Raw genomic sequence first — 103,830 nt, forward strand, 5'->3', positions numbered from 1 at the left:
AATGATTTCAGTGAGGGGACTCAAAGATCTCCAAGGACTATATGTCAAGTCAAGCAGAAAAAAAAAGCAATATGCAATTTAGGAAAGGCATAGCCAACTTGACTAGGAAAATTACTTCTGTCAGCTCTGCCCAGTATGAATGAGGGACCCAAATGGTAAAGAAGCCATCCTCAGTGTAACTCGGTCCTCGCAGAAAGATGTCGAAAGAATGCCACTTAAAATTTATACCATATAGTAAAATGATAAATCGAGAGCAAGGCAATGGAGCTCACATGGAGGATTCAATCTTGACCGTAATATGGAACTTCTGTAAAAAATAAAGGAGACGATAATAAATGTGAAATAGAAAGAACTAATTTTTTGGTTCAGAAGTTTTACTTGGGAACAAAACGCAGATGCCCAGCCTGTCTCAAAAGAAACTTCTCTTAATCCCACTCTGGAGTCAGCCTACTCCACTGCGTGGCTGTATGGGCACATCCATGGCTCTGCGTTGTGTTGCACGTAGGGGAAGGAGATCCTGCAAGCGCAGGCAAGTGATGGGCATGTCCCATTCATTTTCCCTATAACTGCACAACCTGGATGTGAGACAGGACTGAAATCCTGCAACGGCTTCAGCAGATGTTGAGGCAGCAGCACAGGCACAACTATGGAGGTGATCTCAATGCCCTAAGGGGCTGGTGAGCTTCTGGGAGATAAGTCTGTGCACAAGCTTTTGGGCTGCTGCAGGCACACCCATTGCCCGTAACCAACCCAGCAGAGATGTCTGGCTGACCACTGGGCTCAGAAAGAGAAGCAACAGGCAGGGGGTAAATAAAGGGCAGTGAGGAAAGGTTACAGGAGGAAAGACCAGTGTTCAGGAGAGTCTTGCTCTTCCCATGCTACTTGGAAGGGTCTTTCCGCTCCACCTTCCTCTCCTGGGTTCAGGGACAGCTGAGATCTGGCTACACACCCACAGAGAGAAAAGGGAAGAATATTTCTACCAACCTGGGACCAAAGGGACTTGGGACCTACTGCACATCCAAGTCCTTTGAAGAAGCCACCGGTACTGCAAAGAGATGCTTGGAGGTTTGCAAAGCATAAACGTATGTGTTTTCATAAAGGTCAAGGACATAAATTGTCTGAAGGTTAAAAATACACATCAACATTTTTAAGAAGAACTAGAATTTTTGAAATCATAGAATCCTGGAATGGTTTGGGCTGGAAGAGACCTTAAAACCCATCCAGTTCCAACTCCTTGCCTGAAAGAGGGGAGATTGAGATGAGATCTTAGGCAGAAATGTTTTGCTGTGCGGGTGGGGAGGCCCTGGCCCAGGTTGCCCAGAGCAGTGGTGGCTGCCCCATCCCTGGAGGGGTTCCAGGCCAGGTTGGATGGGGCTTGGAGCCCCTGATCCAGTGGGAGGTGTCCCTGCCCAGGTTAGCAGGTTGGAAGTGGATGGGCTTTAAGGTCCCATCCAGCCTATACCACTCTCTGGTGCATTCTACGATGCATCAGCGCAGCCCTGAGAGATGGAGCTTGAGGGGCCGTGGGACCACACAGGGCGTATAAAACTCAACCACCCTTTTTATTTCCTCAATGTGGAGAAGATGCTTCTGTGTTCTTGATTCTTGTGCGCATCTCCAGGGAATTCTCCCGGAAAAAAAATAAAAATGAGGATTCATTTAGAGAAGAAAACACCGAGTAAAAACAAACATGCAGTGCTTCGATTCGACTTGAAAGTGATCCCGCAGGGTGGATGGGTTGATGCTCTTGTAAAGTGAGAGTGGAGTTTGACATCTGCTTGACTAATGTTAGCGCTGGGCAACTGCTGCGCCTTAGCGGGGGTGTCACAGCTCACATGCTTCACCCATCCCAGCAGCCAGGTTTAACGAAGATATTTTTGGTAACGCAGATGCAGATTCCATCTCTTAAATCTTTAAGGCTTATCAAAGGGAGTTTTTTTTCCATTTTCAGCCCCATATACTCTAAAGCACCGAGATCGTCTTATGTATAATAAACACAAAAATGCTTCTCTTTCCAGCTTTGCTGCTAAAGCCAAGATGATTATAAAGCTAAATCCTCGGCATATGGCATGGGAACTGTTCTTGCAAACTTCTCACTGTGTTCTTGCACTGAAGGGTGAGTTAACCCTTGGTAGGCAGACAGTGATGTCCCCTTACAGCATCCTGTGCTGGATCAGGGACTGCAGGGATAGGACGAGGGGGAACAGTTTTCAGCTTAAGAGAGGAGGCTGAGATGAGATCTTACAAAGAAATGTTTTGCTGTGGGGGTAGGGAGGCCCTGGCCCAGGTTGCCCAGAGCAGTGGTGGCTGCCCCATCCCTGGAGGGGTTCCAGGCCAGGTTGGATGGGGCTTGGAGCCCCTGACCCAGTGGGAGGTGTTTCTGCCCATGGCAGAGGGTGGAACTGGATGGGTTCTAAGGTCCCTTTCAGCCCAAACCATTTTATGAGTCTATGATAATCCCAGCACCTGCATTACCCCAAATTTTTGCTCCTGCCTCTCTGAAATCTGGTGCACAAACACTGCCTACCAGGCTGCTGGGCTGATAGTCAGCTCAGGATACTGCTGGTATTTTACAAATCCCAGGAAGATACGAGTAAAGCAGGGCTGTCTAAAGAGAAGATGAGTCCAGAGAAAGCCAGAGGCACCATCCCGTAGAACAGCATGCAACTACAGGGAGATAAAGTCATCCAAGATCAAGTCAGGTGTGCCAGTCGCTATCCCAAAACACTTTGCAAATGGTCCTTACTGAGGCCACATTCCAAAATCAGAGCTTCCCAAAGAAAGTGTGGCTCAGTTGCTTCCTTCACAGACAGGAATGTACACCAGGAGAAACTCAACCACCACAAACAGGGAGCAGAGACGCAATCAGCCGGTGTCCGGATGGGTCACCAGCTCTGCAGGTAGGAAAACCCTGGGATGCTACGGTGCTGAAAACACCTGGAAGGGGTCAAAAAGAGCTGCAAATTAAGGATGTGCTTACCATGAAGTGCAGCTGCAGGAAGGACCCAGCCAGGCTCAGCTTTGGTTCACTGAGGCGTCTTTCCATCAGGTGGGATAACAGCCCCACTGTGTGGCTCCGGCGAGATCGAGTGCATCTCACGCAGCACAGGAGCGCTGGCAGGAGGCTGAGCTTCAGCAGAGAGCAAAGGACAAATCCAAAGCATTGTTCAGGGCAAAGCCCAAAACATCGAAAAGGCAAGGCAGATAGAGCATAAACCCTGAGCAGTTTGCGGTTTTCTTTTGGTTGTGTTCAAATACACATTTTTTTTCTCTACCATTTACCATTTTCTGCAAAGTTTTTGCATTTCTCAAAAATATTGTTTTCCAATTAAGGGGAAAATTCCTATTTTTTTTTTTTTAACATCATCTCTCACCCACCATTTGGATGTGAGATGCCAGTGCAAGTATTTATATTGTCAGGAAGAGACAGAGCTCCACAGAGCCTTCAAAAATAGTTAATGTGCCTTCCCACTTCAACTTGCAAAGACAGGAGAAGTGATGCTGATCTCTAAAGTAAGCTTTGATGGCACCGCGCTCTGCAGAGGGACAGCTCTAACAGCCAAGGAAGGATGTTGAGACACCGTAGGGCAACCATTCACAGCTTGAACATGCAGTTCCCTGAGGTCTTCTGGTTCACAGGCTACTCTCACACACAAGGAAAGAGCAGGAGGATAAGGCTGCACTTCAACAAAAGGACGCAAAGCTGGTGAAGAAGCTGGAGAACAAGACTTATGAGGAGCATCTGAGGGGACAGGGGCTGCTTAGCCTGGAGAAAAGGAAGTTTAGTGGAGAACTTACTGTCTACAAATACCTGAAAGGAGGTTTTAGTGAGGTGGGAGCTGATCTCTCCTCCCAAGGACAAGAGGAAATGGCCTCCAGCTGCACCAGGGGAGGTTTAGACTGGATATTAGGAAAAATGTCTTCACCAAAAGGGTTCTCACGCACTTGCAGAGGCTGCACAGGGCGGTGGTAGAGTCTCCATCCTTGGAGGTGTTTAAAAGATGGGCAGACGACGTGCTCAGGGGTCTGGTTTGGTAGTGGACAGGTGCAGCTGGATTCAGTGATCTCAAAGGAGTTTCAGAAGCAGGAGGCTGCTTGGATATTAAAAAAAAAAAAGAAAGCTTTTGCCTTCATTCTTTTGGGATCCTTTAGCGCTCTGTCCACTGTGCAATCTCATCACTGTTTAAATCCGTGGTTCGGCCATGGCTTCTGTACATAGTTTTGGTTGACTTCTCTCAGACATATAGAGGAGGACAAGAGGATGATCAAAGCTCTGGAATGGCTTTTACATGAGGAAAGCTCTTCAGCTGAGAAAAAAAGAGTGCATAACGGAAAGAAGTCAACAAAACTATAAGAGCCTTGAGAGGATGCGTACAGCTTGGCTTTTCATTTCTCTTCCTACAGAAGGACAAGGTGCATCTAATTAAACTAGAGGGAATCAAGCTCAAAGCAAACGAAAAAGCCTTATTGTTCATGCAACAAGTAACAGATTCCGTGACCTCCTGGCCAAGGAAAATTGCAAGTTCTAAAACCTTGCACAAGCTCAAGGGAAAAGTGGAATATGAATTAGGGGAGAGATTCACCAGGAGATACTAAATACCCTAAAAGCGTGTGGCCATGGCACTTGGGGACATGGTTTAGCAGACACAGTGGGGTTGGGCTGACTGTTGGACTGGATGAGCTCAGAGATCTTTTCCAACAACAATTGGATGATTTTTTTGATTCTATGATCTGTACTTAAGGCAGGATAGTTATGCATGATCTGCAACGGAAAAGAATGGAAAAAACAACACAATTTGCTGCACTGAGTTACAGAAGATATAAAGCAAGAGCTGACTGCAGAAGACTTCAGGAGGAGCTCGTAATACTGAGAGTAGATGACAAAATGGCAGATGAAATTCAATATAGATAAATGTAAAGTGATGCACATGGGAAAAACAAATCCTAACTTCAGATACACCATAATGGGCTCTGAAGAATTACCAGTCGGGGTTGAGAGCTGGAGTTGTAATGTAGAGTTCTGGGAACATGTCAGTGCAGCAGCCTGCAGCGGTCAAAAAAGTCACAAAATTGGATATTTGGAACAGAGAACAAAACAGAAACCATCCCCGTAACACCCAAAGGTTCACCAGCAAGGAGAAAATTGCAGCCTTCACTGTCTCCATCCCAAATCTTCCCCCTTCCAATTTAAAGCCATTACCCCATGTCCGATCACTCCATGCTCTTGTAAAAAGCCCCTCCCCAGCTTTCCTGGAGCCCCTTTGAGTACTGGAAGCTGCTCTAAGGTCTCCCCTAAGCCTTCTCCAGGCTGAACAACCCCAACTGTCTCAGCCTGTCCTCAGAGCAGAGGTGCGTCAGCCCTCTGATCATCTTGATGGGCTGCTCTGGTGCCATTCTAACAGTTTCATATCCTTCTTATATTCAGGATTCCAGAACTGCACACAGGACTCCAGGTGGGGTCTCAGGAGAGTGAAGTGGGGGGCAGAATCCCCTCCCTTGCCCTGCTGGCCATACTTCCTTTGATGCATCCCAGGATACAGTTGGCCTTCTATGATTTCCTAGTCTTTAACATGATGCACCTCTAGAAGGACTTTCTTTCTTGTTTCATGGTGACTTTGGGATCCTTTAAGCTTTCTTATAGCTCCTTTGATTAGAGAATTTTTCAGGAATCTTCAGGAAATCCAAGCATAAGCTGTCAACCAGATCTCAGGGCCACTTGATCCCCTGCCCTTGCTGACTCCTTCAGAACCTCCCAGGGGTTCCCAGGGTTTCCATTCATGCAAGCCTGGCTGAATTTTCCCATAAATCACATCTCACTTGTACGCTCCCTAATTCCCCTTCATACTACAGTTTTGCCTCACCTGGACATCAGTTCTAATAACCTGCTCTTCCTGGCTCTGCTCAGAAGCATTTTTTAAAACCAAGGTCTCTCTGCTTTCTTTCCCTCTTACAGTGAGAAAAAAATTAAGTGAGAGGTTTCACAGTAGACTTAATACAGTTAAGGGTTTAGCTATTTCATCCTTGAATTCCTTTAGAGCTCCTGACTGAATACATCCGGTCCTACCCAACTGTTACCATTTATTTTGTCGAGTTGTTTTATGACTTCATTTACTGACAAATCACTTTGAGGCACATTTTCTGACTTATCCCCCATAAAAAAAGGGTTCCAGGATGGGGACTCCTTAAGATGCTCTGTATGGACAGAAAACATTTGCTGGACTGTTCTGCCACGGGATTATGAACCTTCTAAGGGAAAGAAAGACTGGTTCGTGGCTTCATGGCTTCGTGGCTTCGTGGCCGTGGCTTCATGTTGAACACTACAGCGTGTTGTCCCAGAAGGAAGAGGAGCATCTTCCTTGCTAACCTGCAGCCCGATGCGGTCGTTTGAAGCAAAGCTCACCTGCACTTAAATTTGCCACCTTGGCTGATAGGTTGGATGCTGCTCTATACCCCGTCACTGTCGCGGCAGTGGGATCCTCTGAGTAAATAGGACCTGCTGCCTTTTTTTAAAGCATTTGTTGTTTTCTGAGCACTCTTAGAGACCAACAGTGCTGAGCGTGGGCTTTAGCGTTGTGCAGAGCAAATTTGCCATCTAGTGGGTGTGAGCATCCCTGCAGAGGCAGCTCGGGTTTATGTGCTAATGTGGGATTTATCTCTAATGGGTATCATCTACAAGGGAGAGCTTCCACTTAACTCAGCCTTTGGGGTGAGAAGAGAACCTTCCCACAATGACTGATGCAACTGCTCTCCATCTGCTAATTGCAAAGATGCCCAGTTTTAACTCCAAGCTTGCTTTTAGCCCACTAATATCATAGCCCACTGCTCTTGATCGGAGATCGGAGGGATAGGATGAGAGAAATAGTTTTGAGCTGAAAGAGGGAAGACTGAGATGAGATCTTGAGGAGAAATGTTTTGCTGTGAGGGTGGGGAGGCCCTGGCCCAGGTTGCCCAGAGCAGTGGTGGCTGCCCCATCCCTGGAGGGGTTCCAGGCCAGGTTGGATGGGGCTTGGAGCCCCTGATCCAGTGGGAGATGTCCCTGCCACAGAATCACTGAGATTGTTAAAGGCCTCTAAACTCATCCAGTTTAGCCTCTGCCAGGGCTTCACCACTCTATCAGTGAAGGAGTTTTTCCCAGTATCCAATCTGAACCTCCCCTGGTGCAACTTGAGGCTATTTCCTCCCATCCCATCACCTGTTCCTTGGGAGAAGAGCCCAGCACCCACCTCACCACAACCTCCTTTCCAGGAGCTGCAGAGAGCGATGAGGTCTCCCCTCAGCCTCCTCTTCTCCAGACTAAACAGCCCCGGGTCCCTCAGTCACTCCTCATCAGACTTGTGCTCCAGAGCCTTCCCAGCCTCAATGCCCTCCTTTGGATTTACAATTTCATGTAATTGTTTTCACAACAGATCAGCTTCCATGTATGTATTTTTTCCCCTCCTTTCCACAGTTTTTCTACTTACTCTCTATTTCTTTTCTTCTCTTCCTTCTTACTTTCTCATGAAACATGGTGGATTTTTTTCCCCCAGATTTTCACCTTTTCTTTCTTCACTTTTCCTTTGCGGCAAATCAAAGTGACTTTTTTTCCCCTATTTCTTCCCACTGGGGTCCTTCCCCTGCCCTGCTGCTCCCTGCACATCAAATTCCTCAAGCACAGCAGGACAGTAACCGCCTTTATCTCATTTCTTATCATTTTTCCCTGATGGGCAAAATGGTGGAAAACCCTGTTTCTCAGTTTTCTCATTTCTTTCCCATCATTTCTCATCTCTTTTTTTCATGTGAACGCTCTGATGGAACAACACGGCAGTGGCTTCCTCTCATTTTTCTTCTCTTTTTCTCTTTAATTTTCTGTCCGGTTTCTCACATCACCCCAGAGGTGATGGGTTTTCTTCGCTCCCCCTTGGGTGGGTGGTTTTTCTTTTCTTTTTTTTCCCCTCCTATTCTCTTTTCGCAAGAGATGAAACTGCAGCGTTCCCGATGGGGAAAAGCCATAAACAGCCTCACACCCTTCACGCAAGTCTGCAGGCAGGAGAAAACGTGTCCAGCATGGAGTGTCCTCTTGTCCAGAAGCTTGTTTTCAAACCCCTGTGAGCTAAAAGCCATCAGAGGCACAAGAGAAGGCAAAATGTGCTCTAGGCTGGCATGGAGATCTTCTTCAAGCATTCTAGAGAGTTTCTTGGTGGGACACCTGTCATAGAATCATAGAATCATAGAGGTTGGAAAAGCCTTCTAAGCCCATCCAGTCCAACCATCAGCCCAACCCCACCGTGCCGACTCAACCGTGTCCCCAACTGCCACATCCGCACGATTTTTGAAGCCCTCCAGGAATGGAGACTCCACCACCGCCCTGGGCAAACGAGATGTCTACGGGGTTGCGAACAGACTAGGAAAGGGCAGGGCTTGGAAATTAATATATATATATAAAAGAACATTCACTGCTGTATGGCCACGGTTCTGCAAGAACTCGGGTACGTAAGCAACATGAGCCGAAAAGCTCTTGTTGGTTGGTGTTCTCCAACCCCAGCAGGATTTAATTGCCATAAATCAAACGCGTTCAGTTAATTACCGTCATTTCCTCAGGGATGGTGGAAGTTATTAGGAAAACACCGTTGATTAATCCCCGTTACCTGGAAATGACAGGAAATCTCTGTTAAAACCCACCGATGCCTCTGCTCAGCCCCTGGTACCCACTACGCACTAGGATGAGGGAGTATGACCCTAAGAAAAAAATATCTTCACCGAAACTCGTTAGAAAGCTGAGAAATTGCCTCTACAATGTAAGCATGGCTCATCATCGCTCTCATTGCTCAAAATTGCCAGGAATAAGGAGAGTGCCTTATCCAGGGTAAAAGCAGATATCTTGGATCCCTATAGAGATGATGGCATTTATCACCATAAATTATATGTATTTCCACCGCATGCAGCTGTCTCGGAGTAATTGGCCCTTCTCGCTGGTCCCTCCAGCACATCCCGCCTTCGTGGCAGCCAACCAGCAAAGAATGAAACTGGTTTCCAGTTACAACGTCCTGTCTTCACGACATCTAACCAGCATACAACAAAACTGGTTCCCAGTCACCGCCGTGTCCTTACAAACGCCGGGAAGCGGATGTATGAAGTTGGCTGGAATTCCTAGGGATGCTGGGAATTAATTAGCTGATGACAAATCTGCTCCTGATCAACCATCATGAGCTCCCATTTCCCTGGGAAAGGGAGGAATTACTCACCGCAGGCACAAACCACCTCCAATTAGCTGATGTCATCCACAGAGAATGGGAACGAAGCAGCTTGAGATAAAAAAGCTGCGATTGACTGCCGGTGCCTCAGCCAGAAATAATAACGGGAGGTGTTTGGTACCAGTACAAAATGCATCTAATAGGTCTAATTACCTACAAATTAAGAGAGCTCATCAGCATAAGACAAGCTTAGCCCCACTCAACAATACCAACCATTCCATGCAAACAATCAAATCGTGCTTTATCAACAAAATATGTACCTGATGAAGCAGTGCTCTTCAGGAGTGGTGGGAACTGAAGATGGCAGCCAGAGGGATGTACGGACACTCGGGGAAGAGTGGCTGGAAAGCTGCCTGGCAGAAAAAGACCTGGGGGTGCTGATCGACTGCGGCTGAACGTGAGCCAGCAGTCTTGTCTTTTCTTACAGGAACGATATTGAGCTGCTAGAGCGTGTCTGGAGAAGGGGAGTGGAGAACAAGTCGTATGAGGAGCGGCGGAGGGCCATGGGGCAGTATATCTTGGAGAACAGGAGACTGAGGGGAGACCTCATGGCTCTCTGCAGCTCCCGGAAAGGAGGTTGTGGTGAGGTGAGTGCTGGGCTCTTCTCCCGAGGAACAAGGGATGGGATGAGAGGAAATGGCCTCAAGTTGCCCGACAATGTTGCAGAAGCGTTTGGGCAATGCCTTCAACCCCACGGTGTGAACGTTGGGGTTGTCCTGTGCAGGGACAGGAGCTGCACTCGATCCTTGTGGGTCCCTTCCAACTCAGGACACTCTATGACAACAAGTGAAGAGTTATAGCTCATCGTGACCACCCCGAACGCCCCAGATACAGCGAGACATAGCAAAAAAAAATGCTGCTGATTAATTAGCATCCTACAGAAATTATTGGAATTAGACGGCAAACACTCCCTTAGTTCAGCACTACCGCACACTGTGGTACTGTATGACCCTAATAACTAACCAGGAGGAAAAAAAAAAAAGTCTTTTACGGGCTGACAGTGTCTCAGAATAGTAGGAATTAATCAGCAGATGGTGAATGTGCTTCCACAAAATCACCATGCTCCACACTCCCTATTGATTGCCTGGAGCTGGTCAGGATAATGAAAGGGATAGAGCTGATTAACTGGTATTGCCCAGGAAGAGTGGGAATTAGTTAATTAACATAAGATAGGTAGGGTTTTGTTTAGTCAATGCTGACGGGGAGCTGTGGGTATTTCTCATCATAAGCAGAAATTGTCTGCTTACCTGGCACTTCCCGGGAAAGTGCTACAATCAAATGTGACTAAAATTAACCGCCACCCCTGAAAACAGCACGAGCACTGGACCGTATCAGCATAAAGTAAATATATCTTCAATTAGCAACTACCTGTAATTCATATAAATTATAGGAGTCCTTACCACAGCCCCAAATGGCTCTGATTAACCAGCACGGCTTAAGAATCAGGATAATTAATGAGCAGGAGGCAAATATATGCAATATACACAATTAAGTACCCTTATCCTCCATTCCGAGGGACGGCTGGTGATCCTGCTGAGCCCTTTATCTCAGTCCAGGTGCTCAGGAGGTGACTGCAGACCAGCCAATCCCCTTCCTTCCAGCCTCCTGGATGCTCTGCATGGATGCTCTGCTCCTTTGAGACTAAAGCTTCTGCTGAAGGATGCTGGAGGAGACCGAGCTGCACTAATGTCTGTGACAGCAGCTTTGTGAGCCCCCATCTTTGGGCAGGTCAGCCTCTCCCATTGCCGGCTCTCCAGCCTTCAAAGTTCAGCCTTGCAAATGGTTCTGCCCACCCTCCTCAGTGCCTCGTACCCCTTCTCTCATCTCAGCCCAGTTCTGACCCAGGTCCACCACCTCCAGTGGTGCTGGTCCAGCCCTGGGCTCAGCTGAGGAGGACTTCAGCCCTTTTGCTGCCTCAGTTAAGCCATTCATACCAGCATTCCGTTCCTATTCCTACCTCTGGCTTTACAATCTATGTTTCTAGCTTGCAGTAAATCCTTTTCGTATCCCCCTGGGCTCTCCGTGCTGTTCGTAGCACACGCTTTGCCCTGTAACCTTAACATATCCACTCAGCCATGGTACTGTTTCTGGTTTTCAGGCATCCTTTGCGCGGCACAAGCGCCTCCCAACCCACCCCATCACCCTATATTCCTACCAGGAGTACTTAAACGTCTTTGGCTGCTATTTTTGTATCTCTTTTGAACATCGTGTTCAGGTATAAATCAGCGTTTCTTTCCAAATCGCATATCAGACATCACCGTTTCCAAGAGCTTCGGCACTTTCTAGGATGCTGTGGCTCACTCCCAGTCCCGAAAAGACTTTGGAATGGGGATGGAGGGCATATTTTCAGCATATTTCATCATCATCCAAGAGCTTCGGCACTTTCTAGGATGCTGTGGCTCACTCCCAGTCCCGAAAAGACTTTGGAATGGGGATGGAGGGCATATTTTCAGCGGCGGCACCAATGCAGACAGGCAGAAGGATCCCACATTGTCCTTCTTTCTTCTGTTCCTTTGTTTTCTCCCTTTGGATGGCAGCAAAGGTGCAGTTTCCAGGTGACAATAACCAAAGTTCCACAGGCAACTGCTGATTTAGAGACCGGAATTTATGGGGTAACGCCTTTAGCAGCATAACCTTGGCTGCCAAGGGAAACAGAGTCCAGCACAGTCTCGCAGAAAAAACACTCTAAAACCATAAAAAAATACCCCAAGAATGAAAATCTTTCATGTAATCCCTCCCTTACATGCACAGCCACCCACCTGCCGGCTCCCACACACCAGCGGCACAGCAAGCACTTGCAAAGTAATGATAACATTGAAAGATACTTAATGGGTTTTGTCTGTAGAAACAGAGGATTTTCTCTTTGCTGCTGCCTCTGTTTATTAAAGGGGAAAAGGCTGCGAGACAGAGCTTCGATTTACAGCCCTTGCAAAGGCCACTTTATTATAGATTTTAAAATCGCCGGGCAAATTATAAACATACATGGGCTATATTAGAGGAACATTTTATACCCCTGTAAGGCACTTCCCAGGCAATCTAAATGACAGGGAATGGGAAAGAAGACAAACAGAACTACCAGAAGTATGTGCATCCTTGCGGAGCAGGAGCTCTGCAGCAAGCATCCCTGCATCCCTGCGATGTGTGCCCCGGGGGGATTAACGGGGGAGCCCAGAGCATCCTTGGACCACTGGAAAGGTGAAAGAAGAGCCGGAGCCCGGTTAATAGAAGCAATGTAGTCGAGCAGAAAGTTCATACATGTAAATACAGCTCTAGGATTGCTGCTGCCTGCTCAGGATCCGTAGCAGTAAGCTCAAAAGACGGAGTGTGCTGCCACAAGCTGGTTAACCTGAGCTGAACCAGTCCTGAAGCAGCAGGGCTTATGGTTTCTAACGGCACCGGTTGAAATGCCATGCCCTGTCCCTCCTGAGATCCCCCATAGAAGACCACACAGGCTTTTCTGCACAGATCTCTCTCTCTGTTCCCCCACGTCTGTGTCTTCAGAATTTTTCCTTCTCATGATCTTGTGCTTTTCACACCCAAATCCATTCACTACATCTCGCTGTAATGTTTCACTCTACATTTCAACCAAGATCTTGGTTTCTGCAACGCGTGCCACATCTCTACGTTAACAACCCATCACACGCTCCCCTTTTTGCCTTTAATTACAAAACAGCCTCATTACATCACGCTACGCCCAATCTCACTAAGTTTCCATTTTCAGTCTCATTACATCTGCATTACACATATGTCAATTTACATCTCAGCCGCAACACTCACACAGTGAAGGAGACGAGCACAGCCTTTTCTTGCTCTACCCTCCTAGAATGAGCACATCTCATCCCCATTAGTGTATTTAGACCCAAAAGCCAAGGAAAGGAGCCTCAGGGTTACTGTCAAGGTGGAGACCAGGCTGGAGCACATCATCTCTGCTCTTAGCAGTTCCTCCCAGCTCAGGATTTGCTCCTTGAAATCATAGAATCCTAGAACAGTTTGGGTTGGAAGGGACCTCAAAGATAATCCAGTTCCATGCCCTGCCATGGGCATGGACACTTCCCACTGGATCAGGGGCTCCAAGCCCCATCCAACCTGGCCTGGAACCCCTCCAGGGATGGGGCAGCCACCACTGCTCTGGGCAACCTGGGCCAGGATCTCCCCATCCTCAAATGATTCCACGATCGGTCCACGGGACAACCCTCAGCACACCTATATCTATAGTGATAAGTTACTCTCCTGCAGACTGAACAGCTCTGGTAACAAACGAGGGGGCTTTGACCTGCGATGTAGGAATAAAGGGAATTACTGAGCGTTTTAAAGGGATTCATCATTTCCCTGTGCATCGGTAGGTGTCAGCTCTGACATATGTTATTTTCTTCCTTTGGTAAATGATCTCTTTCCTGCAAGTAAACTCCACATTGCTGGAGAGCAACACTGTTATTTCCTGGTGATGCTGGAGACAAACACAGACCAAAGCCGCGTCCCCGGCAGGAGCGCCGTGACTTTTACCTGTAGAGTAAGATGTCCACTCTGACTTGAGCCGCAGCACCTACAGCTCATTCTGTCCACACAGCTGCAGTCTGGGGGGCAGGAACACTCCAGCCTGCTTGTCATTAGCAAAATCTTAATCAACAGCAAAGCTGGCAGCAGCCTGCAGGGCTTGGCCGAGGCTCAGCACCTTTTAGATGAGTCAGGAAAGCACTAATGCACAGCGCTATTCCCTAAAATTTTGGACACTCCCTCTTTACCGTTTAGTTTTAAAGCCCTTTTTTTTGCAATTCAGCCGGAGAGCAATCGAATCCATCGCACAGGAGCTGAACGCAGCACTGGGACACCTGTCACCCCCTGGATCCACGAGGAACGCACATCTGGGCTTCACGATGAGGGTGGGGAGGCTCTGGCCCAGGTTGCCCAGGGAAGCTGTGACTGTTCCATCCCTGGAGGGGTTCCAGGCCAGGTTGGATGGGGTTTGGAGCCCATGATCCAGTGGGAGGTGTCCCTTCCCACAGCAGGGTTGGAACTGGATGACCTTTAAGGTCCCTTCCAACCCAACTATTCTATGATTCTTTCGACATGCACACTTGAAAGAAGGCGGCTCTGGCAAAAATCACAAGAAAAATTTATTCTGGCTTCGACTAAAATAAACAGACCAAAATACTCAGGTGCTCAGCCGAGATACAGCGTGCAACTTCCCAAAGTTGCAGAAAAACAGCTTTCAATCCGTTCAGATCCCAATTCGATCCCTAAACACAGCCAAGGTCGCTCGGATTCGATCTGACACACCCCAATACCCATCAAAACCAGTAAGGTAAAAGATATAGAGATATTGAGAGAAAGGGAGAAAGGGGAAAGGAAGAGTCACCGCATCCTTGGGCAGCAGCAGCTCCTCGGGAATCGCGGTCGCTGTTTCTTCTAGGCTGCGCCGTCCAGGCTGGTCCCATTGAAGCAATCACACCCGCTGCTGCTCCCCCTCCGCTATTCATTGCCGGAGAACAAGGGGCAGTGACAACGGCCAGGACAGACGGACAGCAGGACAGCCGGCAGGACAGGCGGTGCTGTGTGCGTCCATCGCCTGGAACCGCACAGCGGGCAGCCAGACTCAGCCTGCCTGGGGCTTCCCTGTGGCCTCTACAGCCACAGACTGGAGCCTCCTCCACCTCCCCTGGGCCATTGCCTCTTGGCCCTCTCCTTCCCACCATCCCCAGAGAAATGCCGTCCCTGAGCACTTTCTGGTGGGTCACCTCTCCTGTTCCATCTTCCCTTGGCAAGCACCTTCTACCTTAGACAACATCCACCGGGACATCTCCTCCCTGGCCTATATTCCCTGGGCAACCCCACGTCCTGGTCCTCCTCCTACTTTGAGCTATCTCCCCCGCAGAACCTCCTTACCTGAGCACCAACCTCTGGCCACCCCTCATGTCTCTTCTCTCCTGGACTCTCTCCCCTGTGCAACCTTCCCTTGGACATCTACATTCGACAACCCCTGCTGGGCTATCCCTTTCCCCCCTCCCCCGGGCCTCCTCTCCATGACCCACCTTCCCTGGACCACCTCCTCCCCTGGGTAGCCCCCTCTCCATGTCCCTCCTTCCCTGAACAACCTCTTCCCTGGATCTCCTTGTCCTCTAGGACACCTCATACTGTCCTCCTCCTTTGGGCAACCACCTCCCTCTCTGGGCAACCTCCTCCTTGGGCAACCTTCCCTGAGCCAACCCCTCCTCCTCTGGGCAACCTCTTCCTTCTCTGGACAACCTCCTCCTTGGACAACCTCCTCCTTGGACAACCTCCTCCTTGGACAACCCCTCCACCTCTGGGCAACTTCCTCCCTTGGACAACCTTCCCTAGGCCACCTCCTCCTCCTCCGGGCCACCTCATGCCCCCAGACCCCAGTGCTCACCCACCTCAGGATTCCTCCGAGACCCCCATCTGCAGCCTCGAGGATCGAGCAACAACGTCCGCACTGTGGTTTGTAAAACTCCCGAATCCAAGTTTTATTACGGTGTAGGAGAGGGATCACTCACAATAAACTGTTCAAAAAGAAATACATTCGACAGCATTTACAGTGGAATGACATTAAAATCCTGGGTGGGGGGACAGAAAGACCAGGAGATGGTGCTCAGGTGAAGAGCTAGGTGACCTCTGGAAGATACAGGAGTTGTTAAAATCAGCCTAAAACCCGGTGGAACCCTGGGTCGGGGGATGCTCCTCACGTTCCTGCCAGCTCTGCTGAGCTGTGCGGGGTCCGCGATGGCCATTTCCAGACGGATGCAGTGATGTGGGGGACTTCCCGGGGTGCCAGAGCCCAGCAGGACACTCGGTGCCACCATCACTGAGCAACACCTCGCTCCACACTCTCCAGCACCACAGGAATACTTGGATCATGATTTGTGCAGGGGTTTCCCACCTCTCCAACACTTGCATTGACAAAGGAAAATAAGGCATTTGGAAGGGCTCAGTCCATCCGACCACACCAACTCCAGCTGTGAGTGGGACAAAACCCCTGCGAAACTCTGGTGGGCACTACAAACCAAGCGAGCGCCAGGAAGTTTGTAGTGCAGATCATCCTCTGCTCTGCCACTGAGGTGAAAGCCCATCTCCAAACCATCATGTCCTACATCCCACAGCTCATGCAGACATTCGGAGCACTCAAGAGCTCCACCAGCTTTATGGAGCCACGGGAGGGTCTGGAAGAAGCAACCACACCAGCCTGGCTGCTTTAACACCTGGAAAGCAGCTTGGAGCATCCTGCTCCCAAATACTGAGCACCACTTCGACCTCCAAATCATCATTTTGAGAACGGAACACGTTTTTAACACCTTTTGAACGTGGTTGCACCCAGCTTTGGAGCAAAACACTGCTGCTCTCCTTTGGGAACAACTCTGTTCCCACCACTTCTGCCTTTGGGACAAGCCTAGGGAAGTCGTACTCGTGCTACAAAAACTCAGACAGATGCTTCTGTCTTCATCATTTTTCCTCTATTCTGTACCATAGAAATTTAAGCAAAATAATTTTATATATATTTTTATATAGATATAAATTAGAAGCAAATAAATAAGATTAAAGGGTGCATCGAAATGGGCAGCGGTGCCGCTCCGATAGCTGCTCACTACGTTACGCCGCACAAGGTCCATGGATATGTACAGGTGGGTTTGCTGGGGACAACGGGCACGGAGGTGCTGGAAGAGAAGCCGACTGGTGGCTGAGGAACCTGACTGCATAAGTGTCCCATGTGCAACCTGGGGTTTCCAGTTACCATTGCCTCAAAGTTCATTATTGCTAATTATCTTCCAAGGCGGAGGTGACAGTCTGGCCAGAGGAGCCGAGAACGATTACGTTCCTTACGATATGATGAAGATCTAGAGAAGAAGACATCAAAAATGAGATCCGAGGGAGCAAAGGCGGGTGTCCAGGTCTCCCCGATAGTTCTGTGGCTCAGCAGATTCCATCTTCGGGGTCCTGCCACCCCCGTCCTCTGGTGCTGGGGACCGGAGGGACCTGTGGCACCGTTTGCTCCTGGTCCATGCCAATCATCGGCAGGGCTCGCTCCACTTCTCCTGGCGCACCCAGGGCTGCAGCGAAGCGATGGCGTGCAGGAGGGGTGAGGAGGGGTCCCCCCGGCTCTGTGCTCAGGCTGCTTTAGCGACCTGAAACTGCTCCTGGGAGAGACCACGAGGAGAAGGAATGGAGCCGCACACCACGTGCCCTCCAGGCTCAGCTGGAGACTGCGGACCAGACCCATGGGGACGACACAGGGATGGGAGACCCAGCACTGAGGCTCCGTCCCAGCAGCACCACAGCATCTCTTCCCATCTCTTCCCTCCTCTCCACCAGGAGCAGGCAGAGCTCAGCAGGAGACACTGCCCGCAGACCCAGCGCTGAGGTCCAGGCTCCACCAGCCCCTGGGCTGCAGCGAGACGGAGCAGGAGGGAGTCGGCACGTGGACCTCGGTGCATCGCTGGTCTACAAACCTCTTCACTGTGTCTACCAGGTGTTCCTGACCTCGGTGAGGCCGTTTCCCCTTTGGGATGCAGAAAAACCAACCCAAACCTCACTCAAATCACTCTCCCAAAGCACCATGTTAAGGACAGCCCCAAGCCTTGGCTGAACACGGCAACCACGTGGAGTCTGCTCAAATGTTGCTTCGAAAGCCAAAAACAAGGTCAAAAAAGAAAAACTCGCCAGTTGGAAGATCCTAATTGGTGTTACTGGGATGACTGGGCACGGTGGGAACTGCCAAGAGCCTCTGGGATCGAGCGCCACGGTCCCTAGAGGGAGCTTTCCGAGCGGGATGCCAAGCGGGTCAGCTTTGTCTTTGGAGGAACCTGATCTTTTCTTAAAAAAATAACTCCGTCAAGTCCACACGCAAATGGGGGAGGGAAAAAAATGACGTCAAAGGGAAGAGCTCACACAAGTGCACGGCATCCCCACAACACGAGCATCTTTGGAAGTTGACGTCTCAGCCGATCGAGCCGAGGCGTTGAAAGATAAGAGGCAGCAACTCCTGACAGCAATAAATACGCTGGGCTACAAACGAACCGATCCACGCGTCCTCGTTCCTAATCGGTCGCTGAAAAAGCTGTTGTTAAAAAAAAAAAAAAAAAAAGATGCTATTTAGTAGTGCGTAAAAAAATAGGTTTGGAGTCCCTGTTTAGATTTGTGTTTCAAATTTCGGCATGTATCGACTCTGGATTCGCACGGTCACTGCTGGCGGGGCACTGCCCGCCTGTCCTCACTGTCCGTCTGTCCATCTGGGAAGCCAAGGTGTGGCCACCCAGCGCCAGCAGAGCGGCTCAGAAGATGTCAGGGCACAAACTCCAGTCCTGCTTCTCCTTAGCTTCCCAGTAGCCACCCTTGTAGACGCAGATGAGCTCCCCCGTCACAGCATCCACCTTGCGCTCGAACCACAGCGGGATGTAGCCCTCGTAGTCCTTGCCTGGCCAGGAGAAACACAGAGTTAGCAATGCCCTTCCCACCAAAAGCTGGTGAGCCCACCTGCCCAGCCACCCGAGTAGCCACAGGGTCATGGAATCACAGAATCCTTAAGCTTGGACAAGACCTCCAAGCTCATCCAGTCCAACCGTCAGCTCAACTACGCCGCGCCTGCCAAACCACATTCCCAAGTGCCACGGCCACATGTGTTTTGAACCCCTCCAGGGAAGGAGACTCCACCGCTGCCCTGAGGACACCACTTGCGACTGGCTACCAGATGGATTTAGCTCCATTCACCACAACTCGCTGGGCTTGGCCATCCAGCCAGATTTTTCCCCAGCAAATTGCTCACATTTGAGCTACGGGCCACCAGCTTCTCTAGGGGAATGCTGTGGGAAATGGTGTCAAAGCCTTTACTGAAATCAAGGTTGATAACATCCACAGCCTTTCCCTCGCCCTTCCCTCAGCCCACATACCCACCAGGGCTTCTTCATCACATCCAGCAAGGCGTGGCCGGTCCCTACCCACCAGCACCCCAAAGCATCTCACCTTCCTCCAGGGCTTCCACGGCCTCAGCCTCCCGCCTGCGGCGCACGGCTCGCTGCTTCTCCTCCAGCCGCTGCTTCTCCACGTTGGCCTCATCCCAGAGGCCGTTCTCCATGAGGCGCTGGTCGGGTCTCAGCCGGCTGTCGGTGGGTGCCACTCGCTCCTCAGGCTCATTCAGGGTGAGGGCCAGGTCAGAGAAGAAATACATGTTCTCAGCATTCACCCTGTGGATGGAGAGCCCTGATCAGGATGGCGGAGTTGGTGTCCACCTTGAAGAGAGCTCCCCATCCCTTCACAGCTTCGCATCTCGCCCCAGCCCTGCCCTGATGCTGCTCCTGCTGCCCCAAACCAGAGGAGCAGAGGTCTTTGCGGGAAGCCCTGCCTCCCACCTCTATGTGGAGATGACACCTCAATGGGTCTCAGAGGGGAACAGAGACCCCTCCTCAGCTGCGGAGCTAAAAGCCAAACCTACGAACTCTGAGCAGTGCATTGCACAGCCAAGACATGGAACAGCTTCATTCAATAGCTGTGGAACTGGTGGCATCAGGCAAGAGGAGACTTTCCACAAGAGACCACTCCAACAGAGTGTCTCCAAAGCAGGGATCAGCCATGGATGCTTCCAAAGGCTGGAGATTGGGAGAGCAGCCTTGCTGTGGCCAGTGCTGAGAGGAGACCGATCTCCAGAGGGCTTTAGCAACCAGTGGCATGGGCTGGCCAGGACTCATCAGCAAGGCCAAGCAGCCAACATCTCCCTGCCATGGCCATTAGCCCCAAAAACCTAACCAGGACCTCTGGCTGTCCATGACCTACCTGCAAGGGTCCCCCAAAGCCACCCACCCAGCAGGGACCTGCTCTCCCCACCCACTGGGTGCTCACACCCTGGCAAAATCCACACAGCCACCCAAGTTCTGGTCCCCATGTCATGTTCACGGGTTCATATGAGCCCGCTCCATCCCGTGGGATTCAGGGTGACACCACAGACCCCCAATTCAGCTGCTGCACCCCAGGCACAGCACCCCACGCCCAGAGGGGACTCACGGGAGGGGGTACTTCTTCCACAGGACCTTTGGGGACAGCGTCTGGTAGACGGTTTTCTGCTTGCCCTCCGTGCTGGTGCTGCCGTGGCTGCTATGCACTATCTTGGAGCACTCCATCTTCTCATCCCACGTGCCGGACATGACGTAGTGGGCTTTACCATCAGCATCGCTCACCACCCCTGTCACCTGGCAGAAGGAGATGGATCTGCTGGAGTTTGGGAAGTGCCCAGAGGAGAGGGAGAGGCAGAGTGGGGCAGGACACCCTCCAGGTACCCCAGCAGGCGCTAGACATGGTGCTGCGTGTCCTCAGACATCAGCTGCGCCAAACACAGCGGGAGCGTGGACTCATCCTGACCACACAGGTGGGTTTCCAGCCCATCAAACCCTTCCCGGATCCCCGTGGCCAGCTCTGGCACACAGAGAGGTGAAACACGGGCTCTGTTTGGACACAGCTGGTCCCCCTCAGCCCTCCCTGGTGACCAGTACAGCTGTTTGGCCCCATGCGGGGGCTCATTCCAGCCCAGCTCAGAGGGAAGAGCCAGGTCCAATCCCATACAAGAAGGAGGAGAGCCAGAAGGAGCCAGGAGCCATCCAGACACGTACCTTTCGGGGGACATCTCTGGAGAAGTAGCTGTAGGGGGTAAATTTCAGCTGGCATTTATCTTTTGACTTATGGTTTACAATCTCTATTTCACCAGACTGGATGAAAGACAGAACCACAGCGAGTGAGAGACTTTGCAAGGAGACAAATCAGGCGTTAGTGCAGGTATAAAACCACCACCCGCGGCAGCATCGCTCCTCGCTGCAGCCACCGTATCCAACACCACTTCCAGTCATGGGGAAAATCCATCCCACCCTATCCCATAGGCTTGCTGGTCTTGGGAAGAGCCATGAGAAGCTCCAAGAAGCTTCTCCCCATCCCTGCCTGGGAAGCACATGTTCCTGTCCCCAGAGGGGACAACAGGCAGACATTCCCCAGGAAGGCAATGCCCTTCCAGAGCCAGGTAGGACCCATCACCTCAGACCCGCAGCCACCGACCTGGTCGATCCAGAGCTTGCCCACAATGATGTTGTGAACGGTGGAGGTGACTTTCCTCCAAACATAGTGGTTCCCACTGGAGTGGAACTCGAGGTGGATGGCGCCTGTGGAGAGAGAAGCAGCTTCAAGCTCGGCCAGGGCAGGCAGCCGGGAAGGGCTGCAGGCACAGCAACACAACAGCACCACGCTTGGCCCCTCTTCCTTCACCTCCCATCCTCAGCCCTCAGCCAGGGCCGGCTCTGGAGTCATCCCTGCCCTTGCTGCATACCTTGTGCTGTGCTGCAGGATGGGGCTGTGATAGCTGCAAGCCCCTCTGCCCTCCCCACAAGCACTCATTCCAAAAGCAGGTTGGAAACGTGCTGCCTGGTGGAATTCCAGCATCAGGAGAGCAGCCAGGTGCCAGCACAGCGCTGGGAACAGCCCTGAGCACGCTGCCCAGCCCAGGGACAGCCAGAAGGCAAAGAAATCGGTGGGAAGATGCAGCATTACTGCACCTGGCTGCCACGGACAGGGCTAGAACAAGCAGCAGCTTAACCTTTAAATGTCATTTAAGGAGAAACCACTTCATGGACAAGCAGGGTACGTCCAAAGCACATCCGCTGTGGCGCTAGCAGCGAGCAAAGCAGTGTTCCTTTGGAGTTGGGATAACTTCCATCGAGTTAGAGTTACAGAATGTCCTGAGTTAGAAATGACCCACAAGGCTCATTGAGTCCAACTCCTGTCCCTGCACAGGACAACCCCAACATTCACCCCGTGGGGCTGAGGGCATTGGCCAAAGGTTGCTTTAATTATAGGATTGTCTGCAATCAGGGGCACAAATCTGTGCTCCTGCAACCCTCAGGGTGGAATTCACACGAGCCTGTGACCTGTATGTTACTTGAATCTCAGGGGTAATGCACGAGCACCGCAGGGAAGAAAGCATGTCCCGATCCTCTCGGTGTAAGTCACCTACCCAGCGGCATGATGGAGAGGTATTTGCCCCTGAACTTGCTGGCGATGGTGATTTCCTGCCACAACGTCCACCCTCGCTTGGAGTAGACGTGATGGGCAGCTGCCGGGGGGTGGTGGCTCACCTGGGGAGAGGAGAAACAGCCCATAAGAGAGAGAGAGCCCTGGTGAGTACCTGGTCATCACAGCATGACTCCTAGAAGAGATGATGGATAGATAGCTCCACACCACCTTTGGCCGTGAGAATGCTCCACCACGCTGATATAAAACACCCAACCTTCTCCTGGGCACTGTGGTGACCTCCCATGAGGTGCCCAGCAGCACATGGAGGCATGCTGAGCTCCTGACAGGATTTTCTAAGGCTCCTTAGCAAAGCATCAGCTGTAAAAACCTTAACTGGCAGGCTGAGAGAGCTGGGGTCGTTCAGCCTGGAGAAGGAAAGGCTGCGGGGAGACCTTAAAGCAGCTTCCAGTGCTGAAAGGGGCTCCAGGAAAGCTGGGGAGGGGCTCTGGATCAGGGAGTGCAAGGACAGGACCAGGGGAACGGTTTTTAGCTGAAAGAGGGGAGATTGAGATGAGATCTTAGGGAGAAGAGTTTTGCTGTGAGGGTGGGGAGGCTCTGGCCCAGGTTGCCCAGAGCAGTGGTGGCTGCCCCATCCCTGGAGGGGTTCAAGGCCAGGTTGGATGGGGCTTGGAGTCCCTGATCCAGTGGGAGGTGTCCCTGACCATGGCAGGGGGATGGAACTGGATAGGCTTGAGGTCCCTTTCAACCCAAACCATTCCATGAACCTGAGCAGCTGTCACTGTGATATGGTGATATTCTGTGACCCAAAATCCAGCCAGATCCCCAGTAAACCCAGTAAAAGCACCTCTCCCACCAGCAGAGGCTCCCACTGCCCTGCCTGGGAGCGCCCTAGGCACACAGGTCCCCAGGTGTCCGAGAGGCACGTATCTGCCCAGCTAAGCCTGTGGCTTTGCCCTGACAGTCTGGGCTGGAAAAGCAGATATGACATCCTCCGTCCTGGGGATGACTTTTACAGGATGGTGCCTACTGGGACAAACTGCCCAAAACCAAGGTGGGAGCAGGATCCCCCAAGCAGAGGGCTCTGCCTTCACATGGGGCTCTGAGCCGTGGTGCTCTGGCATGGCACACGCCAGGAGCAGCCAACCACCACCCTGATGGCCACGGCACCAAGCTCAGGGATTATTGGCACCGCTGTAATTACAGGCTGAGCACCCCGAGCTGCTGGATTACAAACGTGAGCAGAGCAAAAAGCTCTCTGTTAAATCCCACTCTCACCGGCAGGAGAAAATCCTATTTGGATAACTGGATTTCAGACAGGAGATTATTGATGCTTTGTGCAGCGTGTGGGTGGGCTGAGCGGCACACGCAGCATCCTAGAAGTTCAGAGCAGTGGGAACAACGTCTGTCTGTCCATCCCACACTGGAAAGGCACGCTGCCAAGGCTGCACTAGTACAAAGTGGTGCTGTCACCAAAATGTGCCCTTTGAGGTGGCTCCAAGAGGGAATTTAGAGGCCTCACTCATGGACCAAAGGCTCCAGAGTGCTGCAACAGAACAGGTTTGCTCCAAGTTATGGCAAACCTTGTTTTGGATGAAGCACATGCAGGAAGGGGAGGAACATTCACAGCCTGGCACACAGACCCATGGGCATGACTGGGGACAAACAAAGCTAGCTGTCATCAGGCACGCAGCTTTGGATGGAGCAAAGGGACAGCTGAGACACAAATCTTGGAGATTATCTACTGAAGGACCTCTCTGTGTCATAGAATCATGGAATGACCTTGATCAAAAGCCCCTCCCCAGCTTTCCTGGAGCCTTTTTCAGTACTGGAAGCTGCTCAAAGGTCTCCCCACAGCCTTCTCTTCTCCAGGCTGAACAACCCCAACACTCCCAGCCTGTCCTCACACAGGAGGTGCATCAGCTCTTGGATCATCTCCGTGGCCTCCTCTGGACTCCCTTCAACAGCTCCATGTCCTTCCTGTGCTGAGGACTCCAGAACTGCATGCAGGGCTCCAGGGTAGGGTCTCATGAGAACAGAGCAGAGGGGAAGCGAGGGGTCACATTTCCAGGAGACCCTACATTTCCCATTCACCATCACTGCCTGGAGCAGCAAATCCCAGATGGGATGTGACACAATTTGCCATCCTGCTTGAGGCCAGAGCTTTGCAGCAGTCTGCCATGCCTGGGCTTCCATTGCCAGGGGTTTTGCCTGCACCTACATGTTCTACGAGGAGCTGGCACCTGACAGAACAGCTGCTCCAAACCTGGTTTAGAAGGGCCACGACTTGGAGAAAATGATGAGGGACAGAAAGAAGCTACAAGGCATCCAGGGGACATGGGGATGCTGTGCAAGCCCGCGGCTCCTCCCTGCATATTCTCCGCATGCCCTGTCCACGTGTCTGACATCTCCATGAGCATCCCAGAGCACAGGACAGCCTGCCCCCATCAGCAACAAGACCCTGGTCCCATGCAGTGCCCCGAATCTCTGGGGCATGATCTGCTGACAGCTCTGCAGATCTTGGACCTACAGCGCCCTCTGCAGAGTGACAGAGGTTTGGGACCTTGTTTGGTGCCTCTGAACACTGAAAGATGTGCCCTGAGACGGCACAGCCTCCCCTGCAGAACAGAAAGCCCCCAGCAACGCCACGTCCTGCCTGCAAGGGGTCATAAATGGCCCTGTTGCTCCCCAGGTATCCACGATGGATCTGCTAAGTGCATTAAATATTACACAGTCCATTTTCTTCACAGATCACAACCCACTGAGCGCTCCAGGTTTCTAATTAAGCCCTGCTGTTTGACCGATGCATGCCAGATGCGCTCCGTGTTAGAGCACAGGGCTGACAGAGGTTCTCACATTGCCCTCAGGCTCTGAAACTGGAAATTTTCAGTCCAACAAGAAGAAAACAAGACCCTGTGACGTCCTCTAAAGACACTTTGAAACAGTCTAGGGGCATCACTGCACAGCTATGAGGGATCTCAGGTGAGGAGAGCTTCTTTCTTTCTGCCCAAGTGTTGAGATGTGGCAAAAGCCCAGCTCCAAACAGGCTGCCAGGAGACCCTTCTCCTCTGCTTTGTCTCTACCTCCTGCTCTGCGACACTCTGCTCCTGAAAAATGCCCTGGGCTGTGCTTGCTGGTGTTTATAGAAACAGAATCAGTAAGGCTGGAAAAGACCTCTAAGATCATCCAGTCTAAATGTCAGCCCAACTCCATCATTCCTGCTAAACCAAACCTCTGCCAATGCCAACACCAACCCAGTGGCCCTCTCAGTTCAGTGCGAGGAGACGTGCGGTCTCCTTCAGCCCAGGGCTGTTTTGCCTGGACAGGAGCAGTGGGGCAGACACGGAGAGCCCCTCTGCAGCTTGCAGCTCACCTGCTCACACAGGGAACGGAAACCAAACTCCTCCAGCCGGTCGAGCTCATAGGTTTCCCCCAGCAGCGGGTTGAATGGCTTTGCGGTGCGGTGGACAGTGGTTGAGTAGGAAGACACTGAGAACGCAGCGACGAAGCACATCTGCTCCGTGGAGCTCTCGCACTTGACCGCTTTGTCCAGTAGCTCGTGGTACTCCAAGTCCTCCGTCAGCCTCTGCAGCATGGAGAGCGGCTCATTGAAGTTCACCTGGAGGGGAGCAAGTATGCTTTAGTGAAGCAGGAGAGGTGCCACACTGGGCTCTTCACCCTTTGCCTTTCCCTCAACTCATACCCTGAGAGCCACTGGCATCCCAGACATTCAGCTCACTGAGCTTGGTGCGATGCACCCCAAACATCGTGGATCCAGGGTGGAGAGAAGCAGCCCTGCAGGGCATCTCCCAGCATGGGATTGGATGTCCCACTGCCCGCTGCCCACACGAGGCCTCTGCAGTATCACACAAAGAGTACAGACAGGCAAGAAATGCACGCTTCACCGTGCTCCCTGCACTGCACCATGAGAGCATGAGGGCTTCAGTCAGCTGAGAAGAAGTGTGCCAGGGAACTGGCAGCCCCCGCGAGCCAGATAGCACCTTGCTCCACCAGTGGAGCTCTGGTGACCTTTCAAATGAGCCTCAGCAGCCAGACCAGCTCCCTCCTGCCTCCCACCAGCCAGGAGCAAGAGTCCATGTGGGCAGGGATGTGCTGCTCCCCAGGTTGCCCTCCATCCCCTCCTGGCAAAGCCATCCTCATGCTGGCCTGCAGCCCAGATGCTCAGAAAACCTTAGAAAGTCCCATTTTGGGGTGTCCCTGGGATCACAGTACCACAGCAGCACCCAAAATGCTAAAGGCAGTGACAGCAATGATGCCCCATGGGGCAAAGAGTGGAGGGGAAGCTCTGTCCTCGGAGAGACCGAATCGGTCTCATTTCCACTTTCAGGTCATTGCTTTGTCAATTAGAAAACCTTGCCACGCATTGCCAGGTCAGACAGGCTGCAAACATCTCCAGGGAAAATAAGCAGTTGATTTTAGCAACACCTTTTGTTCTGAAAAGAACTGAATTAAACAGATAATTGAAAGGAAGCCGGAAATGCTTTGCCTCTGAAGGTCTCCTGCCTCAAACCCATCTGCAATTCCCTTTTCATTCTCAGTTTAGAGGAAAGGAATACGGCTTTGAAGGAGCAGATGGTTGAAGGATGGGAGAACCACTTCTACAAGGCAAGTTACATCTTTTGCACTAAAAGCAAACAAACCCAGAGCGTTCACTGAGGGATTGAAGGAACCAGGATCTTACAGCAGCCAAGCTGTGTGGAAAGGGCAGCGCCACATCCACGCAAACCAGCAAATCACTGCCGGCTTGAGAGAGCTCTTGGGAGAGATACGGGCAGCATGAGAACAAAGCCAGCAACTGCACTCTCTCCATCAGCACTGCTCAGGTGACAGCAGAGCAAAGCCCTTCCATGAAGGAAGATGAACCCATCAGAAACGCTAAATCCTTAAAGCTCACTTCTTGCTTTTCAGTGCTGCAGGTTAGTTTGTTCAGAAAAAAAACGAAGGAGCAGTTTTACAGTCCATAGTGAATCCCCCAAAGAAATGCCATGTGCTGCTGAGCTCGTGGGGTGCAAAGCTCTCCTTGTACAGTGAGCAGAGAGGAGAGACTGAAGCCGGGCTGAGCCCCTTCTTTAGGACCTTCAGCTCTGCTGAACAGTTTGCAGAGCCAGCAGTGCTTGAAAACGGATCCATTCGCCCCCAGCAGGGATGGAGCAATCACATCCCTGAACTGGCACCAGGCGCTGCTGCGCAAGCAGAAGTTATTGCTCTCAGGTTTGGACTCAGCAGCTCCCGGAGTGATGTAATTGATAGGGAAGGTATAAATTTCCTCTCTCCAGGCACGGGCAGCTGCTGGTATTTCATGTCCTTAGCTCATTTCTGCACCCAGCACGCCCTTATCTGATGTTGATGTTGCTGCAGAACCGCTAACAGATGGTGCTGGGCTGTGTATCTCAGCTGAAAATGGCACAAAGAAGAGACAAACTCATCCCTCTTATTCAGAGAGTATCGGGCACTGCTTTAAAAGGACAAAACACAATCACTTCACCATTCGAGTCCCTCTAACTTGCTCCTTCCCCTGTATCCAGCAAAGTACCGGACTGGCATCCAGTCCCTAGCAGGGGTCTGTACAGATCCATCCTAGGGCCAGTGCTCTTCAACATTATCATAAATGATCTGGATGCAGGACTTGCAGGTTTAATAACTAAGTTTGTAGCTGACAAGGGGAAATGGTTTGAAGCTGATAGACGGGAGATTGATTTGAGAACTTAGGAAGAGTTTTGCTGTGAGGTTGGGGAGGCCCTGGCCCAGGTTGTCCAGTGGGAGGTGTCCCCGCCCATGGCAGGGGGTGGAACTGGATTATCTTTGAGGTCCCTTCCAACCCAAACTATTCTAGGATTCTATGATTTCAAGGAGCAAATCAACTGCAGAGACAAATGTAAGGCTTAGTCTGCAGAACTGAGCAATGAGGACACATGGAGAGCTGGGGAGAAGAGCGAGGTAGTTTCAGAGGGCTCTGCCCGTGCTAATCCCATCCCCAGGAGGGTTGGGCAGCTGGTGATGAGCTCCTGCTCTGCTGCCACAGTACCTAGCAGGAACACCTGGAGCCATAATCCAAACCCTTTACACAGCCAAGCACAATGCCCAACCTAAACCCTCAATGCCAGCAGCACAGCAGCTCCCTCTCCGGCCGCTCCTGGTGCCTGGGACACGCGCACTTACCGGCATGGGGATCTTGGACAGCTCTTTGCCGATGCAGTTCTTCATGATGCTCCAGAGGTTAAGGCTGTAGTTGGGTTTGTTTGGGATGCGAGTCCGTCTCCTTTTCTTGAACAGCAGGAGATCTTTGCAAGTGGACTCATTGTAGCTGCTTTGATTTGAGCTTTCAAAGACCTGCAGAAGCAACAGGAGAAAAGCAGGTCTAAGCTGGAATTGCCCGAGCAGACCCAGCAGCTCCTGGGAGCGGCACCAGCTCAGGAGACGCTGCTTGCACTGCAAAGCATCACTGGAAGCCTGCTCTCCAGGGCATGGGATAAATCACAGCGCAATTGCCCCCCAGCACCATCCTGCTTCCCTTAGGAGAGTGTCTGTGTGCTGTTGTAAGGCCACTGATGTCTGTCCCTCCCATCACAGCTCACAGACCAACCAATCTGCTCTGCACCGGAAGCACTGGAGAGACCCAAATGCAGAGTCCCTCCAACCTCCTCCTCCTCTCTTGCTCTTCTCCCTCCATCCCACCAGGACCATCCTTCCTGCTCCACCCAGCCAACTCACATTGTCTTCCAGGTTCCAGTCCTCGGGGTGGCCCTCGCTGGCCCCACTCAGGTTACTGCCCGAACGCCTGCCAGGAAGAAAGCCCCAAGAGGAGAAGGTGAGCAAGAGCAAATTGGAGAGAGGAGCCAGGCTCAGTACAGCACAGCCACCATCACCCAGAACATCTCCCTGCACCACCCCAGTGCTGCCAGGAAGGCAACGGGGCGATGGAGGCTCTGTGGGGAAGCTGGGAGGGGATGATGAGCATGGGGTTCCCAGTCTGGGGACCGAGAACCTCCACCTTTGCCAGGGAGCAAAGCAGTGTAGCCCTGGTTCAGCCCACAGGAGCTTCCAGCCCAGAGAGACATCCTGGGAGAGGTGAGGACAAGGAGGACGAAAGCAAGGTGCTTCCCACTTCAGTGCTCCAAGGAATCTCCCTCCAGTTCCTGCCCAGGCTCCCCCTGAGCTCACACCAGCTCCTGGGGCAGAGGAGCCTCACTGTAGCTGGGGCCATCCACAGTCCCGCTCGCTCCAGGGATTCAGGAGCAGCCGAGCACAGTGACATGGCCCTGGGTTGGAGGCTCATACCTGTGGTGCTTGGGGTCTGCGGTTACAGTGATGAAAGCTGGTGCATCCTCCATGGCATCAAAATATTCTGTCTCTTCATCTTCATCACTGGCCTCTCCTTTGGCAGACTGCACGCTCCCTGTCGGCACAAAGGGTTTGAGATGCTCAGGCTCCTTAAGAACCTATTAAGTCTGTCCTCAGAGCCCTTCTCCCACTGTGTCCCCTCCAATCGCAGAACCAGAGCATGGTTTGGGTTGGAAGGGACCTCAAAGACCATCCAGTTCCAAACCCTGCTATGGGCAGGGACACCTCCCACTGGCTCAGGGGCTCCAAGCCCCATCCAACCTGGCCTGGAACCCCTCCAGGGATGGGGCAGCCACCACTGCTCTGGGCAACCTGGGCCAGGGCCTCCCCACCCTCACATCTCAAAATTGTTTCTCCTCATCCCATCCCTGCACTCCCTGATCCAGAGTCCCTCCCCAGCTTTCCTGGAGCCTCTTTCAGTGCTGGAAGCTGCTCTAAGGTCTCCCTGGAGCCTTCTCTTCTCCAGGCTGAACAACCCCGACTCTCTCAACCTGTCCTCATACAGGAAGTGCTCCATCCCTTAGATCGTCTCCATGGCCTCCTCTGGACTCGCTCCAAAAGGTCCACGTCCTTCCTGTGCTGAGGACTCCAGAAGTGTCCCGAAGTCCCATGGTCACACTTTTTGAACCCCTCCAGGGACAAAGACTCCCCCACTGCCCTGGGCAGCCTCTGCAGGGCTTCACCACTCTTTCAGTGAAGGAATTTTTCCTAACTTCCAATCTAATCCTCTCCTGGAGATCTTGGGGACATCCAAGTCCCCAGGAAAGGAGCAGCAAGACAATTAGGGACAATAATGGTGCAAAAGAATCCATTAAAAAAATAAGTCATGGACATACAAGGCGTTTTCTTGTCCATCCTTCCCATCTTTGCAAGCAGAAGACCCTGGTTCCATCCCGAGCTTCCTGCAGGGCTCTGCCACTGTACAGCCCCGTTCCTGCATCCCGGCGCTCACCCTTGGCAGTGCTGGTGATGCCGGTGCTGCTGGCAGAGAGGCCGGGCGCTCCGCGGCAGGCACGCTCCAAGCTGTTGTGTTGCTTGGCTAACTGCTCGATGGTCTCCTCCAGGCGGATGCGCTGCTCCCGCTCATACTGCAGCGCCCGCTGCCATTTTCGGCTGTGAGTCTCGGCCAAGTCCAGGAAATCGCGGCAAGCCTGGAGGGGAGGAACGAATGCGTCAGCCTCTGCACAGCCCTCAAAGCCCAGGAACAATTCATGGAGACAGTGCTGGCACATGGTGACACCAGAGCTGGCTCCCAACCACCCCATCCTCCTGTGCCAGGATCACAGAGCTTTGCCCAATGCATTGTATCCACCAGGTTAAGATCAGTCCAGGTGTGACCATCCAAACCCAAACCATCTCCAAGGAGATGGCTGCAATACAGAATTATGAAATCATAGAATCACTGAGGTTGGAAAAGACCTCCAAGCTCATCCAGTCCAACCGTGTCTGCTAAAACACATCTCAAAGTGCCACGGCCACACACTTTTTGAAACCCTCCAGAGAAGGAGACTCCACCACTGCCCTGAGCAGCCTCTGCCAGGGTTTGACAACCTGTACTGCAAGGGGCTTCAGGAAAGCTGAGGAGGGGCTCTTGATCAGGGACTGCACGGACACGACAAGGGGGAACAGTTTTGAGCTGAAAGAGCGAAGATTGAGATGACATCTTCAGGAGAAATGTGTTGCTGGGAGGGTGGGGAGGCCCTCGCTCAGGTTGCCCAGAGAAGTTGTGAGACCAGAGCGCAGATTTTCAGGTCGCTTCACACCACGTTGTCACTTTGTCCTCCAGAAGCAACTCAGTTCCTCTCCCCACCCTATGAAGTCCCATTGGCAGCCACCCACAGCCACAAGGATGATGGGCAAACCCTGCCCTGATGCCTTCATGTCCAGCTTCAATCTGAAGCCTCCTCCCTGTTAAACCAACCCATGCCCTGAGCTGCCTTCTTCTATTACGCTGATGCATTGCGATAAGAGGATGAAACCACAAGGGCGAGTAATGAGATAGCAGCTATGACCTTCCCAGCCCAGCAAAGCTCATTATCTGCTCTGAAGGTCCATCTCCACGGGCAGCCAGCACGCAGCAGACACAGAAACACCCATTTTGGCCCTGCTTGCTGGCACAGAGGATGGAAATTGCCGGTTGTCCCCAGCTCAGGGACACTGAGCGTTTTAAAACGATGCGCTAGGAGATCACCTGTAATTAATCTGCTGTGATTAACTGTGATTTGTAAGGAATCACAGTAAATGAAGGGGAAAGGAGGGAATTACCAGGAACCAGGCGAAGGCAGCCTTCCAGCTTCACCAGGGAGCTGGGAGCAATGGGATGCGGAACCAAAATCGCTTGATGGAAATCTATGTCTGAAACAGGTGCCATAGCAGATAAAATTTTAGGTCCTCCCATCCTGTGGCTGCTGAGCTTCACGTGGACACAGCGTTAATCCTGTGTCCCACAGGGTACAGCCAGGCTTGAGGATCCACACTGTATCCCACAGGAAAAATCTGCACCAAGAGGCTTCATTTACAACCAAGAAATCCAGGTGATGGAGAAGGGGCTTTGAGCAACTTGATCCAGTGGGAGGTGTCCCTGCTCATGGCAGGGGGTTGGAACTGGATGGGCTTTAAGGTCCCCTCCAACCCAACCCATTTCATGGTTCTGCGATGCTATGATTGCAGAGTTTTGGGTAAGATGACCTGGATGGCCCTCACACAGCAGCTCAGGGTGATGCTTGCAGGAGATGAGGGTGCGAGATGCTCTCCCTGCCATCACTGCCCCAGCCACCCCAGCAGTGCCCCGGGACCGTGTCCATGATCCAGCCAGAGCCAAGCTGCAGCAGAAGATGGCGTGACAAGGGCCCAGGACACGCTCTGACCTAGGGAAGGAGATAAATCCCCTTGTGCCTGCACCCTGCTGAGTGCCTGTACCCTGACCTCGGACACGTTTGGCTCCCTACACTCTGCACCGCGCCAGGATGAATCCCAGATCCGCTCGCCTTCTGTTCCACTGACCCTGCCGCAGTGGCTCAGACTGCTCAGGATCTGGGCTGAGAGCACCCTTAAGCTGCTCAAGGGATGCTTTCACGCTCTTCATCCCCCCACCTTCTCCTGTTTTGTGAGAAGCTGAGGATCGAGGGGCTGGGGAGCCACCCACGTCCCTCAGCTCCCCCTGAAGTCAAACAGAAGCTGGGAGTACCTGGTGGAGCCTGGACCTTCTGCTTCACCACCACTCACACTTTGTCCCCTTTCAGTGCTGGAAGCTGCTCTAAGGTCTTCCCACAGCCTTCTCTTCTCCAGACTGAATAACCCCAACTCTCTCAGCCTGTCCTCGTACAGAAGGTGTTCCAGCTCTCGCATCATCTCTGTTGCCTCCTCTGGACTCGCTCCAACACCTCCATGTCCTTCCTGTGCTGAGGACTCCAGAACTGGACGCAGGGCTCCAGGTGGGGTCTCACCAGAGCAGTGTAGAGGGTCAGAATCCCCTCCCTTTCCTGGCTGGTCCCTCTGCTTTGGATGCAGCCAAATTGGCCTTTCAGAGGTGAAAACAATCGCAGTCACTGAGCAGGAGCAGCACCTCGAAATCCAGCTGATAAACCCCTTACGGGGCAGCAGTTAAATTTAGCCACAGCTGAAGCCGATCTGTGTTGTGAGCCAGCCACCACCACAAATCCACGCTGTGCCGGTCAGGGACACAGGCAGAACTCCCAAAGGTCAGCGGGCAGGAGCTCCCTGATGAACACCCCGCAAGAGAGAGCGCAGCCCCGGGCTGCGGGAGGAAAGCCAAGGAAAAGCAGCTCCTGGGTGAGCAGTAAGGCTGGGTTGTCAAGGCTGAGTGCACCAGAACACAGCCTTCATACTGCTCTCCTCAACGTCACCTGCAGTTTCCCCACCCCACGGCTTCCTTGCAGCGTGGGGGGACCACATTGCACTGTGTATCCTACATTCCACCGAGCCCCCATGCACACGGGGCTCCGGCAACACCAATGTTTGCTCTGGTCCCGCACAGCGGGGCTGCTCCTGACCCCCAGGCAGGCAGGGACGGCGCTCAGGGGTGCTGTGCTTGCAGGGTTTTGGGGACCCATACGCTAACACCCCACAGTAGAGTCCATCATGAAGGCAGCCAGCTGCTTTCGGTGCCTCCTGGAGAAAAAAGGCAGTTACTCCTTCCCATCCTACCCTGCCTGCAGGGACGCCATCCCCTGCCCTCCTCAAAGGTCTCCCCACAACCATCCCTCCAGCAAGCAGGAGAAGGACCAGCAGAGGATGCTGTGCCATCGCCACACAGCATCCCACTCCACCAGGAGCCTGGTTTTAATCCTCTACACCCACCTGCAGGGTCCTCGTGTACAGAGGGGACGGCAGAGTGCAGGAGGTGACACAATGTGCTCCAGATTTTGCCACAGGGCTGAAGCTGGATGGAGCCAGGCCTGGAGAGCAGTAGCCAAGATGCTCTTGAGCTCTGCAAGCCAGCTGCTTTAGAAATGATTATTTCATCAGGGCGGCTCAACCACGCCAGAACGTTCCAGCTTGTCCTTAGCGCTGTATGGGGTCACAGTCCCGGCGTTCACTGCAGCCAGATGGCAGGAGGGACAGAGGGGACTTCCCCTCCTCTCCATAGCTGGAATCCCCATGTAGCAGCTCCTAATCCAGCGCTGGATGGTGGGGCTGCCAGTGCTGCCAAAAGAGTGTGTTTTTGTGGAAAAGCACCACCGAGGCTCCTGCTGATTCCCATGGAGGAAGAGCCAGGGTGCCCTAAGACACTCCTGGGGAGCCCGAGCCAAGCTGTGGTGCCACCAGCCCCACGGTCTGCCCAGCAGCCACCACCGAGACAGGCAATTTAGCACCTTTCACACATTTGTCACAGCAAATATAGCCGATTTCACAGCTTGTTGCAGGCTAATAGCAACAGTGTTAGGGACATGTGAGTTATTTATGCAGCTGGAAACATCTCCCAAGCTCTACCATGTCCTCTCAGGGTGGTGGGGTCACACTGGAAGGACGGGATGTCATCCAGAGTGACCTGGACAGGATAGAGAAGTGGACCTCTGAGAATCTCATGACATTCAACAAGGCCAAGTGTAAGGTCCTGCATCTGGGTTGAGGCAATCCCCATTTTCAGTACATGATGGGGGATGACATGATTGAGAGCAGCCCTGCAGAGAAGGACTTGGGGGTGCTGGTCCATGAGAAGCTCGACATGAGCTGACAATGTGCGCTCGCAGCCCAGAAGACCAACTGTGTCCCGGGCTACATCAAAAGCAGCGTGGCCAGCAGGGCGAGGGAAGTGATTCTGTCCCTCTATTCCTCTCTTGTGAGACCCCATCTGGAATACTGTGTCCAGTTCTGGAATTCTTAACATAAGAAGGAGATGGAGCTGTTGGAATGGGTCTAGAGGAGGCTACAAAGATGATCAGAGGGCTGCAGCACCTTCCCTACAAGGACAGGCTGAGAGAGTTGGGCTTGTTCAGCCTGGAGTTACAGGAAAGCTGGAGAGGGGCTGTTCATAAAGGCTTGTGGGGATAGGATGAGGGGCAATGGGTACAAACTGGAGAGGGGCAGATTTAGACTGGACATTAGGAAGAATTTCTTCCCCATGAGAGTGGTGAGACCCTGGCCCAGGTTGCCCAGAGAAGTTGTGGCTGCCCCATCCCTGGAGCGGTTCAAGGCCAGGTTGGATGGGCCTTGGGCAGCCTGAGCCAGTGGGATGTCCCTGCCCATGGCAGGGGTTTGGAACTGGATGATCTTTAAGGTCCCTTCCAACTCTAAGTATTCTATGATTCTATGCTTACAGGCATCTCTGCAGAGCAGCAGCACTCCTGGTTCCTCAACAGGACCAAACAGGCAAGACTGGACACAAAGAACACAGAGATGAAATTCATCACTTTGGAAGTGCCAGGTTTCTACCACAGGGTCCAAAACCTCTCTGGGAAGTCCTAGCAAGGCTGAGCATTTCACCATCTCCAACATGACGCTGATGGATACCAAGGGATCCATCATACCTACATGCCACCTGCTCCATGCATCCCAGAGGAGCAGCCCTGCGAATCCTACTTTTAGGGAGGAAAAAATCTACCAGGGAGGTGCCCACTGTTCTGGGAGTGACATCTCCTGCTCCTCAACCCGCTCCTTCCTTTGCCTGCATGGAACAGGGACCACGTCATGGCCCAGGAGAGAAGGAAGCTGTCAGATGCGTTCAATCATCTCTTTTTCAAGGGTGAATTATGCAGCGCAAGCCATCACTCCATTCATCAGGGGAAGAGCTGTGCTGTTGTGCATAGATAAGTGCTCTCTTCCTTCCTGGAGTCATCAAAATGCTGGGACACATCTGCGCTGCTGCTTACTGCAAAACAGCCCCGCAGGGATGGGCCGTTCCTGATCCTCTTTTTAGCTTGGAACACATTCCCGCCGTGTCAGCGCTCTGGGCATGGCAGAAAAATTAGTAGTTTGGGTTCAGAGCAGCAAAATACACAGAGCGTTTGTGCCGAGAGGGGGTTAACTTGTCTTTCCCGCTGGCTCTAAGCAGAAAGCAAAAGGGGAAAGACAAGGATGGAGCCAGCCTGAAAACCAAATCATCTCACAGAAACAGTCGGACTGCAATGAGACATGGTTTTGCGCGCAGCCATCTGCTGTGACAGCGATGGTACCCACGGCCACGCCAGTGGCTTGAGGCCAGGCTGGCCGGCCACCACCAGGAGCTCCAGCACAGGGGACATCCAGATCAAAACAGACTGCTTAAATAACAGCAAATCTGTCCCAACTCCTCGAAGTGACACTCAGCTGCTTCCCGAGCACCCTGGCTGGGATGGGGAGGATGCGGGCATGGCAAGAGCTGCTCTGCAGAGCTGCTCCTCCCCGAGGCAGGGCTGGTGGCAAGAGGAGAGCCTAAAGACAGTGCTGGGCTGAGTCTCACAGGTCACAGAACCCCCAAAAAACAGCAGGGACAGGAGGTGGGGGTCTGACGCCAAAAATCTGCCCCTCCCTGCTGCTTTTCTTTCTGTATTTCTAAATGTTACATTGGAAGGAGCTCCATGTCCAGGTGAAATGAGTGCCACAAGAGTACAGACATGGAAAAGGTCCTTAATGTCCCAAGGAGGAGCCGGAAGACATCAGAGCAGAGCAGGCTCCAGCCCACCTCTTGGTTACCCACAGCCTGCACCAAAGTCAGCATCAGAGCAAGACCCCCCCAGCGCTCATTCACACTGCTCCTAAAGCCATCAAGGATCTCATTCCAGGTGCACCTTGTGCCCTGGCAGTACCCGTCTCCACTGGAGAGTGTGGACACTCCCATCCCTGGAAGTGTCCAAGGTCAGGTTGGATGGGGTTTGGAGCACCCTGATCCATTGGGAGGTGTCCCTGCCCATGGAAGGGGGTTGGAACTGGATGGGCTTTGAGGTCCCTTCCAACTCAAACCATTCTGTGATTCTATGATGACTTCACCCAACCCAGCAAGGGCTGTCGGTGATCAGCGCTGCGCGGCAGCCGGGCTGCCTGCAACGAGTGCCGTTACAGACGTGTAATCCGACCACGCAATAAAGAGAGGATTAGTGGGAAACGGTGGCAAATCCACCAGTCTGGCTCTGTTAACAGGCTCTAATCCCAGACCCATGCAGGCTCCTGAGTTCGGAACCATCGCGTACTCAGCACGATAAAAGGAACCTTTCAGCCTGTCTCTGTGAAGCGGAATGAGCCAACGCTGCCCACGAGCGACGGACTAAAGTGATGACACCAGCAGCCACAGGAAAGATGCAGAGTCTGGTTCTCAAAGCATCATCTTCCGGTGGAAAAACAACGGAGGCATTTGCTCAATCGTTGACGGCAGCACTGCCCCTTCCACCGCAAGCCTCACCAAGCAGCGCGCAGCAGCTCCACTGGCCATGCCAGAGGGGTTAGCCAGGCACCACAGCATGCAGAGGACATGCTGGGTCCAGATCACAGAATCACAGACTCATCAAATCACAGAATCGTTAAGATTGGAAAAGCCCTCTCAGCTCGGCCAGTCCAACCATCAGGCCAACCCCACCGTGTCGACTGAACCATGTCTCCAAGTGCCACAGCCACACGCTTTTTGAACCCCTCCAGGGATGGAGACTCTATCACCACCCTGGGCAGACTTTGCCAGGGCTTCACCACTCTGTCAATGAAGGAATTTTTCCCAATATCCAATCTAAACCTCTCCTGGTGCAAATTGAGGCCATTTCCTCTCATTCCACCACTTGTTACTGGGAGATGCCCAGGGAGAGCTGAGATCTCCAGTGCGACCTCCTGCTGCACTGCAGCTGGCCCCACAGCGGGCCCTTGCAGGGTTTGCTGCTCCCCTCGGCAATGTTCATGCCTTCAGTTTTTTTCTTGTGATGCTCTCAAGGTGTCTGCGCTGCCACGTGCCAGAAATTACCTCTCCTAGAAGCTCCCAGCAGCAGCTCTTCCCTCTTAGTGGGGTACCTCCAGGCAGCTGCTGCGGTTTCCTCCTTCCTCTTTGCTTGCCCAAACCACCAAAACCCACTAAAAACCACCAAAACCCACGAAAAAACCCTACCAGACCCCACCATAAAGCACTAAAACCCACCATAAACACCAAAACCCACCAAAAACACAACAAACCCCACAGTTATAAAACCACCAAAATTCAACATAAATCACCAGAAACCCACCATAAACCACTAAAACCCACCATAAATCACCAGAAACCCACCAGAAACCACTGCAGCAGCACGAGGACCATTGCAGGAGCCTCCAAAGTAAAAGAGCCAACGCTACAAGAGCAGTCGGTCTCCACTTTCAAGACACAGAGGCCTGATGCCATTTCTGGTGGGCTCAGAGAGCTCTGTTCTGCAAATGGTTCCTACAAAGAAAGATTTAATGAGGCGCTCACCGGCTTCTTCTCTTCTCAACCACCCGATGGAGCAAATTCCAGGCTGGAAGAGCATCTGTCCCCAACAGCATGGCAGGCGGCCGTGGTGGCAGCGAGCAGCTGGCATTGCCCGTGGGCAGCTCTGACCCTGGGATCGGGAGAAAGCTGCTTCGGTTCGTACCTTGGTTTCCACCTCACACAACGGCTCAGCTGCAGGAGTGGGAACTGCTGGGAGCAGGATGTTCAGCAGCAGCAATCCCCATCCCAGTGCTCTGACTTCTTCCAGAGTGACTTATAGAATCAGCATACAATCACAGAATGGTTTGGGTTGGAAGGGAATTCAAAGCCCATCCAGTTCCACCCCCTGCCACGGGCAAGGACAACTCCCACCGGATCAGGTCACTCCAAACCCCATCCAACCTGGCCTTGAACCTCTCCAGGGATGGGGCAGCCACCACTGCTCTGGGCAACCTGGACCAGGGCCTCTCCATCCTCACAGCAAAACATTTCTTCCTGCTGTCTAATTTAAACCTTTTCCCTTCCAATTTAAAGTCATTCACCCCTCAGCGACCGCAGGGAATGAAGATGAGGAGAGCCGGAGGAAGGCACTGCCTGTCCAGGTCTGATCACAGACACCCTCACATCATTAACAAAGCAGCAGAGGGTACTCCAGCGCAAGCGGCACGCACTCCAAGTGCAGCAGCCAGACTCCGCGTTCCTGCTTCCCTGGACCCCAGCCCCGCTCCAGCCGCCGTGCCGGCAGGGATTGAGACCAAAGTGTCCCCCACCACCCTCCACGCCACTTCCCAGGTGACAGCAAAGCACTATTTACCCACCAACACAGCCCATCTGCGGTGAAACCCCTCGGACACACGGAGCCCTCGCTGCAGTCTCCTCATCCAGCGAGGATTAGGGCTTGGTTAGAGATTTAATCCCAAAGCCGGGGGGTTTTCTGGGTCGGTGACACGGTTTTCACTGCACTGATTAGCGTGTGTGTAGTTAGCGCAGTACAGATAATTAACACAGGCTGTGTTACATGCGAGAACAAACCCCTTGTGCACGGTCACCAGTGCCATAGTCACAGGGAAGAGGAATCCTGCCCCGCTGCCGGGTTTTGCTCCAGTTTGAGGCAGGAGAGCAGCTGCCTGGGGCTGCTGAGAGCAGGTAAGGGCAATCCCTGCGCTGAGGAAGCTAATCCAAAGGCTGAAGCTGGAGCGTGCTGGCTGCACAGCCTGCATTAACCCCTGCAGTACAAGGATGAAGTGGGTGAAGAGCTCCTCAGCCCCACTGACTGTATTGGGCTGAACTGGGAACAGCCCAGCAGGATGCTCTTCCCTCCCTGCTCAGCATTTCTGCCCCCCGACTATGCTGTGCAGGCAGAGAGGACGTCAGGTTTGTCATTCTGCCTGTGTCAAAGGGCTCACAGAGGAAGGGAACACCCCACCCAAACCCATCCCACCGCTCCGCGAAGCACTGATACCAACTCTGAGGAGGGCTTCCCAGCCCCACTAAATACCAAAACAGCTCCCAGCATGGAGATCCAGCTGCTTCCCACCCTGCAGCACCACACGGGTCGAGTAGGATCAGCACGGTACTCAGCTACTCCTCATCCCAGGTCGGCACCAACAGCATCACCCCAACCACATGCTCACCCCAGCATCTCAGCCACAGGGAGAAGACTCCAGGGACTCCGTTTCCTACAAGCTTTAAGCAGTTTCCAAGCACACAGACACAGATGCAATTAACCCATCGCTAAAATAAACCATTAGACGTTACACACTGGGCTGGAGGTCGCTCTGCAGAACCGCTCAGAACCTGGGCTCAACAACCACCCAGTTCAATATGGAAACAGTTTCGGGAGTAGGGATTAATCACAGCAGCATTCCCGAGGGCAGAGCAGGCGCAGCAGCACAGCAGGGACAGGGAAAGGCTCTGGGAAGCGCATCTTGTGCCCAGCAGGTCACTCCAGCACAGGCACCCAGGAGGGCTCCAAAGAAACCAACTAGGAGGACCCTCCAGCTCCAGCACTTGGACAAAAACAAAGCCACGGTGCCCACCGGTGGATGCCGTCCTTGGGCAGATGTCACTCAAAGTCTCCAGGAGCTGAGTGTAGCCATGGGGAGAGGTCGGCTGGTCCTCGAGCCACTGGTACAAGGCAACCCTGTAACCGCTGCAGAGCTGGAGCACAGCCTCAGGGGGCTCCAGCAGATAGAACTGCTGCCAGGGCTGGAGGTTGCAGCCTCTGGGATGCTGCTGGACATCCCTGAGAGGCCAAAACCTACGGCCCGTGGCTGCTGTACACAGAGAGAAACAGCATGTACCGTCATTGACTTTGCTTCTGGCCCAAGCATGGTGTTTCACATGCTTACAAATCCTCTCTGCAGGTTTGGAGGGTTGAGGGATGCTCTGATGTCTTGGAATGCCACTGCTCCAGGTGGATTTGTTCCCATGGGACAAGAACCATGGGTGGGGAAGCAGTGCCAGCCCCCTCTGCAGGATGAGCTTGGGTGGCCATCAGCACAGTAAGAGCAGGTGTGGAGTCCTCGTGGTCCCCAGCACTGCCTGCTCCTTGCCAGCCTATGCAGGGCCACCTCCCACCTATTCTCTCGTGCTTAGCACCTCACCCCCAGCACTGCACCCCAGCCACCCCCACGGCTCTTCACCGGGGCTGCCCAGCCCAGCAGCCCCTTCCTCCACCTCTGCTCCTCCGGAGCCTCCAGGGAAATCACAAACGAACCCACGAGCAATGCACAGCCAAGCCCGGGTCCCGCTGCTCTCCCTGCTCATATCCCTTCAGGAAGCACAAAGCCAGCCAAGAGAAGAGTGCAGCTATTGCACATTCACACTGCTCAGCCGTCTCCAACCTCTACTGTACAAACCCCATTCCCATTAAAATCCTATTTCTAGCAACACCCACAGGAGCATTAGCTCTTCCTGACACCCAAACTGGCTTCCTCAGCACGTCCACACAGCCCTCCTGCCTGCTGTCTGCTGCTATGTCATGAGACAGGAGCTCTCTCTGCTCAGGGATGACTCTACACAATTCAGCCCAGCGCTCTTTGTCTCCGTGCCTCTAATTATTCCTTTAATTTGTTGCTGCTTATTTTTACACACCTCCCACTCCTCCCTCGCGACAGACTGCGACTCACTTTGCCGCGTCTTCTCCTGGTCGCTGCTCACAGCCCTGCTGACACGGAGCATCTGGGTCCAAGCGAGGATGGACTCTGCTGCCAGTCTCACCCGGCGTGGTATTGGGTGAGGTTTCCAAGTAGGAATGGGAGCTTAAATTTAAGCCCTGCAACAGTCAGTCCCTCCGCGTGTCAGATCCTCACCTGTAACGTAAAGGGCCAGCACATCCCACTCTGTCATCCCAAGTATTGCTCACCCTGAGCAGTCTGAGCTGCTTTCTCCTCCCGATCTCCAGAGAAGCCCCCTGCGTCGGCTGAGTCGGAGCGTGCAGCGAGGAGGTCACCTTCGCAGCGAGGCTCTTTCATTTACATATGTATTTATTTATTTCTACTCGCTTGCTGCCGCTCCCCGTGGCTCCAGGGGCATTTACATAATCGGATCACAGGCAGCTGGATGGAAAGCGCCAGCACCGACACCGAGCATCCAGCCCTTCCCATTCCAGGCAGCAAAGCCAGCCCTGCCCTATCCCCTGCCCACTGGCCAGGGCATGCTGGACACAGAGCTCCCAGCCTGGAATGGGACCCAAGCGCAGAGCCAACGCTGCTCGTGTGAAGCCGGCACTGCTCAGGAAGAGGGCACAGGCAGGCACAGCTCCTGGTGCTTTGTCGTAGCCGTAGCCAGCAGCTCACTAGTCTAAACCTCCCTAAACCGCTCAGGGGTGCAATCAAAAAGCAGTGAATGCTGGCACCAGCCCATGACTGCTGGTGGGACGTCACTGGGGAAAGCCAGCAGGCAAGGGATGTTGAATATCTCCTGTGAAGAACTACCAGCTCGTGAAGAGCAGCCTGTGATCCCGTCGGATGTGTGGCAGCATGGAGGTGGGCAAGAGCAGGGTGTATTCTCACCTCCCAGCAGGAGACAGCTTAGCCCCTGGGCGCCCCAGGAGCAATGTTTTATGGTTCAATACAGAAGATTTTAGGACCTTTGCGTGACCAGAGCCTCGCCTACCATGGGAGACTCCTTCCCCCGAGCAGCTCACAGAAGGCATCACTCCACGCCAAGATAAATCAAGGCACAAAAAGAGATCCATGCAGGAGAATGGCTTTAAAACAGAGAGGGGAAGATTTAGGCTGAATATTAGGAAGAAATTCTTCACAAGGAGGGTGGGGAGGCTCTGGCCCAGGCTGCCCAGAGCAGTGGTGGCTGCCCCATCCCTGGAGGGGTTCAAGGCCAGGCTGGATGGGGCTTGGATCAACTTGATCCAGTGGGAGGTGTCCCTGCCCATGGCAGGGGGTGGAACTGGGTGGACTTTAAGGTCCCTTCACAGTCAAACCATTCTCTTATTCCATGATTCTATTCTCACCTCCTGCCAGGAGATAGCTTGGCCCCCAGGCTTCCCAGCAGCTAAGTTTTATAGTTCAATACAGAAGATTCTGGGACCTTTGCGCGGCACAGAGCCACCCTCACTACAGGAGACTCCCTGGAGCAGCTCACAGAAGGCATTGCTCCATGCAAAGATAAATAAAGGCACAAACAGGGATCCATGCAGGAGAAGGTGACGGCATAGCCAGAGCACCAGCCCACCAGGATGGGGGGTTAGGTTGCTGTCCTTTACTTCCCAATCCCAACACACATGCCCTGCTCCCCCCTCCTGCCTTTGTAATCCATCCCCTGCAAATCATCGCTGCTTTGTAGGGGTTAATGCCCACAGCTTTGCCACCTCCTCCCAAAACAAGAGGCTGGGAGAGCTGCAACTACCACCCCAGAGCTGTCTCTTCGCTCCCATCCCACTTCCACATGACAGCCTTTCCCCTTCAGACATCTTGAGATGCTCGGCCACAGCCCAGTACAAAAGGATGCTGTTCCAAACGGATTCTGACATCCACCCAAACACACATGCCCTGCTCTCTCTCCAGCCACTCTCACCCACTTGGTGCTTTGGACAAACCACGTTTCTCCCAGTTCTTCCCTGCACGCCAGTTTTTGAGCTGTTTCCCACCATCCAGACAGTCTTTATCACATCGCAGCCCTCACAACCTGCTCCTCTCTGGGCTGCATGCAGCAAACATTGCTCTGCTCGGCCCTCCCCAGAGAGCTGCTGAAGAAACCCTGTCCCCCACGATCCCCTACCTGCATCCCACTGCCATCCTAACAGCAAACTCTCTGCTGTCACCTCACGCCACTCGCGACACGCTGCCAGCCCCGCTCCAAGAACTCCCACCAATTCTCTGTGCGGAGAGCGCTGCACAGGCACCCCCAAAATTGCTCCAAGATGCCAGACGCTGTCTCAGGAGCACGTTCCCCCCCAGGGCTACAGAATCCTGCCAGCAGGAAAGGGAGGATGCTGCGACCACAGGGCTCCTGAAAGCCTGTCGGTTCTCCAAATGCCCTCCAGCTCCTGAAGTGCCCCCAAACTCCCCAGTGCTTCCAGTTCTCCAAGTGCCGTCAAATTCCACAGTGCCCTCCAGTTCTCCAAGTGCCCTCTGGTTCTGCAAGTGCCCTTCAACTCCCCAGTGCCCTCCGGCTCCCCAGTGCCCTCCAGCTTTCCCGGCACCCTCCGGCTCCCACTCTCAATTATTATTATTAGTTTGTAAAAGCTCACGTAAACCCACACCCTCCTTCCTTTAGCTCAGAGCCGGCTGAGCACAGCGACAGCACTGCTCCATTCACAATTCCCTGAGCTCTGCCCTCATACATTATTCCCGGCTTTTGCATTGGCTTCTTTTCTTTTTTTTTTTTTGCTTTAAATATTTTATTCAGTTTTACTGGGCTCCATGCCCAGAGCTTCCAGGGAAAACCACCAGGCTCCCAGGAAGAGCTGTGCGCTGCGATGGAGGCAGATCCACACCCCAAAGAGAAGCTGTCCAAGACATCATCGGAAAGCATTGTCATGCTGACAGGGCAGGGCCGGCATGCGCTCCATGAACTCCAACCAGCCAGGATGGGAGAGCACAGACAGCAGGAGACCATGCCCAGAGCCTGAGGGGGTTAAAACCCCCAGAGGAGGCAGCTCCCAGACCTTGAGAGGGTTAAATCCCCTGCAGGAGGCAGCTCCTGCACCCTGAGGGGGTTAAATCCCCTCTGTGTAAAACCAGGACAGCTTCATCAAAGTCACTGAGGATGCAGAGATGCAGACGTGGGTCTGGATCTGCAGCAGGGAACAGCCCCGGATCGCTGTGCCAGTCAGCCAGGCACTGTCAGAATGGCTGAAAGCCCCTTTGCACCCCAAACCTCTGCCTTACCCAGCTTTACACACAAAATATCCTATTTTGGAGCAGCCAGAAAGCATGCTGTGAGGAAGCAGCATCTCGGTTACACACACCCATGCCTGCTCTTCCCAACTTCCCACCCCTTCCCACGGAGCGGAGCTGGAGCTCCTGGCCATGCCCAAGCAGAGAACAGGACCACGCCGGAGAGAAGGACAGGGGAGGAAGAGGAGGAGAAAAGTGCTTCTCCCTCTGCCTGGCAGCACTTACATTAATCATAGCATTGGAGGTGATGCGGAAGAGCGTGGCTCGTTCGTTGACTGCCTTGATCTTCTCGCCGCTCTCGGCCGGCAGCTTGAGGTTCTCCAGCTCACTGAGCGAGCGCTGCAGAGCCGCCCCGTGCTTGGCGATCAGGTCATTGCAAGTGCTCAGATCCTCCAGCTTACTCGAGAGGGTTTTCAGCGTGCCGTGCAGCTCGCTCTTATCTGACTGCGAGGCGGGCTCCTCGTCACCCGAGTCATCTGCAAAGGGAGGGATGGAGAAAAAAAACAGTTTCCATGGTTACCCCCAGACCATACTAACCCGGCAGCAAGGACCTCCTGCCTCCTCCCACAAGCTGGGGTCACAGCCACCGCACCCCCAGAGCAGAGTGGGATGCAGAGTGTGATGTGGGATGCACGTACAGCCCTGAGGAGGTGCCCAAAGGCTCCATCCCTGGGATGTGGTCAGGGGCATCCCATGCTGAACAATGTGGATGGCACAGGATGGTGTGGTGGCACTATCAGGGAAGGGCCATGGACCAAACCTCCTGTTCCTCCTCCACATCCTGCCCAAACAAACGTAGCCACACATGGCTACGGAGCCAGGCATAGCATCAATGCATCCTGCACCAGGAGCAAACCTCAAAAGGGGCTCTGCAAGTGCTACTTTGGGCAGGATAAGCTCTTCCAGCCAAGGGAAAGGGCACAAAGGCATAAGCAGACAGTAACAACCTGTACCCAACACCACCACCACACCTTCAGAGGGCAGAAAACTCCACAATCAGCACCTCAAGTACAGCAGGAATAGTTATTACTGCAACTCCACAACACTTAGGTAACTTGGAACCAGAAAACCAACCCAAAACCAAACAGTGAAGATAACACAGCATTCCTTCAGATCATCCCACTGCTCCCCAGGGATGGTGCAGAAGGTGAGCAGCTGCAAGAAGCACCACAGCCTAAAGCAAACACAAAAAGCAAGCGCAGAGTGGGTCCTGTGCAGAGAAAGGTCCGGGCATCTCTGATTTCACACCCCATCCTTGCTGTGTAAAGTTCAGCTGAGGTTACTCCAGGTGCTCCCCGAACCCACTGAGGTGGCAGAGGACAGAGCAACCCGTTCGTTTCCCCTCCCTCAGTCATAGAATCACGGAACAGTTTAGGTTGGAAGGGACCTCAAAGCCTACTCAGTTCCTGCTGTAGGCAGGAACACTTCCCACTGGCTCAGGGGCTCCAAGCCCCATCCAACCTGGCCTGGAACCCCTCCAGGGATGGGGCAGCCACCACTGCTCTGGGCAACCTGGGCCAGGGCCTCCCCACCCTCACAGCAAAACATTTCTCCCTAAAATCTCATCTTAATCTCCCCTCTTTCAGCTCAAAACCGTTCCCCCTCATCCTATCCCTGCCCTCCCTGATCCAGAGCCCCTCCCCAGCTTTCCTGGAGTCCCTTTCAGTGCTGGAAGCTGCTCTAAGGTCTCCCCACAGCCTTCTCTTCTCCAGGCTGAACAACCCCAACTCTCTCAGCCTGTCCTCGTACAGGACATGCTCCACCTTTCAGCTTCAAACCGTTTCCCCTCATGCAGACGGCAGTCACTCTTCCACAGCTTCTGGCCATCAGATCACTAACGAGTCCAGTCTTTAATGGCCAATTTATAACACATTATACTCTTTTATGAATCCATCAGTGGCAGAAGTTTTCATCGCAGACACCAGCCAGGCAGCTACCACCACTAATTATGTCCAAACCCCACCGTTCCCTCTGCAGGACTCAACAAATGAACTAAATTTGGGGTTTTTTCTACTTGTAGCCATCAGTAAAACTTCCCAAAGAGAATTTTATCCATTTAGAATGACTGCACAAACTGGGCTGAGAAGGAGGAAGTATCTCTGGTGTTCCCAAGCAGCATTTAACCCCTAATCCCTGCTCCTCCCAAGACTACAGCCCAGGAGGTTTTGCCCATCATTAAAACACTCAGACACAGGGACAGCACCGCGTGGCGATGGACGACTCCGTTATTCCCTGCCCGTTTGCCCAGGCTGAGGTAACGATCCCTGTATGCTCGGCTCGAGGCAGGAACGCAGCGTGTCCCATTTTCTTATCACTGTGCGGAATTACATAAATGGCTCAAAGCCCAGGAAAAAGCAGGAAGGCACCCGGGTCAGACCAGGACGCTGCTGGTTTGAAGCTAAGGTAGCTGAGCACTCCTCACCAGGTCCCTGCCTGTCCCAGCGCTGCTCTCATCGCTTGCCAGGAGGACAAACAACAAGGTCCCACCTTCCTCCTCTTCCCCTGCCCCAACGCTGAGGCTGCAGCCCTCTACAGCTCCCGGAAAGGAGGTTGGAGTGAGGTGGGTGGTGGGCTCTTCTCCCAAGGAACACATGATAGGATGAGAGGAAATGGCCTGAAGTTGCACCAAGGGAAGTTCAGATTAGATATTGGGGAAAATTCCTTCACTGATAGAGTGATGAAGCCCTGGCAGAGGCTGCCCAGAGCAGTGGGGGAGTCCCCATCCCTGGAAGGGTTCAAAAAGCGTGTGGCCATGGCACTTTGGGACATGGTTTAGCAGGCACAGTGGGGTCGGACTGGATGAGCTTAGAGAGCTTTTCCAACTTTAACGATTCTGTGGTTGTACAGGGTTGTGATGCATCCATGGGGAGCGATGTTTTGGGAGCAGAAGCACACTCAGTGCAGGGGATGGAAACTTCCTCACCTCCCTCCATCCCTGGCAAGGACATCCCACCACTAGCACTGCCTCTGCATCCCAGTGCCCAGGACACAGAGACCTGGATCAATCCATGCGTCTGTGACGCACGGTGAAGTAAAAACATCTCAATCAAGATAATTTGCTATAATTACCTCAAATTGAAGCACAGAGGAAGGGAACACAGCTTCACTGTGCAATTGCATCAGCACACGGCAAAGCAGCAACAGTCATGCAAAGCACCCAACCCACCCCACCCCATTCTGCCCAATGAAGCATAGACATCGCCTCTGAGGAGGGGTTCCCAGACCCAGTAAACACCAAAAGGGCTCCCAGCATGGAGACACAGCTCCTTCCCACCTTGCAGCACCACAAAGGCCGAGCAGAATCCCAGTCCCCAGCAGCTCCTCGTCCCTTTGCTCCCTGAAGGTTGACATAGAACCATGGAATGATTTGGGCTGAAAGGGACCTTAAAGCCCATCCAGCCCCACTCCCCTGCCATGGGCAGGGACACCTCTCATTGGATCAGGGGCTCCAAGCCCCATCCAACCTGGCCTGGAACCCCTCCAGGGATGGGGCAGCCACCACTGCTCTGGGCAACCTGGGCCAGGGCCTCCCCACCCTCACAGCGAAACATTTCTCCCTAAAATCTCATCTCAATCTCCCTTCCTTCAGCAGAATGGAAAACTGTTGCCCCTTGTCCCATATCTGCACTCCCTGATCAGGAGCCCCTCCTGGAGTCCTGTGACTGTAAGCAATTATTTGTGCAATCCTGGCTCCATGAGACGGAATGGAATATCTTGGCTTCACCTACAGGCACAGCACCAGGAAAAGCATCCTACAAGGACCAGGACAAAGCAAATCCGCAGCCCCACAGGGACCATCATGAACAGAAAAGCAGTGTGTGCTCTTCCTTTTCCTGTTTTAATTAACCTTGTGTTTCCTCCACTCTGTCCTTCTCCACTTGCTCCACACACAGCATCCACCAGAGCCTTCAGCACCCTCCAGCGTGGATGCTGCTCCCCAGCCCAAGGAAGGGACTCATGAAGACCAGGATTGCCTTTCCCCTTTCTCCTGGAGGCCCATAGGGAAGCTGAGCAAGGCCAAAACAAGCAGAAACTCATATTCACCTCTTTCCTCACACACATAGCAGCCTCTCCTTTCTGCACCAGTGGTTTGTCAGTAAGAACAGACCTTATCCAAGCAGAGAAACCCTGCTTCCACACCACGTCACCCAGCTGGTTTCTTGATGCCACCAGGAAAAGCAGGGGATTATTCCCCATTTGTCCCCATGGCACAGCTGGGAAGAGAGAGGGTTGTCCAGGGTCCAGACCCTTCCTCATTTCCCCACTGGAGGAGAATGTTTCCAAGAAAGCCACTTTGCTGCAGCAGCATGAGACCCACCAGCTTTGACGGCTACTGCTGTGATTCCATGTGAAGCACTGCAGGAGAGCAGAGAAGCAGCAGCATTTATTCCTTTTGCTGAAGATAAAGGATTCACTCATCCGGAAAGGTGAAATAGCCGTAAGCTAGTGCCCAGAGGTCTGCGCTTGGAGCATGACCAAACGCCACAGCACTGGGGAATCCTTCCTTTATCTGAGCCTTTGTAGCAAACCAGCCAGGAACACAAACTGAACTTTGCTTTGCTAAGGTTGGTGAAACACCCTGAGGGTCAGGAAACACCCACAGAAACACAGAGTCTGCCCAGGGCTCCTCACTGAGGACAAAGACCACAGGCGATTTGCAGAAGCAAACCCACAACCAGCCCAGCAAAGCCCTGGGACTCAGTGCGTCACAGTCACAGTTTCCTACCAGCACCAACTAAAGATCATACAACCTCTTGGAAGTTGGAAAGACATTCCTAAATGCTTGAGAGCTAGAGAGGGGGAAAATCCCAATGATTTGTTGCCCTCAGGTTGCCCAGAGCAGTGGTGGCTGCCCCATCCTTGGAGGTGTTCAAGGCCAGGTTGGATGGGGCTTGGAACAACCTGATCTGGCGGGAGTTGTCCCTGCCCATGGCAGGGGGTGGAACTGGATAGGCTTTAAGGTCCTTTCCAACACAAACCACTCTATGGTTCTCTAATCCAGCGGCAAGCCCAGCCCAAGCAGTGTGGTCGGTGCAAAGCTGGGCTGCAGGAGGTGGGGAGGATGGAGTCAAATCCTTGACGGTCCCAATGTGGGCATGGGAAGGTTTCCAAGGACACCAAATTTCGTAAGGGCAGGAAATCTTGAGCATTCTATGAAAGCCAGAATGCTGGGCTGACTCATCCCAGGCACAGAAGCCGGAAGAACCTGGCAATTTGTCGTCAAATCATTCCTGCCATCCTTTTATGTTTATTTTCCTGGGCGTCTTTGTTCGCTGTAGTTGAGTGCCCTGAATTCTGCTGAGTTCTGCCTTGTGCTACGAACCTGCCGTGTGCTGCGGAGCAGGGTGAGCCGAGGTGAGGCTCAGGAGCTGGGGCTGTGCCACCTCCGGAGGCATCCAAGGCCCCCACAGCCCAGCTAGGGAGGATCCTTCAACACCTCTGGGGATGGGGCAGCCACCACTTCTCTGGGCAACCTGGGACAAGGCTTCTCCACCCTCATAGTAAAACATTACTCCTTAAGATCTCATCTCGCTCTCCCTGCTTTCAGCTCAAAACCATTCCTCCTTGTCCAACCCCTGCATTCCGTCATCAGCAGCCCCTCCCAGGGTTCCTGCAGGCAAAGGCGCGATGCGATGCGTGCTGGGAGCCTGAGCTGGGGGTGACCCCAAAGTGGAAGGTTTGGGCTCAGCCCAGGTAGAAGGCTGGGAGCACAACCTAAACCTTAAACACAGCTTTTTGCCTTCACTCATGGCATTGGGCAGCACTGCCGTCACACGCCAGCGTGGCAGAACAGCCCTGGTTCCCCCCCGGCACCACCGTGACCCACATTGCAGCCGCCACAGGCTGCACAGCACTCCCTCCCTCCCACACAAGGAAAGCTTTACTAACGCAGTTACCGTTTTACCATCCATTCCTCATTGCTCTCAATGCACACAGAGAACATCCACAACTAAGGGTTCAATGAGGGGGGACACAGCACTCTAATGGCAGCTTTTACTGAATCCCGCCTCCAGGAACACACACAGCTCATTTTGGGGGGAATGTGCACCCCAAACACACAAGCCCCTGCAAGCCCAGCCCTTTCATTCCCCATCTCATCGTTTGTTTTGACTCAGGAAGCAACGCCGAGGCAATCTGTTGTGATGTGTATTTGTAGGGCACTGGCATGGAGCAGTTGCTATAGGAACAGCCTCACCGTAAGCTGGAAGGATTATTTTGGGAGCTGTGATGCTATTTAATCTCAGTAAAATGGATCAGCAGCTCACAGCCGTAAGCCTCTTCAGGCTTGTTTCACAGCCCAGAGAGCAACGCAAAACCTCAGCGCCTGGAGCAGCATTGCACGAGGAGGCAATGAAGGCAGAACCTCCCTGAAAACTTCCCTCAGCTAAATATTTCCCAGGGCTTGCAATTTCTCCGGAGCTGGTGGAAAAGCTGCTGGCTGGAAGCACAAGGCAGGTGCTTTCCCATGCCAGCGATTGCACTGCAGCTCGTGGGGGAAGGCAGTGACCGCGCGCCTGCTGGAGGCACCGCCACGCAGTGCTCCCACACCAAAATCACCGGGGAGACCTGGAGAAACTCATGAGTGCTGCCACTCACAGCTGTCCTGTTTGGGTGCTGCAGCTCCTCATGTTTCCACGCTGCAGCTCACGGCTGGGCACTTTCAGTGCTGCCACTCACGTTTCGGTGCTGCCCCCAGACAAGCAGAGCTGGGAAGAGCCTTTTCAGGGTGAAGTGGGTAGAGCAGGAGAAGGCAATGGGATGGATGGGGTCAGCATTAGACCTTCTAGTCTAAAATTCCCAGAGTCTGGCTGTGACATCTCCAGCTGAAGCTCTCCAGCCGCGCAGCCCCACACTGTGGCTGGGGCAGGCAGTTAATCTCAAGAGTTCCTGGATCCTCCCCTCCAGGTCCAGCACAGACGCTCTTCTCTTCCAACATCCCACACTTTCACTATTCACTCTGTGAGCAGAAGTGTCTCCCTTTCCAGGTATCCTCACTTTCAGAAGTCCTCATCCTTTCTACCTCATCCTGAACTTCACTCTGAGTCTCCTGCAATCCCAAGCCACTCGGCCATGGCTTCACCAGAGCCTCCTGAGCCTCCCCCTGCACAAGAAACCCCACCTGGGAGGAAAAGGGAATGAGCAGGCAAGTGAAAGTACAGGATCAATCTTGCAGGAGTGAAGCCGAGCCAGACCAGCTCCTCACCACACAGGAGTTGAGCATCTGCTGAGGAGCCACACATAACCTGAAAGCAAACCGTGTGCTGCCGGCTGTGCTCCACATCCAATTGGCTTTGGCTTCCTACAGGGAAGAGAGATCATTGACTGCTGCCCAGAGGTAAATCCACAATGGAATAAAAGCAGCAGTTTCATGATCGTGATTAAAACGGCATTCCTAGGTTCCACAATCCTGCAGTGAAGAGGGGATGGTGCCGCCACTGCCCTTGTGCTTATCAACACCAAGAATGGCACATTCACCATCAGGAAGCTGAGTTTTGAAGCATCCAAGTCCCCAGCCCGGCAGCACCCACCCTCAGCAGCCCAGGGAACCACAGTTGTTCCCAAGGTCCCTAGAAAAGCTGTCCTGGGGCTGCCCAGATCCCACACCACCAGAGGCCAGGCACAGCTCGTCCCTCCACCAGTTCACTCAGGAGCCACCCATGGGCAAATTCTGCATCCATCACAGCAAGAAGGAAGGGGAAACAGCGGAAGCCAGAAACAGGGATGGAGTCTGACCACTACATAAATCTGCGCAAGCGCTGAGGTGACTATGACAAAGAGGGATCTGGTAGTCACAGAGCAGCCCCAGGGAGTGGCCAGGGGGAGGGAAATGGGACCAGAGCAGGACGCAGGTGATGCTCAGTGACATCAGGCCACTGCTTGAAAACCCTTTCTGTGAAAACTTTTGTCCTGATGTCCAGTCTGAACCTGCCCTGGTGCAACTTGAGGCCGTTTCCTCTCATCCTATCACTTGGAGAAGAGACCACCCACCTCACTACAACCTCCTTTCAGGCAGTTGTAGACAATGATAAGGTCCCTCCTCAGCCTTCTCTTCTCCAGGCGAAACAGCCCCAGGTCCCTCAGCCGCCTCTCATGGCCCTTGTTCTCCAGACCCTTCCCCAGCTCCATCACCCTTCTCGGGATGCACTCCAGGACCTCAAGGTCTTGCTTGTAATGAGAGGCCCAAAACTGAACCCAGGATTCGAGATGCAGCCTCACCAGCACCGAGTCCAGAGGGACGATCCCTTCCCTGCTCCTGCTGGCCACACCATGGCTGATCCAAGCCACGATACTCTTGGCCTCCTTGGCCACCTGGGCCTCTGCTGGCTTCTCCCCCTCAGCATCCTTCTTCCTCAGTTCCACCTCTCTTCCCACACCTCTCCAGGAGTTTTGTATCTGAACATATGGAAAATATCACAGGTGTAAAACCCTTTTTCACTCCTGCAGGCAAAGGGCAGCAGGTCCATGAGGACAAGTGAGCATCAAAGCCATCCCTGCTGCAGTGATCTCACACAAAACTCCATGTCCTCGCCCCTCACAGGTGTTCTCACAAGTAAATACTCCCACTCCTACCTCCTCTCTATTCATCCCTTCGTCACTCAGCTTCCCTGCTGACACCAGGGCTTCGATTCAGAAGCACCATCCCCATGTGGATTGTCCGGATGGCAACGCTGCTCACCCATCACTTCCCAACCGGAGCAATTTTCACGTTGGCTCAAGAAGATGCATCTGCTTTCATCACTTTTAATCGCTATGAATATTAAATGGCACCGGGGATCTATATTTAATAGCTGTGCCTGGCTGCCAGAAGAGAGATGGATTTGTCCCAGCATCCACAGATGCAAGCACAGGCGGGACTTTTGTGGTTATAAAGAATTAAGCTGGAAATTAATCATCAAAATAGCACAGAAATAATCATTCATAAATGATACGGAATCTGGGTGAGCGCTCAGCAATCAGCACCGGCCTGGCAGGGCTATTCCTTCTCCCTGCTAATGCCAACAGAAAGCTGTTTGAGCCTAAAAATAGGAAACAGCGGATGCTGAGGACAAGCTGGGACATTTCTGAAGTCACAGGCGGTAGGAGCAGGTGGAGGGGGCTCCGCAGGACACATCCACAGCTCAAGGACCACTGCTCCTCACAAAATATCCCATCAGATGCACCCGAAATCCGTAAGTATCGCAGAGAGAATGAATGGAATGAGTCTTGCAGAAATTAAAGCCTAAGGATTTGAGTGATGTGATCCATCGTGGCCAAGAGCCAAGCAGGGGTGGGATCCAACCTTCCCAAGGTGCCTTCCAGACCAAGATTACTCTAGGACTCTATGCCAATGGCAGCTTTGTCACTGCTGGCCATTGCTTTTGGATAGCAATCAATATGACGTTAATTCATAATAACACGGGACATTCAACACAAATGGGGTTAAAATTAACTGGTAAAGGGTACAAAGGATTGAGATGAGATCTTAGGAAGAAATGTTTTCCTGTGAGGGTGGGGAGGCCCTGGCCCAGGTTGCCCAGAGCAGCGGTGGCTGCTCCGTCCCATGGAGGTGTCCCTGCCCATGGTAGTGGGATGAGACTTGATGGGCTTTGAGGTCCCTTCCAACCCAAACCATTCCAGGATTCTATGATGATTTTCAGACCCTTTGCCTGGACAACACAGCAGCCTCCTTCTACCAGGCCATGCCAAAACAATGAAGACAAGCAACTTCTTCTGCTTTGAAATAAGAGATGCGACTGCTATCTCTTCGTTTCTATAACTGAGATTCTCCCAAGATGTTGGTGCAGCTGGAGCCAAACCAGGGGAGCGGGGATTCTTTAAAGGATGCTTTATCATGTCCCTACAGCACCCACTTTTCTGGGAAGTAACCACTCCATGGACACCAGGGCTGAAAAGTCTCAGAAAAGACTTAAGGGATAAGAAGCAGCTGGGGTTAATCGCTCTGCCTCACATCCAGGATAAATTCCAGCCTGCAAGAACAACCAGGCAAATACACACTGATAGAGCAGGGGAAGTGTCTAAGGGAGAGGGGACCCCAAAACAAAGGTAGGAAGGCCAATCCCGAAAAGATGTGTCCTTGGAAGAAGCGATACTCCCGAGGAGGCTGTACAAGGAATCTCTTCAGAGACATCAGAAAGTGCGTCCTCGCCAGGGTCCTTAAACCCAGGAATCAACTCTGCGGAAGAGTTTTGCCCCCTCTTCTGTTATCTGCTTCCCTTCCTATGAAAAGGAAAGAGAGGTTGGAACTGGATGGGCTTTAAGGTCCCTTCCGACTCAAACCATTCTACAGTTCTATGAAATCCATAATAAAATGTCATCCTGAATGGGGAGTTGACACACCAGTCCGTTAACGCACATGAAGAACTTTGTGTTTCTTGAAAGAAAAGCCCTGGGAAGGCACACACTAATTTCACTCCAATGCCTGCAGCATCCCCAGTTCAACTATTGAATGTTTTATCGCTGCAATTAGACAATGACGATGTTCCCGGTCAATAAACCCCAGCAGCAAATGCTGCGCTTCGTCTGGATCACAGCCAGCCTCTCCTTCCAGCACATACGGGACTTTTCCGTCACTCCATTGCCTAAACAGCTCCAACAAGCTGATAAATGAGGCTACAAAGATGCAGGATGGGTTTGAAAGAGGGCAGACTGAGATGAGATCTTAGGAAGAAATCTTTTGCAGTGAGGGTGGGGAGACCCTGGCCCAGGTTGCCCAGAGCAGTGGTGGCTGCCCCATCCCTGGAGGGGTTCAAGGCCAGGTTGGATGGGGCTTGGAGCCCCTGATCCAGTGGGAGGTGTCCCTGCCCGTGGCAGGGGGTGGAACTGGATGGGCTTTGAGGTCCCTTCCAACCCAAACCATTCCATGATTCTATGATAAAAAGCAATGAAAGACAGGGTTTAAACTCAAAATAAGATGGATGTTGAAGAAATGGAGGCTGAAACACATGAGAAATGCAAGGCCCCACACTATATCAGGCAGAGAGAATTAACCCAACAGCTACTGGGCGACCACCTGGTTGGCTGAGAAGGAGCCAATGACCCCAGCTCATTATAAATTATCAATTTCAGTGGAACTTTTAACAGCAAGCTAAAAAAAGCAAATAAATGCAGGGCTATAGGAACAGAAATTTCTGGGAGACAATGTGATTTCTGGTCAGTCCTCATCAGATCCTGGTGAGGGATCCTGCACTGCTAAGACAGACCAGCACTGTAAAAATTGACCCATAAGGATGATGTTGGCAAACACATCCTGCAAGGAGAGGCTAAGAGAAAGGATAGCATTAGCACAAGTGGGAGACTGTAACAGCACCTCTGTCAAGGAGGACCTGGGAGCAGTCATCAAGCCAACCAACCATCAGTCTAATCCCACCGTGCCTGCTAAACCATGTCCCCGAGCGCCATGGCCACACACTCTTTGAACCTCTCCACTAAGACCCCACCACTGCCCTGGGCAGCATCTGCCAGGGCTTCACCGCTCTCTCAGTGGAGGAATTTTTCCCAATATCCAATCTAAACCTGCCTGGTGCAACTTGAGACCATTTTCTCTCATCCCATCCTTTGTTATCTGGGAGAAGAGACCAGCACTCACCTCAGCACAACCTCCTTTCCAGGAGCTGCAGAGAACGATGAGGTCTCCCCTCCTCCTCCATCTCTTCTCCAAGCTAAATAGCCCCAAGTCGCTCAGCTGCTCCCAGAACCCCTGAGCTCCAGACTTCTCCCCAGCTCCATTCCCTTCTCTGGATGCCCTCCAGCCCCTCAATGCCCTTCTTGGAGTGAGGGGCCCAAAACTGAACTTGGCACTTGAGGTGCGGCCTCACCAGTGCCAAGTCCAGGGGAAAGAGCCCTTGCCCGCTCCTGCTGGCCACACCATGGCTGATTCAAGTCAGAATGCTGTTGGCCTCTTCCTTCACAAGCTTCTCAAGGCTTTCAACATAAGCCAGGAGAACTTTGCAAGGAGATTTCAATTTGTTGGCTTTTTTCCCCCCTCTGTTCTTTGACCACAATGTTCTGCTCTTCATGGAATAGGAGGTTTGGCAGCCACCAGGAGAACTGCAGAGCCAGACCTCCAAGAGACTACACCAAGTCCCAGGGCCTGAAGAGCAGAGCTGGCAGAGAATGAAGAGGAGATAAAAGGAGCCCAGCTCACGCTTTTGTGAAAGCACTGGAAAGCCAAATTTATCCCTGCAGGATACGGCCAACTGTCCCCTTCAGTCCGAACAGTTGTGAATATCAAAGAAAAAAAACAGTGCTGAAGGTGTGATTAGAGGGATATAACCACTCATTAACGATAATTTGGGGCTGACGCTGCATATCGAATCAGAAAAGGCCTCATAAAAATAGAAGCTTTTTCATCCTAGAGCTGGAAACATCAAGGACACGTGAAACATCAGCCTTCCCACACCAGCACGAGGTACCACAAGCTGTCGCACACAGACACATGATGTGCTGGTACAGAGCTCACCATGGACTGAGCCCCTCCGTCACACCCTCCATTTCCCAGTGCATCCCTGATGGCTCTAAAGCCACAACATCCTCCACGAAGAAGCCTGAGGAGCACTTGGGGTTGGGTCCGACCAGCACACACACCGACAACCGCCTGCCTGTTTGTCAGAGCTGCAGCAGCAGAAGGGCTTCTGCCACCCAGGATCCTGTAACACTCCCGCCTCCACTTCCCAGGGATTCCAACTGCAGAGACAGTCCCTCCTAAAGTCATGGAACGGTTTGGGTTGGAAGGGACCTCAAAGCCCACCCAGTTCCACTTCCTGGCCACCTCCCACCGGATCCGGTTGCTCAAGCCCCATCCAACCTGGCCTTGAACCCCTCCAGGGATGGGGCAGCCCCCACTGCTCTGGGCAACCTGGGCCAGGGCCTCCCCATCCTCATAGGAAATAATTTCTTCCTAAAATCTCACCTCAATCTCTCCATTTCAGCTGAAAACCGCTCCCCTCGTCCTATCCCCACACTCTCATTTTGGAGGAAATGAGTTCTCTCAGAGCAGAAACTCACAGGTAAGGTCACCCGTGAGGACATGGGGTGACCCCTCTTCTCCCACAGACAGATTGGTGCTCTGGCATTCAGCTACTGAAAACCATCAGAGCCTCAGATGTGCGTCACCAAAAATGCATTTTTAATGCCACTTAACCATTTCCCAGCCCCAGGGCCACCTATGATTTGAGCAGCACAGGGAGGGGAGCGCACAATGGGTTGGTCTCTCTTCCCGACATCCACCAGGCAAGGGAGGCAGTGCTGCTGGTGGCACAGCCGGGACTCGGGAACCGGAGCTCGAGAGGTGCACCAGTACACAAGCTCCCATCTTTCAGAGGGTAATGCACCCATGGGGTAACCAGGATTGCAGTCCAGCCTGCCCTTCTCCTTGCTGGAAGCAGTGAGAGATGCACAAAGGACGTTCCTCCATTCCTGCCAGTTCCCTCCCTCCTTGCTACCCTCAGTGACAAGAACAAGATGACAAGGGACCGTGTTCCCAAGGAGGAGAGCAGCGACACAAAGGGAGCAGGGAAGGGACTGCAGGGTTGCAATAGCATCATCCCCGTTGGAACCATCCAGAGTGCACTCTCCCATTAATGAATGCCCTGATGTGCATTTAAATCCACCCGGGCTCAGCTTACTCGCGGGTAAGCGGATCAGGGTGGGTGTAAGTTACCTGTCTTCCTCCGGTTCATCACAGGTCAGGGCATGCCAGAGGGAAGCGCGGGATGCTGCAGGACCTGAAATCTCCCAGCCCTTTGCTCCACTGCCCAGCGTGTAACTGAGAGTCCCAGCATGGGGACACAGCCCCAAGAAGGGTCAACTTCCCCCCCTTCCCAGCACTTCTGCCTGGGGATTTATCATAGAATCGTGGAATGGTTTGGCTTGGAAGGGACCTCAAAGCCCATCCACTTCCAACCCCACTGCCATGGGCAGGGACACTTCCCCCGGGATTAGGTTGCTCCAAGCCCCATCCAACTTGATCTTCAACACCTCCAGGGACGGGGCAGTGACCACTGCTCTGGGCAACCTCGGCCAGAGCCTCCCCACCCTCATCATGAAGAATTTCTTTCTTATGTCTAGTTCAAATCTTTCCCCTCCCAATTTAAAGGCATTCCCTGTTCTTCTATCACTCCATGACCTAGTAAAAAGCCCCTCCCCAGCTTTCCTGGAGCCCCTTTCAGTCCTGGAAGCTGCTCTAAGGTCTCCCTGCAGCCTTCTCTTCTCCAGAATGAACAATCCCACTCTCTCAGCCTGTCCTCATAGCAGAGGTGCTCCAGCCCTTGGATAATCTTTGTGGCCTCCTCTGGACCCATTCCAACAGATCCATGTCCTTCTTATGTTGGGGATTTACACCCAACTCCTGCCGCACTCGCACGAAGGCCAAGCCCCAGAGCACACATTCCCACTAACCTCCTCCCGAGCACCGGGTGGCTCCAGGGGACAGCACACGCTGGGCAAGGGTCTGAACTGGAAGGAAAGACAAAGCTCCAGTCAGTGCCTTTGTAGGGAAGGTTTACACATTGCAGGGAAGATTCTTCCAACAGAGCAAGGGAGAAGCTTCTGTAAAACACAGGATTTCACCTAAAAGTGAGAGGCTTTAAGCGAGGCACAGAGCAAACCCACACCAAGACGAGCGAACACATCAAGGGTGCGGTGTCAAGGGCTCCACTGTGGGCTGGAGGGCTCGGATACGTGTGATGAGAGATCCAACCCCGAATTAACCGGATGCGTTTTTACAAACTAAAAACTGCTACCCAGGCTTCCATAATTTCTGGAAATCTCACATAGGGCAAAGCCGGATGAACGCCTGCACGACCAAATGTACATTGGACTGGACTACACAGTCATTGATAAAGAGCTGCAGTTCATCAGCACCTTCTGAATTGACCACAAACACCAAAGCTGCAGAGGCTGCGCGCGACTCTGCCCAGTTTGCTGCTAAGCTGACAGCACCATCCTGGTCTGACACTCGCTCAGCGCAAGAGCAGCAGCCCAAGGAGAAGCACCCATTCTCCCCACTGCAAAACACCACTGAGAGCATTAAACGCTGCATGTCGGAGGATGCCACAGCACGGCACAGCACACAGGCACGCTGGCGCTTCACCGAGTGGGCTGACACCGTGGTACTGGTCACAGTTGCCTAAGGGGACACTTTTCCTGTCTCATTTTCCATCCTTCCTTCCACTTGCTGGGCAGCAGGACCTCCCAACCACACCAGGCAGGCAACAATGCACTGCTCTCTGTGAGGGGGCAAAGAAGAAGTCACTGATGGGCCAACAGCCCCTTTCCTACAACGGCAAAGGTAACTGAATCAGTCCCACTCGGTGACAATTCCACCCATCTCAGCCAGGGCTGCATCTGACATTCATCGAAGTTGAAGCACTGAGCGGTTCCTCCAGCACCACTGGTGTGTGCCTGTAGTGGGAACACACAAGGGATGGACCGTGACACACAGGCTTTGTGCCCGGCTCCTGCCACCATCGCATCTCCAGGGATCCCCTCAGGAACAGCAAGTTCACGCTCCAAGAGCCTACAAGAATCACAGAAAGGTTTGGGTTGGAAGGAACCGCAAAACCCATCCAGTTCCACTCCGCTGCCACGAGATTCTTCTTAATATTAAAAGTGCACATAAAGAACAAACTGTCACAAAATTTAACCTTCTTAGCAGCAGAACTTCATAAACCTGAACCGTAGAAGACCAACTATTATTTAAACACCTGAAACAGTAGGAAGAGCACATGCCGCACACTTTATAAACCTCATATCAAACTCCGTAAGGATGCAGCACGTGATGCCAAGAGCTCCAGCTGCAGGCAAGACACCATGTGCCACAAAATGCCACGGACAGACCCGCACGGAGTATTTTCTGTATTCCTCTGTCTCGTAGCATTCCTGGATGGGGTTAACCACCCCCCCTCTATCCCAGGAAGGCACCTCCATCGCTCCCCAGGGCATCCGCATGATGGGGAGAACACTCCAGCTGCCAAGGGAGTGCACACGCTGGGTTGGATCCAGCCGGCAGCGATGGCAGGAGGAGCGGAACCTCTGTGAGGACACCGGGAAGGCACTAACCCTTGTGGAATTTATTCAGACAGCCGGCGTTGCAGAAGGAACGGATGGATCCCGTCTCCCAGCAGCCCCTACCCTTCATCCCCACAGCGGGCTCGCTCTTGCAGAGGCTACATGGCCGTGAGCTTTGGGATGGAGGAAAAAGAAAGAAAAAAAGAAAGAAAGAGAAAAGAAAATGTCCTTATTGAGCAGCAGCTGCATCACTGCCCTCCCAGCTCCACATCTCACAGCACAAATCCTCGGCACATGCTGCAGGCAGAGCACTACGGCAGCAACCATCAAACCACCCTCTTACCAGCATGCACCACGGAGCAACCCTTAACTCCATCCCTGCCGGAAACAGGTATTGTCCGGCCAAAAAAAGGGGGGAAAAAGGCAACCCGGGGTCCCAGCGAGGGCAGGTTTGGCTGGGGCTGTCCCAGAGCAACACTGAGCCTGTGGTCGGATACCCAGTCCCAAAACCAAAGGGAAGTTGTTCAGGGGCTTGGGGGAGGGTGATATTGGGAAGCTTTGTGCCTTTAAATGCTGCTGGAGGTTATTTTTAGGACACTTGCTTAAAATACATATCAAAATGTCTTTATTTTTATCAGAAACTCCATTATACATTCTACTCCTGCAGCCAAATTTCACATCCCCGATGCTCAAGAACAAAACCCCTAGGGTTTCACCACTGCACCCCCTCCAGACATCTATTTTCCTGCCCCTCCACTGAGGGACAATTGGATTTTCCCAGCTTTTAATATTTTCCTGGTCTCAGGGGGATGAGCAAACCCAGAGGAAAAATGCGGCATAAATCAGAATCCAGTGTAGGAGGAGCGGCTGCGGCCGAGGCGCTCCAGCAGGACACACAGCTGAAACAACCCTCACAGCTGGAAACTGGAGCCAGGGCCACTTTCAAGCACCTACAAGTACAGGTAGTTTACACGGATTGTTATCACAGAATCATTGAAGTTGGAAAAGACCTTTAAGACCAGTGAGTCCAACCTTAAATCTCGTCCTGCCAAGTCCATGACGAAACCATGTTTGAAATGCCATGTCTACACATCTTTTAAATCTCTCCAGAGATGGCGACTCCACCAGTGCCCTGGGCAGCCTCTGTCAGGGCTTGACGACCCCTTCCATAGTGGAATTTTTCCCAATATCCAATCTAATTCCTGCTGTCCCTCACTCCCTTCCTGACCACAGAGAGACTGGACTCTTCCCAAGGTTGGGGGGGACACAACGCGCTCAGCCTGGTGGTGCTGAGGCCCCAGCAGATGCCCTCCTGCTCCGTCCTGGCAGAAGCGGTGCTCCATGCATCCCACTTCCCACCGACAGAGCTGGTTGCACACTCCTGCCCAAGAGAAATTTTCCTGGAATAAAAGCCAAGCAAAACACAAGTGTCATTAAATCCTTTGGAGGTTGATCTTCCCTTCCGAGCATAACAATTCTAACTTAAAGACTCCTAAACTCAATGGGAATTATAAACTTCCCAGGCTGGATGCAGAGAAATTCCCCAAAGGAGCATCTGTCAGTGTCAAAGCTGATTTCAACCAACACCAGGAGGAGACAAAGTGCTGCAAAAGCACAGAGCACCGCCAGATGCCAGCACAGGCTGCTCAGCTGAGCTGCTTCTACCCCAGAATCTCGGTATGGCAGAGGTTTTGGGGTCCCCATGAGCAGCCTGAGGCATGGCTGGGCCCCAGGAAAGAACTGAAATGCTGGGAGAAGAGGAACAGCTCTTCCCAGTAGCCTCACCAGAGGAGGTGGCTTTCCTGCCCCACTGGAGATGAATCCATCAGGGTCCAGCTGCCACACCCCACTCTTCTGGTCACCCCAAAAGGCCGGACACAGAGTCAAACACATCCCGTGCTTCCAACATCAGATTCCGCAGGGCCATCTCTTAGTGAGAGCTGGGAGCCTCACGGTAAATCCTGCCCATCAGCACAGGAAGGCAGAGCTCCATGGATGGATCACACCAGGAGAGGGCAAGCTGATCCCACTGCATCGACTCGACGCAGAGCATGGAGCAAACCACCACCAAGCTACACCTGTGCCCTGAACCGCAGCATTTCCCACCATCTGATAAGGAGAGCCAAGTGGTGCTCAGGAATAAAGCCCCACAGTAACCATCAGTGGGTGCTGGAGGAAACCAGACACAAGTAAATGGTGTTTGTGTGGAGCTTTTCATCCCCTGCGGACCAGGGAAGACAAATCATTTGGGTCTGCAGGGCTCTAACGGACTGCAACACATTCCAATTTCCCCTCGCTTACGCCGAGAGATGTCAGGCACCCCGTGGGGATGGAAAGCCACAAACGGTTCTGCAGATGTCCCAATACCAACGGTTCTCCCTCACTGTGATCTCTCTAGGTCACTAAGCTCCAAATAGCAAACGAAACTATCACCTCCAGACTGAAAACACACATATTTCAAGGCAGGAAGGGTCAGAGGGGGACTCACCATGCCCTGCAAAGGTGGCACAGATCATGCCAACCCCGGCTCAGCTCAGAGCCAGTTCCCTGTTCTGTGGATGGGAAGAGAAACCGCTGTGCTTCACCCAACACAAACCATGCACCAGAGGGTTTCTTTCCCATCCTTCACCTCTCAGCGTGGAACAGCTCGGCCACCCACACGCTGCCCCAGCCCGGCCACCAGATATCACAGAATGATGAAACAGTTCGGGTTGGAAGGGACCTCAAAGCCCATCCAGTTCGACGCGGTGCCACAGGCAGAGACATCTCCCACTGGATCAGGGGCTCCAAGCCCCATCCAACCTGGCCTGGAACCCCTCCAGGGATGGGGCAGCCACCACTGCTCTGGGTGACCTGGGCCAGGGCCTCACCACCCTCATCATGAAGAAATTCTTTCTTATGTCCAGTTCAAATCTTTTCCCAATTCAAAGCCATTCCCTACTCTTCTATCACTCCACGCCCTCGTAAAAAGCCCCTCCGCAGCTTTTCCTCCCCACCCTCACAGCAAAACATTTCTCCCTAAGATCTCATCTCAGTCTCCCCTCTTTCAGCTAAAAACCATTCCCCTTATCCTGTCCCTGCACTCCCTGATCCAGAGCCCCTCCCCAGCGTTTCTGGAGCCCTTTTCAGCACTGGAAGCTGCTCTAAGGTCTCCCACAGCCTTTTCTTCTCCAGGCTGAACAACCCCAACTCTCTCTCAGCCTGTCCTCGTACGGGAGCTGCTCCAGCCCTCACATCATCTCCGTGCACCCCTCTGGACTCTCTCCAGCAGCTCCATGTCCTTCCTGTGCTGAGGACTCCAGAACTGGACACAGTTCTGGCTCCAGGTGGGGTCTCATGGAAAAGGAGCAGAGGGGCAGGATGCCCCCCCTCACCCTGCTGGCCATGCTTCTCTTGATGCTGCCCAGGACACGATTGGCCTTCTGAGTCCACGCTGCCAAAAGGCCTCAGGCCTTTTGAAGGGAGCAGCTTCCATATAATGACTCATTTCTAATTAGTAAGAAGTGTTATTATATCCAGAGTTCAAAACTGATTTTCCTCCAACAGCTTTTTCTGTGCTGGTTAAAAAAAAAAAAAAGAAAAAAAAAGCACTTGGGAGTTTGAAACGTCTAAAAATAACACTGAAACACACGGAACGGGTTACGTGAGCTGGAAACGCTCCCAACCGTATGAAAATCCCTGTTACATTACTGAAAGCTGTGTTAAAAAACTACTTAGAGGTGAAACTTGTAGGTACAAGAATCTGTTCTCAGCACGTAGTGAGAGTTTGAGGTCTGGGAGCAGCGAGAGGAGCCAAACACAGGGCTCTGCCCTCCTTTACCCCAGCACCCACATCTCCACATACCGGCATCCCCACAAGGAAACTGCACTGGGAAGGCCCCAGAGGTCCTGCATGTGGCAAGGTGTGAGATCTCAGCATCTCCAGATGCTGGCAGAGGCGCTGAGCCCAGCTTGGGGCTGCACTCAATACCCACAGCACAAAGAGCATCACCCAGCAGTGAGGGCAGGAGGAGGCACGGCCATGCCAGCTAATGTCTGTTCCCCCTCCGGAGCAGCTCAGATCCCTCTGCCACCGTTCCCGGGTGTAACCCAGTCAGCACACGCTGCACCCGAATCCTGGGAAATCATAGGAGCAGCATGGGTCACAAGTCGGGCTCTGACCAAGTGTCCTCATCCCCAAGCAGGATGGCTCACTGTCGGATGAGCACCACGGATGGCTGGGATCCCCCGGTGCAGCCCAGATGCCCATCGATGGGCGCCCCACAGCCTTCAACAAGAATTACTGGCCATTTGCTTTGCTTCTCAGTACAGACGCAGGCTCCCCCCGTCTGTGTCTGAATGAGCACGCAGTTCAGCCATACCATCCTCAGTTCAGGATGCACTGCACTCCGGGAGCTCCTGGTCCCAGCTCCATGCAGCTCCAGGTCCACAAAGGAGGTGCTGTGGGTCACAAACCCCAGCTGGGCAAGTCTGGAGGTTCATCAAAAGCACCTTGAAACATGACCAGGGTAGAGCATTAAACCCAGCAACCCTTGATGGTGAGGGACCCTTGGTATTGACATCCCAACTCTAGTTGGAACCGTTACCAAATGACAAACCAAGCTAACATTCGCCAGCGCAGCACAGAAGTGGTGACAGATCATCCTTCCCACTTCTGCCACCCGTGTAGGAACACGGAGAGCCCAGTTCTCAGCTTGTCCTCGTATGGGAGGTGCTCCAGCCCTCGGATCATCTCCGTGGCCTCCTCCAGACTCGCTCCAACAGATCCAAGTCCCTCCACGACGGGGCAGAGGACTTGCTCCTACTGCTGGCAGTGGGGCACTGCTCCTGCTGGGTTCCAGCCTTTATGTGGCAGCAGGTTCTGGGATGGAGAACAGCTGGAGCCAGTTCCCAGGGTGTCCTCAGGTCTCTGCCCAGCAGTGCTTTACAGGGATGAACACAGGGTGTCCTCAGGTCTCTGCCCAGCAGTGCTTTACAGGGATGAACACAGGGTGTCCTCAGGTCTCTGCCCAGCAGCGCTTTACAGGGATGAACATAGAGGACACAGCTCCTCCTCTTGAAACACCACGGGGAAAGGGACTGGACACAGAGAAAGCAAATCTTCATCCACTGCCAACGGACAGGAATCTTCTGAAGCTATTCCAAGACCCTGGCGAAGCATCCAAGGACCACTGGGCATTCTCCAAGCGAGATGATCAAACATGAGTGAGCATAACCTCCCACGTTTCACTGATGTTTGCTCTGCAGTCTCGACAAGCAACCTCGATAAATTCTTTTGTCAAAAACGTGGGGAAGTGAAGAAATCAAATGGAAGCAACAAAAACAAAGCCAGCAAGCACCAGACAAAGGAAACATTGATTTACAGGCAGCTGAAAACTGTGAAATGGTAGCAATAGCCCTTACCCAACCACGCACTCGCACACAGCAAACAGTGGTGTTTGCCTAGGTTGAGAAGTCAATAAATAACAACACAAGGGAAAAGCGTGGATTTTAAAGAAACACAGAAAAGGGCACAGGAGAAACCAAATGTAGCACTTCAAAAAACAAGAACAAGTCTGTAGGAAATTCTGGAGTCCTCAGTCCAGGAAGGACATGGAGCTGTTGGAGACGGTACAGAGGAGGCCACGGAGATGATGTGAGGGCTGGAGTACCTCCCATACGAGGACAGGCTGAGAGTTGGTATTGTTCAGCCTGGAGAAGAGAAGGCTGTGGGCAGACCTTAGAGCAGCTTCCAGTACTGAAAGGGGCTCCAGGAAAGCTGGAGAGGGGCTCTGGATCAGCCGCAGGGGAGAACATCAGTGAGCAGCGGACGGCGCTGAAAGGAGACAAGAATCTTTAGGAGGGGGAAATCCAAGCAAATGCACCCAGCAGCATTGTTAATTGTATTTTCCATGGCAGCAGGTCCAGCACAGTTAGCAGCTGGCTATCCTGGAAAAACCCAGGCTCCAAGGATCAAAAAGACAATGAGAAGAGCAAGGTAAGCCAGCACCTCTCCAGGCAGAGGGAAAACAGTCCAACAGGATGAACATCCCAAGGAGGATGGGAAAAGGGATCGCTTTGGTAGAGAGATGGAAACAGCAAGGACTGTTACAGTGAGCAGCGAGCTGGTGTCGAGGGCACAGGGACAACAACGGTGGGGATTGTCCAGTCCTGTCCCATCCAGAGCAGAAGCATGAGCCAAGGCCACCTGGCCAGGAGCCGGCTGCGAGGAACAGGGGGGAGCACAACAGGCTGATTCAGAGCGGGGCAGGGAAGGTCGCAGATGCCTTGCGCCATCCCATTCTCAAGTCAAAATGCCTTTCGCAAACAAACCCCTTAGAGGGGAAAGGAAAAACAACAGCCAAAATGCATCACGTAACAACCTTCCTTTTCTCTCTCCTTAGCGATTCCCAGCTTTCCTGCAGCACTGACAGTTGAGTTCCAGCTCAGCACAGCAGCGGTTCCTCTGGGGAGGCTGGCAGGCAAACTGGTCCTGGCACCAATGAGAGTACCAACCCATCCAGTTAACTCATGCTTTTTCAGGGCCAGAAACACTAAAAAACACCATCAACCAGCCTGAAACTGCACTGGCTCAGGCGATAACCTGGATCAAGGAGTGGATTTCTGCCTCTCCTTCCAGGAATCCCCAAGCAAAAAGCTTCGTCAAAAGCAGCTCCCAGCTCCCTCACACCTCTCATCCATTAGCAAGCAGCTCAAGCTCATTCAGGGGAATTTTCCAACACAACACCAGTGTTCAAACCACCAGGAACAGATTCCTACCCCCTCCTTGCAGGCTTTCCCACAGACTCCCCCAAACCCATAGCCAAGAAAATCATTCTGATGCATTCGCCACACACATAATGAATTCCTGTATCTCATGATGCTGCCCTAAAAAGAAAAGATATTTTTACTACCACAAAATACATACATTAACCACAGTCAAATACTTTGAAGTTTAGAGCCTCCAAGTCACGACTGCAGAGAGAAGACCAAGCACAAGGAGCAGAGGCTCTTGATCAGGGAGTGCAGGGATAGGATGAGGGGAACGGTTTTCAGCTGAAAAAAGGGGAGGTTGGGATGAGATCATAGGAAGAAATGTTTTGCTGTGAGGGTGGGGAGGCCCTGGAACAGGTTGCCCAGAGCAGTGGTGGCTGCCCCATCCCTGGAGGGGTTCAAGGCCAGGTTGGATGGGGCTTGGAGCTCCTGATCCCGTGGGAGGTATCCCTGCCCATGGTAGGGGGTTGGAACTGGATGGTTCCTTCTGACCCAAACCATTCTGTGATTCTGTAATAAGACCATTTCCCTGCTGCCTCTCTGCAAAGTGAAAGCTGTCCAGAGGCCAATGCAGGAGCTGATAAAAAACCCATGGGGATGTGGATACGACAGGGTAAGCGGAGAAAGCTGGAATTACTCAAGAGCTATTCGAGCAGAGGGCGATTGCCCAAATCTGATTTTCAGGACAGACAAACAGCACAGGGCCACACTGAGCACACAGCTGCTCTTTGCACGGAGGGACAGAGGTGGGCTGCACGTGGGCAATGTTTACAATGACTTCATCATCAACGCTTTATAACCTCAATCAGAAACGGCAATGCCAGGTTTGGATGAGCAGAGGCCAGGCAGAGGCAGCTGGGGCTGGGACCCTGCTGCTACATGATACATTTATTTAGAGGAATTCAGCACCATGTAGTGACTGAGGGAAGAGCCAAAACAGCAGCTCTGCTCTCACTTTCTGCCCCTGATCCATTCAGCATCACTCAGCAGGTTTCCCAGAGGATGAGGAGCATGAGCCTCCTCACCCGACACCCACCAGCACTCAACTCCTGTTCCAGCTCATGGCTCAGCACCAAAACAGTCCTAAGCGGAGGGGAAACCAAAGCTCCTGCAGTTACGCAGAGGGAACAGCAAAGTCTCCATCTCGTACTTGGTTCAGGGATGGATTTTGCTACTTCTTAAAAATAGAAATGAAGATCAGTCTTGTGGAGAGCACAGCTCAATGCCCAGCTTGAGCCAGACTCACATCAAACTGCTCTCCTGGCTGTTTATTCTAGAGAAATCCACAGGGGAAAGACTCTCCACCAAACCAACCTTCCAGCAGTGCAGACATCTGCAGGGTTACCCCAGTCTGCCAGTCCTCCACCTCACCAAATCTCCAGGGCCAGGGAAGCTGGGAGGAATCACTGTTTTCATAGAATCCTGGAACAGGTTCAGCTGGAAGGGACCTCAAACCCATCCAGTTCCAACCCCCTGCCATGGGCAGGGACACCTCCTGTCCTTCCCCATTCCTGCTTCTCTGCAGCAGAGAGAAGCAGGAGAAGCAGAGAGAAGCTGCTTCTCCCAGCGTCAGCATTGCTCCCTCCTTGTCAACACAAACCCATCAGGCTGCTCGCCACCCTTCGTGCCCACCGGCCAAGACGGCCCCAGGGCATTGACCCTGGGAACACCTGGGCTCTGGGGATCCCTTGGCATAAAGGATTCAACTCAAACCTCTCTGGCAAATCCAGAACCTCCTCCCTCCACTTGAAACATCCATCCTAGGCCTCTGCACAACACCCAGCACCTGTACAGACACAACACTAGGAATTTTATTTTGATTCAAGCAAAATATTCAAATTCAACATAAATTCATTCTTTATCTTCATTAAAAGATCTCTAATAGGGTCAAAACCACCACCAGCCAGGTGAACACTAAAGTGTAAAGTCATTCCCCCACATCCTCAGCTCCACCTCCACAGGATAAGGGTTCAGCACCCATTTACAGTGTCTTATTCCCAGAAAAGCCTGGAAAAACAAGCATTTGGGTTTTACCTCCATCAGCTCCTGGCCGGGCTCACAGCAGTGCCCCATAAAGAGCTGAGTCAGCACAACAGCGAGCATCCCTGCGCTGCTGCCGCACCGTCCCTACCCTGGAAGCACAGCGCGAGCAGCTGATGCCAGAAAGTCAGCACATCCAGAGCCTTCAGAGAGGAAAGCTCGGTGTGTGTTATTTTTACGTAGACATACAAAACAAAATGAGCACAGTGACTCCAGAGGCAGCGTCACCAACACCCTCCTGCCACCCTGGCTGCCTGCGCCACTCCACACCCACGGCTCAGCCTTCAGAAAGGGAAAGGCAATGGCAGGCACCAACCTCTCCCGCATCCAAGATCCTTTTCCAAACAACTACCCAGCCAGAGGACTCACTTCCCACTACAGAGTGAGTGATATCTGCAGGACCGAGAGCCATCGCACCCGGCGTGAGCTCCCCACAGCCGTGACCCAGCACAATGCCACGCTCTGCCAGATGGAACATGCCTAGAGAAGCTTCCACCTTCTCCTCAGCTGCTGTGCTCCCCATTAACATTCATACACCCCAGAGCAGCAGCATTAAGGGACAGAGGGTTCACAATGCTAAATGTAATTAAATCCACAAACGCCAGTGTCCTGGAACAAAGCGTACTTTAACAGTTATGGGAATTGAACTAATCAACTTCTGTATGACCTTGGAGGATGGCGAATTGCACAAAGTCAGACCGCATCAGTCCAGGACTCAGGGTTTATTCTCCTGCAAGCCAAACCGTTGGCAGTCTGGCATTCCGCTGCTCTCCAGAAAACATTCCGCAAAGCACACACTGCTGCGCAATGCCGCGGGCAGCCAGGATCCCAAACAACCGCCCTGCTGATACACAGGTGAAAACATTAACGTTATCACCTTCCAAAACTGTGGTTCAACTAATTCCACGTTGACTGTGTGTGTTCATAAGCTAGAGGTGTTAGAGAGTGTTCTGGACGGAGAGCTGCACTCCGCAGTCCAGCCACGGCGCAGTCTGGTTTTCGTGTGCGTGCAGCCACACTCCCTACAGAAAGAGAGGTTTCCCTGGATGCAATGAACCAACCACAACCTTAGGGATCTGGTTTAGTAGTGGACAGGTACGGTTGGACTCAATGATCTCAAACATCTTTTCCAAGCAAGCAATTCTATGATTCTGAGCCTCGCTGGCGGTGATTCTGCAAGCCAAGCTTCCCATTTTCCCCACAGACGCATGTTTTCCACAGCCAAAAGCACAGAGCAGCATCCACAGGTGTCCCAACACCCAGACCCGCACTGGGACAGCGGGGTTCTGCCACAACTGATCAAAGCAACACCAGGCTGTGCAGCAAACACCTCTGCACGTGCTCTCCCTGCCTCACCTTCACACTTCCCTCTGTAAAACAGATCCAGAGCAGTTTATGAAGCTGGGTTTGCATTTTAAGCAGAGCGTTACAAAACCAAGCGTTCACTACATCTCATCTCTCATGCAAGGTCGGATTTCCAGCATTCCAGATAAGATCTGAGAAAGGTTTTATTTTAGGACAGAGGAGACCACAGTGTTTTAATACATTCATGGCTTTTGTTTCCTGCAAATTGAGACCCTGCTTGTTTGTTTGAGAAACCCAATAATAATAAGCCCACAAGAGTTACAAGCACTGAAATATTTCTGTTTGTTAAGCCACGAACCAACCCATCACACACCAAGCAGTGAAATGACTTTTGGGAGGAGCCACAAACCAGCAACGGGCTCTGACAGCTCCACACAACCCGATCGCCCCAGACATACACCAGCAAATACCAGACCACAGTGTCATGTTTGTATGGGGAAGAAGGGGAAACGCACAGAGACAGCCCAACGATGTCTGGCTCTTATCCACCTACCAAACCATCCTGAACGACAGGCAGGTAAGGAAGGCACAGCTCTACACTATATTCCCTGCAGTGACTCCCTGCAGCGCTCAGTGCCTCTTACAGCATTTCCCGTCCACACAGACCAACTCAAAGCCTCCAGCAGAAAGGAACATCCATGCTGCCTTCCAGAAGAAGCTTTATAAGATCACTGTTAGCAGCTCTCTACAATTTACCACCATCACAAGGGGCTTTAAAGACCTGCTCAGCACTGCATGACCAAGTGAGATGACAGCTGGCATGCACAGCGTTGTTTAAAACCCTTTGTCTCTCTCTCTCTCTCTGGAACCATCAGCTATCACTAATCACATATGAAATCCTATCTGTCAGGGTTTCTGCACAGTTTAGCAAGCACAGAAGAGCAGGTTTACACACGGAGGCTTTATAAAGGATCCAGTTGCACGCTCACATGCTGAGATGCGCTCTACCTGACTGGTTGTTCCTCATGCGGATGGCTTTCGCCTTCGCCAGCTCCAGGGCTGTGACCCAGCGCTGCCTCTCCACTTCCGAGTTGGCCTTTAGGTGATATGTCCTTCCCCCATTGGAAAGCACGATGTTACATGAGTCCTCTGTATCAATATGGGCCGTGGACAGGTTGATGGTCCCGCGACACGTGTGGGCCATTTCTGCCTGCGTCCTGCATGGGAACAGAGGGAAAAGGAAGCATCAGACCCACCCTGTTCCCAAATAATGCCAATGCATGCTCCCATGCAGCAGAAACCTGGGGAGACATCCCGAGCAGGCAGCAAGCCTGTCAAAGACAAAGCTGGATGAGCTCCTTGAACAGAAGAATGAGGACAGGGCTGCAGCATTTGGGTCGAGCTCATTGCCAGGTATGAACACCACCCCCAGCGTTTAGGCTGCTGGTTTTGCATCCTGCTGCGCCGACCGCTTCCAGTTGCCCTAAAAATAACATTACCAACTGCACAGCACTGACCTTTCTCATCTCGCTTGCACCGCTGCTTCTCTCCCTTCTCCCTACCATCCACCTCCTGCATCCCAGATTTTGTGGCTCTTGATATCCTCTCCCTTCAATCACTGTCTTTTCCCTTGCTGTGATGAGACCCTGGACACAAAGGTCTCCAAAGGAAAGCAGCACAGCTTCCCTTCAGCTGTTAAAACACCTTTACACCCAGCAAACTGCTTCCCGCTGCCCTCCCAAAGAGCTCACCCTCCTTCCACCCTAGTTTAAGAACTCACTTCCACCAGCAGAACCCACCCTGCAGCTGCTGGAACCCACCACCATCACACTGCTGAAAGCCGTGTCGACGGGCTCCGTGTCCCAGTGCCACATCCCTCCAAGCCGGGATGAGAACACAGCCTCTGCCCCACACCCAGTTTCGCTGGCACAGCCAGGACATGGCACAGTGGGCTGCTCCAAAGCCACGGAATCCAGCATCCACGGTGCCTGCTGTGCTCTCCAGCATGGAAGTTTCCACATCTTCATAGCCTTCCCTGTCCCCATCCTGCTGGATGGGCTCAAAAAGCGTGTGGCCGTGGCACTTGGGGACATGGCTCAGTAGGCACAGTAGGGTTGATCTGGCAGTTGCACTGAGTGAGCTGAGAGGACTTTTCCAACCTCAATGATGCTATCGTTCTATGAATTTGGCTCCAAAGGGAATCACACACTCATTTTCATCTCCAAAGTCACCTTCCTGATGACGCAGCACACGCTGACGTGTTCCCAGCAGGGATCACTGCCCACATTGAGAGAAAACTAAAATGACTTTCTCCTCTGCACGCAAAAAAGGTCCCCAAGGTGACTCCACCGGAACAGTTTTAAGTCACACTGAACAGCCCTGCTCTCCCACCCAGGAGAACTGTTTTGGTAGGGGTCTGAGCTCTTTAAGCTGCCTTCCCATGCCAATCCACGTGGGAAATCAATCTCCATCAGTCAGACCCCACCCCAGGCAGGCATCTGAGCCAGCCCGGAGCCAAGCACCCTCCTCTGTCCACATACAGGGAAGGAAGAGGTGTCCTTCAACAGCTCTCGTGGTCAGATGGATCTGCTTATTCACTGCCAGCAGCTCAGCCATTGCATAACGTGATCCAGGCAGATTTCCTGATTCTCGACTTTCCACACTAATCTGAGCGCTGTGCATATGGAAGAGCACGTGGGCAGGCTGCAAAAAGCTGGAGGAAGGGGAAATGTGGACAGAGGCCACGCAGAGGCGGGTGCTGCTCAGCATGTGGGGGTTCTGTGCTGCCCCCTCAAAGCTCAACTATGGGATCCACCTGCAGAGATCCAGAATTAGAGCTGTGCATGGGATGGGCAGAAGCCAGCGAGGGGCTCGTGATCAAGGAGTGCGGGGACAGGATGAGGGAGAACGGTTTTGAGCTGAAAGAGGGAAGATTAAGATGAGACCTTAGGAAGGAATGTTTTCTTGTGAGGGTAGGGAGGCCCTGGCCCAGGTTGTCCAGAGAATTGGTGGATGGCCCATCCCTGGAGGTGTTCAAGGCCAGGTTGGATGGGGCTTGGAGCAACCTGGTCCAGTGGGAGGTCCCTCTTCCAGCTGCCAAACCAACCCTGGGTGCTCAGGTCCCAAGCAGACTCTGTCCAAGCTCTCCAAAGATGCTGCTTTGAACACAGCTGCATTCCCTCATTCCATTTGGACAGCCCATGGGACACAGAAATGGAAATCTCAGATTGGCACCATGACTCAGGTACCCGACCCACGAGCACAGCACAGCTCTCCTGTCACAGCGATCTGCAGAGTGCCCGATTTTGCAAAACCCTTCAAAATCTGCTTTGTAAAATGCTATTTGCAGCATTTCTCTCGCTCTTTTTTTGGACTGGAAAAGCTGCTTCAGCTACTTTGATACCACAAATCCAAACACAGAGCTTGATGGCCCCACCTTGAGCACTGAGGGCAGTTTTGGGCGCCACAGGATAAAAATGATCTAAAGCTGCTGGAACACATCCAGAGGAGGGCACAGAGTGGAAGGGTTTAGAGAGAAAGCGTGTGAGGAGCAGCTGAAGTCACTTGGTCCGTTCAGCCTGGAGAACAGGAGACAGACAGGAGACCTCATCACACTCTGCAGCTTCCTCACATGGGGAGGAGGAGCAGCAGGTGTGGAGCTCTTCTCTCTGGACCCAAGAGAATGGCAGGAAGATGCCAGGGGAGGGTTAGGTTGGTCATTAGGAGCAGGTTCTTCCCCCAGAGGGTGGTGGAGCACTGGAACAGCTCCCAGGGAAGCAGTCACGATGCTGAGCCTGACAATATTCCAGAAGCCTTTGGCCAACGCCCTCAGCCCCACGATGTGAATGTTGGGGTTGTCCTGTGCAGAGACAGGAGTTGGACTCCATGATCCTTGTGGGTGCCTTCCAACCCAAGACACTATGACTCTATGAACTCTTCAGCATCAGTTACTTCAAAAGACCTTCAGTATTGAACTCCAAGTCTAAATTCTGCAGCTCGCATTCTACAGCTGTAGTGCAATAAAAGAACAGCAAAACATGGCATAAAGAACCGCTTCCCAGCCCTGAAGGAGCACTGGCGCTGCAGGAGGCTGCTGAGCACGCCAGCGCTGTGCGAAGGAAGGATCTTACTATATATAAAACACAAACTCCTCTGCAAGAGCTCAGCAGACAGATTTGTCAACAGAGCAGGGAGAAGATGGTGGAAAAACTAGACAATATTGTTGTTCATCTGATGGCTCCACAGCTCTGGTTCTGGTGACACCACAACAGCCAAAGGTTTCACTTCGTATTAAGATGTTGCTGACATGGGTTTTGTGGCTGTCACTGCAGCTCTGCTGAAGTTCACAGGACACAGTAAGTGATGCAGAACCCCAGCTTACGCCCTGCTGCCCAGCACTGTTCATGTAAAGAAAGGATGCACAACGGATGCCCAAGGAATCCCTCTGCTCAGCTCTCCTTTCCACCAGCGAGGCCGAACACCATTCCTGGGCAGCCTCATCTCTACTAAATCATCTCCCCGAGCACCTCATCTGCCTGTCTTTTAAACACCTTGAAGGATGGGGACTCCACCATCTCCCTAGGCAGCCTTTGCCAGTGCCCGAGAACCCCTTCCATGAAGAAATTGTTCCTACTTTCCAATCAATCTGCTCCAGGACCTCAATAAATGTTGGCCTGGAGATGTCAGGACACCTCTGGTATCAGTCCAGCTCAAGGACCCCAATCACAGCCCAAGGACCCAAGGGTGCTGTGGTGAGATGACCACCACCATCCGTGGAAACCCCCCTCCCAGGCTGCTCTGGCCATCCCACCAAACTCATCAGCCCAGCCTCATCTCACAGCGCTCACACAGCACCTGTAAACACCACCAGGCTTTGTATCCATTCCTATTTCCTCAGCATGATGAGGATAAACATTTCCATCCTGATTTACTAAGGAGAGAGCAAGGCAAGAGGAACCCATAGCACAGCAGATGGGCTGCAAAGCAACACATCCCGCGGGCACTTCCCAGCTACAGACAGGGAATCCTGCTCCGGCATATGCTCAGGGCTCCCCAGCAGCCCGTTCCCTCCCACAGGGAAGGCACGTCGTCAGCACTGGCAACGCAGGAGCCATCCCGGTCCTGCACATCCCACTCCTTGGAAGACCAGAGGGTGTCTCTGCAGAGAGATGTGGGAGAGCATCACCCCCACAGAGCACAGCGGGCACAGATGCTCTGCTCCTACCTTGCATACTGAGCTCCCACTTCCATATCCATATACCTTGATCATGGTGGTACGAGTGAAAAAGGGCAGTTATTGCTGTAACTACCAGAAAAACACAAATCCACACTGAAAGATAGTTAGATGTGGGGTTTTTTCTGATGGAGAAGTGATGCGTCACCAGAAACAGGTAGGAAAACCAACTGGAAACAGCTGCAAAGCATCCCCAGCTGTTTCTGGTCTAACTAACTGCTAACTGTCTGCTAACTGTGACTATTCCTAACGATATATGGAAACAACGCAGGCATTCAGTACAGAAATCACACAGACCTCTCGTGCTCATGGTTGCACAAGATTATTTCATTTTGAAGATTATTTCATTCCCGTTAACTTTGCACACAATACAGAGATCACTCCCTGGCAGCCAAAGTACTTCTGCCTGACCCCTCTCATCCCTTCATACCCGATCACAAGGGACCAGCCCCAGCTCTGCCTTTGCTTTCTCCACTCCATGGCAAGCTGGAAACACTCAGAAGTTCAGACCAAACCCACTTTAACTCCCATACCCAAGCAGGAGACAGATCTGGGAAGCTTAACAGAGAGCAGCCTTGCTGCTCCTCACACCACTGACCTCTCCTGCCCTGGAAAACAAGACCCACTTTTCCTACTGCATCTTTTACTGATTGAGTTTAAACCAGATTATTAACTTAATTTTCTCATTATACTGGAAAATATCCTTTCATTAACTGAGTTAAGGGTTCGGCAGCCACAAGGAAATATCTAGAGAAGGTGCATAACCGGGAGCTGCCCTTCTGAGCGAGCTGCAAAGGAAAGAACCAAAACCAAGGAGAGGGAAACAAAATAAGTGGAACCAGGCAATCCAACAGACAGGAACAGTAAAAGAGGAGATTCCTAACAGATTCACTCTCTGCCTGGCCCACAACAGGGGCAATGCACTGGCATACTTTCATCAGACCATTCTGTTACTGTGATGTAGAAGAATCACCTCGTTTCAGGGTAATTAGGAGGACTCTTTTCTTAATTAATTGAGGATGGAAATTTTTCCCAGGGCATTTTGTGGCACTAGCAGGAGTGGGACAGCACAAGAGACAACACTGTCACCAGTCCCTGTAGTGCAGGACAGGCCCTTTGTGCCCATAGAGAGAGTGCTGAGAGAGTTGGGGTTGTTCAGCCTGGAGAAGAGAAGGCTCCGAGGAGATCTTATAGCGACCTTCCAGTACCTGAAGGGGCTGCAGGAAAGCTGGAGAGGGGCTATTCATAAAGGCTTGTGGGGATAGGATGAGGGGGAATGCTTACAAACTGGAGAGGGGCAGATTTAGACTGGACATTAGGAAGAATTTGTTCACTATCAGAGCTGGGAGACACTGGCCCAGGTTGCCCAGGGAAATTGTGGCTGCCCCATCCCCGGAGATGTTCAAGGGCAGGTTGGATGGGCCTTGGGCAGCCTGAGCCAGTGGGATGTCCCTGCTCATGGCAGGGGGTTGGAAGTAGATGATCTTTAAGGTCCCTTCCAACCCTAACTATTTTATGACTCTATATGCACAAGGCTTGCTCACATGCCTGAACTCAGGTGATGCAAGCATGCACACCAAACCCCTCAGGATCGTTGCTCTCCCTTGGTTCAAAGAAAAGGAATTTTTATGATGACTCAATTCCAGAATCCAAACGCCCTGGAGAAACCCAGCGCCTGGCTTGGGAGGCGTTCGCAACGAGCAGTGCTCACGTCCAGCACACCACGAGCTGGCTCAGCACAGCTCTTGCCAACCGCAACCTCCACGTGACAGACAGCTCAGGGTTTTTCTGCTTCCTCCTTTTCCCTTCACCAAACCTACGGAATCACAAACCGACCCAAACAATCACACAGTGAGTGGACTGAGATTTCTGCAGAGAGACACGATTTACTTCTATTTAAAGGGCGATTAATCTGCAGCTCGGGATGGGCATGGATTAGTAACCACCAGATTTAAGGGGAAAAGCCTGCAATCCAGGCTGCAATCCTTGCTGGCCGCAGGGATGTCAGGCCCCCGACACCTCTGCAGGTCCCACACAACCCATCCAGCAGCTTACCAAGCTGGGACCAGCCACTACCTGGGAACCAGCACCAACAGAGCCACAACCAACGCTGCACAGCATCCTGCAAGGGGTGAATCATATGCTCAAGGAATGGCTTGGCTTGGAAGGGACCCCCAAACCCATCTAGTTCCAACATCCTGCCACAAGCAGGGACACCTCCCACTGGATCAGGGTGCTCAAAATCCAACCTGACCTTGAACACCTCCAGTGACAGTGCAGCCACCTCTGCTCTGGGCAATCTGGGCCAGGGTCTCCCCACCCTCACAGCAAAACATTTCTTCCTAAAATTTCATCTCAACCTCCCCTCCTTCAGCTCAAAACCATCCCCCCTCATCCTGACCCTGCACTCTCTGATCCAGAGCCCCTTCCCAGCTTTCCTCAAACCCCTTTCAGTACTGGAAGCTGCTCTAAGGTCTCCCCACTGCCTTCTCTTCTCCAGGCTGAACAACCCCAAGTCTCTCAGCCTGTCCCCACAGGGTAAAGAGTGACATTCCTGCCAGCCACCCCTGCCAACAGACAGATGCAGCAAGAGCAGCAGTGTGGATTTCCTGCTCCTCTCTCCAGTGCTTTGCCACTTCAGTGTGGCTGCAACACCGACCCCGATGCAGGGTCAGCCTCTGCAAGGAGAAACCTAGAAGACTCTTTTGGTTCCCCTCATTTCCAAATTGATCTTGGGTCTCCATGCTTCACAGAGAGAAAAGATAACCTTCAAGGGAGCTCAGGGAAGCTAATTTGTCAGGAAGACATTCCCAGCCACGTGCTGCAGCACAAGACACAGCACCGCACTCATCCCTGACACCATGAACCAGAGAGGTTCCACACAAAACCTTGTGAGCACATCTTGCCAACATCAGCGCTGTCAGGTCAGAGCATCTCCAGTGTAACAGCGAGTCTGGAAACCCACTGCTGGCAAAGTGCACGGGTTTAATAGGTGATCAGGTCAAGAAAACCAACAACGCTGCCAAGCTGAAACATTTCAGAAGCCACCAAGGCTTCTCCCCTGCTGCTTTTCTTTAATAAAAATGCAGTGGAGCTGCTGGCCAGAACACAACAACTCGCTTGGCAACAGGCATCTCCTCCCAATACACAACATATTCGAGCAGAGGGCCTCTTGTTCCTTGAGAAAACAGTGTGTAACGCATATAGAAATGCACACAGAGCTAGGAATACCTTTACTGCCAATATCAGAACCACACCAAAACACATAGAGGTGACCTGGTTCCCTTCCCCCAAAGAGGACAGGGAGGTTCTGCTCCACTGGGCTCCCCCAACACCACTTCCACCCCAAATCCTCCATGAGTGATCCGTTCAGAGGCATATTGCTTGAGATCAGCTTCAGAATACATTCCAGGCTCTCCCATGCGCCTAGTGCAGGTTTTCTGCCAGGAAACCTCAGCAGGATAAAATCTGTAAGCCAACACGCAGCTATCGGCAAGAGTGAGACCGGCTCTGGGAAAGGGATGGGTGCTGGGGTTAATGGAAAAACAAACCCAGTTTACAAACAAGCTGCCCCACTCCTCCCATCACGCAGTGCTATCTCCTCCCCACCATGGAGAGGCTGCTGGTGGCCTCAGCTGATAAGAAGATCAGCACTGTAAACAGAGGCATTCAGGAAGAGCTCTTGGAGCTGGGGTTTCATTGAGCGGTTTCACTGCTCCTCAGGGTGATCCATCACCTCTTCTGTAGGGAAGGAGACACTCTCCACACTGGTGGGACACCTACAATTGCAGCTTTTCTCCAAGATCTCAAAAAGGGGCTTTCACTCCTCTTCCAAGAGGAGCAGAATTAAAGGAGTTCAGTGCAGGGGCAGCAAAGCAAAGTATGCCTGCTTGGGAAAACATCCTAGTGAGGCCAGAAGGATCCCCATGGGAGCACCCCAGAGCACCAAGAGTCCCATTTACAGCAGACAGCCCGTAGCCAATCCAGCAGACATCACACACCATTGTCTACCTTATCCGAAAAATCCCAAACACTAGGTTGGCAGCTTTAGCAAAGCTGTGGCTGCACAGCCGGACACAGAAAGGCTGCGCCAAGCTGGGCTCTACAGTGGAGCTGCAGCTGACACCGGTGACACCACTGGACAACACAATGAAAGCTCGCAGAAAACAGTTTTCCCCAATACTGGGCACACCAGTATCACCCTCAGCACTCCCTACCTGCACTCTGAAAGCACTGCATTCCCTCCCATGTAGGCTCCTCTCTGACTCGCTGCCTGATGTTGTTCCCAAGGATAAAACCTTGGCTCAGCGTACGTGCAGGTAACCACAAACATGTACAAGAAAGGGACGAATCCCCAAAGTTCAAGCAACCTACCATGGGCAGGGACACCTCCCACAGCATTGGGTTGCTCCAATCCCCATCCAACCTGGCCTTGAACTACAGGGATGGGACAGCCACAACTGCTCTGGGCAACCTGGGACAGGGTCTCGCAACCCTCACAGCAAAACATTTCTCCCTAAGATCTCATCTCGATCTCCCCTCTTTCAGCTCAAAACCATTCCTCCTCCTTCTACCCCTGCACTCTCTCATGAAGAGCTGCTTCTCAGCTTTCCTGCAGCCCCTTTCAGTACCGGAAGCTGCTCTAAGGTCTCCCTGCAGCCTTTTCTTCGCCAGGCTGAACAACCCCAACGGTCCTTCAAGGACACACTCCTGAGGAGGGTAGCGGTCACAGCTACCCCGCCAAGAGCAGTTTTTTTCCATAAGAACTGATGCAATAGCGGGGAAAATGCAGGCAGGAACTTAAAGCACGGCTGCAATGTGTCTGAGGCAGTGTGACAGTGCAAGACCTTTCCCATTCCTTTCGACACTCCCCCAAAAATAAAATACTTGGCAGCTGGCCTTTCAGTGCAGGAGACACCAAGAGCATTTTTTAAAATAGAAATTGCAAGTTAACTGCTTATTGGCCAATGATTCAGGCTGGTGGATCTCTTGGATGAAGTCCTGCAGATGCCTCAGTGACCTCGGCCAACCCCTGCTGGGCAGGGCTGACATCTCACCTGCTTCACCTGCAAAACCAAGAGCTCACAGCCCCTCAGCATCAGTGCACCAAGAGCTCTGCTCATCATTTTTTGCACATCAGAACATTGTCATTGCCATCAGCCTGCTCAGATGAAGGCTGCTTGTCAGGGTCAGTCAGGCCAATCAAGGATGAGACACAGATAAAAGTTACAATGCTCAGATCGAAGTATTGAATTTAGGGGGTTTGTGTATATAAGGTCCGACACAAAAAAAGCAAGACCAATCCTATAGCTCGGGAATGAAGAGTGGGAGGGAAAAGACAAGAGATGAGTATGGAACATGTTCTGACCTGTCATAGTGAGACACAGCTCAGCTCATTAGAGTGGATGTGGGTTCATATAGAGACATTTTCTTACCCTCGATTGGAAATATCACTGTGCAAGAATGAACAAGTGAACATCCAGTTTCTTGTAAAACAGAAAAAATCCACAACAGAAACTTTTCCATCATTGAGTCTGACGGTGAAGAGATCCCAAAGATCCAGGTGGTGCTCACAGGAACCCAGTTTTTGTGGATGTGAAAGCAAACACTGATGGGGAACCTCAACAGCCTTTCAGAAAACGGACTGCAGAATGGCTCGGAGCGTTGGCAACACCCTGTGCAGCCGTGTGTCAGCTCAGAAGGGAGCTGTTGTGAAGGTAGCAGAAGTAGGTTTACTTAATTCATTAAAGAAAAAGATTTACAGGCACAATCTCAGGGTTTTTTTTGTGGCAGAACTCCGATATACTCTATCATATATGCTGTTTTATCACTAATATATTGCATTAATATCTATAGTTTATACCGTATACTATGATTTGTCACAAAACTCCCAAACAACAAGCCAGCACGGGCAAGACTGTTCCTGCATTGACCTTCACAGAGTAAATCCCAGCATAGCAGACGGACTGAGGACACCATGGAATACACCACCATACAGCACACAGACAGGTGCTCCCAGAAATCTGCCTTGGGGATGCAAGTCCTTCCAACGTTCTCCATCCGGATCAGCGTTCAGGGCTCTATGTTTCCTGCCAAAATCCTATGGATATTGACCACGGGTTGCCAGGAATGGAAGAGTTAAAGGCATGGCCAAGCGGGAAGGTGAAGGCAGGGCCATCCCCAAGGGCTGCTCACGCCTGGACAAGGAGCAGTCACAGCTTTAAGCGAGTTTCCCAACGTCTCAAACCAGACTCTCAGGGTTATTTTAGTGTGCTGTGTTGCAAGAAAACTGCCGTGGCGCAATAAGACGCTTGGAGTTTTTGAATGCAGAAATACTGGAGGTGCTTCAGCACAGTCCAAAGGCCTCTCTCCCCTCCCCCTGGCTCCCAGCTCCGCTGGCGGCTGCGCAGCCTCCCCACAGCCACCCAGAACATCTTCCCAAGGAGAAGCAGCTGCCAGCCCATGCCTCTCCACGCGGGCAGGGTTCACATCTACTAAAGCAGAAGCAGCATTCCAAGCCACTGCCCTTCATTCACACCTCAAATCTTGTGTTCAAGTCTGCGGCCCCTCACTCCAAGAAGGATATTGAGGCAGTGGAGCACGTCTGGAGAAGGGAATGGAGCTGGGAAAGGGCTGGAGAACAAGCTTTATGAGAGGTGGCTGAGAGACCAGGTGCTGTTTAGCCTGGAGAAGAGGAGGCTGAGGGGAGACCTCATCGCTCTCTGCAGCTCCTGGAAAGAAGGGTGCGGTGAGGAGGGTGCTGGTATCTGCTCCAAAGTGACAGACGATAGGATGAGAGCAAACGGCCTCAAGTTGCAGCATGAAAGGGTTAGATTGGATACTAGGAAAAATTTCTTCACCAAAAGGGTTCTAAGGCACTGGCAGAGGCACTGGCAGACCACCCAGGAAGGTGGTCTGGTCCCCATCTCTGGAGGTGTTTAAAAGACAGGTAGATGAAGTGCTCATCTGGTTTAGCAGTGGACACTTACGGTAGGATTCAATGATCTCAAAGGTCTTTTCCAATCAAGCGATTCTATGATTTCAGCAGCCACTTGGGAAGCCAAGGCACTTCCGAAGAAGTCTGCAGCACGCGTATCATAAAGGCAAAGGAGCATCAAACTCTGCACCCCAAGTGCCTAAGACGTTATGCCTAGCAGCTCCCCTCAACACGACAGGGCTGGGATAGTTTATTTTAGACGTCAGGCTCAGCAACATTCATCTCCAGGAGACGCATTGATTGCTTCTCTCCTCTGAACGTCTGATGCCTCTGCCTCTCTAATGATTTCAGAATCAGACTGCTTGAGACAGAACAAAAGAGGCTTCTGTTTGCTGATCAGGAGAATTCAACTGAACAAAGAGAGCAGAGAGCCAACATAGATAGCGGCAGGAGACGGGTACTGGACCAGAGCAGGAAAAACAGAGTGAAAACAGGAAAAGGAGAACGATGTTCTATCGAATCATGGAATGGTTTGGGTTGGAAGGGACCTCAAAGCCCATCCAGTTCCAACCCCCTACCATGGGCAGGGCCACCTCCCACTGGATCAGGGGCTCCAAGCCCCATCCAACCCGGCCTTGAACACCTCCAGGGATGGGGCAGCCACCACTTCTCTGGGCAACCTGGGCCAGGGCCTCCCCACCCTCACAGCAAAACATTTCTTCCCAAGATCTCATCTCAATCTCTCCTCTTTCTGCTGAAAACCATGGCACAGCAGGAACCCCATTTGAGGTCATATTAAAGAGATGAAAGTTGCCTTCACTCATTTCAATGACTGAATCTGGCAGTGATTTTAAGCATTTCTGCCAGGTTTCCATCCCCAGGTTACAAACTGACCTTCAAGACACCACACAACACTGCCATGCTGCTTTGTCCAGTGCAAATCCTCTCTACGTTTTCTCTGATCAGCACTCAAAGCAAGAACCTTTAGGGTGAAAGGCAGGTTTGCAAGGCCAAGCAAAGCCCACCACTCTGAAAACCCATCACATCTCAACTGGCTGGTCCCACAGCAAGTCTAGGTCCTGCTTTCCTACTGTTCCCTTCCACCTGATGAAAATAAGCTCAGCAGGAGGGGAAAAGGCACACAGTGCAAGCTGAGCATCAATAATTCACCTGTGACTCTTGCCTGCTCCTCCAGTTTCACCTTGGAAAGCCAAGAGGGTATTTTGATGCAAGACCTGATGCAGTGTGGCTCATTTACTCAAAGCAATTCCTACCAGAGAACCTTGACCAATGCAGCAGCAGGAGGAGGCACGAGCTCACCTAACAACCTTTCTCCATCTAGTCTTCCACACAGCATCAGCTCCAGCTCCCAGGATGACGTGGGACCTGGAGCCACGTCCACCCTCTGGCAACCAAAGCAATCAATCCCAGGTCTGAGCAGCACAACACTGATCAATAAAACCTTATCCCTTAGTCCTGTCGGAGGAGGGAATATCTCTAAAGGCATTCCTGCTGGCAAACACACACTCCTCATGGGCTACCAGCACTTAGTTAACTGTATGTTATGTTTATGGTTGAACTCAATCTCAGAGCTCTTTTCCAACCCCGTGATTCTGTGACTCTATGATTCTATGTAAAGTCAGCAGCACAGGTAAACCAGCAGGTCCATAAATAAACCATAACTTGTAAATTAAAGACACACCCAATGGTGAGAGCGGAGTTTACTTCAGGACACAGGGAGACAAAGGACTTTGCCTTTACAAGGCAAATGAAAAAACAGCAAAACATATCAAGAACGGTGTGTTAAACGCAAGACAAAAACACAACTCCTTCCGTACCTGTGGCGATGCCCTGCTCCAGGGTACGGTAACGCCTGCTGTGGTCAGAAGCCAGCTTGCTATCGGCATTTAAGCCAGTTACTCTAAAAATCCTCATTCCTAAAACTACAGGAATTGCAAACCTTCCTCATGGAAACCCCTCAGTCCAAGTTCACAACATCATCAAAGCCAAACTACATGAACAGTTACACAGCTCCCATTCCAACCATCGCACCTTACCCCGAGACCCCCAGGGAGCAGCACAGTTGCCGCGCCGCACAAGAAAGCTTTGGTGCTGCGCTCCCAGCACCGTGCTACAAACACGTCACTGCCTCCCTGCAGCATCAACTGGGTTTTTTCCCCCTAAAGCTCCCACGGCCCCATCCACACTGAGGGCAGAATTTGACCCTCACAGCCATTAAGCCTCTTACAGGCTCGGTGCACTGAGAATCAAATTTGAAAGCCCTGATGGAATCAGCCTCATTCCCAGGGCATGTGCTCCGTGCTGTCTCTGCGGCAGGGATGACAGGTAATACATTAACCTGCAACGTCCCCAGAATGGGGAATATTAGATACAGGCAGCCAGAGAGATGTTTCATTGCTGTGCTGTAAAGGGAGCCTAGGGCTTCAGATGTGGAGCAGAATTCACTCCAACCCTGTAATTACAGCCCTGATCTGAGCCGTGACACAGTGCTGCATCCTCTAAAGGCACTCAGTGACAACTCAGGGCTGCAGGGAGGAAAAAACTGGCTGAACAACCTGCTAGACCTCTGCGAGTCAACCTCCAGACTTAAAACTCTGGTATCCATAGGTTTTCCACTCCAAACAGAAGTCTTTACTGCTTTTCCCATAGAGTGAAACAAAGGGACCAGAGAGGCTGAAGTAGACCTCTTTCCCAGTGGATGGTGACCTACACAAAAGCAGGCTCTGGGGAAAACAGTTTGAGGGCAGCACCACAGTTGGGAAGACTTGGAAAAGGTTTGGTTCATCTCTTCATTTCACAGAGAAAGAAACACTCAGAAAGTTGTGAAGGCTCACAGCACCAGCAAATTAGCTGGGATGGGTCTTTTCTGCTGGAACAAACATGAATTCCATGTGCAGATGAGCAACAGACACAGAGCACCAAGGCAGCGGGGAAGCACACATCACTGCAGCCCTGAGAACACGGCTGCTCTCACAGCCCGTCGGCTCCGAACGCTGCAGGGAGCATCCCTGAAGGTTGAAGGAAGTCATGGGAACGCATTCCCCAGCAGCAGGAGGCCAAGCGCCTTCCCAAAGCAGCTTTGCTGCCCATCTGGGGTTACAACAAGCCCGTTATCATGTCTGACAGCAATGCCAAGGAAAGAAACACTTTGCTGCTCTCTGAATGACCCTGTAGCCACAGTGTTCAGGTATCCACACCGATCAGCAAGGCTCAAGTAAGATGATCTTACGCACCAAGCAGTGATATGGGGCCAAGGACAACGTTTCCCTGCTCCATCTCTCATACAGTGCTTTGCAGGAACCTGCTCTGGCAACAAACAGCAGCATAATAATCCCTGCTTTGTGTTAAAGGAGGAGAGAACAGCACAGACTCCCACCTCACCGTATCCACCTCCACATGTGCTGCAGAAGCGGCTTTGAACGGCCGCGTGTGCCCAGAAAGCGCTTGTCACACAGAAAGACTGGGGGAATTAGAACTATTTTTAGGGATTGAAAGCCCTCCCCCATGAGTCACAGCAGGGATGCGCGTCCCAAAGCAGAAAGAGCTAAATGACTGAAAAAGAAATCAAACCAGAGAGATGATGAGAGATGAGTTCAGCGAGAGAGATGCAGTTCAGCGCAAGCAGGTGAGGAGGGAAGGGTGCTGGATGCAGGCGAACATGCACAACAACTCCTTGCCAACACGTGAAAACCGGTCAGCGGCGCTGCCCCTGCCAAGGGTTCTTCGCTGCCCATGTGAGCACTGCAAACAGGACAAACCCAGAGCTCAGCAGCGCTGTACGGCTCCGAACAACATCACCCAGCACAGCAGGAGAGCAGCAGCCACATCCCAACCCTGTGCTCAGAGGTGCAGTGAATTGCAGGAGCGCCTGGGACATGACCAGGGAGCAGACATGTCCTGCTTTTCCCCCAGGGCTGCCGCTGCCAATGGAATCGCACCACAGTGCCAGGCTTTCAACTGGCACCTCTAATTCCGAAAGCTGACTGTCCCTGGCCCGAAGGCTCCGCGCTGGCACCCGGCACAGCATCTGAGTCAGCAATCACTGACCCGACAGCAGCAGCGCATCCAGCACATCCAGCCTCCTTGTCCTCCGGCTTTTAACTCTCCCTGCCTGCCTGCCCTTGTCAGACATAGAAATATTAAGTAATTAATTATTAAATAAGCTTTTTGATTGAAACCAAACAAAGGCTGATATAAAATACAGCACGATCGCCGCCAAAGTGCCATAGGAACAATTAAAATAATTGAACGGCATAATAAGGCCCTGAAGGGAAATTTAACCCCTCTGGCCGGATCAGGTTTTGGAGCACTATCCTGTTCAGGGGATAGCCTGGAGAAGAGAAGAGAAGGCTCCAAGGAGATCTTATAGTGACCTTCCAGTATCTGAAAGGGGCTACAAGAAAGCTGTGGAGGGATTGTTCACAAAGGCTTGGAGTGACAGGACATGGGGCAATGAGTATAAACTGGAGAGGGGCAGATTTAGACTGGACATTAGGAAGAATTTCTTCCCCACGAGAGTGGTGAGGCACTGGAACAGGTTGCCCAGGGAAGCTGTGGCTGCCCCATCCCTGGAGGTGTTCCAGGCCAGGTTGGATGGGCCTTGGGCAGCCTGAGCCAGTGGGAGGTGTCCCTGCCCATGGCAGAGGGGGTTGGAACTAGGAGATCTTTAAGGTCCCTTCCAACCCAAACTATTCTATGATTCTATGACAAGGATCCAGGATCCACAGCCCAGCGAGCTGCTGCGCACCAGACAGCGGTTTGAAACCGTTTGAAACTCAAGTTTCAGGGTGATGACCTGGGTTGTTGGCCATCAGCACAAGATCCAAAGGGACCTGCAAGAAGCAGAGGGCTCTGATATCACTGCATACTTCAGTCATCTAAAATGACCCAAACAAGTTCCCCAGGTACAACGCAGTTTTTATGTGAGCACAAAACAATACAGAACAGTGTAACCCAACAGCCCGGCCTGCTGCAACATGAAAACCAACTGAGATAATGAAAGTCCATCTCATTCGGAAAGGAGATACAGTGCTCTGAACATCACAGGTCGTGCTGATTGGGAACTCTTCTTGGGAAAGGAGGCAGGCAGGCCAGAAGGGATATTGCAAGGAAAACCACAGCATGTTCCTCACATCGCGTCTGACAAGAGAGATCAGCTCCACCTCCACTGACTCAGCACAGGCATCGTAGACCACAAAGCACAAACTTAAACCTGTGCTGGAGCCGAATAGATCAGGACTGAATACGTTACCCTGGGAAATGACAGGGACAGGAGCTGCGGCCACAAGGCAGGTGATGCCTGTCACCTCTGCACACCTGGGCCAGAGGAGATGGCCCTCTGCTCCTCCAGCCTGCCTGGCAGCACCGCCAAAGGACCACCCCAACAAACCACCCTCCTGAAGGATCACAGCTCCTCAGAGGCAAGCAAAGCTACCACCGTCACAAAGCAGCCGCCAGCCCACACAAGCCCTCCGCTGCAAAAGGCAGAGCTGAGCAGCAGCTACCAGCAACGCATGGGAGCCGCGCAGGACCCAAGCAGCGCAGGACTGGAGCAGTGACCCAGGAAGGCTACAGCAAAGGCACAACTGCACCCTCGTGTTCTTCAGCAAGACAAGCTGGAAAAAGAGACCAGAAATGGGTGATCGGCATTTACTCTCTCATAAGCATCCCAGCAGCTGAGCCCACAAATGTGCTTCATATCCACAAATAGCTCCAGGGACTAAAACTGCAGTGCAAGTGACATCACCTCAACGTTCATGGTGCAATCAATCTCGAGAGAGCAATACCAGCTGTAATCAAGACAGCTCATAGCTCTTGTTGGCAGTTTGCAACCAGCAAACAGAGCCTGGCGCGATGCTACAACCGAAGGCACAGACGTAAAGTCTTTACACAGCGCCAACGATCAGGCTGTGATGACAACAGCCTCAAGGACCACGGTCTGCATCTCCTGCTCTCCTACAGCATCGGTGGAAGTCGATGTGTGAAGTCACGCAAGCCCAACTCCCTCACAGCAGTGCTGAGCCAGGAGCAGAGCAATCAAGCCTGGCACAAGCAGCCTGGCAACCAGCATCGCTCGTCTCGCACCACAGGAGCGCCAAGTGCTGCTCTGACATGCTGAGCCCTGCACAAGCACCGTCCCCAGCCACAAAGCACAGAGGAGCTTCCTCTAAACCAGACAAACGCTAAGCGGTGATCAACAGCAAAGCACCATATAGATACATGTGAAAACAAGATGACTAGGAACAGGAATTATTAAAGCATTGTTTAAAAACAAGCGGCATAAAGCCTCCGTGCAGCTGCAGGGCTGTCCTTGGAGCCCACACACTCCTGCACTCCAGGAACGACAGGCAGGGTTTTTCAAGTACTCCTGCCATTACACAAACCGTTCCAGGAGTCTCCCTCTCCTCATTTCACAATGTACCAGCTAAACACAAGGAACCATTTCTCCCGTGGATGGCCCAGAGGGGCTATGTAATCTCAGACCTCAGAGACTTTCAACCCTAGCAGCTCAAAGTCCTCAGCAAAGTCACAGGATGGCCCCACATCCAGCAGATACTGGATGCAAGAATCCCAAGGTCCCTCCTGGAAGCCCTCAGCTCTGGTACCAGCAGCAGTTCCGAGCTCCCGCCTGCACTCACCCTCTGTGGTTTCAGCCACAGTCTCAGTACACAATGCAGGATAAACCCCTCTGGGTTGCACTCCAGACCTTGCAAGGCTAACCAAGAGTTAACCAGTGGATAAACAAAGCTGGTGAGGAATGCTGCTCTGGGAGACACAGCTTTTGTAGGGAATGAAGCTGCAGGATAACACAGACAAGGCAGCTGAACTAACCTCATCGCTCCTCCAGGAGCAGATGCAGCAAGGGGAGCTAAAGCTGCTTTCTGGCAAGAAGATTTCAACTTCACAATGACCAAATCTCACACAGCGTGAAGTGTTTTCTCCTTCTCCCTCTGGCACTGCCGGAGCCATGATGTCCTGTGACCACAGAAAGGGCTGCTGAAGGAACCTGACCCACAAGGAACAGGCTACGGACCAAATCTCCAGAGGAGACAACTCCAAACTCCAGCTCTTCCAAAGAGGAGAAGGCTGCTTGGAGAAGGCATCACTCATCTGGAGCGCTGATCACAAGATCCAATGCCAGTCTTTGATTAATACTCACCTAACGATCCTCTCTAATCTCCTTGAAAACACTTATCCGCTCAAGGTGATCGGATTCTCACATAGAGGCACACTAATTACAGATAATGAGAAATCTGTAGGTGGCAGCTGGCCAGAGCAGTTTAGGAGGAGAATTGTGATCTTAGTGAGTCAAGCAGACCAGTTGTGACCCCCCTGAACTGCACTCTGACCCCTGCATCACCTCGGTGCTGCAGATTCTCAAGTCAGCCACAAAACTTAGCCAAAAAAAATAACCTGAAAAGAAGAACTGAGGGCAACCAAATTGGCCCAACTACTTTGCTGTGGGGCTTCTGGAGTTCCCAAACCCACCCACCTCACTCCAGAGGGCACCACAGAAGTCACCAAGAATTACTAGATACCATTATCCACAGGTTCAGAGTAGGGAATGGAAAGCAAAAGCACACGACATAGAGGGAAGCTTTGCTGGCAGGAAGGTTTGATGTCTTCACAGGTTTCACAACAATACTGGAGACCTCAAATACTCCATTTGGAAAGAAAACTCTGCATTCAGTTCTGGAATCCTCAGTACAGGAAGGACACGGAGCTGTTGGAGCGAGTCCAGAGGAGGCCACAGAGATGATGAGAGGGCTGGAGAACCTCCTGTATGAGGACAGGCTGAGAGAGTTGGGGTTGTTCAGCCTGGAGAAGAGAAGGCTGTGGGGAGACCTTAGAGCAGCTTCCAGTGCTGAAAGGGGCTCCAGGAGAGCTGGGGAGGGGCTCTGGATCAGAGAGGGCAGGGACAGGATGAAGGGGAATGGCTTTAAATTGCAAAGCGCAAGATTTACACTAGACCTTAGGAAGAAATTCTTCACAATGAGGGTGGGGAGGCCCTGGCCCAGGTTGCCCAGAGCAGTGGTGGCAACCTCCCATCCCTGGAGGTGTTCAAGGCCAGGTTGGATGGGGCTTGGAGCAACCTGATTCAGTGAGAAGTGTCCCTGCCCATGGCAGGAGGTGAAACTGGATGGGCTTTGAGTTCCCTTCCAACCCAAACCATTCCACAATTCTACGATTTGCAAAGCCTTTAGCAGCAAAGGCAGAACAGGAAAATTCTGCCGTGCATCTTGGAGCTGGGATGATCTCACAGAGCCAGCAGAAAGCGAGACACGTGGCTCACAACAGCATGACACCTTTGTACAAGTTATCTCCCAAATCCTCTGCCTGAAGCTGAAGAAGCAGAAGTCCCCTTGTTACTCAGCTGCATCCTCACTCAGAGGAGGTCACTGAAAACGCACAGCTTAGTCGCTGGAGCTCCCTTGCCCTCAGTGAGAAGCCGTACCACAACAAAACGCTCATCTACCTGAGAAGACTGCCCTGCAACCAGCAGCTCGAGCTGGCACCTCACGAGTCAGCACTGGTTGAAGACACCATGGAGGCTTTTCGCCATTTAAGAAAAGCTTTCCCACATGCTCTGTGCCATATTTTCGTCCTCTTAACTCCCAAACAAACTAATTTCATTCTCATCAAGCCAAGCGATGAAAAGACAACACAAGAACCTCCAGCATCGCTTTTCCAAGCCGCTGCTGGAGGTCTGCGCTGGCAAGAGCCCCATCAAGTAACTCCACCTCAGCTCCTTCCCATGCTACTCCGAATCATTTCCTTGGGTGTTTCTGTTTATTGTTTCAGCCTAAACCAGATTAAATACTCCTAAAGTAAAGCTCCTTGTTCCAATCTAAAAGAAGTGAAGAAAACCACTTGTTTGCCCACGACAGACTTGGTACCGACGCAGAACAAATACTCTGACATGGCTACAAGCATTAAACTCCAACAGCCTTTTCACAGCCCTGCTGGTCCCGCTCCAGACAGGAGCCAGAAAGGATTAGAAGGCAATGAGCTGGGTCACAGCGAGGTAACTGCGTTTTCCTGGCTGGAGTTTGGGGTTAAACAACTCCAAGTAGACAACAGCACCACCGAGCATCTGACCCGCTACTGTGCCAGGTGGAAAACCAGCTTTCACCTGGGCTTCCCTGTGAATTCCTTCTCCTAGGGCTCGGAACACCGAGGATGGATCCTCTCATGAAGCCCTAAGCACCTTCAACACCCCAGATCGCTTCCACATCCTAAAATACAGTCAACACATGCTCCAAAATGCTGAAGGTGACAGAGCACTTGTCTTCCAAGTGGCTGGAATAACCATGATCCTTCCTGAAGGATGGAAACACCTAAACCCTCCAACACCTGGGTGTTGATGTTTTACCAACTGCCTGACACAAGGAACACAAAAGGATCCATGGAGACAATGTTGCTTTGGATCAACCCCCTGGTCTGTGGACCCACACACTCCTCACCGAGCCTGCATCCCGCCAGGGTGCCAGCCCTGTGCCAGGCAGCACCGGGAGCTCCCAGCACGGCCAGGAACGGGAATGCTCCCTTCCCAGGGTGCCAGCCCTGTGCCAGGCGGCACCGGGAGCTCCCAGCACGGCCAAGGAACGGGAACGCTCCCTTCCCAGGGTGACAGCCCTGTGCCAGGCGGCACCGGGAGCTCCCAGCACGGCCAAGGAACGGGAATGCTCCCTTCCCAGGGTAACAGCCCTGTGCCAGGCGGCACCGGGAGCTCCCAGCACAGCCAAGGAACGGGAACGCTCCCTTCCCAGGGTAACAGCCCTGTGCCAGGCAGCACCGGGAGCAGGGAAGCTCCAGCCAGGGCCAAAGAACGGGAATGCCCCCGCTCCTCCCTTCTGCCCCGGTCCCATTCGCCTCTCCCCGCTCCCAGGAATGCCGCCAGCCTCGGCTTCCAGACGGGACCGAGCAGCCCGGGAGGGGAACACCGGCACGGATCCCGCCGGCACCGGGCAGCTCGGGGGGGAGAACACCGGCACGGACCCCGCCGGCACCGGGCAGCCCGGGGACACCGCTCCCGCCCCGCCGGTACCTGTAGTAGCTGAGGAGCCCGTTGCTGAGCACGAACCACCGGCGCTGGTAGCCCTTCAGGTAGTTGGTCCACTTGAAGAGCCAGCCCTTGTAGGTGTCAGAGCCCGGCGCGGCGGGCAACGTCCCCGACGGTGTCCCCCCGCCACCGCCGCCGCCACCGCGTCCCCCCGGCTCCGCGCTCATGGTCGGCAGCTCCTGGCAGCCTAAGCAGGGGACGGCGCTGAGGAGGGAAACCAGCCCGCGGGTGGTGGTGCTGCTGCTGCCGCCGCCGCACAGCGCGGCCGCCTTCCCCATAGACGCCGCAGCTTCGCGCGCACCGGCGGCTCCGCTCCCGCCCCGCGGCGCCGCGACCACGTGACACACCGGGGGGAGCGCGGGGGGGGGGAAGGAGGGGGGGAAATGCGGTGTCACGTGAGGATGGGCCACGTGACACGGCGGAGCGTGGGTGGGGCCTCGGTCACGTGACACGCGGCCGGAGGGGTGGGGCGCACGTACTGCGGTGCCGCGATCACGTGACACGCGACTGGCGCGATGAGGCCCCAATACTGGGGGTGCCGCGATCACGTGACACGGAGCTACAGTGGCAGTGCCACGGTCATGTGGCAAAGGGAGGCCCGCGGGTGCGTGGGTGTCTGTCTCCGTCATGTGACACAAGGATACGCGTGTAGCCCCGGCGATCAAGTGACACGAAGAGCGGGGGCTGTTCCCGCCCCGCCGCCAGAGGGGGCTCCCGCGCCGGGGAGTCACGTGCCTGCCTCGTCACGTGATCGCGGAGCCAAGACCTGTTGACACGGTGCATTAGGGGAGGCCGTGGGGCGATCACGTGACGCGGGGAGGCACGCCGCGATCACGTGACATGGGCTGGCTAGTCACGTGGCGCCCCCTGGCGGCGGGATGGGAGTAGCGGCGGTCCCCGTTCCTCCTCTCCCCCATCCATTTTGGCCCCCGACACCACTTCGTAACCCCCACAGGGATCGTGGCTTCACTGGGCACACCCCTGCTTTCCAGGCAGGCCGTGGTGGTGGCCAAGAAGCCGGTTGCATGGCTGGGCATTGGAAGAGAGCATAGGGGACCACACAGCCTGCAGTGGTTGTGCTGTTAGAGTCGTGGACTCATGGGATCATTTGGTTGGAAAAGACTTTTGAGATCATTGAGTCCAATCACACCTGTCCACTACTAAAGCAGATCCTTGAGCACGTCGTCTGCCCATCTTTTAAACCTCTCCAGGGATGGAGACTCCCCCACTGCCCTGGGCAGCCTCTGCCAGAGCTTCACCACTCTGACAGTGAAAGAATTTTTCCCAATATCCAAGCTAAGCCTCCCTTGCAGCAACTTGAGGCCTTTTCCTCTCATCCCATCCCTTGTTCCTTGGGAGCAGAGCCCAGCACCCACCTCACCACACCCTCCTTTCCAGGAGCTGTGGAGAGCAATGAGGTCTCCCTTCAGCCTCCTCCAGGCTAAACAGCCCCAGCTCCCTCAACTGCTCCCAGAACCCTTTCCCAGCTCCATTCCCTTCTCTGGACACACTCCAGCCCCTCAATGCCCTTCTTGGGGCCCAAACTGAACCCAAGATTCGAGGTGTGGCCTCACCACACTGAGTGCCGGGAGACGAACCACCGCCCATGGTTCTGGGTTTATGAGGGGGGATCCCCTCTCAAAGTGAGCCCAGCGCCATGCAAAAGGGACCCGCAGGACGCCAGGCATCCCTGCATCCCCACGGCCCCTTCCCTTCATGCTCTAGGGAATCACTGCTCTCTGATCACCCTGATCCGCTCTGATCCCCCCTGATCGCATTACTGCCCACCCATCACCACATCTCCTCCTGCTTGCTCATGGCAGCCACACTGGGAGCTCCTGCCAGCCACGCCGGGCTCTCATGGGGGTCGGCCAGCTGTGGCGCAGACCCTGAACGCGTCCCTGGCCATCTCTGCCCTATGTGACAGGCAGGGGAGATGCAGGGTTGGGCTGATCACACCAGGGTCAAGTGGGTGAAGTGGCTGAAGTGTGGATGAAGGTGCTCCCCCAGCCCTTGATATCATAGCAGAGGTGCTCCAGCCCTTCATCACCCATTTCAGATAGCTCTGCCTAAAACTGCCAATTGCTGGGGCTGATGTCCAGTCAGGACTTGTTCCCCTCACTCACCAGCAGCAATAGTGCTGCAGCTTCCTTCTGTAGAAAGAGACATGGTCTCTCAAAGCCACACAAGGAGAAACTGTCAGATGGAGGCTTCATTCTGCCCCCAGGAATTATTTTATTGCCACTCTGTAAGAACAGAGTGGGGCTCTGGCATACGCGCAAGGTACGGGCCAGGTAACGAAAGACAAGGAGACAAGGCTGGAACTTGTGCTCTTCGCCCCATCCCTTCATCCGGAGACATCCTTCTCCTTGCAGAGGTAGCAGAGCCTGACCCAGAATGATGAGACATGTCTCCACAATGCTGCTTGATTGTACTCCAATGATGAGAGGTAGCCCCAGACTGAAGATCTTAATACAAATGCTCTCTCACATCTAATGCTTTTATCTGGAGGAGCTCAGTCCCAGCAGAGCCAGCAGCTTTGCCAGGAGGAGAGCGAGCACATTTTATCCTTTATTTCTTAGCCTTCTTGCCCCTGGCCTTCTTGCCTTTGCCCTTCTTCTTCCTCTTTGACTTGAAAAGGGACCGGACCACGTAGCCTCTCCACAAGGCCTGGATACGGGTGGCAGCACGGTTCTTGGTGGCCAGCTCCTTCATAGCCTGTTCCTTCTTCTCCTGACATATCCTGCGCTCCTCCTCAATCTGAGAATACTCCTGGAGGAGCAAAGCATGTTTCTCCATCATCAGGGACAGCTGGGCCTTCTCCTCATTGTAGGCAGCATTAACCTCTTCATACTCAGCCTAGAAAGGCAGCAGATACCAGGTACAGCGATTTTGAGGGCATTCAGCATCTCCTCCCTGTACATCCCTAGGTGAGGGTCCTTAAACCCATCCCAAATCCAGGCAAGACCATGACTGGGAGCTGAGTCTTTCCAAAAGGACTCAAAAGGAGATGTGTGCCCAGTACCTAGGGGATTTCACCAGATGCCAGATCCTAGTATCTTCATGCTCCTCTGAAAAATACTCTCCTAATTATCCCTGTGCTGCAAACAGCTCAGAGTGCTGCGAGCACTGACCAGGGAACACAGAGGCTGGTTAAAAGCCCGTCTGCATCTGCCCTGTGCAGAAGGATGGATCCCTGAGCCTGAGCCAACAGCTCTGCTAAGAAGCCCTTCCAGATGAGCAGCACTGAAACTCGGCTAATATGCCAAACACCACTGAGAGCATGGAAAGAGCCAAACCCTGTTATTCCAGAAAAGGTCCAGGACAGGGAGTTTCCGTTGTGCTCCTGCACTTCCAAGCTCAGCAGCAGTTTGTGCCTTTCCTAACACCTTTGAGGAAGCCATGTGGAGGCAGAAGGTTAGGAGAACCAGCAGTGATGTGTCTCTGCCTTAGCAAGTTCTGCCCCAAACCAAGGGCAGATAGAACCAAGAAGATTGGGGATTGAAGCAAACTGGAAAACTTGTTCCCCAGCATCAAATGGACCTGTCTGACAGCATGAGTCAATCCAAATATTGCAGGATTTAGCAATGGGTGTAACTTTTCGTGAAGACAAAGCAACAGAGAACTGCTGAACACAGAGATACCTTTCCTTCCAAAGCTGATGCTTCTACTGGATGGAGAGCTACTCCTCACTCCCACAGTCTCCTGTGTGAGAGCCACGTGTCTGTTTGGACAGAAATCTACCTGAATATTATGGGAGAGCGAAGCACTTTAAATTGGATACCTGTTTTTCTTCCATGTCTGCATCATATTTCTGCATCCAGTTCACAATTTCCATCTCCAGTCTGCACTTCCTCTGAAACACAAAATGGGACAGGTTCCTTGCAGGTGCAAGAAGTCACCTGAGTTAGAACACAGCTTAGCTTTGAGCCCCATTACTTGTATTTGAGTGTAACACCTCCTCCTCGTGGCAAGCTTCCTTCAGCAGCCAAGTATTTTGTTTGCCCTGGTTTGGGGATTCTCATGGAACATTCCCGGAGGCCAGAAGGGCCTTATTTGGTTTACAGGATGGATTTGGGGGATTGGAACGCGTCTGAAAGGTGCATTAGGATATGAACATGTCTGATGGAATGTGGCAACTCATCGACAAACTGGGGCAAATTAAATGTGGAGCAACAGGGAGCTGTTAAACATGAGAGTGGGACAGAAAGTACTCAAAACGTGGTGCCTTTTCAAACAAACAGTATAAGGGTCACTACACAGGCAGTTCACCCCAAGCTGTTGCATTTGTGCTCCATGAAATCATAAGCTGGAGCCCATCACAAGTGCCACGTTATTTCCTGTGTGACACTGACCCAGGACATCCCAAGGTCTCTCAGGCCATCTCAAGGTCACCCCTCAGCTATTTTGACCCACAAGTAGGGTCTTGGGCGACTCGGGGCTGGAGGATGTGCTAAGGAGGGGGAAGTAGACCTCTGTGGGCAATAAATCCACCTGAGCATTAGAATGAGCTGAGCAGCTCACCAACAAATACTGCAGGGGCCTTGGATGAAACTGCCCGATCAAGCCACTCCATTGAGGGAGGTGTAAATGGGTAGATTTGGGATATTGTATTGTAGATCCAACCTGCGTTTGATGCTTTGTCAGTGCCCAGCCCCACTGCCCCTCTGCTCTACAGCATCCAATGCAAGAGTGAGAGGCACCTCATGACCCGTGTGTGCTGTGCTGCCCATGAAGCCCACTGCTTGCTTGGATTAAACACCCAGTAGGAGCAAAATGGGGAGCGGGGGAGTGCTCTTTTTCAAACTCTAGATTCCCCGTGCCCCGTGTCACCAGCACGTTCTGCACGGGGCAGAGCTGTTGATACAGAGGTCTGGGCTGCTCCTTATTTCCTTTCTGTGTCTGCTCAGCACTATGATAATCCCACATTTCCACTTCATTCAGCACAACCCGATTCCTTGGCTTGAGTCTTCAGCAAAGTGCCAGACAGAGTGGGAACTGCTTAGCTCCCAAGATTGGCTGCGTTCAGCCTTGAATACTACAATCAACTCTAAACTATAGCTCTATATAAAGCCAATATTAAGTTTGCTCTGCTTTGCCTACACCAAATCCCTTGTTTCTTACCGTACACCTTTCTTGTTTTACTGTAGCCTTGCTGCTCTGCTCCCTGACCAGACCACAGCCTCTCTAGCATGTGGCATTGCAGCGCTGTGTGTTTCCAGAGCTAGGTCAGCACACAGGAGGAGACCCTGTGAACAGACCACTTCCCTGCTGTCGCTGCAGGGTTCCTTTCCACTGGAACCAGCAGAGCATGAGGACAGAGCAGGTACCTTCCGACAAATAGCATGTGGATCCTGCCAGAGGCTCGCAGGAATTGAGTCGGTACTTGCAGCAGCCAGACCTGACAGCACTACAAAAGGGTTGGAATCTCCTGTTCTAGAGCTCCCGTCCCATTTACCTTTCTGAGCGCCAACTCAGATGCTCGGTGCTCCAGCACGAGTGCCTTGAGTTGTGCTCCTAGCTTCTCAATGTCCTGCTCTCGCATGGCACACCTGGCCTGGGAGGCTTGCAGCTCCGTTTCTTGCTGTCTTTCACCCTCCTGCTTGATCTGCTGGATGTCAGCCTCGTAGTCTTCGGTCAGGTCTTGAATGCTGGTTTTGAGGTCTTTGATCACATTGTCCTTCTTGTGAATCTAGACCCAGAAAATGAGAGAAAGAAATGGCACCAAGAAATAAGGTGGGCAGAAGTAAGGCACCCTTGGAAAGGTGAAGGAGATCTCAAAAGACAGAGCCCTGCCACTGCTGGCTGCAGGAACAGAGCTGGGTTTACACAGGGTGATTTGGAAAGCTTCCCTCTCTGCACCTCCGGGAACCTCTTAATAAAGTTAGGAATTAGCAAACCATACCGAGACCCACAAGCACTGCCATCTGAGGAAAAGCTGAAATCAGAGCCCCTGGAGCGAGCCATGGCTCCCTCGAGCTTTGGATTAGGCTCAGTGACTGCCTGGGGGACGCAACTCAGGTGCTGCCTGCAAGAGAAATCCTCAGCCGGGAGCACTCAGCTGGTGCATTATGACACATAAAAATCCCAGGTGCCTGGATTCATGGATCTCCAGGGAGCAGAGGGGAGGGGGAAAGCAGGCCCTTGTCTCCATTAGCTCTATTCAGCGCAGTAAGAACGGGACAAAAGCTTCCCCTTCAACCCCTCTTGCAGGAAGGAGAAAGAAGAGCATATGCATCAAACAAAGGGTTGCTTGTCAGGAGTTCAGGGGCTTGGATGCTGGCGCAGCCCACAGACTCACAGCAAGGGCTTGGGAAATGCCCATTTATTTGTCTGCACTTCAGTGGCCTCCACAGAAGAGAAGGAAGAGTTCCTATAACCACATACTAATCACAAATGCCCTAAAGCAGCGGGTATTACAGAGCTACGAGTCACAAAAAACATTAGTTTTAAGCAGAAGCGAAGGCAGTGCAGATATTAAAAATGGGTTTTAATCAGAGCAATCTCTCCCTGGGATGACTTTCCATCATTTTATCAACAGTGAACGAAGTCTAGTGCTGACAACTGACACTGCAGCCCTGCCAAAATGCCACTGCAGCAATTTGTGCCTCTCCTGCAGCTCCTTTTTAAACTCAGGGACTTGTGTTGTTCAAGCTGGCTGGTGAGAACAGGTTCAGAAGATGCCAAATTCAAGTGTAAAAAACCCAAGCAAGCATTTTTCATTATAGTAAATCTAGGAGCTGGTTTAGAAATAATTTATGGAACTGCAAGAAACAGATCATTTTTTAGCTTACCAAAGTTTTCCTTCACTAACGCTTTGTTAGGAAACATATTCCCACAATACCATACCTCCTCCTCTCGAGTCTGGATTGCTGCTGCCAGTTCTGCCTGTAATGCTGTGATTGCTTCAGTGTTTTTCTCAATCCGAAGGGAGATGTCATCCATGAACTGAATCTTTTCTACTTCTTCCACAGGACTAGTCAGGAGTCTCTCAAGTATGAAAGTCCTGAACTCCCCAAAGGCATTGATGAACACTTGAGCTGGTTCCCCCCTCTCCAAGGCTCCATATTTCAGAGTCTGGCAAAGCAGAGGGTTGGCCAGCAGGAGCCTCAGGACATTTCGAACAGAACACTTCAGTCGTTTCTCTAGCAGGTGGAGACAGACCTGTTGTTCCTCAGCTCTCACAGTGTCCCCTTCTTCCAAGCTGGAAAGCAGATTCTCCATTTCGTTTGAGAGCTTTTGGTGCTCCATCAGGTTTTCTGTGATCTCAGGTCCCAGCATATCAGCAAACCTGTCCAGTGAGGTGATAATACATGGGATCAAACTGCTTATCTCCAGCTTGGCAATCGTCTCATTCAAGACAGTTATGATCCTTTCCGTCTCCATGCTATCAGGTTTTAACTGACGTGGCTCTAACATCTTCATGGTGTTTAATGTGGTCATTGTTGTCTCTGGAGCTCCCATGCACTTCACTGAGGGCTTTTTTCTTCGCTTCACATCCTGAGATGATGCTTGGTGCCCATCCGGATCCCCTGATGCCGTGGCTCTGGTTAAACACTTGTGAGTTGAGTAGTTTGAGGTCTGGAAAGGACGTGACATCTCCTACACAAGACAAGCTTCAGTCAAAGAACATCTCTGCTGCTGCTGTCACTTACTCTTCCTTGGATTTTATACCTAAAAGGGAAATGTGGTGTCAGCATTAGAGAAACAATGTAATTTGGGAAAATGTGGGAGTTTCAGATTACAGGGGAATTCTTCCTGGGACAGAACATGGGGTCATGCACCAGAACTGGTCTCTATCCCAGGGAGGCTGTCAAACACAGGGAAGGGAGGGCAGGAATGGACTCCGGGCTTTGAAGAGTGCTGGGGAGAATGCTCCCAATGCTTCTCAGCAGGAAGGCACAGACTGCAGCTCTGCCATCCCAGGAGGGGAGCGGAGAGGGGCTTGCAGGACCCTGGGCCACCTTGGAGGTGAGGGCAGGGGTGTGAAACACACATTTCCATCCTTCCAGGCCTGGTACTGTGGAAGGAGAGAGGAGCTGGGTGCCCAGGGGCTGCACCGGGAGGACAAAGCAAGAAGAGGGGACAGTGAGGGAGGACGAGATGAGAGAGGGGAGCTGAGTGCCTGGGGGCTGCACTGAGGGGAAAGGGCAAGACAAGAGGAGGGGACAGTGAGGGGGAGCGAGGTGGGAGAGGGAAGGTGGGTGCCTGGGGGCTGCACTGGGGGAACAAAGCAAGAGGAGGCAGAAGAGGGCGGGGGGGGGGGGGGGGGGGGGGGGGTCAAGGATCCCCTTGGGGGCCTGGGGGAGCGCAGGGATCAGAGGTCCAAGGAGGGGATTCCTAGTGGGGACCCTGTGCGAGGCGCAGGAGACGGGGAGGAGAGGATTCCCGGCGGGAAGGACCCCTGCGAGGGGCAGAACGCCGGGAACGCAGCGCACCCATGCCCTCCCCGCCGCCAGCGTCCACCGTTGCTAAGCAACCGGTGGGCGGGGCCTCTCGCCTCAGCCAATGGCTCCCGTCCCCTGGCTTGATGGGCAGCGGCTTTGGCCAATCAGAGGGGGCTGCGCCGCCATCTTGTGGGCGGGGCGGGACCTCAGGGCCCAGGCGGTTCTCCCCCTGCATTGGCTGCGACATCTCCCGCTCCATCAGGGCTCTCAAACCACGGGTAGAAGCTGGAAAATAAACTTTATCCCCGAAAATCAACTGTCCCAGTCATACAAGAGGTCGTTACCGTTACAAAAAGTGGAATAGTTAAGCTAAGAGTTCAGTTTAATCCAAGTAATTGTGTTCTTTGAGAATCACACACGTTTTTTTCTTTCCAGCGCTGTTTTTCCAGGCACTGATCATTCTTTGGAGATGATATCACATTGTGTTCAGTGTAATCTGTGTTGAAGAGAGCCCAGAAACTGATGCCATTAAAAAAAGGCCAAACTTACTAATCAATGCCAATTTGATTATTAAGCAGATATTGCTTTAATACATAATACGATGCCAGACACACAGGGAATCATTTCACCTAATGTGTGTGTCCGTTGAGGCTGGTTACAGGACTTTATACTGGTTAAATAGAGATTCCAAGAAACACTGGTTATATATTCAGGAAATATTGGTTAAACATACATAGAATTCATTATCATATCTTATCACCCACTCTCAAATGTACGTCACAGTTCCTTTGTGTCTTCAGAATCCTCTGATGCTCTTTATCTTATCTCCTTCTTCATTGTGTCCTCTTGGTGAGCTCAGGTCTGTCCTTTGTTCCTGCTGGGGGACTGTCCTTGTTTCAACTTGTAAACAAGCTAAACTGTTAGAATCACATTCTTTCTTACTGCAAGCTGGCCAAGATTTGTTTCTTATTATTCCTATTATTATTCTTAATGATTTATTCCTTCCTTCAAAACCAGCCGTGTCCTGGACTGTGTCAAAAGAAGCGTGGCCAGCAGGGTGAGGGCAGTGATTCTGCCTTCTGTTCCTCTATTGTGAGACCTCATCTGGAGTACTGTGTCCAGTTCTGGAATCCTCAACATAAGAAGGATATGGAGCCATTGGAATGGGTCCAGAGGAGGGCTAAAAGGATGATCCGTGGTTATGGACAGGACATGAGACCCATCACACTGAGAGGTACTGCTGGGATGAAGCAGCAGAGCTGCTTGTCCAGGAACAGCAGCACAGCAAAACCAGCTGAGCTGGGGAAGAGATGTGTCCAGCCTCCGGGGGGGCATTTAAACCAAAAGCAAATCCCAGGGAGTGGTGCTTTCAGAGCAATGGGATGGGCAGGACCACTGGAGGGCAGTGAGGTCAGCAGGAGCAGGTTGGGAGGCATCGCTGGCCCTGTGGCTGCAGGGTTTGTGCACTGCTCCCCAGAGCCAGGCTGGGAGGAGCTGATCCCACCAGCCCCCACTAGGCAAAGGCCATGGATGTGTATCCTGGTGTCTGCAGACTGCCCCACACCTTCTCACCATACACAAGGGGCTGGTTGCATCAGAGGTCCCAGTGCTTTCCAGCCTTTCAACCCTACCTGCACAGGTGTCTCCTTCCAGAGGGGTGCTCACCTGCTTACACAGCTCCAGCGCTGCCCGCTCCCACACTGGCATCTGCTCCAGGACAAGATCCTGCTGGCTCTGCCTCTCCCCCTACCTCTTTTCAGGAGAAGACAGGAGATCCAGCCCTATGCCGTGCCTGGAGGAGATGCTGGGGAAGAGGCCATGTGCTGCTATGTGCAGAACAGGAAGCTCTGCCCCTTTTGCCTCCTCTGTAGCTTCAGGAAGACAGCTCTGGCGCAGAAGTCATCTCAAAGAAGCAGCAGCGGCTGCTGCTGCTGGAAGCCCATGCAGACGGCAGGCAGCAGCTAATGTTTTGCTTCTCGTGCTGTGTCTACTACCAGCCTCTTGCAGCTGTAGAGGATAGTGATGATGCAGCATGCACATAGAAAAGCCTAGAGATGCTGCAGGGCTGGTCTCAGGAGAGGCGTGCAGGAGCTGCTGTTTGTTTTCAACTGCACATTCATCTCGGGGGTTTACACAGCTCGTTCCAGGTCAGTGCGAGCTCCCGTGATTTATCTTTCAGTGAACATACACTGTTAATGTTGTATTTGTGGTCCAGGCTTGAGCACGCAGGCAGGCAAAAGAGCTCCCTGCTGAGCCAGAGG

The 103,830-nt window shown here is 52.6% G+C and overlaps 2 protein-coding genes across 10 annotated transcripts; both read right to left on the reverse strand.

Annotated features, from left to right (window-relative positions):
• Positions 1-16,726: 16,726 nt before the first annotated feature.
• On the reverse strand, positions 16,727-93,532 carry OSBP2 (oxysterol binding protein 2). 8 transcript variants are annotated; one of them, XM_054082423.1, is made up of 15 exons: positions 93,168-93,532; positions 71,937-72,145; positions 59,220-59,276; positions 45,048-45,298; positions 30,556-30,754; positions 29,541-29,658; positions 28,974-29,040; positions 28,422-28,592; positions 25,615-25,860; positions 22,225-22,345; positions 21,273-21,376; positions 20,837-20,932; positions 20,235-20,419; positions 19,200-19,420; positions 16,727-18,654 (listed from the first exon to the last, which is right to left on the reverse strand). In XM_054082423.1, exons 1-15 carry the CDS (start codon positions 93,458-93,460, stop codon positions 18,512-18,514), a joined length of 2,481 nt encoding a protein of 826 aa, XP_053938398.1. In that variant the 5' UTR covers positions 93,461-93,532; the 3' UTR covers positions 16,727-18,511. The 8 variants fall into 8 exon arrangements, with proteins under 8 accessions (XP_053938398.1, XP_053938402.1, XP_053938400.1 ...); XM_054082427.1 differs by lacking the exon at positions 93,168-93,532 and adding an exon at positions 89,951-90,064; XM_054082425.1 differs by lacking the exon at positions 93,168-93,532 and adding an exon at positions 79,438-79,617.
• A 1,883-nt stretch (positions 93,533-95,415) lies between these two features.
• Positions 95,416-102,092, reverse strand: IQCD (IQ motif containing D). Of its 2 annotated transcripts, none has more exons than XM_054082458.1 (5): positions 101,989-102,092; positions 100,032-100,856; positions 98,641-98,874; positions 96,967-97,038; positions 95,416-96,041 (listed from the first exon to the last, which is right to left on the reverse strand). In XM_054082458.1, the coding sequence occupies exons 2-5, from the start codon at positions 100,779-100,781 to the stop codon at positions 95,754-95,756; spliced, it is 1,344 nt and encodes a 447-aa protein (XP_053938433.1). In that variant the 5' UTR covers positions 100,782-100,856; positions 101,989-102,092; the 3' UTR covers positions 95,416-95,753. The 2 variants fall into 2 exon arrangements, with proteins under 2 accessions (XP_053938433.1, XP_053938434.1); XM_054082459.1 differs by lacking the exon at positions 101,989-102,092 and adding an exon at positions 100,967-101,352.
• Positions 102,093-103,830: the final 1,738 nt, after the last annotated feature.

The sequence above is a fragment of the Cuculus canorus genome, chromosome 17, assembly GCF_017976375.1.
Source record: "Cuculus canorus isolate bCucCan1 chromosome 17, bCucCan1.pri, whole genome shotgun sequence".
In the NCBI taxonomy this organism is placed as follows: domain Eukaryota; kingdom Metazoa; phylum Chordata; class Aves; order Cuculiformes; family Cuculidae; genus Cuculus; species Cuculus canorus.

What these genes read in the sequence shown, in the direction of transcription:
- OSBP2 (XM_054082423.1), bottom strand. Translation starts at nt 93,460, where the DNA reads ATGGGGAAGGCGGCCGCGCTGTGCGGCGGCGGCAGCAGCAGCACCACC. An exon ending in GGGCTCCTCAGCTACTACAG is followed by an intron (nt 72,146 to 93,167) that starts GTACCGGCGGGG and finishes GTTCCCATGCAG; the next exon opens with GACGCAGGCAGAAATGGCCC. An exon ending in TGGAAGAAGTACCCCCTCCC is followed by an intron (nt 19,421 to 20,234) that starts GTGAGTCCCCTC and finishes CTCCATCCACAG; the next exon opens with GGTGAATGCTGAGAACATGT.
- IQCD (XM_054082458.1), bottom strand. Translation starts at nt 100,781, where the DNA reads ATGTCACGTCCTTTCCAGACCTCAAACTACTCAACTCACAAGTGTTTA. An exon ending in CTGAGTTGGCGCTCAGAAAG is followed by an intron (nt 97,039 to 98,640) that starts GTAAATGGGACG and finishes TTTGTGTTTCAG; the next exon opens with AGGAAGTGCAGACTGGAGAT. An exon ending in CAGACATGGAAGAAAAACAG is followed by an intron (nt 96,042 to 96,966) that starts GTATCCAATTTA and finishes CTGCCTTTCTAG; the next exon opens with GCTGAGTATGAAGAGGTTAA.